General features: G+C 41.0%; 9 protein-coding genes and 1 long non-coding RNA gene across 13 annotated transcripts in view; 5 read left to right on the top strand and 5 right to left on the bottom strand.

Moving 5' to 3' along the window:
* The window catches only part of LOC145457032 (protein phosphatase 1A-like), an 8,370-nt gene extending 7,156 nt beyond the window's left edge, over nt 1-1,214 (bottom strand). The window contains exon 1 of the mRNA XM_080335187.1: nt 299-1,214. Coding sequence (XP_080191313.1) covers nt 299-1,147 — 849 coding nt within the window. The 5' untranslated portion in view covers nt 1,148-1,214. The remainder of the gene's footprint in view (nt 1-298) is intronic.
* Nucleotides 1,215-19,303: 18,089 nt separating this feature from the next.
* Nucleotides 19,304-38,843, top strand: LOC145456672 (C3 and PZP-like alpha-2-macroglobulin domain-containing protein 8). Its single transcript, XM_080334769.1, has 36 exons — nt 19,304-19,543; nt 19,611-19,768; nt 20,210-20,232; nt 20,293-20,455; nt 20,512-20,564; nt 20,705-20,722; nt 20,781-20,835; nt 20,894-21,007; nt 21,088-21,287; nt 22,317-22,568; nt 22,637-22,807; nt 22,876-23,007; nt 24,116-24,302; nt 24,370-24,518; nt 24,682-24,831; nt 24,892-25,169; nt 26,102-26,164; nt 26,230-26,458; nt 26,531-26,690; nt 26,756-26,904; nt 26,968-27,106; nt 27,373-27,575; nt 27,638-27,773; nt 27,837-27,926; nt 29,884-30,060; nt 30,116-30,197; nt 31,356-31,587; nt 32,074-32,329; nt 33,107-33,243; nt 33,325-33,543; nt 33,898-34,024; nt 34,083-34,258; nt 36,079-36,259; nt 36,901-37,149; nt 37,958-38,019; nt 38,366-38,843. Exons 1-36 carry the CDS (start codon nt 19,443-19,445, stop codon nt 38,456-38,458), a joined length of 5,364 nt encoding a protein of 1,787 aa, XP_080190895.1. The 5' UTR covers nt 19,304-19,442; the 3' UTR covers nt 38,459-38,843.
* A 1,717-nt stretch (nt 38,844-40,560) lies between these two features.
* Nucleotides 40,561-46,893, bottom strand: LOC145456671 (uncharacterized). Its single transcript, XM_080334768.1, has 8 exons — nt 46,473-46,893; nt 46,289-46,417; nt 45,524-45,619; nt 45,155-45,217; nt 44,981-45,089; nt 44,480-44,684; nt 44,277-44,415; nt 40,561-42,729 (listed from the first exon to the last, which is right to left on the bottom strand). Exons 1-8 carry the CDS (start codon nt 46,594-46,596, stop codon nt 41,336-41,338), a joined length of 2,259 nt encoding a protein of 752 aa, XP_080190894.1. The 5' UTR covers nt 46,597-46,893; the 3' UTR covers nt 40,561-41,335.
* A 458-nt stretch (nt 46,894-47,351) lies between these two features.
* Nucleotides 47,352-55,501, top strand: LOC145457354 (uncharacterized). Of its 2 annotated transcripts, XM_080335551.1 has the most exons (16): nt 47,355-48,470; nt 48,546-48,615; nt 48,676-48,837; nt 49,635-50,042; nt 50,109-50,193; nt 50,250-50,371; nt 50,942-51,041; nt 51,098-51,191; nt 51,429-51,506; nt 51,878-51,987; nt 52,501-52,642; nt 53,383-53,453; nt 53,514-53,642; nt 53,700-53,849; nt 54,947-55,073; nt 55,145-55,501. In XM_080335551.1, exons 1-16 carry the CDS (start codon nt 48,138-48,140, stop codon nt 55,241-55,243), a joined length of 2,280 nt encoding a protein of 759 aa, XP_080191677.1. In that variant the 5' UTR covers nt 47,355-48,137; the 3' UTR covers nt 55,244-55,501. The 2 variants fall into 2 exon arrangements, with proteins under 2 accessions (XP_080191676.1, XP_080191677.1); XM_080335550.1 differs by having other exon boundaries at nt 47,352-48,470; nt 49,635-50,193.
* A 1,049-nt stretch (nt 55,502-56,550) lies between these two features.
* Nucleotides 56,551-59,245, bottom strand: LOC145457356 (apolipoprotein D-like). Its single transcript, XM_080335552.1, has 5 exons — nt 59,023-59,245; nt 58,826-58,950; nt 57,250-57,341; nt 57,072-57,173; nt 56,551-56,808 (listed from the first exon to the last, which is right to left on the bottom strand). The coding sequence occupies exons 1-5, from the start codon at nt 59,146-59,148 to the stop codon at nt 56,651-56,653; spliced, it is 603 nt and encodes a 200-aa protein (XP_080191678.1). The 5' UTR covers nt 59,149-59,245; the 3' UTR covers nt 56,551-56,650.
* Nucleotides 59,246-66,941: 7,696 nt separating this feature from the next.
* LOC145457189 (uncharacterized) lies at nt 66,942-68,052 on the top strand. Its single transcript, XM_080335366.1, has 4 exons — nt 66,942-67,260; nt 67,326-67,435; nt 67,639-67,837; nt 67,906-68,052. The coding sequence occupies exons 1-4, from the start codon at nt 67,062-67,064 to the stop codon at nt 67,914-67,916; spliced, it is 519 nt and encodes a 172-aa protein (XP_080191492.1). The 5' UTR covers nt 66,942-67,061; the 3' UTR covers nt 67,917-68,052.
* Nucleotides 68,053-78,703: 10,651 nt separating this feature from the next.
* On the top strand, nt 78,704-101,432 carry LOC145457185 (corticotropin-releasing factor receptor 2-like). Of its 2 annotated transcripts, XM_080335359.1 has the most exons (15): nt 79,489-80,013; nt 81,163-82,031; nt 84,389-84,491; nt 84,550-84,601; nt 84,667-84,782; nt 89,912-90,034; nt 90,095-90,177; nt 90,732-90,797; nt 92,369-92,478; nt 93,933-94,059; nt 94,115-94,268; nt 94,327-94,469; nt 95,572-95,817; nt 96,894-97,023; nt 98,506-101,432. In XM_080335359.1, exons 2-15 carry the CDS (start codon nt 82,017-82,019, stop codon nt 98,616-98,618), a joined length of 1,581 nt encoding a protein of 526 aa, XP_080191485.1. In that variant the 5' UTR covers nt 79,489-80,013; nt 81,163-82,016; the 3' UTR covers nt 98,619-101,432. The 2 variants fall into 2 exon arrangements, with proteins under 2 accessions (XP_080191486.1, XP_080191485.1); XM_080335360.1 differs by lacking the exon at nt 95,572-95,817 and having other exon boundaries at nt 78,704-80,013.
* LOC145457184 (epithelial splicing regulatory protein 1-like) lies at nt 100,042-122,471 on the bottom strand. Its single transcript, XM_080335358.1, has 17 exons — nt 121,608-122,471; nt 121,227-121,358; nt 121,022-121,167; nt 120,195-120,310; nt 118,211-118,309; nt 117,991-118,045; nt 117,784-117,891; nt 115,359-115,491; nt 113,837-113,974; nt 113,656-113,772; nt 111,500-111,589; nt 108,663-108,832; nt 107,217-107,325; nt 106,899-107,106; nt 103,963-104,156; nt 102,519-102,740; nt 100,042-100,921 (listed from the first exon to the last, which is right to left on the bottom strand). The coding sequence occupies exons 1-17, from the start codon at nt 121,755-121,757 to the stop codon at nt 100,784-100,786; spliced, it is 2,325 nt and encodes a 774-aa protein (XP_080191484.1). The 5' UTR covers nt 121,758-122,471; the 3' UTR covers nt 100,042-100,783.
* Nucleotides 122,472-122,621: 150 nt separating this feature from the next.
* LOC145457188 (AN1-type zinc finger protein 6-like) lies at nt 122,622-138,086 on the bottom strand. Of its 2 annotated transcripts, XM_080335364.1 has the most exons (7): nt 137,913-138,086; nt 137,697-137,802; nt 128,302-128,454; nt 128,181-128,232; nt 127,006-127,095; nt 124,969-125,195; nt 122,622-124,088 (listed from the first exon to the last, which is right to left on the bottom strand). In XM_080335364.1, the coding sequence occupies exons 2-7, from the start codon at nt 137,761-137,763 to the stop codon at nt 123,940-123,942; spliced, it is 738 nt and encodes a 245-aa protein (XP_080191490.1). In that variant the 5' UTR covers nt 137,764-137,802; nt 137,913-138,086; the 3' UTR covers nt 122,622-123,939. The 2 variants fall into 2 exon arrangements, with proteins under 2 accessions (XP_080191490.1, XP_080191491.1); XM_080335365.1 differs by lacking the exons at nt 137,697-137,802; nt 137,913-138,086 and adding an exon at nt 128,542-128,741.
* LOC145457190 (uncharacterized) lies at nt 128,979-129,388 on the top strand. Its single transcript, XR_013920803.1, has 2 exons — nt 128,979-129,227; nt 129,273-129,388. It is a non-coding gene; the product is annotated as an uncharacterized LOC145457190 (long non-coding RNA).
* Nucleotides 138,087-144,179: the final 6,093 nt, after the last annotated feature.

The raw sequence follows: 144,179 nt of genomic DNA, 5'->3' as shown, positions 1-144,179 counted from the left end.
GACCGCACATACCTTCCACTGTTCAGATTTAAAATCAATGGGTCACTACATACATTAGTCATGAACCTGATATCTGTCCCTGGACGTAATCAGAGCCCTGTCAGCTATGTAATCCAATTAACATTGTCATAGACATCAAAATACATCGATTCGGTAAAGGCCATGATGTGAAGTCTGTAAAATTCACAACAAACCAAATAATGAGCCAATCTCTTGCACCGCAAACACTCGAGTTATAGTATCAGGCAGCACATAGACCACACGGATTCTCATTCAGACCATCATCAACACCACGTACCTTGTTCAGACTGGTGTCCACGACAGAGTTGCAAACCTTAACCAGGTCGTCGTGCAGCTCCATGCGCGATATGATATATTCGGCCAGTTCTTCATTTGTTGATACGTCGAAGATACCGTCGCATGCCAGCACGATAAACTGGTCGTTATTGTCATCCCTTTCCACGACTGTGATCTCGGGGTCGGGGGAGACCAACTGCTCGGTGGGACCTTTACTTTCCACGTTTTTGTATTCGTAATCCCCTAAAGCCCTCGACACAGCCAACGAGCCGTTCACTCTTTGAATCATGACGCTACCGCCGGCATTGAGAATACGTTCCTTTTCTAGAGGATTGCCCGGCTTATGGTCTTCCGTGGAGAAGTGAACATTGGAATCGCGACATAAAAACCCTCTAGAATCGCCGCAATTGACGAAATAATATTTTTTCGGCGATATAAACACGCAGACCGCCGTCGAACCGCTGCGGTCATTGTCGTTCCTAGTGGTCGAGAGTTCACGCATTTTAACGTCTAGATTCAGAAAGCCTTCCCGTATCGCTTCCTTCACGTCTTCGTCGGTCATTTCGTCATACTGTTCCCCGTTATTTACAAAATTCTGAAACTTCTTGTGCGACAGAACATGGTCTAGCAGGTGCTGCGACGAGTACTCCGCAATTTTCGAGCCGGCGTGGCCGTCGAAAACGGCAAAAAACGACCACTGCGGTAGCTGCGGAAGGCCGATCTTGGCAGTGTGGCTGTCTTCCATGTCGACGCGCCATCCCTGCATGGAGCTGGTCGCGTACTTGAATGCCGCGCTGCCGCCCTTCTCATTCTTCTTGTCGGTTTTAGGTTTGTCTAAGAAGGCGCCCATTTAGTTTGACTCATCAGCGAAACACTAGTCAATGTATATCTGTGACACAATAAGGAAATATTGGTAAGGATTGACAAGCACGACAATATCGCTGTAGAAGAGTATGTTGAAATGATATATGATATGCAATGTTCTTTTCAATTCTATATTACCTGCTGATGAGTACCCCTGACAAGTGTCAGCCGAAAATATTCAGGTTCATTTCAACATGAATATATCAATCAATTGTATAGCGAAGTTTTTTACCTCCAAGAAGCTCTTCGAAAATCGCTGTTACGTGTAACACAAGACGATGAATGCTTAATTGGATTCTACAGGGTCTCGCCAAGCCAGATAAACACTGTGAACTGTTTTTACCAGATCTCAATTATATTACAGCTAGGATACTTCACAGGTTGGTGTCAGCTTCAAGATAAATCACAACTCAAATGATCCAGAATTCAAAGTAATACGTATAGTTCATTAATTGCTTTAATGCGACTGAGCAGTAGTACTGAACAAGCTGACGGTTTTGCTGCAGTTCAACACCAAGTTAGCTATACCCTGCAGTATCAAACCATTACTGTGAATTGATGAAAATTATAGATTGTTCAGTCGTTGAGCTATGAACTGAGGCTATCTGTCCAAGCGATTGCGCGCTATACTGCCACAACTGACTTATCAACAATGGTAATCACAAGATTGCCTTGCAGTCAAAGAGGCTATAGGCTATACTGCTATAGTATACTGCTATAACTAAATTGCTGATAAAAACTGACAGCATAGAAGAAGGAGATTATTACTTCGAGCATGCTATTGAGATGCACTCCGCTGGTGACCACCGCAGTGGCACTATTCTTATTTTGCCGTTTTATGGCATCAGATCATGTAAGGTCGTGAAAGGATAGTAATCTATACCGTGGAAAGTAAACCATCAATCATCGGTTAAATGGGATTGAAGCATTTCAACCTAAAATCAATACCGTTAGATTACTCATTGAACACGGCCTTACAGAAATGCATGGAAGCAATTGATTTTCCAATAAAAAATGCATCCATTGTTGTTCTTCCTATCAGCATTGTATATCAGAGCAAAATTTGATGAAATAAATAAACAACAAGTATGTTAATTTTACTTTTAAAATGGGCAATAGCACATTTCATTGCATTAGTTCAGAACAAATTGCAATTGACTGTTCCAATCACAAGTACTTTCCTAGTATCATTGTAAGTAAACTACAAAATCTGTATTGATTAGCCTCGGGTCAAGAGTCAGGATAGAAATTTCTGGAATTTTTATTTATGTCATCCTGTATTAGGTCGTCAATCAAAAATACGTCTTAAAATTCAGAGGTTCAAATGGGAAAAAGGAAGATTTCATAAGGTCGGATAAGTTTGATGCTCATAAACATTAGAACTTGAATACTCCTATTAACAAAAATATGCTGATTCCTGTCCCCTACCTAGCAGGTCCATTAATTCGTCTAAACTTGAAACATAGTCAATGTTATGTTATCATAATCGACTTCGGATCGCATTTGTCATTATACCATCGCAATGTTTAGTCCTTGCGTAGTATTGTAATTCATGCACTATGACAAGAGTCCTCAACAAATACAATACTAATCACGTCTGCTGCTGTTAAATTAGACAAAGAGAAAGTTATTTCATAATCTCAACCTGATGGACCATAACAAATCCAACTTTTTGCAAAGCTTCAGAAACTCGATTGTGCGTGCCGTGCGGCTTTTGCAATTGTCACTCTACATCAGGACCAGCAAGTACCATGGGTTAGGTCTTTTCTTGAATGGATCAAATTCGTGCCAAGATTTAGGGCACCCTCCATGGCAGTAATTCGTGCTGCACCAGGTATTGTAAGCTAACAACTCTAGTTCAGCCTCAAATGAGTCGAGAACTATGTATTTTGCGGATATATCCTGGAGCTTCATAGTACGGAACGCTCAAGGCACAATCACGACGAAAATGATGCCTAATGCAGGCAGATATGCCAATACAGGTCAAGGTATGTCAAGGTCAGGCCAAGGTATGGGATGTATTCAATTTGTTAATGTTGATAACTACCTTGATTTTTACAGGAGATATTTCTTTATTCTATTCGACCTGACAATTGATCTCTGCTGAGATACAGTTCCCGACACTGTCAACTGTGACGAAATAAATAGGCCTACACCCCGGAAAAGATGTTGTCACGAGGGTTGTGGGTTGTTCTCTCTTCCTGCAGCCAAATATGCTCGAGTTGTGAGTGAGAGAGAGATTCCTTTCTCCGTCAACTGGGATAAACAGAATGGCGTACGCAAAAAAGACTGTTAATGTTACTTGTGATTTGGCAACAGCACAAGGTTAACACAACCAATAGATTGGCAGTTTATGTGAAAGACTAGTGATGATTTATAGTGCAATCTCAAATACGAATCATTCCAGGGTCAACAAACTTTTAAAAAAATGTTTCTCGGTCTCCCATTTATTCATTTTTCAGTGTTCCACAGGTCGAATTTTCAAAATAACAGACAAATTATATTTTCCAAGTCATCCAGTTGGGCAGCTCAAACTTACAGCAGTATACCAGTTCAGTCAGAGCCATCAGAGGTAGCATAGCTTTTGAGTAGAAAATCAAAAAATAATGATAATAACCCTTCCCACAACAATGGTTCTAGCAGGGACATATATCCCTGGGTTTTATTAACAAATTTGTCCTTTCAAAATATAGGGCCCAATATACAATCAACTATATAGCATCGCAACTCGAGCCAATGCACAGCTTTCTTCACGCAACTCAAGGAATATTTCACACAAGTTAGCAAAGATCACAGCAGCAGAAACACTCATGCAAATGATAAATGAAGGACAGAAATTTGGCCGTAAATTCAGGCTATGGTGTGACGAACATCTTGAAACGATTCAAAAATCATCACTGTTGTCCAGTTCAAATTCAAACTGAACTCCACACCTGGCTGTGTCAATCTCACTCGTCGTAACTATATCAATACATATCCAAGCCTTGCCTGTTTAAATTATACTATGGCCCCAAGATTCATAAATTTGAACATGTACTCAGCTTCTGCACTCCTAAAAACAAATCAAGGTTCAGCACAACAACTTTGCAAACCATTCATTCGGACAACAGAACGGGACAACCAAGAGCTGACATGACATTGTTACGAATACCACAATTTTAATGTGCCCACAATGGTAGTTTAATACATTGGAACGTTATGATCATCCATGTATTGATATTTTACGGGCAAGACGGAAGAAAATCATAACCGAAACTACCAGCGTGACCGATACCGCGAAAGAGCGTACCAGTTCGCAACGTAAATCGCCATTACGATTCTAATATAGCGTCATCATGTGGTCATTTTAAAAGCATTACATCATTGTGTTTACTAGCCTTACTACCCGCCGTACCCGGTTAGTCAACGGGATAGAAACCCGAATTTTAGTGATGCCATGCGTGGGATTCTGATTCGGAAGACACAAATTGTTGATTCGGATTGATAAAGTCTCTACGGCGCTACGTGGGGCCCCATGTTCAGAGTCGACTCAGTTTTGCTACCGAAGTCCGGTTTATCCATTTTCCTTATTTTCCTGCGGTTCAAAACAGTGATGAGCATCGGACGGATTCGGATATGATTCAGACCGGATTTCGCACAATTTTGAGACAGTCGAATCGGATTCGGATTCTATTGCAGATTTTTTTTCGGATATTTTCGGATAGTTGTAACTTTGCTTCTGATATTTTTGGATACTTTTGATCGGACGTGACGTTTCATCTCAAGTCAAAAGAAAAAATCGTCTGCTAGACCAGTGGTTCTCAACCGCCGGTCCGCGGACCGGTGCCGGTCCGCGACGACATTCCTGCCGGTCCGCCAGGCATATTACAATTTTATACCTTAATTTCAAGAAGCAATGTTGAAGGCGACAAGTACAGAACAGATACGAGCTGACTCATCGTTAAGGAGCTCAGTTTCCGCGATCATTTGTTTTCGATTCATTCATTTGGAGCACCCCAAACCGCTCAACTGGAATGGGGGCGCGCTTGAAAAGGGCCCACAATTATTTTGCAGATGAACATCAATCATAGCCTTTTTTTTATTTTATTTTTTTTAAACATTTTTCAATTTCTTTGCGCTATTTAGTGTCACTGAATGTCTTGCTTATTAGGTGGGCGAGAAACTTCTCCAGTCGGCGGGCCGGATGTAGAAAACTTAAGTACTTGGCGGGCCGGATAGTTGAATCGATACATTATTCGCCCATTTATCCACATATACAAGGAATAAATCTCATTCAATGAATGTATTGTTACGACAACAATGTCATTTCAAAGCTATTTCTCGCCGATAATGATGAAGACAATGTGGATTTGAGAACATCATTGTCATACAGGCGCCGCCATGTCTGCTTTTCACCGATCAATCAAAACATGGTGCTATCCTTAATTAAGACTTCAAGGCGTTCGATAAGCTAGGTACCCCAAATTTACCAAGATATCAATTCATTAGTGTTGAGTACATCGTAAATGCCGATAATGCAAGTCTTCTCGCTTCTACGAACTTACGCGTAAGCTCCACTCTCGCACGCATTCTCGGTAATGGTTTTCTCGATATTGGTATTGAACCCCCGCGGCCCTAGTCTGCCGAGATTCCCCACCACTTGCTTACTACGTCAAATTTTAGTGACTGTACGTTATTATTTGCATGTGTGTGCAGCGTGCGAGAGTGGAGCTTACGCGTATGTTAGTAGAAGCGAGAACACTTGCATTATCGGCATTTACGGTTTTATACCAGTACCGAGAAAACTATTGCCGAGAATGGACATTACCGAGAGCGGCCAATGTCAAGAATCCAACTTACTGAGAAGGCGTTGTCGAGAAATTAATATCTGAGAATCGACACCGAATGTGGCAAAGCCGTCATGTACATGCACACGACATGTATATATGCATAACATGCCTGCATTGCATACATTGCATTCTCGGTGGTGTCCATTCTCCGTAATGGCTTTCTCGGTAATGGTTTTCTCGGTATTGACCGGCTACCGGCCGGCGGGCCACATTATCAACTAAGACGGGAAACTGTCCGCGAGCCGGATCCGGCCCGCGGGCCGTATGTTGCCCGCCCCTGATTTATAGAAATAGGCATTTCGGCGTCGGCCATTACCACGCCACGACGTACCAACACATAATAAAGTTTAGGCTGACATGGGACTCCGAAAGATGTGCCAAAAATTCGGCATCGTAAAATCCGATTAAGTCATGAATGATCGAATATTTTCGCTATTGGCGCGATTAAGTTACATAAAGTCTCTGCTTACACCTAGCAGAATGAAAGTGCTCACAAGTGCAGGTAAAAACATCCACCCAAATGTAGGGTCTGGGGGCGAAGCCTCCGGAAGTTTGGCTTGTCGCCCACTGGATTCCAAGACCAAAGTTTTTGGGGGTGGGCTGACGTAGTGCTTTTTCGGCCCGGATTTGCGCATCACCGGTATAGCTGCTGTAAGATGCTTTCTTGCGGCACACATTGTCTTCGTAGTTGCCAGAGTAGCCTGCGTCTGGTGGCAGTGGGCAATGAGCAAGGTAGCACGACGATGTGGCTGTAACGCTTCTTCTCTCGATATTGTCAAAGAGAAGAATATTATTCGAGTTGGCGTGATCGGTTCCAGTGGTTCCCAACGTGGGCGATTTTGAGAAACAAGGGGGAGAAAATACCAAAGGGGGGCAGAAATGTTAGAACGTACAGTGAGATATATTTCATTAAAGCGGACAAAATATGCACGTAAACAGGACTTATTCTGCAAATGACGCGAAAAAAAGCTCAACTCAACGGAACGTAGACGAGAAGCTACTCGGAAAAATGACCTTTTGTGTAAGTCAGTTTCCATCAGTGATCAGAGCTAGGTGAATAAAGGTGAATAAATTTCCTAATTATTTGCCCTTTTTTTTGGATCCGTAAATTTGGGGGGCGAAAATTAGTGTCGAACTTGATAAGAGGGCGATGAGTCGAAAAAGGTTGGGCACCACTAAGTTAAACACACGGCCTTCGGCGCGAAAGACTGTTGACGACTCTCGGCGGTATCACGTTTATTTCGACAAGGCAATTTTACCACGACTTAGCATACTTACTACCATAAAATCACATGGATGCCGTCAGGAAGATAATTAATTACGATCAAATCCCTCTAAATGTCACTCTCTGCACCATATAACTGCAAACAGCGGTTGCACAATTAACATTTTGACTTCATTTCAATTTTTAACGTTCACCGGTCCGCCAAACATTTTTCGAAATTTTACCGGTCCGCGAGGTGAAAAAGGTTGAGAACCACTGTGCTAGACAACCAAAACGGACAGGTTACCTCTTGTGATAAGACTGGTAGCACTAAACTTGGTCTGTCAAAGGCCCAAGCAAATGTAAATCAGCCAACTCTAGGCGTAGCGTTTGTAAATGCTACGCCCTAAATGTATCTTTGCTCAACTGCATGTACACTTTGGATTCTCCGGAAAAGTTATTGTAGTCGGATTTTCCGGATTCTGGACGAGATTTTTCGGATTCGCAAGGATATTTGGATGAGATTGTTCGGATTTGGACGGATAGCTCCTCAGAGAATCGAGCTGTCGGATGGATTCGGATACTCAGAAATCAATATCTGCTCATCACTACAAACAGAGGTGGTCAAAGTAGTCAAGAAAGCTACTCAAGTAGAAGTAGAAGTAGCGACGAAAAAATCTACTCAAGTACAAGTAGAAGTACTTCTTTCATGAGCAACCTAAAACTACTTGAAGTAGAAGTAGAATTGACTGACTTTAAAAGTACTCAAGTAAGTAAGTAGTTGTGAAAACGATCCTGATTGGATGGAATATAAAAAGGTACAAATTGAGCTATGGGATAAGTGACGAGCTTGATTCATATTGATGCATACCAGCAGGTATCCAATTTTCGATAGCATAAGCATTCGTCCACATCATGGAATGAAAATGATAGTATTGATAAGGAAATGCGATACTAATCCTCTGTTTTCTCGAACAACACGTTTTGGAAAATGGCATGATATGGTGCCATCCCCCATATTATAAGGCCCGTAGTTTAGTCGAAGAGCAATACAGAGAAGTTGTATAGGATACGGTGTAAACACTTTGCGCGATTAGTAAACGTTAATAAAAAATATGGTTGCCCGTAAAAATGCCATATTGTGTAGCTTTATTTACAGAAATTAAAGGCATTACTGCACTTGCTTTTATACTTCAACATGTATGTTATTCGGACGAAAGAACTGATTTTAATTATAACTCAAAGTATATGATACTGGGAATTGAAAGTGAAATATAAATACTACTTCTAAATGCAGAATATGTATTTCATGTTTTTAGTCCAGAAAGTTTCAAAGGTTGTATGCTAAAACAGCTATAAAACTAAAAAAAGTCAAAGTCCACTCTTCCAGATTAGGACACGCCATGGACATATATGCTAGATTACGATATGACAGAAAATGCTAGATTGCGAAACATCAGTTTCAAACGTTATGATGAGCCATATATACTGTGATGAATTATTTCATATGGGGGAAGGGCGACAATGTGGTGTGAACGCAACCACGCCAACCCTCCACCTAAATTATATTCACCGATACTTTCGCGAAATCATACTGGTCACTCCGTATCCACTGCGCGCGAAGCGCGACGAAAATTCTGTGCTTTACTAAACTTTTATGAAAATTAAATGTTAATGCTCCGTGAAAACAGCTCCGAAATTCCTCAGGCTATCTTCCTGATTGGAAGATTGAACTACTTCTACTTGACAAACTGAAAATAGCGAAAAGTAAGTAAGTAGATCACAAAATATTAAGAAGTAGAAGTAGAAGTAGCGAAAATCAGATCTACTTGAGTAAGTACCAGAAGTAGGGGAAAACTACTTGAGTACTTCGAAAAAGTAGAAGTACTTCGTTACTGACCACCTCTGACTACAAATAGGTGAAATCTTTAGTACTTTTCAAAATAAAAGGTGTAAAAGTAACTATATACAGGCCCAGGCTTGTCTGAAAAGCGTCCACGTGGACGGGGGCTGGAGTACTCCAAAAGTATAAGTATTTCATTACTGATCATTGTGAACAGTGAAAACCTCTACATCGCCTATAAATCATTTCAGCAATTACGAACCGCCATTGTTATATGCTGATCAATATATTATATAAAACAAGCTTATAGAAATCAAACTGCGATGTGAAGCTTTCAGCCTACGAATTCAGATTGGTTCGTAACTCGGGTAAGTTCATCATCGGTATTATTATTAATATTATGTTGATCATTTCAATATACTACAAAAGTTTCAATACAGTGAAAAGGATTAAGTAATCGAAACACTCTGGTGAATTACATAGGCCACTTGTACCCTTGACAGTTGACATACAAAGTTACAAACATAGTAACAAATACAAGAATGAGTACCAGTTTACACTAAATGAGAAATAGCCTACACAATTATCAAAAAATGGACAAGTGATGAATATTCACTATGGCAGAGGCGAAGTCGGTGTGGTAAAACCGATTCGGTAAGCTCAATATGTCCGCTGGTATTTGACCACCACAAATTTTTATGTATTTGGACTTGAAAGGCGGTCATACTCGAGGACGGTCTTATCCAGGGTAATATGGTACCACACGTCACCCCCCCCCTAGTTTAAATGATTTGATTTGCTTTGCTGTCATCGTCGGTCGTCGCCTATTTTTGGTTAATTTCAACGACCAGTACGCACGTGACAACATTACATTGTAGAAACTAAATTCAATCATCACAACTCATTTAAACCGTAGCTAGGTATAGGCTATATAATGTTTGAGGCCATTATAGCCTTATGTATAGCAGTATACATAAGTAGCCTATAAGAACGTTGTGATTGGGTAGGGTTACTATATTTTAGATGGGAAAGGAGGACACTTCGACCAAATTAAAAAGTTGGTAGACGGAAATTGAAAACAGCTGATTTTGTGATATTTACTATTTACCCTGTGATTGGTACATGGCGCATTACCTTACGCATTGAAACTCAGCCCAGTATTGTCAAGCTAGCGGAAAAGATGTAGCAGCAAGTTTATCATTTATGCTGACATATTACACAATCTGTGAACAGGTTTATTTTCTTCGGATTTTGGTCTCACATATATGATCCATTTAATAAAAAAGTTGGCCATCGCTGTCACATAGTCTCTGGGCAAGGCCGAGGAGTAATGAGTAGAAGTTGGAAGCTCAAACAAAGTGGCAGATTTGAACTTTCAATTTGTATTTAAAATAGGCCAGGGCACGAGTCTGAGTAGCAGTTTCCATGCTGCATGACCAAACGGTCGCATAATGGAGAGAAAAATTGCCGCATGATGTCGCACATAAGCCATTAAAATATACGATTGCCAACTCAGGTCCGAGGACCCGTGGAATTGGTACGGTAAAATTTACAGTATTTCGTACCACAAAACTTGTTCGAATCCTGCTAATAAGGTATTATAATATATCGTGTCGCCAGTGGCGGCTCGTCCTATAGGGAAACTGGGGCATTGCCCCACCTAAAATTCTGTTCAATAACAGTTCTTTACCAATTATAGACGAACAGCAATCTATATATACCGAAATCACAGAAAAAATCGTATTCTTCTTGTCCTTTCGCTTGTAAATGCCCAATGGCATTGCCCATATATAGCGAAGTCTCTGCGAAAATCGAATTCTCTTCTGTGTTTTCGCTTTGCGAATGCCTAGCCAGGGCATGCCCCGGTAGCGCTCATAACTAGGGCTGGGCACAATGATTCGAGTACTCGAATCTGAATCGAGTATTAATTTTAATGATTCGAGTCGAGTAGTAAAAGGCGATTTTTTCGAGTACTGAAATTATACGCTCCTCGTCACTGAAAGTTAATTTATCAAGGAGAATTATCGTTACGATACTCATTTTCACTGTTGAAGCCTTGAAACCTTGATTGGCCGTATCGTAGCATACGAAACATATAGTACAAAGCTACGAACGTTACTGGAAACAGCACATTTCTGAAGTCATGGTCATCTCACAACATTGTCACCAAGTGCAATGAAATCGGTATGGTCGAAAAAATACCAAAGTATATTTAATGTGATCGATAACAGTCATTATATTCTTTGTGGTGGCATAAACGGTACATATTTGAACTTTGACATATTACATTCAGTTATGACGTCATACTGAGTGATACTCGATTACTCGACTCGACTCGAAGCATATTACGTGATTCAGAATCGAATCACTCAGATACTCGATTTTGCCCAGCCCTACTCATAACAAGCTTTCACTGTCTATTCTCTTAAAGCCGCGCACAATAAAGAAACAGTGATTTACTCTCTCCTATTCATAAAATTACCGAGCAACCGGGGCAACATAGCCTGGTCGCCCTTAAGGTGTGATGTAACAATCGTATCTATATCTGAACTCGGTTACCGTCATATGCGTTTGGTCGACCTTTGCTGGTATAGGTCGATTTTGATGGTGTTTCACACCATGATAATTCTTGAAACTTGGTTTGTCATGTCGTGATGGTGGTATTTAACACTGTCCCAAGTTTCAGGGTTTCTACTTAAAGTTTAGGGTAGTAATTCCGTTTCCGAAGTTGAGTGTGTGCTGATCCGTCATGTATCGCAAACAGATTTTACTCAAAAGCCGGTATTGGTATCCATTGATTTTGACGATGTTCCATACCGAGATCGGTCATGACATTTGGTACGGTAAGTCTTAATGTTAGTATCGAACGCTGTACCAAGTTTTAAGTTTGTCACTGAACTGTGTTAGTGGTAATTTCGTTTCCTAAGTCGAGTGAGAGCTGACTCGTCATTTATCGCAAATATATTTTACGCAAAGCCGGTATTGGTCTCCACTGATTTTAACGATGCTCCTTACCTAGATCCGTCATGAGCTTTTGCATGGTATGTCTTGATTTTAGTATCGAACGCTGTGCCAAGTCTCAAGGTTGGCACTCAATGATTAGGGCAGCAATTTCGTTATCAAGGTCGAGTATGGTAGAGATGTGCGCTGATCTGACACTTAGCCTACCTAACGCATTGCGGATTTCACGCAAAAGCCGGTGTATCTGTGTTAACGCTAACTGTGTTCCATACTGAGATAGGTGATGAGATGATGATATCATGAAACAGTTTACTAACATCCTCGGTTTGCATTCAAATATTTACTTTTATTTTATATTGTCCAATGTCAATTTCACCGTGAAATTGTGGCCTTCAGACCATTTGCTTACAATTACAACCCCTGTCAAGCGCGATAGCTGTTTCGTTTTCGATGGCGGCTAACAGCTGATCGCTTGATCAGCCTATTCCTCAGTAAATTTTACGCAAAATTCGGAGTTGGTCTGTTCGTATTAATTTTGACAGTGAACCATACCGAAAACGGTCATGAGGCTACTTCTCGGTGATTTCATGTAACAGTGTACCAAGTTTTCGACTTTCATCCACGTATTTATTCGGTAATATATTTTCCAAAGGCGATTTTGCAGCAGACATATAGACACTAGACCAGTGGTTCTTGACCTTTTTGTCTTTGCGGACCCCTTTTCGACCGTCACGGACCCCGCGGACCCCCTCAAGTTTCCGTTATATATTAGCTCAATTATCGTGCAACCGTCAACTGTCTTATCCAAATATTAATTGCAGGATAGTGATAAACAGCCACAAAATGACTTTTCTTGAAAATTTCAGTGCACTAAATGTAGAAATTAGGTAGACTTTTATTTCGAAGGTAATTTTCCATCTGTATTTATTGTCTTGAAAATCCGCGTTTTCGATTTGATATGAAAGAGTGCCGAAAATCCATTTCCACAAAGATATATTGGTGGCGAATGTAATATTAACGCGCAACGCTTTCGACGACAGCCTTTGGTGTGAATTTTTTATGAACATATCACGTCCAGCGTAGTCATTTTTAATGTATCATCTCATATTGAAGCTGATTAGTGGTTATATCAAAGAAGAAAATGGATTTCGTGGCGAGGTTTCAATTCCTTCATTGGGACAGATTAGGACAAAATTAAGGAATTTCTGTTTAAAACGACTGTTTACTACTTTGCTGAGACTGTCTACACCATATTCAAAATGTTTTGCAAGAATTTCGAAGTCACCCTGTTTGATTTTGCTATCTCCAACATTTCATTTTTCTACAAACCCCAACAAAACAACTCTAAACAGCAATATGTTTGCACCAGCAGGCTATTGGGAATTTGACAATTATAATAGGTTTGCACAGTCGGATATTTCATCTCAGACGACCATTTGAATGATTTGAGTTCTAAAGTTTTAGCAATTACGAAGCGAAACTGTCTCATGCTTTTCCTAATTAAAAAATAAATAAGAATTAGGTTGTCATTCATTTTACAAATTTAGAGGCTTCGCGGACCCCCTGAAAATGCTTCACGGACCCCCAGGGGTCCACGGACCCCCGGTTGAGAATCACTGCACTAGACCGTAAGCCGTATGTGTCGTGTGACAGTCTCCAGCCTCAAGGCCAAAATCTCCTATACTGTACCGGGACCGAATTTCCGAGGCTGCTATCCGTAGTTTTTCAGAATTATGTTTTGGACTCAATATGACATGTCCAATCTATGAGATAACAATTGCGTATGTGTCCGAACTCGTTGACCTTTCCAGTTAGGCTTACGCAATCTCTCGAGTTATAGTCATTTCCATTTCTGCAGATAATTAGTCAGGTACAGTGCGAACATGAACCGTGTCGAATCTTTGTTCCGTACGCCGTTTACGCAGTTAACACACTTCAAGTCACAGCTCACCGGCAGACCTCTCGCGGCACATACGTTAAAATCACTGTTGTCGAGAAGTTCGTGTTACCGTAGTCCGTACCACCAAGTTACTTGTTTACGTTGGAAAACGCCATTGTGACGTCATCTTGATAAAAAGTCGTTTGCAGCCCTTGCCCCACCACCCGATATTGTCACGAGCCGCCACTGCGTGTCGCATTGGTAAAAAAAATTATCGTACAGTAATTTCGTACCATTCTCGTACCTCGTAATGCTTGCATGGGTTAACCTAGACAAGCAGTTGTCACAGTGTGACAACAGGGCGGCGAAACATTTAGAAGAAATATTCGCGTTTCCCCATTGTGTCAAACGGACGTCTTTCGTTACACAGCGTCGTGTAGGCTGAATGCATGGCCGTAACAAGCGCACCTGAAAGTTCCAATTAGGCTCGAAGGGGGCTCGAAGGCAAATTTACTTATCTTGAAATTTCAGGCGATTTAGTGTCACTATTTTTTGTTGCTTTTAGTACCCCTCCCGAAAAAAATATAAATGAGATAGTTGTAATGCTTTAGTGTAGTGGTGTGCAGCCCGTGAGACCTAATCCGGATCGCTCATATCAGAAGACTAAAAAAGGTCAACAACACTCATGTGGCTCGCGCAATGATTTGGATACTCGCATGTGACTCTAGGGTCAAAAGGTTGGCCACCCCTGTAATAGAGTATTTTAGGTTAGATTCCTCCAATTTCACAATTTGTCTTCGCGTGTTACTGTATCAGCAATTTCGTTTTTTGTATAAGTCTACGACGCCTTCAGAAAATAATTTCAGAAATTCAGAAAATTCAGAAAATAAACGTTCTGTTGCATGACAAAACGGCAGGAAGGAAACAAAAGAACATCGAAAAAAACTGATTCTCTCGATGTTGTTTTGTTTCCTGTTTTCCTTTGTCCATTTTATTTAATTGAAAAGAGTCAATTGAGATGCTCTGGTACGCTACTCGAGCAACACCTTGTATAACAAAACGACGTGTTTCCATATTTTGGGGTACGTCAAATGATATGAGTATTCATCATTGCTAATTTGTAATTACTACTATTCCATCTGCGTAATAGTCGTCGGGGATATATAGATAGAAAACACAATACTGCTACAAGAAAAGTGGTGTTGGAATTACTCCTGTGCGGTGATGATATAGGCTAAGTAACAGAGGTGGTCAGTAACAAGTACTTCTACTTTTTCGAAGTACTCAAGTAGTTTTCATTTACCTTTGGTACTTACTCAAGTAGATCTGATTTTCGCTACTTCTACTTCGTAATATTTTGTGATCTACTTACTTACTTCTCGCTATTTTCAGTTTGTCAAGTAGAAGTAGTTCAATCCTCCAATCAGGAAGATAGCCTGAGGAATTTCGGGGCTGTTTTCACGGAGTATCAACATTTAATTTTCATAATAGTTGAGCAAAGTCCAGAATTTTCGTCGCGTTTCGCGCGCAGTGGATCCGAAGTAGAATTTCACGATAGTATCGGTGAATAAAATTTAGGTAGCGGGGGTTGGCGTGGTTCCGTTCACACCACATTGTCGCTCTTCGTCCATATGAAATAGTTCATCACAATATATATGACTCATCATAACGTTTGAAACTGATGTTTCGCAATCTAACATTTACTTATCATGTCATAATCTGGCATGTCCATGGCGTGTCCTAATCTGGAAAAGTGGACTCTGACTTTTTTTAGTTTTAAAGCTGTTTTAGCATACCACTTTTGAAACTTTCTGGAGTAAAGACATGTTCCGCTTTTAGAAGTAGTATTTATATTTCGCTTTCAATTCCCAGTATCATATAGTTTGAGTTCTAATTAATATCAGTTCTTTTGTCTGGATAACACACATGTTGAAGTAATGCCTTTAATTCCCGGAAATAAAGATACACAATATGGCATTGTTACGATCCACCATATTTTTTATTAACGTTTACTAATCGCGCAAAGTGTTTACACCGTATCTTATACAACTTCTCCGTATTCCTCTCCGACTAAACTACGGGTCTTATAACACGGGAAGGGCGCCATACCAAGATATTTTCTAAAGCGTGCTGTTCGAGAAAACAGAGGATTAGTATCGCATTTCCATACCAATACTATCATTCATCCCATGATGCGGACGAATGCTTATGCTGTCAAAAATTGGATACCTCCTGGTATGCATCAATATGAATGAAGCTCGGCACCTTTCGCATAGCTCAATTTGCACCTTTTGACAATCCCGGTGAACGAATTACGATCGTTTTCTCGACTACTTACTTACTTGAGTAGATTTAAAGTCAGTAAATTCTACTTCTACTTGAAGTAGTTTTAGGTTGCTTATGGAAGAAGTACTTCTACTCGTACTTCAGTAGATTTTTTCGTCACTACTTCTACTTCTACTTGAGTAGCTTTCTTGACTACTTTGACCACCTCTCTTGGTTACCATATTTTAAGATTCAAAAAAGAGAACACTTTTCAAAAATTCTGAAAGCTCCACTGATAAGAAAAGTGGTGATTTTGAAAACTTTTCTACCGATAGTACTGTGTTGTCTAAAGAAAAAGGTCATCACTTCGGCTCGACTCCCGAATTACCTGCTGTGTTGACACAATCCAGTTTGTAACGGGCTGCAGTTATCAAGGTAATATAGACAGGGTGAAAATTTGGTAATCGGAGCGAGCTTTTTACAGTACCTTTGACGCCACGGATCCATAGTTACAAAGTGAACGTCGGCGTCGAAAATTTATAACGGGGGGTCGCCCCACAGGCTACGTCTCTCTTTGTGTTAATGACTTGTTGTCTGCACGTGATCTCCTTCCGCTGCTGAGACTATGGACTTCCCTGACCTTTACTCTGCTTAGTTCTCAGCAGGTATACATCGGGATATTGTTGTGGATTGTGGTAGGCTTATCGCTTTCAGCCTATTATATTCTATAGACACTACTTTTCATTTTACAAATCTATGGGTACTATTGTTATGGATGACTATAGGCCTACATACATTTAATTTATGCATGCGTACTGCGCTGTTGCGCGCATAGGGAATTATCGCGTCACTAGTCACTACTTTTTAGAAAAGTTATTTTCAAACTTCGTCTGGGCCTATCGTAGGCCCGGTTCCAGGCATTTTTGTTTCAATTGATCATAATATAATTTACAGGTATCATTAGTGACATCGAATAGTAATATAAATATATTTTATAATTTGACTGGCAAATTATATTGTCGCAAATAGAAAATATAATATTGAATATAAGCCTACATAGGAAAATACTTTACGATATTCGAAGATGTACTTCGTAGATGTATAGGCTACGGGTATCCTCTCAACCTAAAAGGAAAATACCTAACCATACCTAGCAGGCTGTCAGTCGATGCATTCGTGACAAATATCGTAACTATCACCAACAGATTCTACTGAGCTGTCGACAGGAAATCTAACTTCAAAAACAACTGATTTGCCCAGTTTACATTCTCATTGTCTCGATCAATATACGATTACTTATTGATTGCGACCATTGACATACTGTAGCTTTGTGCTTGGTGAGAAATAGATAATATACTGCGTTGTTATGACAGTGAGCTGGCGCAGTTGGTTACTCCAGTGCCAAGGCCACGAGAGTTTGTGGTTCAAGTCCCTGCCCTAACTCGCTTTCAACGTTGGAAGTTAGCAAACGACGCATGTAACGGAAACACCAAAACAGAAGTAGACTGCAATCACGAAGAAAATCAGTTGCGCTGTTATGTCGGGCGTTGACATATAACATTTGGGGTTAAAAAATTGAGAATAATGCAAAACAAAAACATCATATTGTTAATTTATTCGCTAACAGCTCTTCGACTGACTCTCAACAGTAGCGAGCCCTGTTCCTGACGTTTGCTACTGATGAGAGTCAGTGGAAAAGCTTTTAGCGAATAAATTAACAATATGAGGTAGGCTGATTGTTTTCCGTTATTCTGATATATAACAATAAATCAATGTGGATGTGATGCACGGTGTGGATTCGATATCTTCCTATCTGTTAACCCTTTTTCACCATTTTGTCTTGGCGTATTTGTCCGTTTTGGGTCTTGAGTAAAGACGGGCATAATGATTCGACAATACTCGAGTATATACGGGTTAAGCTATAAACGAAAATTATAGTTTCGATAGGATATGCTACTCTAGCAGCCTTGAAAAGCTGATTGGTCGTATCATGCATTGCAAAGCTACAAATTATCTTTGCTGTGTACAGCAAGCATTGTATTCTTTCAGATGGCAAAAAGGTACATATTTGAACTATCTTTATCTTTCTCACTGTTATGACGTCATACGGCCTCATACTCGATTCAGAATCGAATTCAGGTACACGATTTTGTTCATCCTTAGTCTTGAGCGAAAAAATAATCGTCGCCGATTGTATCGTCAACATGTCAAAATTGTGATCAGAATTTCAGGATCAAAGATATTGTTATCATATAATTATTATTTTTATTGTAGATTTGCTTCCCTTCCAATACCCTGGCTTTATCTCATGTAACAGATCATTAGAAAAGTTCAGGGGTTGGACATTGGTATTTATAATTACTGATTAACATATTGTATTTAAAAACAAATGCATATCACTGTTTTACTTTCATTTTTGAAAGAACATTGAATGTTTTTAACATAACAAATAAAAATATCATGTCTTTATATGCAAATAGTGGCAACGCTTCATATCGTATAAAAATTTATCATTAAGTAGCGCGGTTAGGTCACGATGGTATGATAGTGAAATATAACGAGTATAGCCCAAGGCACGAAGAACTAGATCGATGCGTCACTTATATCAGTAAAGACAAATGCTCCTGTATAGCATTGATAATATAAACATATATGTAACATCATACCTATCGAAGAAGTAACAACTTATTGTGGAAATCCGTGAGATATACTGACGTTACTGGCCCTTTGCATTCAGAACGTGACGCGCCGCTCTCTTATAGCCCGTTACTTCATATCTGAAAATAGTGCTCCATAGGGTTCATCGATTGAGTTACTACATTTTCCTAAATGAGCGAACATACATGCGATTAGGACGACGAAAAAGAACCGCTTCGCCTCGTTTATCGCAAAGGCAGAAAACGGCGAGTGGCTCTCGAAAGTTGAGATGTTGTAACGTGCAGGTATATAAGTTCGAGATAGCTTGAATGTAACCTCAAAGTCTTGACGTTTGCGTAAGAAAGGATCGTACGTAAATCTAAAGCGAATGAGGTTTCATACATCAACCCGTGAACGATCGTAGGTTTTCGTATTATCTATCAAGTATGTGGAAAGACGTGGATTACTATTCCAGTGATTCATATGATTTGAGACTATGAGATTACTTGAATTTAAGCAGATTGCTAACATTTCAACAGATCATAAGCAAAATAATTTTCTTTCTTGAAACCTCGCTGCAAAATACCTGTGTGTGCGAGATTTGACGCGGTTTTGATACTGGAGTAGTTGAAATACCTGCACTCGCGCTGAGTAATCAGCGTCATGAAGGCAGTGTCAAAGATTGGAACTTTCGGCGAAAGCGTATTTGCACTTCTAGCCGTGATATTCCCAACAGTATTTTGTACAGGAACATACGGGAACTCGTGAGTAACGCACTGGAATTGTTGTTTTACGGGAGAAATCGTCGGGATGAATCAGTATATCTTACAGGGGATATCTTATATTAGCACCCGCAATATTCCGTTCTGGCGTGGATCAATCTATAACTGTGCGGATATTTGATGAGAACGATCCAGTATCGGTAGAAGCCGCACTCGTAAACTACCCAGAAGACACAGTTATCACGAGTCAAACATCGACTGTGCAAGGTGAGTCTGTGCTTCGGTCATTTTTGCTGGCGATTTAGTCTCTGATAAACACCTAGCTGGGCAGACAGACTTCTGTAGCAGGCGACGAATTGATAGAATCATTTTGTTACATCAGAATCACCGATCTCAATAGGAAACGAGATATCATATATCATAGCAATCCACTGTTTGATGGATCGAGGTAAAATCATCATATTAATTTCCAGCAGACTTGTGGTGTTCAATACTCGATTTTCCAATCATCCATGACGTCAGCGTATCAAAGCAGTCAAGATCAAATATCGATAAGGCTTTACAAGTAGTTGAATTGTGGTTCGAGTGGGGCAATTTCCGGGATTAACTGATTCTTCGAATCTAATTTAGCACATATTTGGGAACTGTGACGTTTCAAGGTCACATAAACTAGAGGGGTCATGCACTAAAATATATTTTGTTTTACAGGCAGTGGAAAAATTACGTTAGAGGTAACTGAAGTATGATTATACGTATTGACGAGTGAAACTCACACTGTGCTTCCACAACAGGTGCCCGGCAACGTAGAAGGAAAAGCAGTACTTCGCGTATGCGGGAATTGTCATCAGCACACTGGTTTCCAATTTCAAAATTGGACCATAGTCACAATACGAGCAAAAGGAGCATCAGCATTTATTCATACTGACAAACCCATATACAAACCACTTCAAAAAGGTAATATTGGCCACTTACTTCCAAGCACACTAACAAATTATACGGTCTTCCCGCAGTTCGCATCAACGTATTTACTGTCGACAGAGACCTTCGACCCGTGACCAATAATGTAAGTACATTGACAGTTCGACATTATATATTTCTAATCTCACGCAAGCAATTTTTGATGATATCCCGCCATCAATATCAATATTTAGCTGTGAAACATTAACCAAACTATGATTTAACGGGAGTTCTTCTTATTTTTAGGTGACAGTCTACGTAAAGGTAAGATAACAGGTATACTCACTGCTTCTACCTGCAGCCTAATCATTCGTTTTGCCAGGCACCTAATGATGTGAAAATTATGGAATGGAGAAACATTGTTCCCACATGTGGAGGTACGATCGCCTTTCGGTCGCGGTAAAACACCCTTTTGTTGATATTTTACTGTTCTAGGAACGATGGAGCTATCTTTCCCTTTGTCGGACCAACCTCCGGAGGGAAAATGGAAGGTTTTTGCTGAGTTGCAGGGAACAACATATAACACCACTTTCGAAGTTGCTAGATACGGTAAGAGCAAACATACCGTAAATCCGCGACCTGTCATTCTATAGTCATTCCAGAGGTAAACATGTTCTATTGCGTCACAGTTCTACCAAAGTTTGACGTCACGATCATACCGCCGCCTACGTTCCGAGATTGGGAAACTTGCGAGATGGTGACGGTTGTGGCGAAGTATCCGTACGGGAAGCCCGTCAAAGGAAAATTAGTCGTTAACATCACGGTGCGCGGAGAGGGATACTTTGCCGGGCAATTCGACCGAAGCCAACCCAAAACATGGCATATGGACGTACGTCGTACTCGTTAGTAGGGCTGGGCTCAATGATTCGAGTACTGGAATTAATTGTAAATATTCGAATAGAGCAGTGAGAGACAAGTTCTTCGAGTACTGAATTTTTACGTCCCTTTCCACCATAAGAGTCATAATATTTTCTGGAATTATAATTTCGATGCTCTTACCCAGCATGGAAGCCTTAAAACTTTAATTGCTCGTATCTAGGATTGCATTTATAACAAACGTTGTTTCAAAACATATTTTAAAAAGCGTTTTAAACAAATGCCTCTTTGAAAGAACAACTGTTTTTTTCAAACGTTGACTTATGCCATAATTGTGTAAATACTTTCGAAATACATGCAGTATGGGCCTACGGTTGATTACCACCCGTTATAGTCGACGTATACGTTTTTAAGTGGCTGGAACCCTCGAAATCGTCGTTGGTTCGACAGTTAGAGTACGTAAATATAGATATAATTGGTACAGAATTGATAATGATGACCGCCGACCGTGAAACTCCTGCATAACGATGTAGTCCAGGTTAAAGACATTTTTGGTCTGTGTATGACAGTGGTCGGAAGCCCTTTTCGTCGAAGGGGCCATATTTACCTTATATTTCCAATTGCGAATTTCATTCCACTGTGACGTCACAATTAAAGATTTGTGACGTAATGGTTAGAAAAAATGAAAAACACGTTTTAAATATGTTTGTTTTAAACGCAGCCCTAGTCGTATCACAGCAGCATCCAAAACATGTAATACGAAACTACACGCTTTACCGGAGATGACATTTTTGTGTAGCCTTGATCAACCCTTGGCACAAAGTCTGATGCAGTAGGCATGGTCGAGAAATATCAAATTAAATATCAAATGTGGAGTCGACCTGACATCATTTTCATTGTTGTCGCATAAAAGCTTTCCATATCATCCATACTCTTTGGACGTAATAATTAGTGATACTAGATTGGGAATGGGGTACTCGATATTGTCCAGCTCTACTCGTTACCCAGTTTTAGTGTTGATGTTGACGGTGCGGTGATTTAGTTCAACGGAGAGGCGAAATTCTGTGTCCGCCTTGAGGAGGTCGTGTTCGAATCAGCCAACGGGGGCAATGCGATGAGCCTGCGCAACTACGTCGAAGCTAGTTTGGTCATTTCGGCGACTGTCATCAGTTCGGACGGCTCTAAATTCTCAGCGTACGACGACACCGCGATTGTATCCAGAAATTACGTCGATTTCGAATTCGCGCCTTCGACGCGGAAATATTTCAAACAGGGAATTCCATTCCAGGGAGAGGTGAGATAATCCGTAGTAAATATACTTGCTCGTCGATCAAAATAAACATTTGCGTTGTCTATTGACAGCTGTTCGTCACATACATGAACGGAACACCGGCAGACAATGTCATGATTGAACTCAGCGCCGAAATCGGACCGCGCAACTTCGCGATACAAAATCTCGTATCTGCCTCGGGTGGTGTGATAGCCTTCAGTATACCGCCGATTTGGGAGCGTATTGACGCGATTTGGCTGGAGGTATGGAGCAGCTGGGAACTTCGTTAGTGTGATTTGTTGTGATCGACCCTAACGCCGTTTTCGTTCAGGCGCGTGTGGCCGCTATCGGCGGAGCGCCCACCCCGAGAATGCAGTATTTATCAAAATACTTGGGTCTTAGAAGTTGGTATTCGCCGAGCGAGTGCTTTTTGTCGGTGGAAAAACCAAACGAAAAATTGACGGTGAGAATTCTTTGTATCGTACCACACTTATATTGATTGCTGATATCGGCGCAAACGCACTTTTCGGTTGAGCACTGAATTTATAAATACAAATGATAATATGCACTAATCCTGCGGAAATCACAAGACTTTTTAGATTGATCAAAATGAATATTATGGGATAACCCGATATTCGATTATATTATCTTGTCGTGGAATCTTAGGAATATTATAATATTTCTGGTACATATTACTGAAAAACTCACCCTTTGCGACACATTACACTGTTTATATTCTAGTCTGGATCAAAGGTTAGACCGTTACGTTATCGTTATCACACTCGTTAACTGTATCATATCGAAATCAGATAACGGTAACATCTAACAATTTGCCGGGAATCTCGCGATATTTATCCATTTTCCTGGAAATAATAGTTTGTCGAAAATTTTCGCTGAGGGGCTTCCGATCCGTTTTCATTTATACGTCGATTGATAAATTTGTTGAAAATATTTTGACAGTCTTACCGCGTGGTTTTATAATTTGTCGGTGTTTCTTGATATTCGTAGGATTTCACACGATTCGTCATACTATCGTCAAATGCCACGACAGTTTGCTATGGCTAGCTCGATCTACCCGACAACATATTGACAACAGTTTATTATATCATCTGGATGTGCGAATGAATTACCCAGAAGTCATTATCGTATTACAATATTTGTCAAACCAGTGCCTGCCTTATCGGAGAGGTACATTGAGGAATAGCGATGATCCGTGGATTAATTACAGTGTCCATAGCTATTCGCAGTCTCTCCGTTGACTCGCTCGGATAAATGAAGTCAGGTTCGCTAATCGTGATGAATTGGATCGGTTCCGTCCGAAAATTAGTTGACCCAAGATGATGTAGCCTATTCGTTAAAATCCGAGCAAACTAACGCGCAATTGAGAGCATGCATCACGCGGTCATTGTATGTACGTCACTACTCACAATGGCGTCGCGACAGTGGTGATCTTAGACAAAATCTCGCAGGTATACCGGATGACAACAAGCAAGATAATAATCTGCCAATCCAACATATATGGACTCCATCTCCGTGTCGGTTAAGGCGCTTGACAGCTTACTAATTTCCAGGTGGATCAACGAGTGGATATAACCGTCAAGTCAACATGTCCCTGTGATTTTACGCTGTTCTACGATTTGCTCTCTCGCGGCAATATCGTACTGTCAAAATCGCAAGCCGTCAATTCATCAAACAGCGTTTTCGAACGCCGGCGACGCTCTCCAAGGCCGGTTAATTTGCTGAGCCGAGAGCAGCGAGGTAACGCCTGTTTAATTCACATCCTAGCGTTATCGGGCCTCATTAATTTATATCCTTTTAACTTCAGGCAACGACGTTTGTCAAACTTCAATCTCTTTTGAGCTTTCTTCGGCCATGGCTCCGCTTGCCAAGTTACTTGTGTATTACATCAGACCCAACGGAGAAGGAGTCGCGGATAGCATTCATTTAACGATGGCGCCGGAATTAGAAAATAAGGTGGGATGATTATTCGAGATGAAGAATCTTAATTGAACTAAATATTTTAATAAGCACTATAGGACCAGCCTGGTGACATCTGAGTCTTAATTTGAGTGCGAATTGTAAAGATACCGATAAATTGCAATCCTAAATAGGTTTTGAGTTTGTTACCCTCTTCCAGGTTGCAATTGATGTGAAGAAAAGAATCATATCGCCAGGAGACGACGTGCCGGTGACTGTACGTACGGAACCAGATTCGTGCGTTTGTATGGGCGCCACCGACATAAGCTTGCATTACCTATCGCGGAATTACCTGTTAACCCAACAAAAGGTATCCCTCGTGGACAAGCGCTGTAGACTGAGTTACTGACGGTTAAACTTACCGGTACAGATCTTCGACGAATTGCACAGCTACGACATGAACAATCTGCCGTTTGTAGAAGAGCGATTGCCCCATTTCCGATTGCAACGCAAAAAACGATTGGGGTCGAGGCATTTACGCTCAGCCCGCGACTTCCGAGCGAAGTCCAGGGACTCCTATCACGCTTTCCTAGAAACTGGGCTGGTGGTCATGACTGATATCGTAGCACTGGAGCATAGTGACAGCACGGAAGTGTTCACCCATGATCAATTGCAACAGTTCAACAAGGCACCGCCTAAGGTCCAGCGGTAAGTACTAATTTCTAACGCTCTTTCGGCGAAGTTAATGCTTATAGTATAGAACTCTTGTCGTTTTTCCGAATCGTAGCTTCGTTGCGCGGTGATTGTGATTGACATGATTTGCTATGGTATTAGACGTGTCGACTAGACTTTCACCTAATTAATTATATAGTACAGTAGTGGTTTAACGTTTTATCTAAAATTAGACGGCAACCGAGGTCATAGGTTTCCAGGAAGTAAGCTGGACTCGAGATTTTTCCAAGCTTCTAAGCCTGGATTTGGTATAACCGATTGCTGCATAAATACTCGTGCGATAAGTGAAATAGCTGGATGCAATTATATTATTTCAACATGGTTCACGACGTCGAAGTTTGTGTTCGTGCATCAGGTAGACATGGGCAATGCTCCTCTCTAGCCGCAGGACAGTTTTGAATAGTGAATGTTATAATTTCAATTTACAAACCCAGTACAAAATTCTCCAGTTTTTTTTTCATCAAACTTATAAGTGAAGGATTTTTGAATGAAACGAATGTATGTTATCCACGAGATTTGTCGAATTGTAAATCTAGGAATATTTGATAAATCGGAGGTATACTTGTCATTATTCATCAACCTATTATGAGAAACGAACGTTCTCATTGTAACAATGACATCATACTACTCTGTTCAAGTATCATGTTCGTGTTTCATGTTCAATAACCACTTCCGGTTTTACAACCTGCAATATCGTGTTGGTACAAGTTCAATGCAAACTACACGCGTCCACGTAATTATATAGCACTTAATGGAACAATACGTGTATCAAGTGCTGCGTTTTTGCTTTTTGGGTTGAAAGGACTAAAATGCAGTGTATAATAACAACTGCCAAATGCACGATATGAGAATAATCACCACCACAGCTTCACAGCAATTTGAGATATATATTACATTCAATATAACAGGAAATCAAGACAGCTGAGAGCGTTTTTCCCGGAAACGTGGTTTTGGAAATGTTTTCATGTCGAGTAAGTTATATCAGAAACAACGACATTTTAAGCGTATAGGGAAATAGGCTGACTTTGCTTCACAGTAATTCGGGCGAGAAGACAGTAAATCTGCATGCTCCTCATTCGATAACCTCGTGGGTGGTCAATGCAGTAGGCACCAATGAAAAAACTGGAATAGGCGTAGCCGAAAACGTGGAAATTAACACTCGCAAACCATTCTTCATCGACTTCACCATGCCTTATTCGGCAATACGCGGCGAGGAGCTGGACCTACCGGTCACTATACACAACTATTTGGACGCATGTACCCTGGTTGGTATCTATTTTGCTTGGGCATGATGATACCTCACGGTACTATCTGAACATTTACCGCCACAATTCCAGACTCGCTTGGTCGTAAGATCTCGTAAAGGCGTGTCTTTTCCGAAATCCCGATCTGCAAACGCGAACGGGATCGTGAAGTATCTGTGTATTGGCGCCGACGACACGATCACAACGAAAGTAAAAATGGTTTTTAGCGAGCTCGGTAACGCTAGCGTGCTGGGTAAGGTTTCCAAATAGAGAGGATAGAAAATAACGCATTATAAAACGCATTTTATTGTATTCCAGCTGTGGCTGACGGAGTAGGCGGGCCTAACTTATGCTGTAACGCCAAAGGAAAGATCGCAACACGACTCAAAGAAGTGAACTCCTCTTACGACATCTTAACAGGCAATGTTATTGGAACTGATGCGCTTTTAAGAAATTTCACAGTCGAGGTATAGACACGCGCGTGCAATTGTTGTTCACTCAACGAATCTGAAGAGTGATCTACTATTTAGCCCGAAGGTGACCGCAAGGAATATGTGCACAGCGTCTTTTTCTGTCCAAACGAGAAGATGAACATCACAACCACACCTTCGAAGCTGCATTTCATAACTTTCGACGATAAGTCGAACAGTTTCAGTTTTCTCGCAAAAGGTGAGATCTTACGACTGATTTGACACAACGAAAAATCGATTTCCGAGTCGCCGGATACGGTTACTTCGAAGCCACCCGGGTATCATATCGCATGGCATTCGTCATCACTTGAAGAGTCACGGTTGTCCCCGTGATCAAAGCGAGTTATCCGCTCGATGCAACCCGAGTAGAATCGGATTTGACGACGACCACCCGAATCCATGGATCGCTTGACATTTTAGTCAAGTCACGATCGCACACTTTACAAATTACTTTGATGGTAACAGCGGTTGGCAGCGTACATATTGTTCTTGCCAACCAACGCGAGAAGACTGCATCATCGTACGAGATTATTCTGGGCGGGAGAGACAACACGCAGTCTTGGATTCAAGTCAACGACCGCGTCTTGGTCACCTCCACCACCAGAACTATACTCTCTGACTACGAGGCGAGATCGTTCTGGATACAGTGGGACGAACGACATTTGAAGGCAAGAGTTATTAAGTCCGACTTATTATTTTTCAAACTATTTACGCTGTTGTTTTCACGAAGGTCGGGTACGGTACGGAGGAATCAGTCGCTGCGATGTTCTTAACTTTAAATCTCGACTCCCCCCTTCAAGTAAAATCCATTGGCTTAGGCACCAGCGCCCAATCCCCGGCCGAATTCCGGCTTTGGTCAACGGAAGGTAACTTGGATTGTAGAGTGTTGATGTTATTGGTGATATATTCACATAACCTATCTACTACAGGATTCAGCACAGGATTTCACGAGATTTTCCAACTTGATGTGCCGAACTACGCGATACCCGACTCAGTCAGTGGACGTGCCTCAATTATCGGTACGCATAAACAACTATACAGCATACATTGTTTCGTAGAGATACCGATTGCAAGGATACTATTTCCCAGATTTTTAGTCGCTCGTCTCTAACGCCATAAATACATTTTGGCGCATATTGGAAATGCCGACAGCTGGTCCTTATGGTAGTAACTCCTAATTACATCATTGGCTTTGATACCAGGAAGGGATAAATGTAAGAAAGTGAAAATGCATTTTATATGGGGAGATTACAACACATATAAAGAGAGTAATCACACTTTATATGTTCTGTTATTTGTGTCGTATTGGCGCAATCCAGTATGATTCGAAGTTTGATAAACCCAATTGGCTCCACATTAGGAGCCGGCGATCTCAATCGAAAAGTGGTTGATTTGACCGATAGTTTTATCCGAAACGGTGACTTTCGTCGGAATACGAATTACGTTCGCCGTATCTGAATTCGATATTAATGTAACGCTAGGAATTTCCAGATATTTCTGTGCGTCTTTCAGCTTCCGTCACACCGGTATTAGTGATGAACAGGCCTGTTTATTTTTGGATATTGGGTTTTATTTTTGGAGATTCTCCAAAAATAAGATTTGAAAACATCCAAAAATAAGATTTTTTTGGATGAAGTTTTTCGGTGAAATAAACAAGTCAGAGCGATGTAAACGACCAGAAAACTCATAAAAACACACAAAACAGCATCTATGTGAGGGAAGGGGTCACCGAAACGCTAAAACTACTTCCATTCAATCCAATTCACGTTTCTGCTGACATTGCCTGCCTGCCTGCCCGCCCCTCCGCCTTTGTACTCCTATAAGTTTCACAGTGCGACACGTAGAGAAGACGGGAATGCAGCTTGAGTGAGGCAAAGGGAACGGCGAAATCATATACAGCCACCTCTGTCACAATCACTTCGTCCACACGATGACGGGACTCATCTGCTGATGCTTCAGACGACAACACAACTTGATCCAGAGTAGATGGAAAGCGTGCGCCCCAAGTTTGTTGACGCTCGTTTATTGTCAATGAAGAGGGTGGCCTCTTGGTTGACTGGAAACCGTACCAAACTCCTTGATGTTATGGACGAAAACAGTACGGCGTGTGCAACTTCGCTGCTGTGGTGGATCCATCTGATCGTTCTCGATCGCATGGTCACGCTCGCACATAGCTGAGCACCACCGTCACGAAGCTTCATGGTCTTGACGTTCTGATCATGGAGCAGCAGGAGCTTATGCACCTGGTCGAACGCCTATGTCCAGGTGAGGACTGGGACGAGGACCGCCACAAGGAAGGTTTTCTGGTCAGATGGTGTTGGGCTGTCAAGTTCAATGAGGCACGCAACTTCGCGGAGTATCAGAGGTTTCAAGCTCATTACTGACGAGCGCTTTTCAGGAGCAAAGGAATATTGGAAAGTTTGAAGAGTTAGACATTCCTCCATTTTTGGACCCCTAACCTCGATGTTTCCCACAATTGCGATGTTCGAGACCGATATCTCGAAAATCAAGGGGGGGGGGGCGTCTCGCAGTGATTAATATTCTTTAGATGGCATCCTCCAGGCCAAAGACTAAATTTGTGAAAAATGTATTGGAAAGTTAGATCAAGATCACTGATGATATCTATGTGTTGCAGGACTTGAATACATGATAATAACATACTTTTGGTGGATTTTTTCAGTAGTAATGGGGCTCAAAACACCTTCAATTCTTATTCTTGGAGATCCTCCAAAAATAAAATTTGAAAACATCCAAAAATAAGCTATTTTTGTTATTTTTGGAGAAATCCAAAAATAAACAGGCCTGGTGATGAATGATAGTAATTCATAATAGCTAGAAAACGCAAATACAAATGAGTTACAGTAATACAGCCGGATTACCTTCATTAGGCAAAAACAGCTAGATCTAGGCATAGACTGAAAGGTAGGCATACGTCTCAATAGGCAGCTGTAGTATTAATTTGATCCCACTTTATAGGTGATGTGATGGGACCCACCCTCAAAAACCTAAATAACCTTCTGACATTACCGCATGGTTGCGGCGAGCAGAACATGATCAATTTCGCTCCAAACATTCACATATTGAAGTACCTGAAAACAACACACCAGCTGACAAGCGACATCATGACAACAGCTCGAGACTACTTGGTGCAAGGTAATCGAACTATTGATGCGATTCGTGTGTAGATTTATCAATCTCATTACCAAAGGGTATCAAAGACAACTGACATATCGGAGACTAAATGGATCTTACAGCGCTTTCGGAAATAACGACGAATACGGAAGTATGTGGTAAGTATTAAATTCTTGTTACCATTTGTCAACCCTCAGCTCATACTATATCGCAAGTAAACCAAATTTGGTGATTACGTTTGCCAGTGATTATGCAAAGCACCCAGTGGCATGACGATGCGTAACTCATGGATGTAATGTTGTTCAATGAATGGTGGATTTGTTCGCATGTTACGCTATATAGAGTTGTAATTACTGGAAATGAATATGCCACTATGTGGAATGGGGCTACACTATGTTCGGATCCATTTTCGAATTACCCATAGCAAATATTGCGATAGTATTGTGTTTACTAACTTGATGTTTTTTCCTCATTTTATATCAAATTCCATCAAATGAAAACACCACACGATTGCGATATAATGAAGATGGGAGGATCCCAAAATAGATTGGAGTAGCATTTTAATCATACACCCACCCTGGCCAAAGGAAGCGACGAAAATTAATGCGGCATGTGTCGGCAGACGAGGTCGATATCTCATATTGTGGTTCGGCAATCTTGAAGGATAACGGCAACAGAAAGTGCTTGTATTTCGACTTAATATTAACAATAAATGAAAACGTTCGCCACAAGAAGTTTTTCCGTGCGTCCCAAACTATGCTACAGGGTCTCAAACTTCGTTCACCACCTTCTTGTTGTTATTATTATTACTATTAATATTATTAATATTATACTGACGAATGGCATTTATAGTGGCGATTTTCACTTGATAGCGGTATTGTGCACCATGACATTGATACCGATAATGTTCAGGTCGTATTTTTCGCCTTTCGACTTATTAACACTGAAAATTCCAGATTTTTTGTAGGTTTAATGCCGGCACCGATGAATACGAAATTTCGATTGGTTCGAATTCCCGTGTATATTGGGTGCGTGTCTGACCAAACGACCGCGCATCACATATTTAACTCTTGTTATGAGTGGGCCCGGAATCCCCGGAATTGTGACGTGAATTTCGAACCTATATGGGTGGTAAAATGAGTCAATGAATACGGTTGTAATTTCCGCCACATGATGCCATCAATACCCCCTATTTTAAGAACGCCAATCTTTTAAGCTTTAATGCCAGCCCTCAGCAATCGACTGTCCCCAATTGCGGCGCTGGTGTCAGTTCAGTTCACAGCAGTAACAGCCTGGCCACAAAACTTTGTTCCCAGGCTCACCGCGTTCGTTTTGAAGTCGTACGCGCAGGCGCAGGAATTCATTTACGTCGATCAACGCGAGATTGATCGACCTTTATCGTGGATCATCGATCACCAATCGGAAGATGGATCGTTCCCAGCTCATGGGAGAATCATGAATAAGAACGCGCAAGCGGGGATCAACAAGCAAATTGCTCTTACCGCCTACGTTGTCATAGCGATTTTGGAAACAAAATCTACTCGGCAGGTTCGTATTCAACTATTCATCGCTCATCGCTTTCATTCAATGTGCCTTGCCGGCTTTGATTAGCATCGCAGTTACTGTTCTATAAATACTGCCGGTTATCCCTGCGAGAAGCATACATCATACTTAATATATCAACTGAGTCAATGTGGCAATTGCTCGTCCGCCCTATCGACCGTAAAAATCGATTTTACACTATATAATTTGACCTATGCATTTAGGCGTTTTGGGTGCCAACTATCTTTGAAAATATTCCTGTATAAACATTGAATCATCAGTTAAAAATACATCACTAGATGTACCTGTGTAATTATAATAATATAATAATAATACTATCTAAATATATGGATATCGCTGTGGATTGCCATGCGTATTTATAAATAGATTGATTGATTTTGATGTATTGCTCTCGATAATGCCCATGTTGTCTATCAAGTTGCGTACTTAGCTTGGCACAAACGGGACGCCATTAACTCCCCTCGATCATAGGATGCAGCATATGCAGTGGAGAGAGGAGTGGAGTATCTTCAAGAAGTCTCGATGATTGAGAACGATCCCTATACGGCCGCCTTGTTGGCTTACGCTTTAACTCTGGCCGGGAACGGATTAGCCGAGGAAGCGCGAAGAATCCTAGAGGAGAAATCGATCGTGATAGACAGCGGCAGTTACCGTTACTGGTCTTTGAGAGACATTTACGGAGAAGGCTCGGATAACTTCATCTACTCCCCGTCATCGCAGCAAACGGGTAAGTCTGCACGCAGAGTTTGTCACGCCCTCGCACTATGGAATGTAGAGGTAGTAGATAGTAGAAAGATAGTAGTAGTATCTATAATCGCACACTCTAGTAGCCTATATTATGACGTCATCGTGATTACAAAAACGCGTTGGTGTGCACGGTGTGTTGCGTTTGATGAAGCTGAGCTGAGATGTATCTATTACATATCCTGTCCGAGTGTTCCATGGTTCGCCGAAGGTTGTAAAGCATCTTGCGTCCGTTCGCAAGCTAATTGTTTAATGAACGTTGTCAAATTTGGTTTAATTCGTTCGAAGTTCTGGGTGTTTTTGGGAGTAAATTTGAGACTCCAGCTGGAGTACACCGAAACCACGATCGCTGATTCTTTTGTCCGTGCTTCCAATTTCTGCATGACTAACGAGAATACGAACCTCTCTTCGCCAACAGCTAATTGGTGCCGTTAAAGACTCAAAGGTTTCGAAGTTTAGCTACATTCCAGGCATTTCCTGAACATTTAAATATTTCAAATTTTGTGTAGTAACGCTCATGATTATCAGTTATCCGATAGAGATGGTGCACTAGATGTCCAATTCGGAAACAGTCTGGGTTAGTTGTAGCGACAGTGATGCGAGCATTTAACAGTTTGCACGATATGCTACATCGATGTGCTGCTATCAATACTCGCATAATACTGTATTCAAAAATATTAGCTCGTCATACCTAAACATGAACAATTTACAAATTTCAGATTAGTGTGTTCCTGAAATTATACTCTTTATCTCGCCACAGTTGTTTCGGCCGAAATAGAGCTTGCCTCCTATGCATTACTGGCGTACACCATATCTGGGGATGTCTCATTTTCACTACCAATCGTTCGTTGGATCTCGAAGAAACGCAATCCGCAAGGTGGTTTCGCTTCAACTCAGGTAAAGATATTGTAGCTGCGTAGTGCGTACACATATGTAGATATAGATCAAATAAAGTAAAATAAATGTTATTAAAAACAGGACACGTGTGTAGCCCTGCAGGCCTTGTCGTCATACGCTGCGTTCGCCTACATGGGAGGCGTTAACCTGAATATTACATTTGGTGGGGACTACGAATGGAATATACACCTAAACGATAGAAACAGCGAGGTATTACAACGTGGAGATATTCCATCAATCACCTCAAATGGAACCTCAGTATTCGTGGCGGCAGTTGGAGACGGCTGCGCGCTACTTCAGGTGAGAAACGTGCTGCTGTGGTCAACCAATGATTATTTGTTTCAAGTTTGAACGCAAAATACCATATGACCTGCGCTAGGAATAAACGTTGGTTGAGGTGGTCGAATTGTTATGTTTTGAACTGAGTCACTTCAGCTATTCAGCGTGTAAAAGTACGCGAGATAACAAAATTCTTGCAGCCAAGCGGAAGTTAACACTATTGGGATTGAGGACTTTAATCGCGGGATTAGATTTGTATCAAAAACAACCCCTATCATGCTTCATCGATTTCACAGTGCCGCGGAATAGTACTTATTAGTATTCAATCCAAGTTGTAAATGGACCAATTTCGCAGACAATCTTATGTCTCTTCAGATCAATGTACAGTACAACATCCCAGAATCCACTAACGGAGACAACTTCGCACTAGAAATGCAATTTAATGAGGTCAATCAAGAACCGCAAGTCAATACAGAAGTGGAAACTGGTATTGTCGCTCCCGGTAATATCACATCACACCCCATTCAAGATCTATCAATTCAAGTTCTGTTTTTAACCAGCTCTCGTAGACCCAACTGCCGCAGCAACAGAGACTTCGCCGCTGCCCACCGAAAAGAAGGGAACCTTCGATGTGAAAATTTGCGGCCGATGGCTCAGACACGGGTCAACAAATATGGCCGTTTTGGAGTTCCCACTTCTGACAGGCTACTCTGTGGTGCCCGAATCTTTGCCCAAGGTGAGCGATAAAATTCCATGATTACATTTACCACGTGAACTTTCATTGTCTCGCGAACAAAGAGGACTGTGAGGCAGGATTTGTGGGACGTCGTAGCATGTTAGTAATCATCTGATTGATGCAGTCGACTTTTACAAGTGCGAATTGCATATCCGGAAATCCAGGCTGGTCAAAGTATAGTCAGCATTGCTACTCAACTAGAAGTAAAAGTAAAGTTTTAAATTTCTACTCAATTACAATTATCGTAATACAGGGGCTATTTCAAGCGGTTCTAATGACGACTTCTTTCATAAAAGCGACGCAAGCTTATCCAGAAACTACTTTCCACCTTTCAAAATGCAAATTATAAAGAATAAGTAGTTTCGCCTAAAGTTGTTCATGTAGTATACAAGCATAACCACCACTTCGTTACTAGCCACGTCTGGCGTAAATACTGCAACAACAAAAGTGCGAATAGGTGTGGGCAAGTGTCGCTTAATTGTACTGTCGAAATCTTAACGAAGTTTGTTTAAAATTCTTCCTAGCTTTCCTTTCACATGTAATAGGGATGGTGTGAACCTCTGAAAGGTTCAGGTTCGTGTGAACGCGAACCTTTTTGAAAGGTTCTGTGTGAACGCGAACGTGAACCTCGTGACGTCACGTGACGTCATATTGCTAATTCCAACCCTATCTTTCAATGAAGTGATAGCCTATATTAATGTACATTGTACAGTACACGATACCTAGAGACGACTCGGGCCACATAATGCCATAATGCTGAAGTACATTTTGGCGATTTAAACGTCGTCTCGCTAAATGTGTCAACTGCGGCAATCATATGATATAATACTCCCATAAAATCAATATCATCCGTCGATTTGCCAATCATTTCGAAGAGGTGTTGCCAGCTTACGCCTTAACGGCCTGGACCAGACCGGGCAATGTATTCGGTGTATGAGTATTGCTACATTGGTATTGGGCAGAGTGGAGGCTATTATACTTGCTACCGATATTAGGCTACCCCAGAAGTTATAGAGCTGTAGCCAACACCCCAATCGCACGGATTTGGTTTTAATCATACAGTAAACATATGAAGTGAAGATAGACCCCGTCCGCTAGCTAGATTTGTTACATCAAAAAACTATATCAATCTCATTGATTGGTTGAATTGCTCTTTACATGTTTTGTATGTCGCTCGTGATGTTATGTGATTGCGGGGTCAGCTCACAGCAGAGAGTCACTATATATTCACAAACGGAAAGTTGGATATTTAGAGCAAAATTTTTGTAACAAAGCAAGTAAAATCTTTGAGATTGTCAAAGTGCATGCTCGTTTTGAGTTTTTTTTATGCTGCCGGCGTCATTCATAGAATTGGCTGCAGTTGAAATGCAATAAATTCGAACCAAAGATGTCATTATGAAGTGAAAATTGTAATACATGAAAAAGGTTCACAGTGCAGAACCTACCAAGGTTCTGTTGTGAACGCGAACCTCCAAATTCCCGAGGTTCACACACAGAACGCGAACGTGAACCTCGCGTTCACACCATCCCTAACATGTAACTCGCCCGAAAAGAGTTCTAAGCTGTAATTTTAAACAGTTTCGTACGACACCGGCACCATCGTGACGTTCGGTACGACAGAACTCTGTATTACGACACGATGTAGAAAACACGTTCCAAATAACTACATCAATTTAAAATTTGATATGTTACTTCTCTAATAATGGAGAAGCGTCGAAGTTCTTGCATATTGGAAGTGAGATAGAAAATTGGCGGATCGACAGGAAACTTGCCACGGACCGGCGGTTGAGAACCACTGATCTATTTAATTCTCCGTTCAGGACGCCACCGATAAATCGAAGAGCCTGAAGAAGATAGAAGCGGAAGATTCGACAGTGTATTTCTACTTCGACGAGATCTCCAGCAACTGCAAAACGTGCGTGACATTTCAAGTCTGGAAGCATCACGAAGTTAACATGCCTTCTCCGCGATACGTGAAGTTATACGACTATTACGAACCAGGTATGTATAACTGTATACACTTGCACAGGGCACACGCAGAGGTGGTCAGTAACGAATTACTTCTACCTTTTCAGATTACTCAAGTAGGTTTTGTCAACTTATATTACCTACTAAAGTTGTTATTTTTAGACCACTTCCATATTTGAATAGTTTTTTACGTAAAGCTACTTACATTTTACAATTTCGATTTTGAAAAATGGGATAGTTTTGCGATGAGTTTGTGTCGTTTTTATGAGAAAAATGCCATAAGTACCGCGTGTAATATCCCCTGCATGATGGTAACGGAAGGTATTTTCTAGGATTGCACCCTTCTTTGGTGTCAACAGTCCCTTTGTGTCAGTCGCGATGAAGCATATTTGCATTTCAAGAGTAGCCATCACCGATTAACCGCTAAAACTATGCGTCCACTCTAGGCCAATCCTACTTTATGAATCGATATATTTCAGTATTTTTCAGACTTCCATTATTCTACTTCCACTTTTTGGGGTTTTGACTTGACTCATAAGTCACTACTCTTTTACATGCAATTGAGTGGAACTTTACGGCGTTACCTCTATAACATAGCACTGGTGACTATTATGACCACTTCTCGGCACACCCTGGCTATGTTTTCCCGACTTAATCCGTTTTCCATTCCGCAGGATATGAGTCTTCGATATCCTATGATACGGAAGGCACCCGATGCAGTCAGGAAGGGGGATGTCAGGTGGTGGATGATTTCCCAGAATGCAGCTGCTACCGCGAGTGCGGCTTTGATGGCAAGAGGATATGTGGTGATGATGGAAACTTTTACGAAAACCAGTGCAGGCTGTCGATGAGGTCGTGCGAAGTTGGGAGGGAGATTGAGGCAAGAGACGAGGGAGAGTGTTATTCGTATCCAGAGCCGACGGGTAAGAAACAAATATTTGTCGTTCCTATCATGATTGAAATGTGTAATTGCTACCTGCATACGCTCTAAAAGAAAACCTGCATGCACCTCTGATTTACATCTCAATGTAGGGTACAAATGCGGCAAAGGGCACTTTCGGATACAAAATTCAGGCTTCATAATAATCTTAGTTGGCGGAAATGAGCCAAACACACCATATCATGGATATATCCCAGTGGCTGAGTATAGGCTTAGGTACCGTTTACCTGCTGTACTACCTTTTATGGGTTCTATACTATTACCGAGAAAACCATTACAGAGAATGGACATTACCGAGAATGCCATTACCGAGAATGGACATTACCGAGAATGGTCATTACCGAGAATGGACACCACCGAGAATGGATATTACCGAGAATGGCCAATGTCAAGAATATAGCTCACTGGGACTGACATTGTCGAGAAATTTAAACCTGAGCATCGATGCCGAATGTGGCAACGCCGTGGTGCACACACACGACCTGTTCATACGCATAACGTGCCTGCATTGCATATATTGCATTCTCGGTAATGTCCATTCTCGGTGGTGTCCATTCTCGGTAATGGCATTCTCGGTAATGGCATTCTCGGTAATGGTTTTCTCGGTATTGACCGGACACCCCATTTATGAGGGTAATACACATTTCCTTCGTTAACTGTACTGTCTCTTGTCTTTAATTTTCAAAGCATATGCTATATCTAACTTGTACCGGTTGAAGCGTATACGAATATATGTTATCCGATTTCATGCATATATGATACCACCTTTATCATGATGCCTTATGTTGCAGATCCCGCGGACTTGCCACCGTATGATCCAGATATTCCCGAAGGGGGAGATGATCCAACAGAGGTAGGTAACGCATTTTATCGGTATCGCGAGGACTACCAGTCTGGGTTGGGACGTATTTTATTTTATCATAAATAAAAGCGTCGGGTCTATTACCGCCAACTTTGGCTTTTTGTAAACTTTGACTATCACTGCATTGTTGCACACTACGCGGGACTTTCTATTTGTACTGATTCAGAACATTCAAAATAATCCCCGCGTAGATTTTAAGAACTAATCCCCATGTCGCGGGCTCTCGGCGAAACGTATTTGCGTAAGCCTATTGAACCGCTAAAGTTACTGTGATGTGTGTTTTCGAGTATGTACTTGTGGTTGCTTGTTAAATGGATTCGCTGATCTATCTTTACAGTATGAAGAATCGTACGAAAATTATATTATTCCCGACGAAATGGCAGTCGGAGGACAAGACTACGGACTACAAGACTACTTTTCGAACGCGTAAATGCATTCTACCAAGCAGCCATGTATTTATGAGCGACCGCGACCGGAAAAGGCTGGCATTGCCAAAATATGTAAATCCATACGAGTAACATCAAAATGCGAGTACATTCCAGTATCGCACCCGGCAGGCAAAACGGTCGAATTGAAGATATCTCGCGGTTTGCGGCCTTTCGTCACTCATTAGAACTCTAGAACCAACCTCTCTTCGGCTTGTTTCCTTACTGTTTATTTGTTGTTACTTTACGTGTCGTGACTTTTTGCTACAAATCTGTTTATATTCTTTTATTTAATCAAGTTGAATATTATGACAAAAGGTAATTTCGTCCGTTGTCATTGTTTCTCATTTCAAAAGTTCGACAAACAAACTATTTTCCGATCAGTAAAAATATGAGTGATCCGTCCGTGCGCGACAAAGTGAAGGCCTACCACAATACGCAAGCAACAAGCGCTTATGTTGGCATGAGAGAAGCTAGATTTCGTGTACCACGAGTTATGATGTAACGCATATGAGGATATAGGTATTCTATTCACTTCGCACGAATCCATTATCTAGCTCAGTCAAACATGTCTTAAAACCAAATGTGCAGTCTCCTCTTTTAGCGATGATAATTAGTGCGATTTTGTGACATGTCAAAAAAGTCAAAATTTTATTATTATTATCATTATCTGCTCATTGTGAATCATAGACGGCCAAATGAAACAAATAGGTTGACATGGTGTTATGCTGAACGTACCGCAATATCCTAACTGAGTCGAAATTGCGTGGGCATTGTTTCTTATACCAAGAAGCTCATGATGAAAAATTGTGTTGTATAGACCACATTGTCAGAATGAAGCAACACGGTGTGTCACTAGCAGTGTACGGTTGTATGCACAGTGCACACTTCATTGTTACCAGCCAACAACTGCTGCTGTTGGACGTTCTTTCTCCATTCTTGGCAAGTTACATTGTCTACCCGAGAATGTAGGAAAGTGTCTGTCGCTGTACTGCAACCAGAGGTGGTCAAAGTAGTCCCGTCGCTACTCAAGTAGAAGTAGAAGTAACGCCGGAAATTCTACTCAAGTAGAAGTAGAAGTGGCGGTTCACAAGTAAGTACGTAAGTAGGTATTTCATGCCTATTTTTGCCTGAGAAACTGAAAACTGTCAAGTAGAAGTAGAAGTAGTCTGAAATCATAACTACTTAATAAGAAGTGTGAGTAGGAAAAATCTACTTCAAGTACTTCAAAAACTAGAAGCACTTTATTATTGATCACCTCTGACTGCAACAAATTTTAATTATCTCCATCATAATACGTGATGTAACTACCGGAAATCTTCATAGGTTCAGATTTCGTTCAAATAAAGTTTTTTCATGTGAAAATTTGTCAACTTTTAAGTCAAATAAGTTTTTCAGGCCAAACTACTTCATAAGACAGACCGTTCTCACCAGAAATGAAGATAAGTAGTACAATTCTAACATTATGTGGGAAAACAGCTAATTTACATACATGAGGTCAAAATTTAGTCAAAATCAAGTTTTTTAAGGTCAAAATTGTGATTCTTTAGGTCAATATCTTTCCTTTTTAGGTAAAAAAAATCACCGTAGTCACAAATAAATGGAAAATGAACGCGCAAACTGTTTTCAGCGCCCCTGCTCGGAAAATGACCTTATTTTTAGTCAATTCACCAGCGATCAGAGTTAGATGAATAAATTCCCCGTATATTTGTCCTCATTTTGGATCCGTAAATATTGAGGGGGGGGGGCGAAAATTTGTGTCGAGCTTGATAAGGGGGCGATTATTCGAAAAAGGTTGGGAACCAGTGGCTAACATGTAATAAAACCCCCCATGTAGCCTCCTCTTTCAGGGAAGTGATCCCGATCAACCCATTGCCTCTCAGGGCTGGAGAGACCCCATTGCATTACCTACATTACACGTATACATCACAGTATATTTACGGTACGCCAACGTAACGTGTGTGGCGTATGCGCCTACCAGTTCACGCTCCGATGGCAAATTCGGCGCTGACATTTCTAAGTATTTTGATTGATCGCTATTGGCGATCACCCTATGCTGCCTGTAAACTCTCAGCTACCTGCAATTACTTCAAAGCACAACTAAACGTTGTCTTTCAAAGTACAACTGTTATTGGAACGAAAGCACAGTACTGTCGTGGCACCGAAGACCACTTGTGGTTATAAAGTCGAATAAACAAAACATATCGCTCACTTGCAAAGTAACCGTTATCTAATTGCATGTATAGCCGACGTTACACAGCAATACAACAACGTGCTACCACTTCACTCACTATAATGCTCATGCCCACGTAACTGAAGGACTATGAACTGATTGTCCTATCATAGTAGCCATAATCACATTCCGCTTGCCCACTGTGAGAACTAGGTAGGAAGGGTGATCCATTGGCGAATTACATGTAAGATGAAATGTATCGAATGACACTCGTCGCCTGTCTTGGACATATAGTGTGTCAGTATACGCTATCTAACATGCCAAAAATGCACAATAATAAATACGGGGTACTATAAGTTTGAAACATAAGCTTGACACATTCACAACCATGGCAATGATCCTAATCAGCATAAAGCAGTTTCGTCGCGAGATGATGGCAGCATATTGTCCAGATAGCGAATAAAAATGAGGTTTTGGGAGGAAAGTTGCGATATTCGATATCGCGAACAGAGGGGGCGATTGCAACATCATCTGTATCACCATTCCCCTTTCTCATAATAACAAGTGCCCTAACTCCACAACTCTTATACAATAGCGAGGGCATACCATATGCTGAGTATCGGCCCGGGTGCTTCGCGATGAGGTAACGGAAACACGGTAATCAACCTTAGAAGTATAACATTTCGATCAATAAATTACAGCTACTCATTTATCCTTGAAATGGGGCGCCGCTGAATAGCCTCCGTTGTGCATGAGCTTGATTTATCACAGGTTGAGAATGAATAGCCGCCTGTCGTTGACACTTGGCAGGATATTTCTTACAATAACAAGTGTGTTGCACACACTCCGTTGTCATCGGAGAAGGAACAGTCTCTTTACAAAATCCCGGGGTGTTGCGATACACACAAGAGGCTTTTCGACTCATTTTGCAAGTCTGTTCCTCGCAAGCTGACCACGGTCCCCACACAATCTCCCCGCAGTGCACTACACACTTCTGATTATCGAAAGCTTTGAAGTTTTTTGGGCAGTCCTTCAGGCATCTTCGCGAGCGCGTCTGATATCCAGTCCCGCACGAGACCGAGCACGCGGACCAAACGCTCCACACTGTAGCGGACTCACACTTTTGCTCGCCACAAGGGTGAGTCTGCATGGCGGGTCCAGAGCATTTGGTTTCCTTGCTACACAACCTCCTCCTAGCCCTTAAGCCTCCGCCGCAAGTAACGGAACAAGCTCCATATCCACCCCAGGATCCCCAGTGCGGACAGGCGAAGGTATTACAAGGTTTAAGTTCTTCCTGACCTGGACAACCAGTCTTATCTGTCACTTGGTTGTGAGATACGCAAGTCCTGACTCGGCGGTAGTGTCCCCCGCCGCATGATTTAGAGCATTTACTCCAGGCACTCCACGCGGAATAGTAATAAGTCAATTCGGAGTATAGTTGCTCCCTGCGGATGAGCTGAGAGGAGAAGTAGCAGAGTGGCTTGTCACAACAGCCTTCAAAACTTCCCCGAAGTACTGGGAAATTCGGTACTTCGGGTTTTTGGAATGCGCATCTACCCTGCTGGACGTGAGATGGGTATAGCGTTCTTTGATACTGAACCGGTTGAGGAAAAAACGAAAAACTGTGCGCCGGCATTTGATTCGATTGTATGTTCAAAGGAACGATGGGGGTTTCGTAGTCCGGCTCGTTGTAAAATTCCTGGTATTTCTCCAGCTCCTCCAGAAAGTTGTCGGCCCTGATTTCAAACGCCATAACGCCCTTCCAATACTGTTCGCTCCCTCTGGGCCCCAGTGCTCTGCTAACGTTCCAAAGGTGCCGCAAGTATAAGTTCTGAATGCTTTTGTCCACCGAGCAGCCTGACGACAAGCATTGATGGTAAGTCGTCAAGAACGCGTAAGGGTCGTTCAAATTCGTGAATTCCTGGCAAGGATACTTGCTGTGCAAGTCATTACCCGCCGTATTGGTGTCGTCGTGAGCTGACTCGGTTGAGTGGTGGTCGTTTGCAGTTAACCGTACTCCTTTGCTAGCGTCGAAGGGATATACGCACCCTCGCGTGGGGCGGAAGCAGCCGTCGATCAAGTAACATTCGAGAGGTCCAATTCCTGCCATATAACATTGAATACTATAGATTACATATACTAGAAATATCCATGACGGATGCGAGACAACACTATCATACGAGTAACAGGTGTTACACAATTTTCAAATATAGTATATTGAAGGTAGGCCTATAATGTCTTATCTTACCAATCACCATTTTAAGACTCAGCGTTCCCCTCTACATGCTTTTCACTAAACCAATTGTCGACAGTCAACCAACATATCAGATCTATTTTGCCTACTTCATTTTGAACGCCTGTATTTTCTATGTTAACTTCTGTTACCTTTTATTCAAGGTGCATGCCTCTTATCAGGCCTACATGTTTTCGAGCAAGGTGGGTGTTGATTGAAATACTACCCCATAGGCGCCGAGTTACGGGGTGGCGGCCACCCCATACAAAATGCTTAAACGCCAGCCGTCAGCGCTGTCAATTAGAGAGTCCGTGATATCGCGTAAATGACAAATATACTCGCACTAATAAAAGTTGAATACGCAGCTTCGTGGCGACGACGAACTAGTATTGAAAACGTCCAAATAAATTGTATGTAATACGTGATTATTAATCATACAATCGAAGCGATCTCGTTTATGACGTCGACTTCGACCACGCGCGCGCTGAGAAACACCACCTCCTCTCTCGACCAGACGAGCGAATTCACGTTCTACTTCTCTCAAATAAAATGTATTTCCGCGCATATTCGTTTACAAAATAATTCTTCAGTTAGTTTCGTGATAGTCTATTTAATTGGAGCGCGAAATAGGACAGTGTGTTTGTGTATACCTGCGAATTGAAAGTCATTCCTGCGCAGAGTGTGCATATTCATTACTCTAACAAGGCTTTGCTAAGTTTTATCGGAAAATGCAGCAATGTAGGCCTAGCTCAAACGTTGTTATTATTATGAGCAAACAATTGTCGCAACGTCAGACTCATAACCCCATTGTGCTGTTCGCAAGTTGAGGAATTACTGATTAGATGCGCGCTTTCTCGTTTGCTCTCATCTGTAGGCTACTAATTCCTGTCTGCTTTATACAGTACACTCGTATTCCCTTGATGTCACTTGTCAGTGTTTGATTTGTTATTAATACTGCGTGTAAATTCGTCAACACGATGAAACTTGTCCTATCCATGTATTATCAGCATTCACACACGTACTTAGCCGTAATAAATTGATGTTAACTTGGTAAATTTGAAACAATTTCAAACCCCTCCCTTTTTCATCCGGCCACCCCATGTAAAATAAAAGTCGGCGCCTATGTACTACCCAAGTCGTTTTGACGCCTTCCTGTGTTTTCATTTTATCGCAATATTGTAGTGCTTTGGATTTATGCAATTTTTAATTAACTTGAATGCATTGATGAATCAGACGACTTCCAGGGGTTACGCATTTCCTGATTATATAAAGTTATGACTAACGATTTTACGGGACAGCATTCTCGTTTACGTGCTCTTCACTAAACCAAGTGCCAACAGCTGGTGTGATTCCATTTGGATTGGCGAGCAAATATAGGGAAGGGAAGATTATATAGACTTCATCAAAATTTAGATACCTTTCCATCCAGCTTGTTTTGCCTTTAAACCAAAGAACTCTACAGCGGTTGCCATGTAACACCCCGCGGTGTCGCCAAAGATCTTCTCTTTCAAGGCTTCAATCAGACACATCGTCAGCATCGGGTTCCATCCGCCGAACTGGGAAAATTAAACACGTTTCTATAACACCCAATGAATTTCAAAATCCATGTATTGCTGTTACCGTTTCCGAATACTGCTGTGCGTGCTTCTGGAAGATATGATTCCGGACGGCGTAGTGACAAACCGGAACTCCGGGTAAGATTCTATCGCCGAAATGACGACGGTAAACGCTCAGTTCCTCATCGTAGCAGCAGCCCGGGTACGAGCCGCAAGATATTGCATTTTTATCTACTTCTCGCTGGGAATGAGCTGAGAGACATGGTACTCTGTGTGTGAGATGAATGAAAATTAGGAATATACCATGACTCTGTACGCCGTATAGCAAATCCCGCACACACATATTCAAAAAATCACATTAGAGCAAAGCGGTATTAACTGAGTGTTCGATTTCAGAAACGGTGAAGGCATACAGGGACTTCTAGAAGTTCTACAAATCCCTAGGTAACGTTAGCATTATGTCCGTTATACATTTTATATTATTTGTTCCATACGGTACGGCCTGTAGAGAATATATACTTCGGCACAAAATACGACTTCACATCGCATTTCGGTGATTACGCACCTAAGGCAATATGGTACATTGACGACACATTCAAGGTTATTCGATGAATATGATTCCTGTCGACAGTTATACGGAAACCGGTCAGTATTGCATGTAATCGGACTGGAATCTGAACGGAAATAGTTACAGATCAGCTGTAGGACCACAACCTAAAAATATAAATATATGTATTACCTCCGAATTGATTAACATACAATCTATCGAAAGCATCCCGCGGCGGACCGAACTGTCTCTTGTCTGCGAGATGTAAAAAGACATTCGAATAATGGGTATCATAGAATTGATGAGCTTAATATGAGGGTACATAAAGAAAATGCTATGTCACTGAAATTCCCCGGAATTATTGACAGCTGATAACGTTACTAATTATATGTTGGCCTTTCTTCATACTCAAGGAAACATTACCATGATATGGCTGTAACAACACCAGTTAAATCTTGATCATTATACAGGCGTATGGACTGGATTTATGGTTTATTGTACAATGTATAATCAACAGGACCTAATCGATATTTTGATATTAGTATGCTAATTTCCCATTACCAGAGACTGGATCTTCCATGTCGTCGGGAAGAAGATCGTCGAATTCGTCTGTGTTATCTATATCGTCCGGGATGATTTCCCGCGTAACTGGGGTCGCTGAAATGGTACAGTGAATTGTTTCATCATATTTTCAAAACTAATTTAAAAGCGTTGCAGACGCGAGCTTGAACTGTATGGTGTGATTTCGAAACTAACAAGATGTTTTTTGTTCGGAGTAAATGTCAGAACGCAGTACTGCAAGCATTCTAGCGGTTACACGTCGTGTATGCTATGCGACACCCCGGCGACAACAATTGCAGGATACCGCTGTAATATCTTCAAAATATAGCTAGTAATAAAACGCCGATATCACTGTTCGCCGAGAATTTAATCTTGTAAGCGTTGTAAGTTTCAAAATTATACATGTACCATAACACAGAACTCTTTGAGTAATCAAGTACTGAATTATCCGTGAAATACAATCCGCTCCTTTGTTCCTTTTATGTATGTCTCGACTTTACACTCACGCTTGACATTTGGTGGTTGAAGCGGTTACGGTGCTGCACCAATAATTGCGAGTGCGACCGATGTAGGCTTATACTGGTTGCTAAATTGTCTCCATTTGTAACGCTTATCTTTTCTTAAGTGCGTCTCGACACTGTAAGCGCAGATTGAGTATAGACTCTACTACAAGGAGCACTGTTCCCCAATGCAGATAATTTTCCTAGATCACGTAAATATGACCTAACAACAATGCACCATTATGCTATATCAAATATTACTTACTTGAATCTGATAATCGGATGCATTGTCCGTCTCTAAAACAACAGTCTGAGAATGCGTCACATTCAAGTTTGGTGGTGGCGTTTACTGGACTTCCATCACCGCAAGTATCTATGCATTCCGGACCGCTATCTGCCAAAAAGTACATCATTCGCGTGTGTCTGATTGTATCTCATGATGGATATACCTAGGCATTTCCCCAGGAACGAAAGCAAAGATTTCTGCACACACGATTCGACATTGCACGACGCCTCTTTGGCAATAAGTAGAATCAAAACACAAAAACATCTTCCAGTGATGGAGGCTCTCATCTTACTTAGTTCACCAGTAGTTTATTATCAACCTAATGCTGTCAATAAAATACCATCTTATGAAATCAACTATTTTAGGTAGTGAATTCAACTAGCATACGAATATTCCCTGTAGTCTTTGAAGCATTTTCCGCCATTTCGCACTGAGAAGTCGTAAGCAAAACGATCGAATTGTTATATATACTCCGAAATCCTAACTGAGATTGGGCGTCATTACCATAATTTCGGAGTCAATTAATATCATTGTCGCGTTCGACTTCCTACGTCATTATGTGTCGCTAATTGAATGAAAATTCCGACCAATCAAGTCCATCCGTCAAATAAGCAAATAGTAGGCTTACCATATTTTGGAAATCTAAAAAGAGGACACTTTTTCATAAATTTCCAACTTTCAAAATCGGAGTAGAATTCTCAAAAACCGGTTAATTTTTCCCACTTTGTGACTGGTTAACTAAAAAAAAAAAAAAAAAAAAAAGGTCATCTTTTCGCTCAGAGCTAAAATCACCGTTTTTCACACGTCTGTGCTAATATATATGTGGCATATCACTCGCAATTTGCTCTAAATCTACTCTAAATCCTAAAAAAGAGGACAAAATCTCAAAAAAGAGGACAAAAGGGCGTCCTCCGAGGACACTTTCAAAAAAGTCAAAAAAGAGGACAAATCCTCTTAAAAGAGGACGTATGGTAAGCCTAGCATATAGTGTTTTCTAGCAATTGATAAGTGTGGCGATGACAAATGTGAAAAATCAAAGGAGCGTACTTAAGGGTGTCGACGGACTGTTACGCGACTGCACGTGACCTTTGGAACTCTGCGCGGGTGTGAATTAGTTAGCTGATCTTGATTGCTATTGAAATACAAACTGATATTGCGTGCCTCCGCTGTGCACTGAATCAATTAGGTAACATATCAAATCCCGTTCATTACGATATAGGCACGAGTCGTGCGAAATATTTCTCACTCTATAATTGAGACGGAGCAGGGCGCTGTCCGTTCAGTAATACTGTTACGTCTCAGTTAAGTTATTACTGTAAATAAACTACATACAAATTACCCGGAAAGGAAGCAGATTTTTTGTGCAGACGTTAGAACGTGTAATGGGGTTTGAATATTTGTATTATTTGCCAGGTATTGGTCCGTAGCACTTGAAGACCGTCTTATATTTACGATATAATTTCCTATTGAAAGAAGAGCCGGCAAATGTTATATTTCGTATATTTACGCAGTATTTTATTGATGGTAATTATATCATTTTCGGGGATTGGGAATCCGAAAATGTAGTGTGCGATTGGCTAACCAATTCACGAATTAACAACAATATTATTATGAATCTGTGTTCCATCTGTGTTCCAAATGTACAGCGAGGATCGCGCGAGATAACAAGACCCGGCCGTATTGCACCATCCCTATGAATATTATGGCCTCTGTAGTCAGTAGATGTTACTTCAATTACTGCGTCTACTCGTTTATTTCTAGTGTTACATTTAGCTGCATGCGGACCCTTGAATCGTTCCCGAGGTTGGCCGTCGCAATATAGAAAATCATGATTAACGCACAAGACGCCGTAACTTTATCGGAGATCTCAAACGAGCTGAAACAAATGAAGAACTACATCAGGTCTGTGGAAAGGGATGTGAAGATGCAATCGAACTCTTTAGCAATTATACAACGAATGCTTCAAGATTTCGGTGAAGCTTTGAGTCCGTTGTTGAAATCCAAAGCGAATTCACCCGAAACACACAAACCCGAAAGTGCAGTGAAGTCGCAAAATGACGCAAAGGTGAAAGAGAACCAAAAACAAGAACACGTCCAGGTTAATATTTCATCCGCGAAATCCTTCCACGCCGTTTCCGTACTGCTTCAAGCGGACGATGACGTAAGTCGCCAACCACCTATCTGTGATGCATCGTATTTTGAATGATCAAGTATATTGTAAACTGTATGCATTCAGACGAAAACGGAAAAGAGTGGGCCCACCCTTCCCTCGTCGAAAAGCACTCCAAGTTTTCATAGTCTTACGAGTATACAGCTTTGTTTTACGTCACATGATGTTGTCATTTTGTAACTCACATTTTGTTCAGCCCCGTCGAGTAACGCAAGGCGGCATAGCTTCATAGATGCTCCGGATCGAAGCTCAAAGAGGGATAAGATCCGCGCAAGAAGCAAAAGTACCGTTAGCGAATGGTCTGCAAGCAAACAAGAATGTGGCGGTATCGCATCAGAGAGAGGATCAACTTCGTCAAGTAAAGTAGCGTTTCTCAACCATTTCGGCCTATATTGGCAGCATCTGAAATTAAATACAGTAGTTCGCATCCCCGTGGAACTTCGGGTAACAAGTGTGCAGGACTTGGGAACCTGATGAATAAAAACAACGGTTCGTTACCATGGTTATGAAGTTGAACTTCTGAGATAAGGAATTACGTTAAAGTATAGCATGTTATCAAAAACATCTTGTGAATTGCAACAAACGTATACGTTTATAGGCCGACTGGTTGACAACTTTGGTAATCTTGTACAGACATGGACAGAGCTTCCCAATGCTACTCCTAACGAACCATAATTCTTCACAATTCAATCCTGATTTTTAATTCGGGTATTAACGGGGCCAAAATATAAGATTTATCAACCCCAACCATACATATATGTCCATTACATTGAAACGTACATAATAAACGGATAAATAGAATGAGGGAGTTAATGAGACTCAAGTTTCGTCATCTATAGGTTTTCGATCAAGTTACTGTCACCTCGAATCTCACTGATGTTGCGATTTTAAAAAACCATGTATTTACAGAGAGTTTGGAATTAACAATTTTATGTTACTTGAGGGCATTTAGTTTCGTGTTCACAGAGAACCTTTTACGAAATTTCGCGCTCACGCGAACTAGAACATTTTAAAGGTTCGTACCATTCACGCGTGGAAGTTTCTCAATCTAAATTCTAAACTCACAAAATCACAAGCGGTAGAAAATATCAATGTATCGATTTGGCGGACAAACACTTGATTTTTCCTCGCAAAACGCAGCCAATTTTACCGCAGTGTCACGAAATCTCCAAATTAAGTGCTCATCCGACGCAAGTTCATCGCGAAGTCCCGAAACGGCAATCGCGCGGCATAAACACGACTCCACAAAAGATCGCCTGGGCATCATCACACCGAGCGATAAGGACAATAAAGCCTGTCAAGCCGATTCTGAATCATCAAATTGCAACAAGAATCGCGCCATGTCGAACATCGCCGACAACAGCACCACACGCTCAACACTAATCGACGCAGGCGCCGCTGTCAGTTGCGGCGACATTACAAGCCCGAAAGGGAATGATATAGCTATGAAGAACGTTAATGTAAAAATAATGGCTAAAGCCGGTAGCAGGAGTGAGGTACCGTTCGAAAATCATCCTAATCTACATCGAAACAACTCGACAGAAGCAGGCGACGACGAATCAGGTAATGTAATAAGTGAAATTCCTATAAACTTTGTAACAGTTCGCACGACTTTAATGAAACGCAAAGGTCAACACAAGGGCTTATCCCAAAACAGAGTCTACAGTTGCACAGACATCACTTCCTCATCACACCCAACGGTGTCCGACGAAGAGTAAGTCATATTATTGATGTCGCGACATTGTGTGTGATATCGACTCTAATCGTCAGAGACCATGGAATCAAAAGGCAATTGTCGAATTCAAGCTCCACGAGCGCCGACAGCGCTCCGCCTGGCATTCAAATCAAATTCAGGTCTTCCGAAGAGGAGGAAGATGTAAACGCGGAAATTAGTGAGTCCATGTTATGCCAGCATAAGTATAATTGTATCTATACAAATAATCATAGCAACTATTTTCGAAATGGCCTACCACTATTTTGATTGTTCACCTGTGCTAATCTGTATTGAATTCTGGTAGTTGTGAAAAGAAACATATATTGCTATGTATCAAACAACAAATCATCCGGACCCTGTCAGAACAACTAGCCTAATCTAATATTGGTTATGTTATCTCAGCAAGAGGTAATAGTGTATCACATAGGACACCGAAACGTTCGGTTCATTGATTGAAAAAGTTGGATTTGGATTTGGAATGCGAAGTCAGAGATGTCATATCGACTCTCATCAGGTTAGGAATTAGTGACTCACGACCTCGCGCATTGTACACCGCCCCAAAACGTATCAAATCGTATTTTCCTTCAAGCGAATTTCGAGTAGTATATAACAAGAACTTTTCAGTTGATAAGATAACGTCTCGCTAATATCAAGTATTAATGGTTTATTTAGGCATAATCATATACTATCCAACGTGATACACAAAAAGTAACAGTTCTATTTACCGGTCCGTACACTTTCCATGTAGAAATCGCACCAATGCCTCACCCAGCGTTTACGCATCGCGCCGTGCAAATCAAAACGACCAACTCAAAGTATTTTTATGACTTGAAAGAACACATCGGCGGGTTTGTTGAAATTCGATTATTTTGTGAAACTTTTGAAATCAATCATTGCGTATCAGGGGACGATTCGGGAGAGTCTATCGTTGTGTGGAAAAGAAGACCGGGCTTGTATTAGCGGCCAAGTGTTTCAAATGTAAAAGACCACACGAAACGGTTTGATCATTTGACCGATTTCAGCGTTTCATTTGCAGCTATTCATTATTCGTGAAGATACGCGTTAGATATTATTGATCTTGATCATTAGATTCACTATGTTATAGGTATACGGTTAGCCAGTTACTCATACTCATATATAAATATATATATTTATCTTTTATTCAATAGGATGATAAGATTTCAATCAGGTTCAATATGGTCGTATAACTTTGTTTATGGAGCATGCATTTTCAGAGTGGCTTCCGCGCAAGATCACTAAACCAACCGATATCGGTTTCTGTAAAACGCACGGATCAAGAGCCCGTCGATAAGGTAACGGGTACAGCTGAGTTCGTAGGTAACTGCTCTCAGAGGAAGATAATAATTCGTACAGTACGTACGAGATCAGTCCACTATCTCATGCAAACGAAGTGTCGACAACTGCGGGATGTCGATTGCACAGAAGCATTTGCTCGAGGCGCCATTCGATCTCCATCCACTTCATTGTCGTCACGTTAGCCTTACTTATGCAAAGACACATAAAACTGATATTGATGCGGAAATACTAATTTAAGAGATAAGGCAGCAATTCCGTCAATGATTAGACTAGAAGGCATCGATAAGTCAAGACTTATCGAATAAACGACTGAGATCCGCTTTGTACACAGGTGTCACGAAAACGATATTCCATTGCATTTTCACAGGACGACGTCAGGAATGAGATTGCAATCATGAACAGTATCGACCACGAAAATATCGTAAAGCTATACGACGCGTTTGAACACGATAATGCAATGACGTTGATAATCGAATAGTACGTAATTGATTATCTTCCTACCTGTTTAGATTGTGCTCATTGACAACCGTGAAATTTTTAATGCGCTTCTATTATTTCAAACTGCGCTAAATTTGTACTGTACACTGATATATGCTTGACTTCATGACAGAGACCTATTTCAGCCGAAAATGATTGAATGCATTGTGCGAGTTCATTCTTTCGAGGTGTGACATCTCTAAATGACGGTCCCTTTTTGGGTTGTTGTTGTTGTTTGTTTGTTTGTTTGTTTGCGGTATTCATGGTGTTTGTCAACTACTATGGTCATTTACACTAGACCAATTTTCTGGAGTCGACCTCATTGGTGTTGCAGCTGTGGATTATGCCACCACGCTATCTTGCCACCCCCTCTTTTGGGTTGTGATTATGACATTTTTTACCATCAAATTCCTTTTGAGCCATGTCTGAATATGCTTTCCAAGTAATGATATTGCACGCTGGGTGATGAAGGTATTTAAGATTTTGATGGCTTTTCAATATGTATTTCTGCAGTATGGACGGAGGCGAGATGTTTGAACGTGTTTTAGCCGACCGATCACAACTCACAGAGTGCGATGCCATACTCTACACCAGACAAATATGCAACGCGGTCCAGTATCTTCACAAGAACCTAATACTTCATCTTGATTTGAAGGTAAAGGCTGACATGGTGTGTTAACGTCAGCTTCAGTTCACGAATTGGAATATAGAAATGGCGTATATTGCTGATGCGTCGTGATATCAATGTTACAGTCCTCAAAACGTTGATAAATTACGATAATATTGTATAGATGAATATCTGTATAGTTTCTCGTGCATTACCATTGAACGCCGTATTCAATTGAATAGTCAACGGCCCAGTATTGTCAATCAAATTTCATTGGTAATGCGATACATTGCAACTTTGAATGTCGCCTTGTAATATCGCCTTAAGTTTTTATACTGAACACGTCGAGCTATAACTATTGTATACTTTTGGTCGACCCCGAAGAACTGTACTTCTCGTGTCTAGAGTGATTCGCGTGGTACCTAAGTAATCAGTACTAATACCAATACGAGCAATTACAATTATTTTAAAGAGTCCCATTTATGCGATCACGCCGCATTTCTGAATGTGTAGTTTTGCTAGTCTTTTCGTACCGCACAATCCGTGAAAAATAACAAAACCGCCTATGCTGTGTTGGTATATTATTACAAAATTTAGCGTCATTGGCCTCCACCATTCTTCCTGTAATTAGGTTACCGTGTGTGTTCTTTCAGTTTACCTGACGGCGCGATAATTCGCGCTGATAGCACTATAATTTCGCCTTTCAATCGCAAGATTTAGTGCCCCTGCGTCTGCGATTACCGGATGCCGTCGCTATTGACGTCAAGTAATCAATCTGGTATTTACAGCCTGAGAATATACTTTGCTTGGACAGAAAATCGCATCACCTGAAGATAATCGATTTTGGATTGGCGAGAAAGTACGTCGTATTCGCGAAATCATATTGACATTAATAGTGCTGATTGTAATTATTGTCAAGGCACAACCCTCGACAAAAACTTCTCATTCGTTGGGGTACTCCTGAATTCATGGCGCCTGAGGTACTGAATTACGAGCACGTCAGCATCGCGTCCGACATGTGGAGTATCGGAGTTATAACCCATATACTGTAAGTTCTGTTTCAAGCGTCGTCGTAAACAATAACTTTTGAGGCCCTGCTATCTAGAATGAGCGGCATATCTCCATTTCTGGGCAACGACGACAAAGAGACGATTGAGAACATTGTCGATGGCGAATGGGAATTCGATGAGCATTTCGATCAAGTGTCGGAAGACGCGAAGAATTTTATTTCAAGACTACTTGTAGTCGATAAAAGGTTATGGTTTATGCTTGATAAATCTAAAGTAAAATCTTCGCTCAAGATGTGCAATATTAGGCTGAAATAGGTATAAATTAGTGAATGACAGATGGTCGCTACAGTTCAATCCATGCATTTTCCTGATCCGTGTTATATGCAGTTACTGATGACCAGGGTTGCTATCGACATATAGATGAAAAAATAAGTACAGCCGAGCAAACCCCGAAATTAGTAAACTAAAGGCGAAAATAAGGTCAACAGTCTAGTCTTCTAGTCCTTTTTGGTAATTTGAAGATTAAATAAGCGGTCACCACGGCCTCGTTGGCGAAAATAAGGACGAACCTGACGCAATTAGGTACAAAACAAGGACACAAGTCAAAAATAAGGACAACTAGACGATGTATGGAAAACCTGCTGATAGCAGAGAATAAGCTCTACACAAGGTTGTGGCACATCAAGGCAGTATCATTTGCGAAAGTGACGATAGTTTTCATAAAAAATGCATCACCAATACGAATTTCGGCTGTGGCATTCATTGTGTTTGTCGACTGCTATGGACGGTTATTTACACAACACCAATTTTCTTCCTGTCCATTCCGTAGTACGGCCCACTTCTATGCTTTTATAAGACACCGCTGACATGGACGAGAGAACGTAGAGGATCCTAGATAAACCCCCATCACTTTGGTAGGAATTCTGCAGTCGAACTCTGTCGGACTCGAACCCGCAACCCATTCGTGTTGCAGCTGTGGATTACACCACTACGCTATCTCGCCACCCAACTTCGGCTGTACTGTTCCTTCATTAGAAGATCATCATATAGTCATCTATCCAGTAGTCGGATTCAGCCGGTTCGCATCGGTTCTACAAGAACCGTCTCCCGAAATTTTTTAATATCAGCTAACCGGTTAGCATTTCTGGTTGTTGTCAATCAGAATCTACTGAAAAATTTGACTTTTGTGATAGAACTGGATAAAAATAAAACACAATTTTGAATATCACCAGATTCACCGCTGCCTATAGGTACTGCCTCCGGTATACCATAATTCACAATCGCGTTGAGTGTTGTTGTTTGTTTTCGAATATGACTTCTAACATGGAGCGGCGCCTTTCAGAGGAAGAATGAGCGCATCGCAATGCCTACGTCATGATTGGTTAGCAAAGCCACTGACAACGCAGCGAGCACGATGTCTGGAAAGCAAGAAACAGCTCAAGAAATTCATGGCGAGAACTCATTGGAAGGTATAGCTATAATCCTTTCTCGCGATTTGATTTTACAGTGTGAATATGAACTCATTTGTTTTCTTACGCAGGCTGGCATGGCGGCTGTGGCGGCTGTGAATTGGTTGTTCCGAAAATCATCACCTTACCCTGTTAATACTGCCACGTCCAGCGACGGAACTTCGGTGTAGTTAACAGTAATTTTCTGAAACATTTCCTTCCATGGAGAAGTCGATTTCATCTACTGCACAATTTCTTTCCTTTAGAAAGACATTTTCTAATGATTACTTTTTCTTTACAATATTTTGTCGTTGCTATACTGTGTCAAGGCGTGTATTTCTGGTTCGGTTTGAATCAAGCGCACTGTTTCATTGTTACGTTGCTTTACGTGTATCATATTGCTTTAGGCCTGTGATGTTTAGGACGAAATATAAAACTTTGATAACTGATTCTAACAAATAACTATAGTCAGCCGGATGTGAAGATCATACCGTAAGGCAGTCACGTCATCAAAGATGTCAAAGATTTCGACAGCGGAATTCTTGTGACCCGTTATGGGTTGGAGATCTATTTGAGGATAACGAAACCGGCAACGATTGTGAAAAGGACGCGACTAGGAATAAGAATTTTTCAGAATTCGCAGTTTCAGAAGATTAATCTAAACCTCCAATATACACAACACGAGGTGCAGCGGTAGGCTACCATAAAGGCAGTGAGCGACAACTTGTAAGATTGATTACGCACACAGTGCCAAACCTTGCGGTCGAAAAACTATGAACTCGAAAAGCGTTCACAGTGGATGGATGGACGTCTTAACAAAATAAAGTATTTAACAATAGAATTCCCGCTGCCAGTGAACCACAAAGGCATTTCCTCTGTTTGTTTGTTTGTACGTGGTATTCATGGTGTTTGCCGACTACTATGGCAACTACTATGATAGCACAGAATAGGCTCTACAGAAAGTTGTGGCACGTCAAGTCAATTTTGCATAAAGAATGCATCACTAATACGAATATCGGCTGTTGCTGTTGTTTGTGGTAGGCTATTCATGGTGTTTGTCGACTACTATGGTCATTTGCACCAGGCCAATTTTCTTGATTCTTATTCCGTAGCTGCCGATTTGTAGCACGGCCAGCTTCTAGGCTTTTACAAGACGCAGTTTACACGGATGATATATGGCGAGGAGGAGCCTAGATAAACCTCCAACACTTGGTAGGAATTATGGAGTCGACCTCCGTCGGACTCCAATCTGCAACCCACTGACGCTAACTCGCTACACGCATTTCCTCTGTTCGAGAATGATTACTGATTACACTGATTTGTGATTATGATTACCTACATCAGAAATTATGTCAGACGTAGCTGACTTCGCGCGGCACCCATCCCTAACTGAAACTATTCACAAATCCATGACACCACGCCTGATACCATCTTGTAAGGCATGAAATTTACCTCTTACGTCTCTATCGACCGTCCAGCTACCGTAAAATGAGATGAATTCACAACAAAATGATGGCGTTTTATTGTAAAATAAAGTTTATCAGCACTCACTTCTCTATAGAAACCAACACAACACATATCGAAAAGTACAGTAATCATTACACCATGTCATAGGCAGAGCAATCTGCCTGATTAACTTCCATCAGTCTATCCGTGTCGATTCCGTACACTCTCAGGTACATTCCGAACAGTTTCATTTGCCAAAATGATATGCTTCGTGATCTGGACATGATCCATGCGTATTCTACGGTAGATGCTATAAAAGGATGTTGGGTATATTGATTGACTTTCCATGCGCTGCACGTGATGTATAGGTCTATTCAAGTTTGTCGTCTATGGAGTTGAAACACGGCACAAACAGTAACTTCGATTCATTATATTTGGAAGCAAGTTGTTTCCGACCGATTAATTACCCGTGTTTTATGCAGAAAAGTCGGTCACGAATTCCGTATACTTCAACCAACAAGGACGCTGCACCAATCTACATTCAGTGATATCTTAGGATTACCGAATACTTACTGGGTTGATAGTTTTCATCATACGTCTGAAAGCAGGAATATATCAACGCAAAATTTACGTAATCCGTCCCGAGCACCCAGAACGGCGTTGGCCACTGGATAGCTGTTATCATAGTGAAAGAGCTGTATGTAGATTCGTAGATATCAATGCATATTTTTTATATGCTTCATTTGCATACCTGGCTTTGTGAAGAATAAATTCATTTTCGAAGCGACGTTTTCTTCCGTAGGTACTACGTAGCTCAGAGCAAAATTCACCTCGTTCTTTTCGCTGCAAAATACGAGAGGTTGAATGTTGCAGCATTCGGTTGCACAATTGCACATAAAGGTTATGGGGTATCATCTGGCGTTGCATGATAGTTTAAGTTTACGGGCTCCGTGAGCAGATAATACACAAGAATTCCATAATCACATTAATGAAAATGGGGTGAATTATACAAGGAGATAGTACCGGTAGTGATTGCAGCTGCTTTCATCAACTGTAGGTAGAACTAAAATAGAATGTACTGATGTAATTGAGGGTGGAACTCGGTAAACCACATTACATCTATATAGTTGCACATCAGTATAATGCAACGCAGATAGTCAACAATAAACAACCGCAAACGCGCCGAGCTGTCGACTACTGCCAAAGCTATTGAGTAAATGACTCAAAAGTGATAATTGTCGCGCGGAGCAAAGCCAAATCAAATCAAATAAACCAAGTAGAGGAAGTTAGCCTAGTAAACATCTAGCACAGCTGTAACTGAGATAATTTACAACGTTAGAATAGCGACAAAAGGAACAACGTGGTGACAAAGTAACAACGACGAAGTGACGTAAAAGTAGGGTTGCATTTAAAACTAACAATTTTAAACAAAGGCTTTTAAAAAAACTGTGATTTTTAAGTTGTAAAATGATGCCGCAATTGTGGAAATACTTTCCAAAAACATGTTGCATTAGCCTACGGACAATTACCATCCGATATAGCCGACGTATGTCGATATGGGATGGTTGGAACCCTAAAAATAGTCGGTTCAACAGCTAAAGTACGTAGATATTTCGCCAAAGGAGCTATATTTACCCTATATTTTCAATTGTCAATGTCAATCCACTGCGACGTCACAATTGAATATTCGTGACATCATGACTTTAAAAAAATAAGGTTTTAAACAAGGGCTTTGTTTCAAACATGTTTTTTTAAATTGATTTTTGTTTTAAATGAAACCCTACGTAAAAGGCTTTAGTAAAAACAGAATGTCATAATATCTGGAAACGACGAACTAGAAATCGTCAGCAGTAATTTTAATTTTAGGTGGTGTTTTACAATTATTGTTAATGTGACAAAATTTGACTCACCTTGAAAATGAAAATACCATTATTTTCAATTGATTTTCACAGATCCCTAAAAACTAATCCTCGGATCCCCAAAGGGTCAATTGACCATAGTTTAAGAGCCCTGGTTTAAGCCCTACTGCTACGATATTGAGTACAAAGGGCCTTCTCGACGTAATAGCTTCATGCATGTGTTCAATTCAGTACTTATTAGCATGGGAATGTCAATCTGTTCTCAACCAACTACGTGATGTTCCTGAATGAGTGTGTCGGCCGTGGCCGCTTCCATGCCTATAATCGAAAAAACGGGAATGCTCTCTCAACGACGGACGACTACTGGATGAATTGTTATCATCGGAATATGTGCACTTGCACAGTGTGTACATATCATGCAAACCGATGAAATAGATATTCCGAAGTTCATTTGAGATGTAGACTTACGTTATCTGTTCCCATCGAATAGACGCATTCCCGTGCATATCAGGCTCCGAAAATGTCAATCGAATGCATTTTCCGAATTCCCATTCATTTGGTAAAATGCTTATTTCGTTCCAGACTCCCGCCATCTGAATGCGTAAATAAAATTAGTCAACACTATGGATGTACGGTGTACACTGTACAGTCAAGAATATCCTTACCTTCTCCAACGAGAAGGTTGATTTTACACGAATAGTTGGGCATTCTCTTATAGCCTCCGTCGAAATTATACAATAGTTGAATAGCAGTGCCATTGCATAAATAACTTGTCGCACAACCATCTTCATTTTATACAGATGGTAACCAATCCGAACGCAATATGAGAAGTGCCTGTTAGTAGACCTTCCAATAGGCCTATGCTACATATATAGTGATATTGAAACAAATTGCAAGAATTTATATAAGATGTTGTTCAAATAATGGCAACAATGCTTTTTTCTCCAACCATCAGATAACGATAACGATCTTGCCTTCTTGGTAATTATCTTTGATAGAACTGCATATCACATTTCTCTTGTTATGTCTAAGGACACGGGGTTGCGTTAAAGAGTATCGCTCTTTGAATAGATCAACTTAATTGCAGTATATTTGCTGCATATGCTTATGAAAACAACGTTAAGAAAAATTTATGGTCGGATGAATTGCTTCATCGTATCACCAGCACGGGGAAGGTCATCACTTCGGCTAAACTCCCGATTCACCAGCATTTTTACGATAATATGTGGTTTTGACTGAAAAAAGGTCATCACTTTCACTAGACTCCGGTTCTACTCGATTTTTTACGAAACTCCGACGTTCGCCGCGTCTGGGTGGAGTTTTTGATCTCATTTTTATTATTTTTTCCAGAAAAAGCGGACAAATTCCCAAAAAAAGAGGAAATTTGGGCGTCCTCCGTAGACACTTTCAATTTATAGAAAAAAGATGACAAATTATCTTTATAGAGGACGTCTGGTAACCCTAACCAACAACAATATGTTCAGAGTCGGACACCGCGGTTTGCCTATTTTCTTATACGCAGGCAATGTAAACAATGATAGAAAATCCTCGAAGCGACCAATTTAATTTTATAAAGACGACAGAAAACGCAAAAACTATCTCAAAGGTCACAGGACGGGTATTAGTCGAATGTACAATTGTACATGCCCATTGCCCTTCTAATCTGCGTACCATTCGCAACAACTATATATCGCTGTGATCAAAGTGATGATGGGACATCACTTGGCGTGCACTAACTTATCTTTCGCCAGTCGGCAAGTGGCGCAATTTGTACAGTCAGTGCTTTATGGCTTTGGTGCGTACGTAAATATGACATATAATTGGGTAGGCTATATCATTCAAATGAGCATATAATTTCGACCCTTGATACCCCCATATTGTGCTAATGATCCTAGCTCGTGGCACTTCGATTCGCCGGGGGAGGGGGGGGGGGTACCCAATACTAATTTAAAAGACGCTATAGCCGAAGTTATGACAACATGTAAGACCAAGCACTTGGGTTCTGGCTTGCAATTCCACTGAAAATCAAATTTACCATTACACAAAATTGCGCGATAAAGAAATGAAATATTACGGTTAAGAAGATCGAATTTTAGAAACTGCTTGAAAACTACCGCGCTTTGTGGTAGGCCTTTTCATGGTGTTTGTCGACTACTACGGTCATTTACACCATGCCAATTTTCATAATTTTATATTCCGTTACTGTCGACTAGCACGGCCCACTTTTAGGCTTTTTATAAGACACCGCTTAGCGCATACACGGATGAGATGGCGAGGAGGAACTTATAGATAAACCTCCAACACTTAGGTAGGAATTCTGGAGGCGACGTCGGTCGGACTCGAACCCGCAACCCATTAGTGCTGTAGCCGTGGATCATGCCACTGTACTATCTCTCCACCGGCGGATGAGTGATGAGTTGGGCGATCTTGACCTAAAAACGGAAGATTTCGACCTAAAAAATCAAAATTGTGACATTTTTTACCTTAAAAAACATAATTTTGACAAATTTTTGACCTCACGTATACAAATTAGGTGTTTTCGCACATAATGTTAAAATTGTCCTACTTATCTTCATTTCTGGTTGGAACTGACTGTCCTTACGAAGTAGTTTGGCCTGAAAACATTTTTTTGACTTAAAAACTGACATAATTTTAAAAGAAAAAAAAAATGAATTTTAACGAAATATAGCCCTATGCAGAATTCCAGTATAGTTACATCACGTTATGGTAGAAATAATTAAAATTTGTTGTAGTACAACGAAAGAGACTTTACCAAATTCTCGGGTAGAAACTATCTGTCCTTACTAAGTACCTTGCTGAGAATGGAGAAAGAAGGTTCAACAGCAGGAGATGTTGACTGACAACACTGAAGTTGTGCGTACACTGCTGGCGACACACCGTGTTGCTTCATTCTGACAATGTTGTCTACCTATACAATGCCCAAGCAGTCTTGCTTCAGTTAGAATATTGCGGTACGTTGAGCATAACGCCATGCCAACATATTTGTTTCATTTGACCGTTTGTGATTCACAATGAGCATACAATGGATTGTCTACAACGGTAGGCTTATAAAGTAGGCTACAAACAGCAAAATGTCAAATGATAAGTTCACCGACAGTGCAAAATCTACGATACAAATGAAATGCAGGTTGCAAAAAAATTTGACTTTGTAAATAATTTTGACAATATTTTGACCTAACGCTACAATTTTGACTATTTTGACATGTCAAAAAATTCGCCCCAGTGATGAGTGATTGACATTATTATTTAAACTGTTTTGACCGCATCATTCCCTCAGTCACGGAATAAGTAGGCCTACGTATGATAAAGACATTCGGTTTGAGTAGTAAGTATCGTGTATACATTCACCCAGGAGTTGCCTTCAGATCGGGACATATAAACCAGAAGAATTCTAAAAAAAAATATTTGAAATTTCAAATCATGGGCTTCGAAAAATAGTCAAGACGAGTGGCGTCCGGCTCGCGACTCGCACTCTGCACATCCTGGCATGAATTTGACAATATGAATACATATATAATTTCCTGTGATGTCAAAGATCTGTACCCCTTAGCCTAGATCGAGATCTAGCTAGAACAGTGGTTCTTCACCGGTGAACCATGGAACATTAGGGGATGATTGGAAGTCAAGACAAATACCCAACTCATACATATGATTTGTGATTATGCACCTGTGATTATGCCATCATTGGTTCCAGGTATAGGTAAGATCAGAAGTCGAATTGTGACTGATGTGGCGGTTCGTCCTATGCAGTGTCGTACGTGGGGTAGGCTGTAGTTCGATAACCATGTCCTTCTGAAATGCCAATTCCATCTCCAATACATTATTTATAAGCTCATTTGTAATTGAGCAATTGGTATCACGATGACACTTTCCAAGATAAAGTATTGTATTTCTGAGCTGGTATATGAAAGTGAACGGCAGAAGTCACAACGGTTATTTGCAATAAATATTTATTATATTGTTTTCGTTTTGTGTGAAAAATATAATGTAATGGCTTTGTTCTTTTAACACTCTGTTGATGCATTTTGTGTACCAGTAATCTGTTATAATGTACTAGATCAGAGGTCTCAAACTCAAATGTGCTCGCGGGCCAGTTTTCCCGTTTTGACGACGCCGCGGGCCGCAGCACTTGGGTGGGTATTCTATGTCTTTCCAAGTAGGCCTTATTTGATGGGAATGAATTGTCCTGTTGAAAGTGAGCCGATCCAGCAGACTGACAGTAAACACATATCGTCAAAACGTGATTTACTCTTGTATCAATTTAGGCCTGGCACGAAGAAAATCATCACATTTATAACTATTTGAATAGAATTGTTGTTGTACTTGATATAGTATATATTACCGTAATTATAAGATATAGACACCATATGGGCGGACAAATGTATGATGTCATCATAAAAGCTATCGGGTTATAATTTTGCAGCTACTATGAATATTTTGAATTTAACAGATTGATAATAGAGACTGATCTGATATCAAACATTTTTAGCTTGAGCATTGTAATTCCAATCCAGGATTCGGGTGTACTTCTGATATGTAGGCTATTAATCTCATGGGCAAATATCTTCAAATACAGGAGCAGCAAAAAATACAAATATAATATAAATATATTAATGAATGTGTCTTAGTGATTGAAATGTCGGAACACTGAACGGCCCATTGTTTTTACATCGTCGGAGCGTACCACCATCGGTAATCGGTACCTTGAAGTGGCCTTGATAACTATGGTTTAGCGACCAAAGATGTAACTAACAGATCGCCCATGGTTGCCATAACTACTTGCTTAGTTAGCGATATACCAAGCTGCGACCTTCTGATCTATTAGTATTCCGCTGATACGCGATTAGTTTGTTGCGTCCATGGTTCTATTAAATTCACGGCATTCCGAGTCACTCTGAGTCAACTCAAGTCATTTTCATTTCGCCATCGAGTTAGCCATCGGTACCTTGAAGTGGCCTTGATAACTATGGTTTAGCGACCAAAGATGTAACTAACAGATCGCCCATGGTTGCCATAACTACTTGCTTAGTTAGCGATATACCAAGCTGCGACCTTCTGATCTATTAGTATTCCGCTGATACGCGATTAGTTTGTTGCGTCCATGGTTCTATTAACACTTTAGCTGCCAAGGCCTATTATGGAAATTGCCAGTAAACGCCAGCGAACAATGAATTTTCGACTAGTTGGATATTTGGCTGGAATCGGGCGTGCTGATAAGTGCAAACCTTGCGCAACATCTGAAAAAAAAATTTTTTTTCAACATCAAGGAATTATAAAAATAATTCAATTTTTTTGCTGCTCATTTTATGAAAAGCCACCTAGTGGTCAAACCAAAAAAAGGTTGACCTATTGTATGCAAATGTGATTTAAAAAAAATACTTCCGGCAATGAAAATGGGGGTTTATGACAACAAGCCTATTCAGTAGCCTCGGATACAGCCGTAATCCGGGGATAAAACCAATTCCGGACTTTACTGTACTCATTTCAAAAATATCCTAAATATAGGATCGCTGGCAGTTTATGGGATTGAGTAAAATCCTATATTTAGGATTGTTGGCAGTCAAAGTGTTAAATTCACGGCATTCCGAGTCACTCTGAGTCAACTCAAGTCATTTTCATTTTGCCATCGAGTTAGCCATCGGTACCTTGAAGTGGCCTTGATAACTATGGTTTAGCGACCAAAGATGTAACTAACAGATCGCCCATGGTTGCCATAACTATACTTGCTTAGTTAGCGATATACCAAGCTGCGACCTTCTGATCTATTAGTATTCCGCTGATACGCGATTAGTTTGTTGCGTCCATGGTTCTATTAAATTCACGGCATTCCGAGTCACTCTGAGTCAACTCAAGTCATTTTCATTTTGCCATCGAGTTAGCCCGATTCTCAGTAATTCTTAGTAAGGTCGCGTCCAATTCCAACTCACAAATTTCAGTCACGAATCGTCTAACGGTCAGGTTTTGTCATCATGAATTTGAAATGTGGCGAAATAGTGAATCTTCCCCTGCATGGTAGCGTTTGCAATAGATGTGATAGTGAAGTTTGATGAATAGTTTCAGGCTTTCGGAGCAATTTAAGAGGGAATTTCGACTTTATAACCTGAAAAGATATATGTGACACTTATATATTGTCAAATTATTAAAAATCTAAAATGTCGTCGCGGGCCACACAAAATGCTCTGGCGGGCCGCGTGTTTGAGACCTCTGTACTAGATGTAGAAAGATGTGTATTGAGGTCGATTTTTGTTTTTATGACTCGGCGAATAGTTTGGAATGCGCAAGGGCTTGCAGAATATGCCTGCGTGAGAGTTCCGCAGCTTAGCAAAGGTTAAGAACCACTGAGCAGTGTTGCCAGGTTATTTTACAACAACAAGCAAAAATATCTGAAAAACAAGCCCAAAACAAGCGAATTTTTGGCCGAGACAAGCCCAAAAACAAGCCACAATTTTCATAATGCAAAACATGATAGCTGGCTATTTACAATACAATTAATTCAGATACAGGCCTAACATGTCCATCTGTCCACCTGTCCATCTTCCACAGTGTCCTGATACATGCTTTCATTAAACCGCCCAGCAAGCATTCCGTAGGTTTGAAATCGGTACAGCAAACATTTTGCCGTCTCATGCCATATCGCACATGCAATATTCCAGCAAGTGTTTTGTTGGTCATGCGATTTTGGAGCTTTGATTTGATGATGTTGACTTGGGAGAAAGCTCGCTCAACATCTGCATTGCTCAAAGGCAATGATAAGATTGCCAAAGCAAATAATGACAGCTCTTCAAAAGCACGCTCACCACTTGCATCTTTGTACTGATAAGCTTTTTGCCATAGCTGTTCTGCTGTAGTATGGCCATCAATATTCCACTGTATCAAATTCATCATTCTGTATTGGGTGCGTAGCAGCCCTAGATCACCCTTGTAGAGCTTAACAAGTGCCAAGCTAGAAACGGGTTGCTTTACTTGGGACAACACAGCAAACAGGGCTGAAAGATGACAGTGATCTCCAAAGTCGTATATTTTCAGGCAGCCTGAGAAGTATTTGTTTCGCACCCTCAACCAAAAATCCCAAGCAACGATTTTTTACCTCGTGAATTACTGTGTCATTCAGCATTAAGTCTTGAATAGAGGAGGTGAACAATGCACCAAAATCAACTGCTGCCAATGGTAGGAAAAGTGATGTATCATTTAGATTCAAGGAAACAATGCCCTCTTCAGATGGTGGTATGTTACGAAGGTATCACAAACCTTGACACCAACGAGCGAAAGAATAGTAACAGATCATCCTGTATTTTTAGATGATCTCCAGATTCGGACTGAAAAAGCTTGTTGATTTTGTTGAATTGTTGCAAGATTGGTGTCAAAAACTGCAAATACAACTTGTTAACAGGCCATGGCCATGGCTCAAGGGTAGAGCTGCATGTCACACACACACACTACGACTGGAAAGTGGAAAAACATTTGAAAATATCGTAATAATTTTATTAATTATTTAAAAAAAACAAGCCCAAAACAAGCAAATTAAAAAATCAAACAAGCAACCCGCGACTCTTGAAAATAAAACGCGAATCGCGAAAACGACAAGCCCAAATTCGCGGGAAAACCGCGAGGTTGGCAACTAGGGCTGGGCAAAATCGAGTACCTGAGTGATTCGATTCTGAATCACGTAATATGCTTCGAGTCGAGTCGAGTAATCGAGTATCACTCATTATGACGTCACAAAACATAATGCCTGTTATCCGCCACATTAAGGATACTTTGGTATTTTTCGACCGTACCGAGTTCCTTGCACTTCTTGACAATCTTGTGCGATAATCATGACTTCGGAAATGTGTTTTTCCAGTAACGTTCGTTGCTTTGTAGTTTGTACTATGTCTGGTATGCTGCGACACGGCCAATCAAGGTTTCCAGGCTTTCTCGGTGGAAAATAGTATCAAAGCTATAATTCTCGTTGATAAATTAACTGTCAGTTGCGAGGAGTGTATAATTTCAGTACTCGAAAAAATCGTATTTTACTACTCGACTCGAATCATTAAAATTGATACTCGATTCAGATTCGAGTACTCGAATCATTGTGCCCAGCCCTATTGGCAACACTGCCACTGAGCTAGAAGCTTGTCTTATATCTACATCGTGTTTATGACGTCATAAGTTCTTATTACGTATATGATAATGATCTTTCCAAACGTAACACGGTTCTGGACTTCTGATGATAGGATCTAGGAAGCAGGCGACAGTAGTGCAGTTGAGTTGTGTTATGATTTTTTCTACAATGTTTGTAAGGATTACCTGACTAGCACCTAAGTCTCCGCCCCATCGCGCTACACAGGTAGGTAATGGATCAGTATGCGTACCGGTACCATTTATAGATCCGTTTGGGCTTCTGGGACTAGCTTTCACTCACTGGATTCAGACATTTCGAAATTCTGCTCTGGATTGTGGGACAAATTTTCATAGGTTTGTCAGCTAAATCAATTTTTTCGAGGCGTCTTCGCATATGCTCAAAGTCTGAGTTTTAAGTCGGTTGGTATGCCCATCATATGGAAAAATGTAGAATAATCAATGTTTTAATACTGCCGGAGTGTGTTCTTCGGAAGCTGCCTCTAATGCGCGTTTATAGCGCATGGTGCATTTCGTTATCTAAAATTCCGAGAGCTTTCCTCAGGTTTTATATTACCTAATAATGGCGTTACTATTTCTTGCGAAAACCTGCTTTATCCTGTTCCTCACTAAAGCCGTTTTGTCCACTGATCTACTTTGCTACCAATGTTCTGACCAGCGGAGTGATGCTCTTTGTAATACTGCAAATCCACAAAACTGCTCTAGCTTGTCAAGGAATACGAATGATCAAATGACAAGATGCAGAACTACAACAAAAATCGGTCAGCTCATTTTTTACTGCAGTGTGTAAAGTAAATGTGTCAGGTCATATGATATATCCAAACAGGTAGACTGGTGAGCAAAGGGTGTGCTACAAGCAGTGATTGTGTATCAATGACAGTGCCCGTAGGCGACGTGGGAACCCGCTGTTGTCGTGTTTCCATGTGCAATGAAAATGTAAGTAACCCTTTCAAAAATTTGGAATTTGATAAAACGAATTCAGATTAAGGCTTGATAGTGAACATAGACTGTATTTTTGTATTTTGCACTCTAGGTATAATTGGTGCACTGTGGATTGGGGCAAGGAATGCGTACTGTGCAATAACTCTCGTGGCAGGAAGTATGACTGACTTCGAATGTAAACTTGCTTTGAATTCCAGACGACATGGCCTTCGGATGATAATCTTGTATTGAAGTCACTGGAGGCTTCCATTGGCATGCGGCCCGCTGCGTATATTACGGAAATTGCTATTTATCAAGCGGTGTACACCATATTGTATGCTCTCGCCGTGGGTTACATCTTGAGTTCACTGCGAAGAAATCGCATTTCCTCTCACACTGTAACCAGTAAACCCGAACGTAAGTTCTCATTATTTCATTGCAGAAGGCCTACAGCCCTACACGATTAAGATTGTTTCCTTTTTTAGCGGAAGTATGAAGGAATCGTTATGAGCGGATGCAAATCTAGTGTGACAACTATATGCTCCGCACTTCTGAAAGATGCGGCGGGAAAGTTGATTTGTTAGTACATTTTGTGTTGAAATATACTGAGCTGGTAGGGGATCTATTACAAATGATATGTAGTAGCATGGTAGGACCGCTGGTCGCCGTCAGGCCGTAGCAGTTTTGAGCAAGGTATAATAGCCTGGTCATTGGTCAAGTATGTGGTGCTGGGGGCTACGTATCATAAACGACTACTCTGTGATTGAACGCAACTTAAATGCGATGTATGGAGGTTTGCCTTACACACCAAAGATTAGCGTGAAACGATTTAATGATAGTAAGAGAGAGGGTCAATATTTTTCATCCAACCGACATAAGTGTCAATCAGACTTCATCACTGAATGGTGATACAGCAGTGGCGGCTCGTCCTATAGGGCAACTGGGGCATTGCCCCACCTAAAATTCTGTTCAATCACAATTTAACCATTTATAGACGCACAGCGCTCAATATATATCGAGATCACAGCGAAACCCGCGTTCTTCTTGTGCTTTCGCTTGCAAATGTCCATACATAGCGAAGTCTCCGCGAAAATCGAATTCTCTTCTGTGTTTTCGCTTTGTGAATGCCTAGCCGGGGCTTGCCCCGGTAGCGCTCATAACAAGCTTTCACTATCTATTCTCTCAAAGCTGCGCACAATTAAGAAACGTTGCTTTACTCTCTCCTATTCGTAAAATGGCCGAGCAACCGGGGCAAATATGCTTGCTCGCCCCTAAGGTGTGATGTAACAATCGTATCTATATCTGAACTCGGATACCGTGATATGCGTTGAGTCGACCGTTGCTGGTACAGGTCGATTTTGATGGTGTTTCACACCATGATAATTCTTGAAACTTGGTATGTCATGTCGTGATGGTGGTATTTAACACTGTCCTAAGTTTCAGGGTTTCTACTCAAAGTTTAGGGTAGTAATTCCGTTTCCAAAGTCGAGTGTGTGCTGATCGGTCATGTATCGCAAACATATTTCACGCAAAGCCGGTATTGGTCTCCATTGATTTTAACGATGCTCCTTAGCTAGATCCGTCATGAACATTTACATGGTATGTCTTGATTTTAGTATCGAACGCTGTGCCAAGTCTCAAGGTTGACACTCTATGATTAGGGCAGCAATTTCGTTAAGTTCGAGTATGGTAGAGATGTGCGCTGATCTGACACTTAGCCTACCTAACGCATTGCGGATTTCACGCAAAAGCCGGTGTATCTGTGTTCCATACTGAGATAGGTGATGAGATGATGATATCATGAAACAGTTTACTAACATCCTCGGTTTGCATTCAAATATTTAGTTTTATTTTATATTCTCCAATGTCAATTTCACCGTGGAATGGTGGCCTTCGGGCCATTTGCTCACAATTACAACCCCTGTCAAGCGCGATAGCTGTTTCGTTTTCGATGGCGGCTAACAGCTGATCGCTTGATCAGCCGATTCCTCAGTAAATATTACGCAAAATTCGGCGTTGATCTGTTCGTATTAATTTTGACAGTGTACCATACCGAAAACGGTCATGAGGCTATACTTCTCGATGATTTCATGTAACAGTGTACCAAGTTTTCGGCTTTCATCCACGTATTTATTCGGTAATATATTTTCCGAAGGCGATTTTGCAGCAGACATATAGACACTATAGACCGTAAGCCGTATGTGTCGTGTGACAGTCTCCAGCCTCAAGGCCAGAATCTCCCAAGCCGTACCGGGACCGAATTTCCGAGGCTGCTATCCGTAGTTCTTCAGAATGATGTTTTGGATTCAATATGACATTTCCTTGTTCCATCTATGAGATAACAATTGCGTATGTGTCCGAACTCGTTGACCTTTCCAGTTAGGCATACGCAATCTCTCGATTTATAGTCATTTCCATTTCTGCAGATAAGTAGTCAGGTCAAGTGCGAACATGAATCGTGTTGAATCTTTGCTCCGTACGCCGTTTAGCCAGCTGCCTTTAGAGCAAAAATTAGAGGTAAAGCGACTAGGTCCGTATCAGCCTAGAAATTGCCTATTGATCCAATCGTACGCCGGAGGAAAACGCACTCGTGCCTTAATCTTCCATGGATAACAGCTGGCTTTTTATAATGTTTTACGTTTATGGGTGCCACCGCTTTGATTGCCTATCCCCTGGTCGTAACGCATCAGGATCGTGTACCAAACACTTTCGGACGAGGGCAAATCGATTTGACTCGCTTTCGGGACGAGAATCCATATACAAATCGGGTCGGAGGCGCTGCAGCACTTTACAGAATTGCTGAGCATGGAACGATTAAAACACCACAAGGTGTCATGCGAATGCTCTTTGTAGGTAGTTGGTCTGTGTATTTTTGGTATAGTCTTACTCGGCGCTTGCGTAATCTCTACCACGAAATCATAACGCATGCTACTAAGGATAACCTGATGATTGATTCGTGGCATGGGAACGATTCTTAGTTCGCGTACATTTTGTAAAATAATCATTTGAATAAAAAACAATGAATAAAACATTTGTTACCGCACTTCAAGTCACGCCACCGGCAAACCTCTCGCGGCACCTACGTTAAAAATCATTGTTTACGGGAAATTCATGTGGCCATCATGAACGTTGAAAAACGCTACTGTGACGTCATATTGATAACAAGTCGCTTGCGGCCCTTGCCCCACCACCCGATATTGTCACGAGCCGCCACTGTGATACAGACAAGGAAAAAGGCATAAACAGTATTCAGTATCGGATGGAATGATCGATACGCCCTCTGATGTCAACTAGTCTGATCACACCCGCATCTACGAAGAACATACTGTATATATGGTTCGGATGATATTTAGAACTTAGCAACGTAAACATGTGACGTTATAGGTTCACGCTACAACTACATAACACCCGGGAAAGAGCAAGCATCTGCACTCATGTATGTTTGAGGTCGGATTAGTGGGAAAGGCTTCGAGTAATTTTGCGGGAAATCGCGGAACGGAAGAATAAAATCTACGGAAAGAGTATTTTTCGAATGGCATGTAAGAAAAACGCACGCAGACAGATAAATAATTTATCAAAATGGTGCTTGGGGAAAATAAGGATTCCCAGTTCTCCCTGGCGGCATAGATGTAACATGTAAGCATGCATTTATACTCTCCGACTCCTGAATACAATCTCCAAGTAGTCACGTATAGCAGCATTCAATCGAGCGGTGGTCGCGAATATCATACTTGTGAGGTATGAATTCCATTGGGGCGCAAAGTTTAATTAGAACTTTCGGTGTGAGTTGAAGGTCGGGGTCGCACATACGTCAGTGGCTCATATTGTCTTACGATTCAAATAAACTATCAGGGTTAATGCTTTGATTATCATGAGATCAATATGTGTACGGTCGCCGGATTCGCTGATGCGCGTGCAGTGTAGGGTGGTTTATCGATATTGGAACATCTTGAAGCACGATATTGCAGAGTCAGTTAATATGATTTATTATTCGAAACTGTTCAAGCAATCCTCTAATACTCTGATGTGGTTAAGAGAGAAGTTCTAGTTACTAGGGAATTCGAGACCAGACTTGGACAACTAGAAAATTTTCAGCGTTTCCAAATTAGATTAGAATTAGAGTGCTGGCATTTCGCTCTAATTTAGTGAAATTAGACAACTAGAATTATCTAGTTGTCCAAGTCTGTTCGAGACTGCAAGAACCCAGCTCAGTTACCGCTATTGAAGGTTATATGGGGGAAGGAGAGAGAATGATCTATATTATTCAATGCTTTCAACCTGTGGGATAGTACGCGCTTGAGCAAATGAAAATTGTGCATATTTTTCTACTTTTTCCGACTTAATATGATAATTAGGGCTGGGCACAATGATTCGAGTACTCGAATCTGAATCGAGTATTAATTTTAATGATTCGAGTCGAGTAGTAAAAGAGGATATTTTCGAGTACTGAAATTATACGCTCATCGCAACTGAAAGGTAATTTACTAGCGAGAATTATAGTTCTGGTACTATTTTCCACTGAGGAAGGCTTGAAACCTAGATTGGCCGTGTCGCAGCATACGAGACATAGTACAAAGCTACGAACGTTACTGGAAATAACACATTTTCGAAGTCCTGATCATCCCACAACATTGCCAAGAAGTACAATGACATCGGTATGGTCGAAAAAATACAAAAGTGTCTTTAATGTGACGGATAACAGGCATTATATTGGTTGTAGTGGCATAAAAGGTACATATTTGAACGTTGACACAGTACATTCTGTTGTGACGTCATAATGAGTGATACTCGAATACTCGACTCGACTCGAAGCGTAATACGTGATTCAGAATCGAATCACTCAGGTACTCGATTTTGCCCAGCCCTAATGATAATTAGTGCAGTGGCTCCCTTACTTCGGCGCATTATACGCACTAATATTATTACGTAGTCAAATGACTGGTTCGAAAGCGGGTGTAGAGAGAGAATTATTTTATTCGTCAACCATGAGATAGACTATATAGGCTATGTACACAATCATTCACGTCCATAGTAAATATTTTCATGTTTTCCTAACTAGGCCTATATTTTACACGGTATAGACTGGGAAACCCGATACGACCGAACTCTTCAAGGCCGGAGTCACCCAAGCATATTTGGCAGTATTAATATTGATATGAATCAATTTCTTCTCTCAGTCGAGTAGCACAGCGACGAGTAACGAAATAAACAAAAGACAGCAACACTAGTGAGGGACAGTTTTCTTTGTTGACTGTGTGATCAGAAAATGAAAATTTGACTCATGTACCCAGTGGTAATATTATTGTAGTATATATATATAAATGAAACAAAACAACACTAGTGGCAAACTACATTGAATAAGTCTACGAAACGCGGAAAAATGACGCAAATTAACTTTCCGCGTTATTTTCATCAACAATCATCATAATTCGCCATGGTTTTGAACCCCTTCGGTGAGCAGGGGCCTCCCAGACCTTTGGGTCATCAGAGGTGGTCAGTAACGAAGTACTTCTACTTTTTCGAAGTACTCAAGTAGTTTTACTCTACTTCTGGTACTTACTCAAGTAGATCTGATTTTCTCTACTTCTACTTCTACTTCGTAATATTTTGTGATCTACTTACTTACTTTTCGCTATTTTCAGTTTGTCAAGTAGAAGTAGTTTTATCCTATAAGCAGCAAGATAGCCTGAGGTAGGCCTATTTCGGGGCTGTTTTCACAAAGTACCAACATTTAATATTCATAAAAGTCAAGTAACGTCCAGAAATTTTGTTGCGCTTCGCGCACGGTAGTTATGGAGTGGCAAATATGTTTTCACGAAAGTATATCAGTGAATACAATTTAGGTACCGGATTGCTTGGTTCTGCTCACGCCACATTGTCGCCCATATCAAATATTTCATCACAGTAAATATGGGCACCATAACGTTTGAAACTACCGTTTCGCAATCTAGCAATTACCTATCATATCGTAATCTAGCAGCCCATGACCTGTCCTGCTAATCTGTAAAATCCGGTTTTTTTGATCGGTACGCACCCGTTTTAGCAGATCACATTTGAAGCTGTATGGACAAAAGACATGAAATATATTTTACGCTTTTTAGATGTGGTATTTGTATTTCACTTTCAATTCCGCGTATCATACTTTAAATTCTAATCACTTTCAGCTCTTTTGTCTGCAGAACATAGACATGTTGAAGCATAAAAGCAAGTGTAGTAATGCCTGTATTTTCCAAAAATAAAGCTACACTAAGTATAAATTTTACGATCCCCAATATTTGTGATTATATACTAATCGCGCAAAGTGTTAAAACCGTATCCGATACAACTTCTCCATATTGCTCTTCGCCTAAACTTGGAGCCTTATAATATGGGGTAGGGCGCCGTGCCATTGTATTCTCTAAAACGGGCTCTTCTAGTAAACAAAGCGTTAGTATCGAATTTTCATATCAATACTATAATTTGCATCTCATGATGCGAAAGAATGTCGAAAATTGATACCTCCTGGGATGTATCAATACGGATCAAACTCGTGCACCTTCCGCATATAGTTCTATTTTCAACTTGATAGTCCATGTGAACGAATTAGGACTGTTTTCAAAACTACTTACTTACTTGAGTAGATTTAAAGTCCGTCAATTCTACTTCTACTTCAAGCAGTTTTAGTTGGCTTATGGAAAAAGTACTTCTACTTGTACTTGAGTAGATTTTTTCGTCGCTACTTCTACTTCTACTTGAGTAGCTTTCTTGACTACTTTGACCACCTCTGTGGGTCATACTCGTAAAAATTCAATCGCGGAAAATACGCTTCATTTAGTATTGGGATAGAGGAGTCGGCTAGTTCTTTTACAGACCTTGTTATTTACGCTTCAGAAGTTCCACATTCCCACAACTTATTTATCCGAACACGGTTGTTATTTACTAGTTGACACCAAAAAATGTAAAAATAGCTGCCTTCTTGATAGGACATTTGATGACAGTACTCGTGTCATTGATAAACCGGTAGCCTACTATAGCTGGACATTAGAATAAAGTAGTATTATTATTATATCATTTTCTTATTGTGCAATGAATTTCGGTTAGTGTGTGTCATGAAATTTTTGCTACAAAAAACGTGCGAATGGTTCTCAAAAAGGTTGAAAAGCAGTGAATTCAACATGAACGACCGTTGACGTCGACTATTGTCCCATCACAAGCGCGTTAAACAAGTTCACTATGTCTCTGAAGCGGTTCTAAAATGTTAGTTAAAGAAAGAAATAATAGTATTTCTAGGTAACGGCTGTCACAGTGATTCTCAACCGGGCTTCATACGAACCCCAGGGGTTCGCTGAGCCAGTCTCATGGTTTCGCCGGAGATTAAGACACACACCAAACTTAAACCTATATGATTCGTGATGATAGACATCATTGGCTGCAGCAAGTTATACGCGCCACCTGGAGTCGCATTGTGACTATAGGGCTGGGCAAAATCGAGTACCTGAGTGATGCGATTCTGAATCACGTAAAATGCTTCGAGTCGAGTCGAGTAATCGAGTATCACTCATTATGACGTCATAGCAGAATATTATTTGTCAAAGTTCAAATATGTACCTTTTAACCGACCACAAAGAATATAATACCGGTTATCCGTCATATTAAGGATACTTTGGTATTTTTTTTCGACCATTCCGATTTCATTGCACATGGTGACAATATTGTGGGATGATCATGACTTCGGAAATGTGCTATTTCCAGTAACGTTCATAGCTTTGTACTTCATGTTTCGTATGCTACGATACGGCCAATCAAGGTTTCAAGGCTTCAACAGTGAAATTAGTATGAACTCGTTGATCGTTGATAAACTCCTCGTTGATAAATCAACTTTCAGTGGCGAGGAGCGTATAATTTCAGTACTCGAAAAAATCGTCTTTTACTACTCGACTCGAATCATTAAAATTAATACTCGATTCAGATTCGAGTACTCGAATCATTGTGCCCAGCCCTAATTGTGACTAAGACGGTGGTCGGCCAACGTCGTGTGCTGGGGTACGAAGTCTCAAACCTGTCGTTTGAACTGCGGATTCTATCTAAAAGAAATTTGAACTCATTTGCAATTAAGCGATTGGTTGTTTTGTTTCGGCAAAGCAATACAACGGCACTTTCCATGGTGAAGTCTCTAAAGGGAACAGTAGAAGTCATACTGATTTTTGGAGTAAATTTAAATTGTAATTTTTTAGTATTGCGTCCTTGTTTCACATTTGAATACTAATTATCAAGTGTTTATACACATTACACAATAGTATACTACAATATATCACGGATCATGGGGGCTCTAGTCTCGCTGCACCATAACTTGCAGACAATATAATCGGCAATAATACGCTGACTATATCGGCAATTGAAGACAGTTAAAAACCGCTAAAACAATGGCTGTTCCCTCTGTTTTGATCGTACTGGCGTCGACCCTGCGTATATGCGTTGTGAGGAATATAAAAGATTTGACTGTAAACGCGGATGTTGGAATTTGCATTATTATAGTTTTATATCGAGATTCGGGTTTCTCTCAAGGCCTGGGACCTTTTGAGTTAGAAGTGATACAACAGTGGGACCACAGATGTTTGAATTATATTTTCAATGCAACCTACATATAGCGGTTTTGCATTGGTTTTATCGCTTCTCTGAATTACTAGTTTTGGGTCCATTTTTCCATAAAAATCTGACCTCTGTATTCACATTTTTGCCTTCTCGGAATTGGGTGTCAATGTTCCTTGTTCCCAAGGTAATTAGAGCAAAACCACAACACCGCTGACCGATGGTTTTGATGTGGCCTATGAAATACTCTACATTTGCCATCGTGGAATAACGGGGGTATTTCCCAACATTGATTAAATGTGCTGGGTAATACACGCATTTTTCATCTATTCATAATGGTTCGCGAGCCGTAGGCTATGTTCCACACCCCTGTCGTATAGTAGTGCTGCATATGTGTAATGTCATTATTGTGGTCGATTTTTGTTCTTGTCACTCAGTGAAAATTTGGGTATATCCGACGGCCTGGCGATTAGCGTAAGGGTTCTCTATGTTAGTAAGAGTTGAGAACAACTGCTAGTAGCAAGCATATAAAATTGAAACTCAAACAACTCAAATTAGGGGGCAAGCTCGAATGGAGCCCAATATATAATGATATGGGTGCTTAAGACTAACGTTTTGGGGGTGACAAAGTACTGTTTCGGCCCTGCTTATTAGGTGAGGTTAAAGAGATATTTCCCTTTAACGATGATCTAGTCTTGTTAGTACATCTTCAGAATCTACAAAAAATCATCTAACACATTTAGTCAAGCTCATCTCAAAAATATTTTTGCATAACTTTTGACACTTCGAATCGATAAAGAGTAGAAATTTCCGTGTTTACCGAAGTCAGGTGGTTTATCTGGTACGTTGAGGTAAAGATTAAATTAACCATGTACCACGATGATACAGGGTTCGAATGCTACACAAAATTGTTTGGCAGGCGTTTCCCCAAGTGAGGATGGAACAATGCGAAGTAAATTTTCATATTTGCCATTGACTAATTTGCAAAGAGTGTTCTCTTACAATATACAATGATGATGCTGTAAGGCGCCTCGGAAAATAGATTATAGATATAGAGCATTCATATTATGGCAAGTGTCCTATTTGTTAAGCGAGGGGTCCATATCACTTTCGGAAATGTGCTGGTTTTCTATCATTTCGGTCAGCAGTGATTTCGCAGGCTTCAAATGTCGAGAGTGGCATTGCAATGCTACCGCGATTTGAAGTTGGAACTGAACTACAGACATAATGCACTCTGCGAAAGGTAATGCAATCGATATATCCTTGTCAAGCTTCCGAAGCGATGACTTGGTGGAACAAATTTTATTAGAAGTCCGACCTCGGTTAATTATGCAAATGCGGATAAGATTCCGTATTATTGGGCGATGACAGCTATCGATCGACAGACCACATAAATTACTTTCGCGGAGCAAGTTATTGCATCAGGAGTACCGACTTAGGATATCGAAGTGTGGGCTGCCTCACAAGTGGAATGATTTGAGTGCATAGACCCCAGAAAATCCTTGTCGTAACTTGTCAATATGTAAAATTACTTTATGGCTTTCTGTGTGACCGTACTATATGCCAGTTACCCTTATCATGCGAGATTACATATACAATACCATTTAAACAGCCCCACCGATGTCGCATTTATAGTTGTTACCGATAGCTAGCACCTTCACCCAAAACCCCGATATATTCAGCCGATATTCAAAAGATCATGCTTAAGGCACATTTCCGAATCTTCAGAGCATTTATTTGTACAGCTTACGCAGCAATAGCTATATGCATGGATATGAAATAAACTAAAAAGGTTACATCTGTAATCTATATGAAACATATCAATATTCCCTGACAGCAGTCTCATACTATAGTTTTTTGACTCCCTACTACAGTGCTATATTGTGACGGCACTAAAATTGCCAATATTTTTTACCTCTGATGTCCGATACAGATATTTCTTTCAAAGTATCATATCGACTCGATATTATCGGCGAACCGGCTCTGGTCAGAATGCAACCAGTAAATCGGGCGATGCGGTTTTGTCGATCAGATAAAGTCTTGCAGCTCATTATCTACGTGATATGACTAAGATGTATACTGTATAGACATTTCCGAAAACAGCTTCCCATCAGTATAAGTAGGCCCACTTCCGCTATGCACTTGATTGTGTCGCGGTTAATGCCGTGAAATAATTGGTTGTATTGGTAAGGCAATTAAGCCAGAACAAAAATATTCATTTTTTGTAAATTTTGCGCGGCGTTGGTCGTGGACCAGTAGCGGGAGAAGACTCCACCTCGACGAATTCGAGTTGGAGATTAGGTCTGTATGAAAAAATTATACTCCAGATTCAGCTTATGTACTTACAGGCACATTCGTACCCGCGCATACTTTGCTTGAAATGCGATATGGCATTCATAAAGGTTGGCGTAATTCAGCACGTCGGCCTTTGAAACGAGGTAATCCATTTCGCTAATATTAGTCAGGTAGAATATGCGTTTTTCGAAATATATTGCGAAAATGTCTCATTAAATTTTCATGTAACCAGTCTTCAACACGGTGCGAACGCTAAGCCCGTCCAGCGTGAGATTGACTGCAATTCAGGGTTTTGAATTCCCATTGCAAAAAATCTTGCACTCATCTTAGCAGCGATGACGAGCCTTTAATTATAATTATAGCTCGTCAGTGCAGTGCACCGAATATACGAGTGCGTTGCAGGATATATTAGGTTCCTGAATTTATACGGGTTGTTTGATCAAAATGAAACTAAAATTGCAAAGGATGTCTTTGTAAGGTTAATAGACGGAAATGTTACCGAAGAAGTGGTATTGGCCTAATTGTCGTTGATTTTACGAATTTCCGAGTCGGACCATAAGACAATACGGTACCTTCAGGTTAAGGGAGGCGAAGCGGGGCTGGTTTAGTAATGATGAGTGTCATAGGAGTCTTACCAAACGTAATGGATCCTTCGAAAATAGGCCGCGGAGATATTCTGTTTATGATACTTGACGATTCGCCTAGTGAAACATTTGAGCAGCACCTGGAGAATGTGCACTGTGCAGTATATTCGAAATTACAGTCATTACGGCAGTGTTGCCTGAGAGAAACTCACAATAGAATTTATTCCTAAATCTGTGGTGCCGCAGTCGTATACCACACCGGCTCGATATATCGACGGGATTAGATAGCGTTAATGCAGCGCAGATTCGGATTAACATGCGGGATCCCCGCTGTAATTTATATCACTGAACTTTGCCTGCATCCTCCAGAAAATAAAGTTCACTAATACTTCAGATGGGTCAGGATGTCGTTTGGCATTTGACTAGGTAATTATCCGATCGAGTCAGTCGATCACGGAGAGCGTATTGAGGTGAACGCCAATCCAAACCTGACTCTATCAACCTTCGAGATATAGTCATTATAGTCCGGGCGCCGTTTCATTCAGCCAACAATCGCTGCCCCGGGTGTGATATGCCACTGCAAATGAATAGGTTTAAAATATATGCATTTATCAATTTCGACCATAGCGTTCAGGGACTTTCACACCAGTGCCAGATGGTGTAAATGAGCCAAACGGATCGTTTTATATGGAGATATTACTCATGGGTACATTGGGTGGAGTGGACTGTATTTACGTGTAACACGTTTTCGCATCAGCCAATATAGGTTTTACGTATGCAACTATATTCGACCCGACAAACTAACATTATTATCGATTTACGCGATGAGTTCGTACGGCGGTATAACATCGCGCCGGTATCTGTTCTGACATCTCAATCTGAGCGAGGCGTAATCCCATCGATTGAAAGTTCCATGAATATGTTCCACGAATATGTATTTCAACAGGGATTTAAAATTTTTGCATTGACCAACTGTATATAGGGAGAATAACGTCTAAAATTACAATATTCGATTCATTTGTATGCATATGCACGACATAGAATGCTCGAAAGTTGTAGTATACTTGTGTAATTGAGGAAACGTTTTGACGTGACAGAATCATTTAGAGGGGTCCATGCCCGGTAGACTGAACTGTTAGACCAGTGGTTCTCAACCGGCATTTTCAGGCATTTTAAGGGGGTCCGCGAAGTCTTAAAATAGCTGATAGGCTAATTTGTATTTTTTTTAATTTGGAAAATCACGAGTCAGTTACGCTTCATTACTAGTAATACTCCAAAGCTCACATCAACAGAATGGTTGTCCGAGATGAAATATCCGACCGTGCAGACTCATTTTATTACTGAATTGCCATCAGCCTACGGCCACAACATTTTCCTGGTAGAGATGTTTTGTTGGGGATTGTGGAGAAAAAGTTGAATGAGTAAGGTGTTTAGAAAATGTTTACAAAATCCATTTACCCCTGCGATATATAAAACCATTTTTCCAAAATAACTTCAAAATAAGCTGCTAGATCAGTCGTTCTCAAACTGAAGGGCGCACCCCCATTGGGGGGCGTGAAAGCATCTGAAGGGGGCGCGAAGCTGCGGCCAACTGAAAGCTGTTTCTCGCTCCACGCGATTTACCTCCAATTCATGGTTGTTGCTCTGTGTATAGTCCGAATTTCGTATTTGAGAACTCTCTCATCAACAGTAATAACCTTCCATGCCATCAAACTATCCATTGCGATTGCTAGCACTCTGGTTTCATTTTGTGATATGACGATAAGGGGGTGCAAAATTTTTCACTATCATAAAGGGGGCGTGTCTAAAAAAAAGTTTGAGAACCACTGTGTTAAAAAGAAATGACTATGTTTGACATTATATGTTCATTAAAAAATGTTGTGTCAATGTTGGTGCCATATTTGTTGCGATTATGTGTCGTCGGAAGCGTAACGCGTTATCATTACATTCGCCACCACATTGTGGAAATGGATTTTCGGCACTCGCTAGTATCCTACCGAAGGCGCGGGTTTCCAAGACACGACCACGTATTTCAAGAAATGCAATTGCACAATTCGCTTTGAAATAATAAATGTCAGTTGACACAATCTCTACACGGATAGTATGATCTTATTTGCAATAAAAGTCGTTTTGCTGCTGTTTATCACGGAGCCTACAGTCATGAGGTCAGATGACGATTGCACAATAATTGAGCTAAATCTGAACTAAAACTTTCTGGGGGTCCGCGGGGGTCGTAACGGTCCGAAAGGGGTCCGTAAAGACAAAAAGGTTGGGAACCACTGTGTTAGACTTTAGCCCATTATTTTAAATGTTATGTGATGTCCATACGCAAGACAATCGCGCCACTATACAGGATTTACAAAATCAAGGACGATCTATTTCCACAGTGTGCCATGATGATAACTTTTCTGGGATCGCAGGTGCATCAGAGATGCGCATAGGTTAATTACATGCGCCGATATCGCAAATCGGTGCGTTTCGTTGGTTTGAGTTATACGGTCCAAAAATGATGCATTGAATGCGACTATATAGTCACATCTGATCTGATGACCAATTCGGCGTTTCATGGAAGGTAGATTAATAGATGCCTGCTCCATTGTCATAAATTTGGTCATAAATATCAATATTACCGCTGACAACGTCAGGGCTGGCCAAAATGGCTTACCGTATTACTAGTTCAATTAGACGCCAGCATCATCTTTCAAAACTATATAGGCCTAAAACTCTATATGATATAATGAATAGTGACATGACTTTGCAAGAAAACAGCCAATGTTTATTTCGTGACTTTAGCGTAATGTGTAAATTAATACTCGCTTTATTTTGAATGCAATCGTACCACCCACCTTTGGCGTTTTCGATCATATCTACCTGAATGAACTTATATCGTTTTGTTTTATGAGAAATCATAGGAGTAAGAGTTGCTGATTCTTTCGCGATAGATTACTTACTATTGGTGAATCACGGTATCTATATAATTATCTCCTTCATCTTAATCTCCATCTGGTACTGTAGAATATGTAGCTTATAAGAAGTCGTGCATTCCAGAAATTCATATCGCCTGTAGACAAAATTTTCGAGGAGTGATGCCCTTATCGTGGCATTATTGCGGCCGATTCCGATCACCGCAGCAAAGCAAATAACTCGGCATGAAGAATATAATCGTGAGTATCTAATCTTCCTAATAGATACGCAGAAGGAGCAGAGATAAGGTATCATAATTTGTATGGATTTATTACTAACACTGGGCAACAATTTCGAACAAAAAAATTGTTGATTTAGATTTTGTACTTGCTTTCGGCTAATTTTGGTGTGCTGATTCCAGTAATGCCACTGGTTTTCTTCTATCACGTCAAGTTTTTGCTCTACGACATATGCCCAAAATATGCAAATTTTAACAAATTTAGCCATATTACTTTTCCATACCATATAAAAATCCACACTTTTACCATATAATGACTTATCTAGACAAGGGTTCAATTGAATTATTAAGAATAAAGGTACTGGTATCGATCTAGGCCGACGCTTTCTCCCATTTTTGATTAGAGGAAGCAACCATCCGAGGATATTTCACACACATATTTGATGCAAACTGCAGGATATGGCAAGAAAAATAAACATTACATTTACTATCAGCTATAGGTCCAATGCCCCATTCAGCTTATTCGGTGTAACTTTAAACTGCTATATGCTCGATAATTTGGATCAAGTTGAAGATCTTAGGGATAGCAGGCCTAATGATGTAGATTTTGAAATTGAAGATGATTCAGAATGTAGAGTAGTCCATCAACACAAGTTATTGATCTGGCAGAGGCTTTGGGACTTGGAATAGAAATTTAACATCCCGGAACTTTTAACATCCTTACGAAGTGAGAAAGGATTACTTGGCAAGATAGAGAAGGCATCTCACTTTCGATCAGGAGAATCAGCCTTTTCTTCGTCGGCCTACTTTCGGTAGCTTTTTGTATTGCCTTGATACTGGTATTGGCATGATACTGTCACCATGGATTACTGGTGGAGTTAGGAATCCCCAAATAGAACTCAAGTGAATGACAAATGCCTTTAGGTAGCTCAAAAAGGATCCTAAAGTGTGGCATTCTCTAAAATGGCAACGTCTTAGGTGCAGTAACAATTGAACACTCAGTTAGTCTTCTTGAATAATACAGACAGATTGAGAACAATACAGAAACATAGAATTGTTGCAATATCACGAGCACGATTGGATCATATGTGTCAGCTTTGAAAAATTGTGTTTTCTTTGTTTTTCAGACAATAAGGATGCAGAGCACATGCAACCGTGATACACATGTGCCACTGCCATATGTTTATGTCGGACAGCAGACATTTAAAAAAAACTGAAATATCCTAATAATTTCCCTGAAAACCTTGACATAGTCAGAAATGGCCAAGGAGAAAATGTCCCCCAACATGATGGGGATAAGATACCAAAGTAGATTGGAGCTTATATATGTTAGCTGACTATTGCTCGAGTATCATACTAGACAACCTACAGAATAATGGGTTATTAGCGTAAATTTGGACCCTGAAACTCGCACTTTAGTTGTCCTGTACAAGCAATATCAGTTTAAATCAACCAAATAAAGCAGTGCAAATGTTTATTTGTAGTCTAATGATTTACTTTCGACTGGTTGCAGTTTTTAAAACTTTTTATGCAATAAACACAAAATATTAAAAGTAGTGCTATTATGTGGGTTTTGAGGCAATGTGGGGGGGGGTGCCTAACCCAAAAACTTAACGTGATGGAGAAAAACGGAAGTCATTTTTGAATTCAGCGCCCAAAAGTTAGTCAAACTCAATTGCCTAAGCGAAGTCAACAAAAACTGTGTTGACCAGTGCAATCGATTCATATTCCGTTGAACGAAAGAAGTATATCGTGATCCAGCGCATCTTGCAAAGATGATAGAAAGTAGTTTCCTTTCTGCCGTGTGTTGATGGCGCTCAGACTTCGTATCCATTGAGAACGCCGCGAAAGGGCTAGAGCGGAAATTGTCAACGCTGTCGTCACTCCGCGTAACACGTGACAGTAGACACGTACTACAAACGCTATACACCGATGCAATTAATATCTCGAAAATTCCACAATATAACCATATGTTATCATTATAATTTTATTTTTATATTGATATTATAAGACCAGAGTGAGTAACTAACAAGCCCGTCGTGGCTAAGGATAGCGGATCACGTGACCACAATCATGCCAATCTCTGAAAACGTGGGGTTTCATGATTACACCATTGTTATGTCATAACTACGCGTATAGACAGCAGTCGTTCTATTTATTCTACAGTTCCAACTTTGTTTAAGTTGTGGCGGGTTATGTGAATCCGATGTGCTTCATTGTGATATCTGCAGTGCCCGCGCAGTACCCCACATACTAGAAAAATCGCAAATATTTGAAGTTAGCGGTTCGCGATAATCAGTACGGTCGTGACACACCGAGTAAATTTGCGACCGAAACTCTGACATTACCCACTTAATAATTCCAAATTGTCATTCACAGGCGAAGGTTGCGGCAATTACATGTCTCCTGGGAGTCGAAGTCGTTTGCACGAATGGAGCGGGCGTGACCACGCCGCAAATCGCAGCATCGCAAGAAAGTTCGGGTATAAGCGTCCGTCACTGGAGGAAAAGGTTTTCTCTAATGTATGCGGTATTTTGAAGGGTCAACGACCGTACCACAAGACCCGTTTTCGGAATACTGCAACGAACTGAGGTGAAGTGCGCTATTACGAATCCAAAATCGTTCCTAATCCTATCACTTATTTTCACTTTTGACAGTCGAGCAGTCACGGCCAAAACCAATGACGAAATTTGGGAATATATTGCAACAAGCCTGAACGATTCTGAGCTCACATGTCCCGTCATCGTCACGTGTAAACTACACCGTCAAGAAGGTCGGTATATGTATGATAAGGGAAATGATGTCGGATATAGCAGGTGTCTGATAACACTCGCTTTCACCGTAGACAACAGGCTTAGCTGCGATTTGCGGATCGAGTAACACGCAATTGAAACGAATTCGCCAGATGTTGGCTGAGATCAAACTCCGAGCCTGACTGAGCCCTGACTGAGAGCAAGCGTCGGTTTCCGATGAACTTCCTAGATTATTTTGTGTATTATTAGCCAGCCTACGGATATTAAACTATACGTAGGCCCCTCGAGGGAAGATAGCTATATAATGATACGGGTTCTAAACGTCCTTCTGAGCTGACGGGACATTATGAATGGCGTTCCGGGGTTGTCACAGTATAGTCACTCATGCTGTTGATGCAAGCGTAATTATGTGAATTCCAGATTCATTGAATTAGACGCAAACAGGGGGCAAAAAGCGCTCTTATCCCTTGAAGTTCGCTTTCTTAACATTGTTGTCTCCTACCGGTTTCATTTGTTGTACCTGTGAGATAAGGTACTTCTTACATCTCCGTTCTGGCTACGTCCTCAGATACGGTATTTATAAATGGATAGTGGCTTTAATTATTAAAACAAAAAGGTAAATGGGTATCCAATGTCAATTATTTATTGCTGAACACTAACTAGATAAGCATGCGCTCGTGGACCGCCCGGCGAAATCCAGGCTATGAGGACAAAATAATCGAGAGAACGCAAATTGCTGACTTATACAATGTAATCTGACAACATCGTCGCGGTATTCAAGCTATTCCATATCAAAATCGACTTCGAGTGCGCATTTTTGGATCATAATATGATATCTAATTCTCGCATGTTTAGAATTATCTTTGAGGTACACACTATCAAGCTTTTATATCTAGGGCGATTTTATTGACATGTCAAAAAAAGTCAAAATTAGGTCAAAATTGTAGCGCTAGGTCAAAAAATGTCAAAATTGTTTACAAAGTTAAAAAAATTTTGCAACCTGCATTTCCTTTGTATAGTAGATTTTGCACTGTCGGTGAACTTGTCATTTGTCATTTCACAGCTTGTAGACTACTTTATAGGCCTACTGCTGTACACGGCCCATTGTGAATCATAAACATTGAAATGAAACAAATAGGTTGTCATGGTGTTATAGCATAGTGTCCTATATGGCTGGGTTCGGGAACCTTTTTTGTCCGAAGAGCCATATTGGCCCTATTTTTCCATTTTAACTACCCAAGAGCCATAAATGTCAATCAACTGTTACCTCACAAGCGAAACTTGGTGACTTCACGGTAGCACTAATTTGAACTCACTAAATGGGATTCGTCGTGTGCGCCACATTTTCTCTGTAAAAACTCGTACTAATCATGCTGGTCGCCTTATTTGAGCATGCGAAACTTGAGTTACGAGAACGTATAGGTTAGCCGTGATGCTCCTTATGCGAGAACCCATGATCACATTTGTAGGTGGAGTCAATTCAGCCAAGCATTGTCACTACAGCAGTATATCGGCCTACCCAGTCTAAGCTGTGATATATCAGGGAGTGGGGTCAGGGGAGCCAAGTGAGTCAGTGCCTCACCTGTCGTCAGGATGAGTGAACGAAAATTGTGAAACCTTCCATTACTATTGGTATTTTCTACTAATGTTGGTAAATGACCAGATTTTGAACAATTTTCTCCCAAATTCACAAAATTTGCTTATTCATTGTTCAAAAATAAAGCGGGAAACGAGAGGTAAGACACAGACGGGTCAAGCGTCACAATTGATAACGCAATTCATCGTAAATAGCTTGGAAGTTATTAAAACTGATATTGATCGAATGTAACTGTCGCACTGATTCCGAAAATCTAAATAGTGATCGACTTCACAATTCTCAAAGTATTCGGGGGTAACTATATATCGTTGCGCTACACGTCTGCATTTTATCGCCTGTACTACAGAGCTACTTACCAATCAAGAACGTCGATAGTTAGGGCGTTGTTTGTAATCCGAGTTTGTATGTTTGAATGTCACGTCCACGGCAGTTCATTTCGCGCCGCACATCACGAAGACAACTGCGTTGTCAACTGGGCGTCGCCATGTCTGCTATTCTCTTTGATAAATTTACGTATCGCGCAATCCAAGATTTCGAGTAGAGTACATCTAATTCGCGAGTGATATTGGTCGCCGGCGCGACATTAACTTAAATTTGGGGATTTTGATTAGCGGGTCCGAGCCCCTAAACCTGCAGACGGCATTGTCTTTACCTCTCAAAGGCGTGTTCATACTGCCACGAGAATTCGCAAGAGAAATTGGTCGCCGTCGCGACTGTAACTTAAATTTGAGGATTTTTAAAAGGGGGCACGAGCCCTAACCCGTAATAAGGCATTGTCTTTGCCTCTCAAAGACATATTAATACTGCCAAGAGAATAATTATTCTGGCCGTGAAGAATATTTACTCACAAATCGCAGCAATATTGATCAATTCAATACAAAAATAAATATTTGGGAAAGAGCCATATCGTATACTTAAAAGAGCCATATATGGCTCGCGAGCCATAGGTTCCCGACCACTGCTATATGGTGTGGACACAACGAGAGTGAACGGCTCGGTGCATTTGGGTTACGTCATACTTTCCATTTGACCAAAAGAAACTTTACGGCCATTCTTGACCGGCTTGCCGAGCGCCAAATTCAATAAAACGGGTATCAATGGAAAGGTGCTGCTTTACCGATTACGAAAATATAAATATGATTCGGTTCATTGTCTTGGAACCCCCCGCCCCCCCCCCCCGAAATCAGACTAGAAATTTCCATTGTTATTGAGTTTTGTCCTTGTGACGCAACGGAACTGTCTGCTCTTTCTTCTCAGCTTCACTCTCGTTTTGCCAGACAGAATTTTCGTAATCAGTATAGCAGCAACTGTCCATTGATACCCGTTTTATTCAATTTGGCGCTCGGCCGTAAAGTTGCCTTTGGTAGGGTTACCATATTTTGGAAATCTACAAAGAGGACACTTTTTCAGAATTTTCAGACTTGCAAAACCGGAGAAGAATTCTCAAAAAATGGTAAATTTTCCCACTTTGTGGTCGGTTGACTAAAAAAAAAGGTCAACTTACTCGCTCAGTGCCATTTTTCCTTCACGTTGTCGGGTGGTTGACTAAAAAAAGGTCAACATTCCACTCAGCTCCCGAAATACAAGCTTCGGTGCTAACTGACGGCATACCAGTCGAATTTTGTTATAAATATGACCAAAATTCTCAAAAAAGAGGACAGAATCTCAAAAAAGAGGACAAAAGGGCGTCCTCCGAGGACACTTTCTAAAAATCAAAAAAGAGGACAAATCCTCTTAAAAGAGGACGTATGGTAACCCTACCTTTAGTCTAATGGAAAGTATGATGTAACCCAAATGCAGTGAGCCGTTCAGTCTCGATGCAGGACACTATGGTTATAGGCTACTCAACGTGAACGCACCGCAATATCCCAACTGAAACAACACTGCGTGGGCATTGCGTGGTTCTTATATCAAGAAGCGCATGATGGAAAATTGTGATGTAGATACCATTGCCAGAATGAAGAAACACGGTTCGTCGCAAGCAGTGTACGCACAACTTCAATGCTGCCAGCCATCAACTGCTGCTGTTGAACGTTCTTTCTCCATTCCTGGCAAGATATTTAGTAAGGACAGATACTTTCTACCCGAGAAAGTAGAAAAGTATCTTTCGTTGTACCACAAAAAATTCTAATATTTCTACCATAATGCGTAATGTAACTAATAGAATTCATCAACGGGCCAGATTTCGTTCAAATAAAGTTTTTTTCATGGAAAAATTTGTCAAACTTTGAGGCAAAAAAGTTTTTTTTCAGGCCAAACTACTTCGTAAGGACAGACAGTTCCAACAAGAAATGAAGATGGGTAGAACAATTCTAATATTATGAGGAAAACACCTAATTCGCATACGTTATATCAAATTTAATCAAAATCAGGATTTTTTAGGTAAAAAAATGTCAAAATTTTGATTTTTTTTTAGGTAAAAAAATGTCAAAATTTTGATTTTTTAGGTAAAAATCTTTCGTCTTTAGGTAAAAAAATCGTTCTACTTATAACATTCACGAGCCTTTCCGATCTGATCGTCAAGTGGCTGTTAGAGTCGTCAGCCCCGAAGTCAAACTCGACATCTTTAAGCTAAAGACAATGTCGAACTCATGAACTGCCCCGTTAAGCATTAAGGTACGGTCGCATATATCTACGAGGCCTCACGACGGTGGTTCTCAACCTTTTACACTTCGCGGTACCCTTGGAAAGGTAACAAAAGTTCGCGGCATCCTAGCACTACGAAGGCACCCAAAATTTCGGTCTTGAGTCCAGAGTATGTTCAACACAATTCTGGGGGCGAATCTCAGAGGAGCGCGAAGAATTTTTAAAGTCAATGCACGTTTCGGTCAATAATATTGGGACTTGTATGCATTAATATATATTTTTATCCTCTCTCGTCTCGCGTGACCACTGACCATATTTATCGGTAGAGCTGATGGGTTCGATAAGTTATGGCCGTAAGCCATGTTCAATCCACACGAACAAGACCACACATACGTTGAACTGCCGATGCATTATATTCGCACTCAATACTGAAGCATTTCGTCGATATTAAGCGATTCTAGGAATATATCGTTCTATCACAATTGCGCATGCGCATACAGTTGAACTAATTTCTGTAAATTATGCTTATTTTTGGCAGCGATTGGTATCCATAATAAATTTTTTAAAAAGTAATTCTAAATCGCGCGAAGTTCAAAGAAAATTATAGGTTGAATAATTCTGCCCAAAAATTCAATTTCTTGTCGTTTACGAAATAATTTCCGCCCCTTCCCAACTGCGGCATTCACGGTCCTGGCGCTACGGGTACCTTGCGTGCATGATTTGAGAAGATGATGACTAAAAAGCGTCATTACTTTCGACGAAGGCAATAACGGTTTAAAACATATTGACCTTACATTTACGCGACACCCCTATGTAGAGCAATCGGCACCGCATGCACCGCGGCACACCGGTTGACAACTACTGCTACGTCGTAGATACTCCCATCCGTGAATAGCAAAAAAGGTTGAACAGTTGAACATCCTTACAGCCTATACTTCCAATAGATTCGTTAAAATATTCTTCCAGAAAACGTATGCGCACCGACATTTGAGAAAGCGACAAACAGCTGTTACCCCCAAACGAAAGCCGGTGAGTCAGCTATCGTAAGCTGTCCTGAAGAGTTCTTCGGAGTGAAATATAAAGCCGGCGGTCAGTGGTATTTGATGATTTCTTGATCACTTCATTTGACAGCATGGGCCTATATTGCAGGTAAAATAATTAGACTATGCCAAGTAAACGGAACATGGAAGAAGCATATAGACGCAAGAGGTTGCCAACCTGTGCTAGATTCAGTATGTATTTTGAACTTGAATATGATTCGATGAACATTGCTAATTGACGACTGCATAAATTGTGTGGAGTATAGATTACAGATTACAAAGTTATAGACGGATATATATGTGTTGTGCATTGACTGATTCGAATCCCGACGCCGAGTCGAGCATTAGCGGTCGAGTCGAATTTGCGGGCAGTATACCGTTATAATACTTGGTAAGCAACGTGTAGTCAGATGTTTTACATTCGTACTGTAGGTTATGTAATGTGATAAAGGAGGGTAGTACGATCACACACATATAGTCTATGGCCAACTGATGGATATGATATATCGTCATTTGTAATTCGACGAAAGCCTGTTTACCGGGATCAAAGTTACGCCGAGAGGTCATAAGCCTATATTTTTGCAGCATGTCATAACATTCAATCCCAATTCTCCATACAACATTTCAAATAACCAAGAAAACTCGTATGAATTATAGTTACAAAGTGTTGGTAAGAAAAGTACCTGAACACTTACGCCATATACCTGAAAATTGGTGCTTTTGCTGTTAATCATAATTTGTTTCAGATGCCCTGCACAGGCCTATATCCGATTGATGAGGATGATTTGACACCGCAAACGTTGAGTGATCAGGTATTTTCGATTGAACACATCGTAACACGATGTACTCGCGTTAAAGCATGCTGGCCAGAGTGACCACACCGGTCAAATAATATCTGTTTTTGAGTGGGATGCTTCATTATCAAGTCAAGACTCTACGAATATAGATGTAATATTACGGATCATGTGTATGCAAATACAATGATTGGCCGATTGAATAGTTACAAATCACCAAAACAATGACTCTAGCTCGCTGCGGTTACGATGTTATAAGTCATAGGTCCTATTTTGCGGCCCGCCACCTGATTTGATATTTGGGAAGAACGCTTTGTAAGGCAGCATTTTGAAATGCTAAAATTGAATTCCCAGTATAAAATATTGTTGTCGTTGTTCAGAATAAGCTATTCTCCTGTCTCCAACATTACTATCCCTCACTAACTGATAGTCTGATACGGCTTCGGTGACGATAATAGCAGTCCAAGGAGGAAGTATTAGCCGATATGAATGGGCGTATTTTCTTGACGTGCAGACGCTTATATAAAACGATTTGGAGCTTTCCCATATGATAAAACTTTGCGAGGAGAGAGATTTACTGCAAATACCAGTTAACTCCAATAGCGAGTCTTTCCAGTGGTTATCAAACTGAGGGGCGCGCTCCCTTGGGAGGCGTGAAAGCATCTGAAGAGGGCGCGAAACCACCGCAAGCAACTGAATTTTTATTGCGCTCCGCGCGATTTGCCTCCATCTCATGGTTATTTATCTGTGTATTGTCCGAATTATATATTTCAGAATTCTCTCATAATCAGCCATAACCTTCCATGCCATCAAACTATCCGTTGGGATTGCTAGCATTCTCATTGCTCTCTTTAATATTTTGTGGTATCACGATAAGGGGAGCGCAAAATTGTTCACTGTCATAAAGGGGCGTGACTAAAAAAGTTTGAGAACCACTGCTTTAGTTGCTGAAAAGTGTTGTAATGTGGTTCAATATTAGTAAAACACCATTCGGGTATCCACGGATACGATTTTGAAGCACGACATAAGACAGGTATTGTATACGGTCACACTGAACCAACTCACCACATCAAAAGTGGAATACGTGAAGTATCTTTTTCACTGCACCAACTGACATACTTTGAGAGTGTACAATTTGATGGATAGAATTGAGTCAAGAGACCGGGCCAAATAGCCGGGGGTCAAAAGTAATATATAAGTGCAATTTGCATACAACGGTTTAGTATGCACTGGACGTCAACTCGGAATTACTAACGTTCGGTGCACTTTTTCTGAAAACTCTGAACTGCATGTGTGAAATTTGGTGTCGATGTAACAGACTTGTTTCTATTGGTGACTAGAGTGACTACGCACCTAACTACTGTAGCCTGGACGACTGGTGTAATAATGTTCCTATGTTCTATCCCTGTAGCGAAAACGCAACATGGTGATAAACAAACGTCAATCGTAAACGTGTGCAATGCATACTTAGCAGCAGCGCGATGCAATGTCGGATAGATTTAGGACCGCTATTATCTCCTACTAACTGAATTCCACTTTTCACTACACCTTTTTCATTAGACCTAAATTTCCATACTCACATATTTTAGTGGGACGAGTGCAGTAGACACCTTCGCGTTCTCCATCTGATTAATGACATCGGAAACAGTTTGTCCTTGGCGTCGGCCACAATATCGTTCTTACTCTTTTGGCTGCTCAAGTAAGTCGAAAATATATTTTATCATGTCATCTTCACGCTAAAATATTTCACGCTACGCGTTAACTCTTACTCTGCATTTATATCGCAGCTCCCTAGCGAACGTACGAGATTGGGATCTCCGTTCTATAGTTCGTATTCATATAACGTGAATTGTCTGCACTGTTAAAAATATTCTATATCAAATTACTGGTCTGGTCCTGGCAGCAGTTCTACGGCTCTGAGACCGGTAAATTTGAAAAATAATCCCGTAAATATTATTGACCGTAATCTAATTTTACAAAGACTGACTGTTAAATTTTTCATGAAAAATTCCCGTCACCTGATGCACCAGAAAACGGATGTAATACCAAATTACTGGTCTGGTCCAGTGCAGCAGTTTTACGTTTCTGAGACCAGTAAATTTGAAAAATGTTTTCCCGTATTTGAATTTTAAAAACACCGACCGTAAATAGTTTCACGGGAAATTCCCGTAAATAAAAATAACAGGAAACAGCTGTAATACCAGATTACTGGTCTGGTCCAGTGCAGCAGTTTTACGTTCCTGAGACCAGTAAAATAATTTTACGGAAAATTCCCGTCACCAAAGGTAACAGAAAACAGCTGTAATATCTTCATACTGATGGTCTGGTCTGGTCCAGTGCAGCAGTTTTACAATCCTGAGACCAGTAAATTTGAGAACGCTTTCCCCGTATTCTAGTAAAATTCAGTTTGACCTGCCCGTATACTAATTCAACGGGCATTTACCGTTAATTTAACTGACGGAAGAAATTTACAGGTATAATTAGGGTAAATCTACGAATATTTCTAAGAGTGTGTATTAATAGGCACCTGTTTGCAGATCACTGGAGGAAGACAGTTAGTATAGAGGCCGGTAGTCAATATCATAAGCTACTAGTACTAGGGTTGCATTTAAAAGAAAAATCAATTTAAAACAAACATGCTTCAAACAAGGCCCTTGTTTAAAACATGTTTTTTAGCAATGACGTCACGAATATTTAATTGCGGCGTCACAATGGATAGACATTGACAATTGAAAATGTAAGGTAAATATGGCTCCTTCAACGAAAGGGGCTTCCAATCACTGTCATAAACAGACCAAAATATCTTTAACCAGGACAACATCGCTATGCAGCATTTTACGGTCGGCACTTATTTCATACAAATGATAAAACTGTAGAACCGACGACGATTTCGAGGGTTCCAGCGTATTATACGTCGACTATTTTGGGTGCAAATCGTCGGTAGCCTCATACTACATGTTTTTTCGGACGTATTTACACAATTATGGCAATATTAGACAACGTTTGAAAAAAAAATTCAAAAGGCATTGGTTTAAAACACTGTTGAAAACACCGTTTGTTTTAAATACAACCCTAACTAGTATCATGGCTAAGCCACTACGTCGACTCACTAACAAATTGCATCGACATAACGTATTCAATTTCCACCAAAAGGACCATAAGAGATTGGAGGATAATAATCCATTGGAATCTTGTCGGCTCATACATTTTGCTTATATCTACCAAGTTCCTAGTCGATTCTGTTGAAATCTTAACGCTGGAATGCAGACTGGAGAACTCGGTAAGGCAACGGATTGCTGTCACGGACTTCGGATGTACCTAACCTACTTTTACAGGCGTCGTGTCGGGTCCTGGTAACCTTCTTCCAGTACTTCATGACCTCCACATACTTTTGGATGTTTGTAGAGGGGCTGCACTTGCATTTGCTCGTTGTATCCGTTTATAGAACCGAGAGAGTCAGACCGATAATCTACGTCGCAATAGGATGGGGTCGGTATTTGCAGGTTTGAAGTGTATTTCACTTCGCTGCTAAATATTTGTACGACAGGTATACCGGCGTTTCTGACTGTAGTGTGGGCCATCTGCAAACGTTCTTCAACGGTCGAAAATCAAAACGCTTGGCACCCGAAGGAGGATACCGATAAAGGAATTGATTATATTTTACAAGTGCCGATCATGATCGTCCTTGTCGTAAGTATACAAAATATATGCTCAGAGATTTGGCTTTTTATATGAGCACATTTGATCTCTATTGTCTCTAAAAATGGTAACGGTGGTAAGATATTATTACTCCTTCATCGCGTCGCGCAATCAAGTATGAGAAAGTATCTCGTAAAGATAAGACCACGGCATTACATGGAGGGTTGCATTTAAAACAAAATTCAATTTAAAACAAGCATGTTTTAAACATGGTCCTTGTTTACAACTTGTTTTTACCGTCGATTGCGAGATAAAGTAGTGGTATAATCCACGGCTGCAACACCAATCAATGGGTTGTGGGATCGAGTCCGACCGAGGTCGACTCCAGGATTCATACCTAGGTGTTGGAGGTTTATCTAGGATCCTCCTCGCCGTCTCATTCGTGCAAGCAGTCTCTTATAAAAAGCCTAGAAGTGGGCCGTGCTACAAGTCTGCAGTTACTATATATATGAATGAAGAATATCGGCCTGGTGTAAATGATCAATGACCATAGTAGTCGACAACCACCATGAATACCACAAACAAACAAACCGTCGATTGACATTGACAATTGAAAATATAGGCAGGCTCCCTTGACAAAATAGGCTTCAGACCCTTGTCATAAACGGACCGAACATGTCTTTAGCCAGGACTACATCAGTATGCAGCATTTTTACTATCGGCGGTCTATCATCATCAGAACATCCATTCCGTGCCAATGATCTATGTATAATCTACCTGCTAAAACTGCTGAAGCGACGACGATTCCGAGGGATCTAACTATTTCATATCGTATACGTCGACTGTATCGGATGCAAATCGTCCGCAGGCTCATGCTACATGTTTTTTCGAAAGTATCCATACAATTATGGCATTAAGCATTAAAGCAAATTACATATTCTCAAAACACCGTTAAAAACATGTTTAAACAAAGTGTTTTAAAACACCCTTTGTTTTAAATGCAACCATAATGGCATGAGTAATATCATTTCTCGCCTCCGCAAGAGTATACAAACTAACCCTTCGATACGTTTTAAGTTTGAATAGAACTCCAACGATTTATACCAGTGGACTTCTTTCTCATCGGAAACTTACCGACCTTCATGATTCTCAGCTCAACCTTGGCATACTGTGCAACGTCGTCTACATAATCTTTACGAAAGTGAAACCCGCTCAAAGAGCGCACCATGGAAGAGTACGCGGCGAACCGGCTCAGTACGCCAAAGCACTGAAAGCAGCCTTATTATTATTTCCTCTTCTTGGGGTCACGTATATGATCTACCTTCAATATCCTGTTACTGAGTCGAAGGGGGCCACACTTGCCTTCTGGTACTTCAATGCTGCTGCCCAATCGTTTCAGGTACAGGCATGAGGACTTGTGGTCTAATTAGTAGTTACATTACATGAAATTAGAGATACCACACGCTCACCACCGAAATATCTATCCATCGATGTACAAATTGTACAGAATATGTACACCAGTGGTGTCAAACTCAAGTTGGGTCGCGGGCTGGATTCAAAAGTTTTGATCGATCGCGGGCCGGAATAGTCAAATGATTCCAAAGTTGTTTTACTTCCAATTCCATACCCTTGATTCTCACTGGAATTACATTAATATTACCGCTATACAAAATATAGTATTTTATATTATACCACTCGTCGCGTGGGCTATATTCGAGCAACACAGTTATTCGCAAATAATGGAATTGGAAAAAATTGGACGATTGGCCGATTGAATACAGATATGAACCACCAAAACAGTTGCTCTAACGACGATATAACTTTAAATAGTTCTATACTCCCTCTGTATTAATCATGATGCATCGCAGGCACTATTTATTCGCGGTGAGGAATACTATAGAGGTTGTAGAAGCGGGTGTTAGAAATTTGTTCATTCTTTTTACATCAACTGACCAATTCACCGTTCGTGTTTCACTGGGCCTTTTGGGTTAAGGTAAAGAGACGTATAGGCTACAACCAAATATATTTGAATTTTATTCTTCGTGCAGCTCCATGTATTTTTTAACGGTTTCGCATTGTCATTTCTGCCTCTGCGAATACTATTATTTGGTTTATTTTCCAGAAAACTCAGAATTTAGTTTGCAATTTGTTGCTTTCTCAGAATGTAATGTCAATGTCACCGACTTGTTGGTATAGTTGTTACTTGGGTTAGAACTCAACACTGCTGACATCTAGTTATAATGTGGCCTATGAACATGTTCGACATTACTGTCTTGAGGGATTATTTAATATTTACGTCGAAGAATTTATTACTAATAATCTCAACTACTGTTAGAAATATGCTGGATTACACAATAATTCTTCAATTAGCTCAGAATGGCCTCGCGGGCTGGATGTAATGGTTTGGCGGGCCGAATGTTAGAAATTCCTGATATACACATCACACATATTCTCCTTCTCATGCAATTCTTGTAGGGCTTCACTGTGTCTACAATATACTGCTTCTGTAACAACGAAATCAGGAGAGCTTGGAGTGAGAAACTGCGGCTTTGGAGAACTCAATCAAAATGGTCATGCTACTGGCCGAACGATCGCTATGGACTAGGTGAGTCGACCACCAGCCCACCACCATTCACGTAAGACAAGAGAGAGGTGATTCGTATCAAAATACCGGCCTAAACTTATACCTCAATTCAAGTGTACATATTTATGACTTCCCATTGTAATTTCTCGGCAATGTTGCCTCTGTGATCACTACGAGTGTTATTTTGAAGGCTTATTCTGTGATCTACTGGCAAAAAGTCTCGGACGCACCATCGTCATATTACCTTTCATTTCTACTTGCGTACAATCAGTGCTGCTCCGATATAGGTATAATACTCTGCTCGGAGTCTGGCGTAACAGTTGTGGAGTTCAAACTTGATTAAGAAACCCGCCCCCAATTGACCGATTGGGTTGTGGCCGTTATGCCTCTGCGAGTGAGTCCAGGGAACTCGTACGCCGTTTGTTTTAATTTAGTGATCATTACCAGTACGCCGATATTGCACGCAATGGTGATCGCTTCTACCGAAGCGCTTATAGAAAAGATCATCAGCACAACGTATCTCTGCGGCGCGATTGCACTTCAAAACACAAGCTCATTGCTGCGATCCTGCGACGCAAGCTGAGCACTCTCGCCGCGCAGCCACTCCTTTGCTCTTGAGCTACTCTTTCGTTTCGTCAGACAGGATTGTTGCGTCACAATGTCAATCTCCGCAACAATGACAAATTTGAGGCTGATTGCGGGGGTTCCAGGGCCATAAGCGGAATAAAATTAATATTTTCGTAATCTGTACAGCGTCAGCTTTCGATTAATACCCGTTTTACCAAATTTAATGCTCGGCAAGCCAGTAAAAAAATTACCGTCAAATTGCAATTAGCCAAATAGAAAATGTGACGCAGACCAATTTCACTGAGCCGTGAGATTTGCTTGTGTCCACACCGTATAGGACACTATCCAGAGATGAGCGGATTTGAAATTTCAATGTCCTAATCCAATCCAAATCCGAACCTTCAAATCCAAATCCAAATCCTAATCCATATCTTTTTCATATTCAAGTCCATGTCCAATCCTAATCCGATTCCAACTGGAAATTCAGAAAAAATACTAATTTGTGCAATGGAGGGATTCGAAAATTTTCTTTCACAGCCAACGATTCACTTGATTCAAGATAACTTAGTAATCATAAGCACATTAATAACTGATCTGAATAAAGTTTGTCGCCATTCGCCACACGACATTTCAATCTCCCAGAAAATAGGTAAATCCAATCCAAATCCTAATCCGTTCTGAAAAAAATGTCTAATCCAAATCCAATCCAAATCCGACAAAATTTCACAAATCCTGTTTTTTCAAAACCTAATCCTAATCCATGCTCATCTCTGACACTATCGTCTCGGCGGTGATTACTCAGTAGCGAACTCAAGCGACCACTATTTTAGTAAATATTCTTCGCTGATGCACTTGCTCTTTAGAACATGATTTGGTCAACACAACTCCCACTCAGGTTACTCGCACTAACTGATCAACACACTGTTCGATTAACAGATCAAAGCGTCATCAGCGCAACATTGGAGACTAGGGTCGGCGTAGACACGCAGCCTTCTCAACTTACAATGCTGACGGCGCAAACGGAAACTAAATCTATCCAGAAACTTTAACGCCATGCGAACTGTGCGAATGCGCCACATTCCGGCTCCCGGAAAATTGATGGCGTCACAACAGCTCTACGTCAAAACCCATTGCGTCGCAAGAAATCCCTTTTACTCAGCGAGAGTATATGGTATGTGTGTGTGGCTGCACAGTGCACAGTTCCAGAATTTGGCTAGGAAGCGACGCCTTCAGAGAGCTCAAGATATACCGGTTCTGTGCGCGGAGAGCGACTACGTTATACTGGCGAATTCAACGACATCATGGCCTCTCCGAAAGTTTGGACGCTCCATCTGCAATATTGATGAAGAGAATTACCCGCCAATTCCGTAGCGCGATCCTGGCACTCGTGCATATAGCATTATCCACACATTTTAGCTCACCTTAAAACTTTACCGATTTTCGAGCATGCGTTCACGCCAGGGTGTGAATCAGCCACATGCTGTTGCATATTGGCTACCTCTCCCATATAATGTCGATGTCGACTCCAGAATCCCTTTTCAAGTGCTGAGGTTCATAGACTGGACATTGCCAGCCGATCCGTGTAAGTGGCGCGGTGCAAACTTAAACGTGTGGCGATCTCATGCACCCTTTTCAGTGCGCGGCCACTACAGGCTACAGCGGACGTGAGCTGCTAACTAAAAAGGTTATTGTCACCAGAGGTGCTCAGTAACGAAGTACTTCTACTTTTTGAAGGACTTGAAGTAGATTTTGCCTACTCGCACTACTTTTTAAGTGGTCGTGATTTTAGACTACTTCTACTTTACAGTTTTCAGTTTTGTAGGCAGAAATAAGCGTAGATTACCTATACTTACTTACTTATGAACCACAACTCCTACTTCTACTTGAGTAGAAATTCCGCCGTTACTTCTACTTCTCCTTGAGTAGCGACGGTGACTACTTTGACCATCTCTGATTGTCACCCGCCTCCGCAGAAATTGGACTCGTCATTACTTGATGTTTTTATATCCTCCAAAAATTACAAAGGTCAGTATCCCCGAGCTATAAAAGGTGATGCCTATTTAAAAAATAAAACATTCAACACATTCACATGCGTCACTTATAGCATGATGATTCTCATGCACACGTGTATAGCCTACCCTTCCGTACTGGTACGCCCCATGCACATTGCACAATTTCGAGCACCATAGGGTGCGCCGTAGCCTACATACCGGTTAAAGAGCACTGGTCTAGAACGGTAGTGGGACGTGCTGCAAAGTCGTCAGCTCGGGATCCATAACAATGAATATCGGTGTGGTGCAAAGGACCAATCAGATATGTCGAGAAAAACAAGAGCTGCCATGATTTTTTTGTAAGATATACCGTACCCCGCCACCTCTATAGACATCCTGCCTCGATATCGCGATATTTCGGATGTTCGTTGATTCCGGTGGACGCAGCAGAGCGTCAAGCGAAGACCACATCACACGACCATTGAAATCAGCCACACAGGCTTCGATTATATTACAGTTGAAATAATGCAGACTACACGCAATCAGCGCTTTTGGCTTTCGAGTAAATCACAATAATTTACTTTATCCTTCAAATTCTGAAATAAATTAAACGATATCGAAGCTATATGTACAATATAACTGAGAAATGTCAACAATAAAGAAATATTCAACGCATCTTGAAACGCAGCATGATGAAACACGATGAAACTCGTTTCGCGTGCTGGGAGCACGAAATCGATTGGCAAACCGACGTGTTATATGACATCACTCAAGCGCACCGTCGACTCTGTAACGGTTGTAGGGTATAGATACACTTGTGTGATCCAATCCAGACACAAAAATAAGGAATTACGAGAACGCGGTCGAAAATGATGAGACAGGACGTACCGTGCAGTGAACAACTGAACACAGTGTGGATGTTCACGAAATGTTTTCGTACGTTCATTAACATTGGAAGGACGTTCATCCAACGAAAGTTGAACACTGCTTATGGAGTTAATAATGAACATTGTTCAAGGATAAATTATGTATTATGACGTTGAAATGTTTGGAAATATTTCAACTCCAAGCCGACCGCGCGCCCGACCGATTTCATCAGAATTATTACACAAACTCCCGATCGGGCAAATCTTCAAACAGTGCGAACCAAAGTATTCCATTATCGAGCAGTGATATTGTATACGATTTCCGATCAGGCGTCCGCTACAAGCCAGACTCCCCCATCATGCGATGCAAGTCCAGTCCGCGTTTTGACCCGTGCCGCCGTTACCGCCCATGCCGGGGTTGGATTTCTCTTCCGACATCGGGGACTGACAGCCGGACGCGGCTAACGGGGGCAGGCCGATGCTAGGCTGCTGGGCCTGAAATGGAATGAGGAATCCTGTTATCTTCCCGTATAAGCACTTGACGGTAAATCCGTACCGAGACAGGAGTGAACCAATCCTATTAATCCTCACTTGGTGACAATGTTGCGGGACGATCATGACTTCGGAAATATGTACCAACATTTATTAAAATAAAGGCAATTAAAGCCCAGAACTTTTGTTGCGCTTCGGGCACAGTAGTTAAGGAGTGACAAATATGTTTTCACGAAAGTATCAGTGAATATAATTTAGGTTCTGGATTGCGTGTTGCGCTCACACCGCATTGTCGCCCATATCAAAGTTTCATCACAGTAAAAATTGGCCCACCATAACGTTTGAAACTACCGTTTCGCAATCTAGCAATTACCTATCATTTCGTAATCTAGCAGCCCATGACGTGGCCTGCTAATCTGGAAAATCCGACTTTTTGAACGTTACACCTGTTTTAGCGAGTCACCTTTGAAGCTTTATCGACAAGAGACATGAAATATATTTTCAGTTTTTGGAAGTGGTATTTGTATTTCACTTTCAATTCCGAGTATCATACTTTGAGTTCAAATTATTTGCAGTTCTTTTGTCTGCAGAACATACATGTTGAAGTATAAAAACAAGCATAGTAATGCCTCTATTTTCCGAGAATAAAGCTACACTAAATATAACTTTTACGATCCACAATGTTTATTATTAACGTATACTAATCGCGCAAGGTGTTGAAACCGTATCAGATACAATTTCTCCGTATTGCTCTTCGCCTAAACTTGGGGCCTTATAATATGGAGTATGGCGCCATGCCATGATATTCTCTAAAACGGAGTCTTAGTAGACAAATGGTTAGTATCGCATTTTCATATCAATACCATAATTTGCATCCCATGATGCGAAAGAATGCTTATTTTGTCGAAAATTGATACATCCTGGGATGCATCAATACGAATCAAGCTCTCTGCACCTCCCGCTTATAGCTCAATTTGCAGCTTTTGACACTCCATGCGAACGAATTAAGACGGTTTTCAAAACTACTTACTTACTTCTACTTGAGTAGCTTTCTTGACTACTTTGACCACCTCTGTCTTTTACTACTCGACTCGAATTATCACAATTAATACCCGATTCAGATTCCAGTACTCGAATCATTCATCGTGCCCAGCCCTAGTCGCGACCACACGCGAGCTGCAATCAACCCTGATATCCACTGCTACAGAGGCATTGGACAACTACATGATTTTATTCGTCTAATTAAGCTTCATCAGAGTGAAATACCGGTAATGTAATACTCAGCTAATTTTTGAAATGTCCCCATGTTTGAATTTTAATTATAATATAATTTCTGGTTTTCCTGAAAATGCTACATCAGAACCGACTATAGTGCGAAACGAGTCAATCTTGGTGTACAAACATTTTACATTGTCATGACCATGACTATTAACTCTGATTTTACAGGAACTGAACTTTATTTCCGTTTTATTTATTTCTAATACCGAACCGAATTCCATTTCCAAGTATTTTCGAATTTAGCAACTCTGATTTTAATTGGGAAAAGCTGAAATATTTCTAATTATCAAACTCTGCTACGAGGCCTTTCGCTCGCACTTACTTTCAGTAACGTGAGTATGTCCGTAACCCCGCCTCCGGCCGCGTTGTAAGGCACGCCCTGCATCCGCAGTTGAATGCCGTAGGGGTGCGCCGCTTGGGGCGCCAACGCGAGATGGTGTGCTAACGCCGGAGACGCGGCCAGACCCGGCACAGTGTTCGCGGACACCGAAACCGACGGGGAGACGGGCGGCGTCGGCAGATACGCGTACGGCATCAGGGTAGGCTGAAATATAGATGATCGCGGAGTGATTAAATCCATTTCCGCGGGCGGTTTAGGCCCGATCAAATTAAGGCGAGCGCCAAATCCGGTAATTTCCTCGCAAATCAACGACGCGCAATATATTAAATCCGGTGCGCAGACATGTATTTACACGGAAAAACACAGGTTGCTAAAGTGCCGTATTCCATATAATCGTTCGCTAATTGACATAGCGAGACGATATACCGACACAGCAGATATGATCGATAGGTACGGATTGGGACCAGGATATGTTATTTCAAATACATTTCAATGTACATGCCGGAATTGAGAAAAAAATCAGTTACTGTTGAACTGTGATAGATACGAGATAAATTATAGATTGAAATAGTCGAACGTATTAAGTCCATATGTAATCAGTCACGATAACGAAGTACCCTACTTTTTCGAAGTGCTCAAGCATAGGTTGCTTGCGCTTACCTATACTCAAGTGATTATGATTTCAGACTAATTAAAGAAATTGTAAGTATCCACAGCCATTACTTCCACAGCTACAACCATCAGAGATAGACCGATTGCTACGTTACTGCCTAAGTACGTTTTTCCTACTCGCAGCACTTAATCAGTGTTTGCGATTTTAGAGTATACTTCTACTTGACAGTTTTCAGGCAAACTTTTTACTTTTGCCTTTACTTACTGGAAAGTCCTACTTCTAGTTGTACTTGAGTACTGACGACCATTGATTATAACCGCCGATCCCCACGGCACAGTAGCCTATATACCAGAGATGAGCATGGTTTAGGATTAGGTTCTGAAAAAACAGGATTTGTGAAATTTTGTCGGATTTGGATTGGATTTGGATTAGACATTTTTTTCAGAACGGATTAGGATTTGGATTGGATTTATCTATTTTCTGGGAGATTGAAATGTCGCGTGGCGAATGGCGACAAACTTTATTCAGATAAGTTATTAATGTACTTATGGTTACTAGATTATCTTGAATTAAGTGAATAGTTGGTTGTGAAAGAAAATTTTCGAATCCCTCCATTGCATAAATTTTTTTTTTCTGAATTTCCAGTTGGAATCGGATTAGGATTGGACATGGACTTGAATATGAAAAAGTTATGGATTAGGATTAGGATTTGGATTTGAAGATTCGGATTTGGATTGGATTCGGACATAGAAATTTCAAATCCGCTCATCTCTGCTATATACACTGTGATAGGAATCAAAACTCAAATCATACCTGTGCTATTAAATGTCGACCGCCGAGCGGCGCCAGCAGCTGATGCTGCGAGGACATAATTTCCAACGGAAGTTGAGACGGGTGGATCATCAGCGCGGTCTGCGCGCCGGAAGGAAAGGTATACGCGGCCGCGGGTATCGGCGATGCCGCCGGCGGCCTCTGCTGTACGGTCGCCTGTTCCGGCACCACGATACCTGAAAGTATAAAAGTTTTCAACAACGGTGCTGCAATCTGAAGTCGTCAGTAATGAGGTGCATCTACTTTTTGGTAGGATACTCAGGGATGTTTCGCTTATACTTGCACTGCTTGCTTTCTTTTTTTTATATTCATATTCTTTCGACTACATTGGTCATTTTACACTGCGCCAATTTCGTTCTCAGTTTCGCTCTAGGCTTTTACAAGACACCACTTATGCGGATCAGATGGTGAGGAGGAGTCTGCTTATTCAAGCGGTTATGTTTCCAGACACTTCTGCTCCTACCTGACACATTTTTATAACACTAACTACTTTATTGGGTTTTGTAAAATAGTTGGTGGCGTTTGGATAAGTTTTTATCAGGTTTATGAGTGAAATTGTAATAGCAACGACGGCGTAATGACTCGTACCGCGGTAAATGACTGAAATTTCGGAAATTGCAACAACTGCTATCACTAGGGTTCCATTCAAAACAAACGGCGTTATAAAACACTTTGCTTGAAACACATTTTAAACGGTTTTTTAAACAAATGACTTCTAAAAAATAAACGTATAAATTGTGCCCTAATTGTGTAAATACTTTCGAAAAACATGTAGGCTTGTATGAGCCTACGGATGATTTGCACCCAATATAGTCGGCGTATACGATATGAAGTGGCTGGAAACCTCGAAATCGTCGTCGGTTCAAGCAAGTAGATATAGATCATTGGTACGGAATGGGTGTTCTAGTGATAATGACCACTGACCGTAAAATTCTGCATAACGATGTAGTCCTTGTTGAGATATTTTTGGTCTGTTTATGACAGCGCTCGGAAGCCCTTCTCGTCAAAGGAGCCATATTTATCCTATATTTTCAATTGTCAATGCCAACCCTCTGTGACGTTACAAGTAAAGATTCGTGACGTTATGGCTAAAAAAACACTAAAACATGTTTTAAACATTTGTTTTAAACGCAACCCTAGTTATCAGTCATTTTGCGGTAGTCGCGAAGATGCATTGCGATGATTGCTTTGGCCATCTACGATCGCAATCTACACTTACGGTCCGTTCCGTAACTATATTTCACGCGTCGTGGTAACCGGTGACGTCGCGGCGAACGGCGTCAATCAACGACGCGCAGACGCGTTACCCGCGGGGCGAATGACTAGTTGAAAGGCAGCTCGGTTATTATCGCGAATTATCTCGTATTATGCCGATTTTAAAGGTTGCGGTATCGAGTCCGAACGTGATCGATTACAGAATCCCATCCAAAATATTGTTTCTACATATGGTCAGTAACGAAGTACCGTAACGAAGTACTTTTTGGAGTATTCCAAGTAGGTTTTGGCTACTTCCATTACTTACTCAAGTGGTTATGATTTTAGACTGCTTCCAAAACTAGCCCTAGAATGCTTACTCTTTTACTGACTTCGAAATCGCTACTTCTACAAGCAACCGAGAAGAAATTTAAGACGTTATATTTACTGCCACTCGAATATACCAGGGAACAACTCCGGTTGTTCTCAACTAGTTTGGGTGTCTCAGAAAAATCCTAGAGAGCGAAAGTTGGTTTTGTTTTGGGGTATTCGTGGTGTTTGTCGACTACTATGGTCATTTACACCCGGCCGATATTCTTCTTATCATCCACAACTGCCGACTTATAGCACGGCCCACCTCTAGGCTTTTTGTAAGACACCGCTGACGCGGATGAGGTGGCGAGGAGGAGAGCAAAAGTGGGGAATGCTAGAAGTCAGCAGCTCAGGAGCCATATGAAGAATACCGGCCTGGTGTGAAAAAAATTTAGAATTTTTATCACTTGAGTGACGTTATACATTCCAATATAACTGCTAGCAAAAATCCGACGAATGACCCGATTCTTCATTGTTTGTCCACATCTGAAACCGGTCGGTACAATCGGTTTTACAGAGGTCGGTACGACGGACTGCTGCATCATCGCAATTAATGTCACGGTAAATTAAAGCGACAAATCGCAATCCTATTATCGCGACGTATGACGGGATAATGCAAATTGGTCACGGGCGTAAATCGACTTGAGTAACATGAACCGGCACATGCAATAACAACACTCATGATTTGGCCACAAAGAAAATTGAGGATCAAGATATCCCGGCAATCATGACGCTGCGGATCCATTGTGACGTAAAACTGCCTTTCGCCCCGCCGGGCTTCGATACTGTTTCGATTATATGGTGGTAACATTTTCCAAGCCCAGAGCACTGTTAGCCAGGTGTTGAAAACAGAGCGCGAATATCCCACTAAACATCCACAGCCACTACATACGTGATCAGGAACGAAGTGTACTGGTACTTTTTCACAATATACAAGTCGGCTTTGCTTACCCGCACTACTTGAGCAAGCGGTTGTGATATTAGGCTACTTCTACTAACTATAGTTTTCTAGACAAAACTAGGCCTAGAATATCCACATTTAAACTTACTTTACTGCTAAATACTTATAATTTTTCTAAATACCGACGTGGATTTTGACTACTCGCACTATTTACTCAACTGAACAGTTTCTAGGCAAAACCAGTCCCAGAACATTTTTTACTTCCTTGGAAATGGCGACGATACTTCGACTTGATTTCGGAAGTAGGAGTTTACGGCGTTATCTCTGCTTCCGCTACTCAATAATCGATTAATTTATATTTTTGGACTATCAAGTAACTCTTACAATTTTTTAATTACTGTGACCACCTCAGCATGGTTAAAACGAATCTCTATCTCGCCGCAAAACTCACCCATCCCCGGAGGCGGCTGCACCCCGTTCCGGTTCAAGCTCCCTCCCATCAGCACCACGTTCATCTCGTCGCCGGAACACTGAAAAACCTCCACGTACCGCTCTCGCATATGCTTCTTATGACAGCCGCCTTTGCTAACGTCCAGCGCGGCCAGCGCCGCGCTCTCCACGCTAGTCATCTGAATAAACGCGTCTCCAGACGGCCGGCCCTGAAATCGCAGGGAAGTCCGGCATTACCAAGCGCGCACGCGTTCGGAAAGTCGAGACGAATTCAAACTACGATACCGGGCCACCTCTCACCCGTCACACCGCGTTATACCTGCTGGTTGAGCACCATGTGGATGCCGTTGGCGAGTATTCCGAAGCTGAGGTCGCCGAGAAACTGCGCGATATCTTCCACGGTCGCCGAGTACGGCATGCCGCGCAATCTGTATAGCAGAACGCAAACCCTCACCGAGTTAGCAGAGAGCGTGCAACACAAACCGCCCGCAAGACAGGTCTATACGCTGATACGGCGCGCGGATGTCCTACAGCGATGGCGGCAACGAGAGTATGAGATAAATCCAGAAGTATGCAAAGCAGTCACCGTTGCTACTCAAGTACAAATAACGCCGTAAAGTTCTACTCGGAATTAGACTACAAGTAGCAGTAGGAACTATTTAAAGTTATAGTTCGACAGTTATATACCGGTGTTACCGTGATACAGGGGCTATTTCATGAGGTTCTTACTACGACAATTTAAGTCACAATGGTGATGCAAACTCATCGCAAAGCTGCTTTCTCCTTTTCCAAATCCAAAGTGAAAAGTAAGTAGTTTTGTTCAAGTAGAAGTGGAAGTGCTTGAGTACTCCGAAAAATAAGAAATGTTTCGTTACTGACAACTCCCGGTTAAATGAATGGCAGAATTTATCAAAGCGACGTGACATAGAATATACCATATACTACTATAATGGCGTAGTCAAAACAGAACGAAAACCTGCTCAACGGTGATGTGACATTTGTAGATACACAACATTATGTTAGACAAGAGTGTCTTGCGCCACACTCTGGCTACGCTACTGCATATCACATATGACAGGTGTGTAAGGGTATCTAATACGCCGCATATCGTTCGGCATAACATGACTTAGAATTCTTGATATTTGTGAGGTTATATGTAGAATGAATCAGATAACGCTACTCGTCGAAACTGCAGTTTTAATAACCAGAGCTATCACTGTAAATGTGGTGGACTAGTGTTTAATATGCTGGTTCATATATTTCACGGTCAACGCTACTACATCACATATTTAATCCAGACGAGACGCCTGCTCTTTCACCCAGCCGTTACAATCTTCATATAGGAACTGCCTATATGTGAACAGGCTGTATTCACGAATACTCCAGTCAGTCAATAAATGCCATACCACACATTGAAAGCACAACCCGATGATTTACCACATCATATATAATACCGACGCGTACCGCGTAAGACCCGGAAAACTAAGTGATTCACCCGATAAAATCACCGATAAACCGGTAACGGCAACACACCACAGCGATGGTAACGGAATTCCCGATACAACCAACAAATCAGTCCGCACAAGAGACCGATATCTCATCGCCTCAACACCCCATCGAGCAAATTCACGTAAGTGCCAACCAACACGTTAATAACACCGTACAGACAACACACCGCAAAATACACCAAAACAATTTTCGACGCACCCTGTATCGCCAATACCAAGTTTTGCGAAGCGCCACAGTAAACCGCATAGAATCGTACCTTATACAATTCCGTATCGATCCGGGCGGCGTAAGAACTTGCGTCTGTCCCTGCAGCTGGGCCTGGTGAATCTGCGCCAACTGTGTCTGCTGCGGGTGTCCGGCGAACGGCAGATGCATGGACGCCATTGTGTGCGGTAACATCGGTGTTGACATGTGCTGACTCAAAACCTGAATGCAGTCCGATTTCAACTACGCGCGCCTACAATTATAACAAAGCCACGTAGATGATTTCCTAAACAAATCCACGAAGCTCGAAACGTTTTTCGGTGGCGAAAGCGACTTTTCTAACGCGAATTGGCCTGGAGGCGCACATAAAACGGTATACTGGCAGCGTCTCCTACACGAGAAAGATACTATCATCGATTCAAAATACCGATTCGTCGCCCGGGGGTAGACGCTTCATGCCCTGAGCAGTAATTGCTATGATCGCGATTCGGCGGCTATAGAATATAAGCGATTATATGTTTGAGGTTTAAAAAATCGGTTCCATCCCATGCGATTAAGGCGTGAGCAAGGGAATGTAAGCGGCTCGCGATGAGCCACGCGATACACGATACCCGCGGGCGAATCTTGGAGACGAACAGGGGTGTCCCAACGCCAACAGGTTTACTGGCATACTGCAGTAATAACATGGATTGAAGCTGAATTATTGAAGTATGCTTCGATTCATTTAGCGTTTCATCAATATGTATATGTTAAGCGCTTTATCAATATATCGGGCAGAATTTCCAGATAACCTCAAACGAAACGAATTATCGCTCGAACGAGGCCCCGATTTATTTCAAGTCGCTTCGCCGTACGGAAATTAATAACAACCCCGCCGCGTTCCGCCACTCTACATGAAGAGACGGTATAGTTGAGAACAGAGGTGGTCGGTCAGTAACGAAGTACTTCTCCTTTTTCGAAGTACTCAAGTAGTTTTCCTCTACTTCTGGTACTTACTCAAGTAGATATTTTTGTCTCTACTTCTACTTCGTAATATTTGGTGAACTACTTACTTATTTTTCGCTATTTTCAGTTTGTCGAGTAGAAGTAGTATAATCTCCAATAAGAAAGATAGCCCGAGGAATTTCGGGGCTGTTTTCACGGAGTACCAACATTTAATTTTTATAAAAGTCATGTATTACCCAGAATTTTCGTTGCGCTATGGTTTAATAAATATGTTGTAACGAAAGTATCGCTGAATGTAATTTAGATACCGGGTTGCGTAGTTGCGTTCACACCGCATTGTCGCCTACACCAAAGTATTTCATCACAGTATATATGGCCCCCCATAACGATGGAAACTATCGTTTCGAAATCTAGCAATAACCTATTATACCTAGCAGCCCGTGACGTGTCCTAATCTGGAAAAGTGGACTAGACTTTTTTTAACATTAGACCTGTTTTAGCAGACCACCGTTAAAACTTTCTGGACAAAAGACATTAAATATATTTTCCGCTTTTTAGAAGTAGGATTTGTATTTTTGCTTCAATTACAAGTATTATACGTTGATTTCTAATCATAGTTTCAGTTCTTTTGTCTGGAAAACATACATGTTAAAGTGTAAAAGCAAGTGTAGTAATACCTTGTATTTTCCAAAAATGAAGCTATACACTATATGACATCTTTACGATCTGCCATATTTTTAATTAAAGTATACTAATCGCGCAAAGTATTAAAGCCGTATCCGACACAACTTCTCCGTATTGCTCTTCGACTGAACTAGGGGCCTTATAATATGGAAGAGGGTGCCATGCCATGGGTGTTCGAGTAAACAAAGAATTAGTATCGCATTCCATATCAATAACATCATTTACATCCCATGATATGGACGACTACTTCTTTCAAAAATTGACACCTCCGGGGATGCATCACTATAAATCAAGCTCTCTACACCTTCTGCATAGCTCCATTTGCAGCTTTTGACAGTCCATGCGAACGAATTACGATCGTTTTCAAAACTACTTACTTACTTGAGTAGATTTAAATTCAGTTAATTCTACTTCTACTTCAAGTAGTTTTAGGGTGCTCAGGATAGAAATACTTCTACTCGTACTTGAGTAGATTTTTTCATCGCTACTTCTACTTCTACTTGAGTAGCTTTCTTGACTAATTTGACCACCTCTTGTTGAGAATGAATATACATTAAATCTACTTGTGCAGCCCTACATGCATGTTGCTTGGGCGACATGGTTTGCATTGAGACTGCTCCAGTGTCTATTTAACTTCAGGCAAGACCAGAGCTGGTCACTAACGAAGTACTTTTTCTTTTTCCGAGAACTCAAGTAGTTTTGCATATACTTGCAGTATTTACCAAGAGTGATGATATTTTCGAATCAGCTCCACTTTTACATTAAACTACTTACATTTCCACCCTTTCGATTTCACAAAATAGAAAGTACTTTTGAGACATGCTGACTGGCTGATATGTGTGGTTACAATGATAGACTATATACTTCTACTTCTACTCCAGTTTGTTAAGCAAATCTGCTGGTTTTACACTACCTCCACTGCTACTTGTGAAGACGAAATTCCCTTTTAAAGTATGAAGCGGAATTTGGATAAGTTTGCATCACTTTTACGTCAGAAAAGATATGAATATAACGTTAAGCAACGATTGGAGTTCAAACCATTAGACGGAACCGCGGTTGCACTTCTGCCAAAGCGCTACGCGAATGTATATCGAGACGATACCAGCCAGGTAATTGGCGAGAACAGAGCAGAGCTCGGAAGTTTTTCCGTGGTGACCTGAGTCGGATACCGATTCATCAAATCCAGCACCGGGGATTGTTCGCGCTCTCGGTTAAGGGGTCATTTAAACGTAAACACGCCGCCATACGAATCGCACCAACCTGCTGCACTTCCGCCGCGGTGCTCTTGAAAATCTCGATGTACCTTTTGCCGAGAGTTTGTTTGTGCTTCCCCAAGGCAACGTGCGCCATCTGCGCGAGTAAAAAGGAATTATTACCGGCATGTTATCGAAGGCGGCACGAGTGGTTTGTACATTCGGCGTAGTGCGTGTCATTTTTCACGGACTCAAGTACGTTTTGCCTGCTTGCACTACCTACTCAATTGGTTATGGTTTTAGAATACTTAAAATTACCTTTTATGGGTGAAATTTTCATGGCAATTATACGAACTATAGCCCCGGTGTCAACGAACCTGAATACACGTACGAAAGCTGCAGCTATAAGTTAGTCGTGAATATGCATCCTAAATACAGTGACCTCCGACGAATTGCACGAATTCTGCGATCCGTCGATCAAATATCAATAAGACATTTTGTCCTTCTTATTTTCGCGGCTTATAAACCGAATCATGATATACACACGTTCTATTCATATTGCATATGCATACCATGAGTGCATGGTGTGCATATGTCGTTGGACAAGGATGGTGCAGATATAGCCTCGTACGGCTTTCTAAGTCTTGCACCATCCCTCCATGTTATCCCGGTAATGCTGAGCGAATAGCGGGTAAGTTATGGATACGAGTGTTACTAATCAGATCTTTGGTCTCACCCGGCCGGGATCGAACCCACGGACAACCGATCAAGAGGCCGGACGCTCCACCATTACACTACCCTGTCAAATCTTGTTTTTGCTACTACTAGACTACTTTTTCGATCTTCAGATTTTACTTCTACTTGAAGTACTATTAAGAAGTTTTAATTGAGTAGAATTATATGGAGTTACTTCTACTTCTACTTCTACTTCTACTTTAGTAGCAACGCTGACTATAACTCTGGCCGCCTCTCGGTACATTTGCCATAGAGACAAGACAAAAATAAGCTAGTATTCGCCACGATCCAATTTGGGAAGTCCCAGCTCTGGGGTTGGGCGCAATGATTAGATGACTCGATTCTAAATCGAGAATTAATTCTAATGACTCGAATCGAGGAGTGAGAGACAATGCTCTCGAGTACTGAAATTATACGCTCCTAACCGCTAGAGTTTATTCCTCGACGAGAATTATAGTTGCGATTGCGATACTGTTCTCCACCGCGGGGGTATCGAATGTTAGCATGGAATGGCAACGACTGATTTTGCAGCTTCGTTCCGTTTCGCTGAGGCTGTAATCAGAATTGTTTCGCGGCAGGGACTGCAGGATTTTTGGCAATGCAAACAGAAGTTACCTTCCGGAGCGCAGAATTTACTGAATCTGGTCTTGATCGAAAGATACTGTCGCATCGATTCCGAAAATACAAATTAAAATATGATCAGGCACTAAACCAACCGGAATTCACCCTCCAAAATATCGGCATTGTCAGAACAATCGACGAGCCGCAACGGGTCATTGTTACGGTCATTGTTTTGTGGTCATCCGATTGTTCTGAACAATCCAGATTTTAGATGTTGACGGTGACTTTTAGTCATTTATATTTTAGGAATCAATGCGACAGTAGCTTTCGATCAAGATCAGATTCAGTAAATTCTGCCCTCCGGAAGATAGCTTTTGGACTGCCAGAAATCCTACAGTCGCTGCCGCAAAAGAATTCTGATAAAAGCCTCAGCGAAGCGGAACGAAGTTGCTAAATCAGTCGTTGCCATTCCATGTCTACATTCTATAGTGGAAACATAGTGTGTAGTGTAGTGTCCTATATGGTGTGGACACAAGCAAATCTCACGGTTCAGTGCGATTGGTCTACGTCACACTTTCCACTTGGCCAAAGGCAATTTTACGGTAATTTTTGACCGACTTGCCGAGCGCGAAACTTGATAAAATTAGTATCAATCAAAAGCTACCACGGTACTGGTTGCGAAAATATAAATTTTACTGGAAATAACATATCTGCGAAGTCGTGATCGAACCCCAGGATTGTCGCAAAGTGCAATTAAACAGGTATATGGTCGAAAAAATACCAAATTATATTTAATGTGATGAAGAACCTGTATTATATAATTTGTGGTCGCATGAAAGGTACATATCAATCAGGTACTCTCGATATTGCGCAGTCCTACACGGCATATGAAAGGAAAATCAGCGTATAACAATAAAGAAGGCATACCTCTTCACAGTCGAACAGTACGAAAGCGTCACCACTAGATTTCCCGTCCGGGAAGCGCACGATGAGCACCCCGCGTTCGCCGTTCGCGACGGGTATGTCCGGCCCGAAGAAATCAATCTGCAACGCAAGGTATACCGAGTTCGGCGTTTCGAATGCAACAGATATATCGTAGAATACGTACAATGTCATTTTCGCCGGCGCTAAAGGGAAGTCCGCGCATGCGCACGATGGCGTCGCTCCCGTTGGATAAAAACTGCACTGCCTCGCTCGAGTTGCAAGTCGCTACTTTAAAAAATTCCTCCTCCTTGGCTCTGTACACCTGTGTTGGGTGTTGGTAAGTTCGAAACAGTGCGGGTAAGTGCCGGGGATCTAGCCGCTGAAGAGACGTGTCTCTCGGCGGCAGCGGTTTGCTACTTCGGGGACGTTTACCTTCCTTTGGGAGGTTGCGGAGGTGTTGACCTTTCACGAATAGACCGTGAGCAGGTCTGGGCGAAGGTTAATTCAAATCCAGATTTTGGGCGTACTTAAATGATAAATCAAGCAAAAATACTCTTGAGCTTAGGGCTGAGCGGATCGACAAATTCTCTGGTCCTACTCCGATCCTGTTTTATAAAGCTCTTGTCCGACTCCGGTCCGACTCCTGTTGGCCGGATTCTAGAAATGACCCTGATCCGGTCCGAAAAACTCCGATAATAATTATCTACTCACACGATGGTACTGAATATTGATTGAAACAATGCAAACATCAAATTTAAAACTCAAAGATCAAGACCAACCCTTATCGGAAGTAATTATGCCAACTTGGACTTAGCATGTGGCTTATCGCCATGGACGTTTCACTTTAACTATTGATTCGAGGGTGAAAGAGGGAAAGGCTGCCCCATTCTTAGTAAAAAGTGCTGATCGGCTCCGATCCGACTCCGGCCGAGTCAGAAACTGTACTGATCCGGCTCCGGCCAAAAATTAGGAAATCCGGCCGGATATCCAATCCGGCTCCGGTCCATGCATCGCACTATGAGGCATACGAAGTTTGTTACCGTAGCAATGGCGAGGGATTCCCAAAGAATAACCAGAGGTGGTCAAAGTGGTCAGCGTTGCTGCTCAAGTAGAAGTAATAATGACGCAAATTTATACTCAGCAGCAGCCATTTCCTAGGCATATCAAAACTACATCGAGCGGAAGTAGAAAATACAAAGAGAGAAAAGAACCGAGTGAATAATTTCAAAAAATTGATATGGTCAAGTGGACGCGCGCTGTTCGCAGTTCGTCGGTGGCGGCTACGCTCGGAATTGTAAGATGCGAGTCCGCGACGGCGACGTGTCCTCGATCGAAGATACAACAAATAATTTCAATCTTTGATAATATATTCAGATATCGTGGCACATCTCGCACACGCGACAGTTTCCATCACAACTGTAATACACTACCTCTACTTTTCAAAATCTAGAGTGTAAAAAGTCAATAGCATTAGAGAAACATGACTTGAGTTAGTACTTAAGTATGGCGCAAGGAAAAGTCTGCTTGAGTACTTTAAAAATGTAGCAGTACTTCGTTGATGACCCCCTCTTACAATAGCCTAAATCTGGCGAGTTCCCGTTTCGTATACGCACACGCGATAGACAAAGACGATGAGAATATTTAAACATGGGTAACGCGACCGAAATTTCCATCATACCCGTTAAATAAACACCACTTAAGTTCACCTCTATATAGCGATTCGCCATGTGATGCTTATGTCGAAGCAGTGCTAAATTCCTATGTTCGGGACTGCAAAACTGTACCAGGGCCTCGCCGTTGCGGCGACCTTGCGGGTTGAGAACTAGCGCCACTCCGCCTCTGTTTTACGGTAACATTTCGCCGGGACCATAAAATCCACATAAAAACGAAGATAATAACAAAAGCAATACCACCGAAACCATATGACACCAGTGTAATGAAGATTTGTATTGTGTCGGCAGACCACCACACCGAAACCAGAAGCACATAGCAGTAGACGCATGCACCATGACCACCATCGATGTCCCATCACAACGTTTTCATTCAGGATATACACCATCCAACAAGTCCGCGAGTGTAGGTAGTAGCGAAAATAGAAAAAAGGAAGAAGCAAGTTAGAAAAAACGAACAGGTAAAGATATCCCTGTAGTTTATGGATAACGCGAACTTTTCTACACGCAAGTCGAGCGAACGAACTACATAAATACAGCTGGTATAATGCATGTTAATAGAGCGATATCGCATCGCATCTATGGCTTCCAAGTGGGAAGATAATCTAAACGCGTGTTGAAGAGGTTGTACAATGTATATGGAGCTGCGCCGTGCGCCTTCCTTACTCTTCGAATGTGTTTTGATGTAGTCATTGTAGTGGGATACTTTTAGATTTTATCCTAAATGCTCTGGGAATTTCTTAGCAAATATGACATCAGTGATAAACGAAAGGTGGATTTGTGCACACACAATTGTGCAAGTATGACGAGAGAGATCGGTCAAAAGTAACAGTCATCATTGCACAATGTACCAAGTTTGTCATCCCGATTTACACCAACAAATTACACCAACGGATGACAAAATTACGTGATATGTATATCGTAAAGTGTTCACGTTAAACGCAGACTTGAATGGTTTTTCATCTGAACCAAGCACCCAGAAATTTAAACCACGTCGGTAACTATAGCATCATATCTTGTTCTAACATTTTAAACATACATCCAGACCAGTTACATGCGGATCGACAACATCATGCAACTCTGCTGCCGAGATATCGACATTCCTAGAAGTACGGTTTCTTAAAACCTTGCATAAAAACGGAGAGACAGACACACGCGGGCAGAATCAGCAAATAAACAATAACATCACAAACATATTTGATGCCTGGTTCTAATGTGCCATAATGAGCACTGAGCAGACACGCATCCCCAAGGTCCGTATCACAGCATTGGTGGCGACCGTCGGTTACACTGACAATCTTCATGCGGCGAGCTAAATGCATTTACGGATTTTTGATTCCCTACAGTGTTAGCGTGACCTCGATGCTAAAAACTTCCTCAACCACTAATTATCCTGACCAGACATTCGATCACAATCCAACAGTTGGATTTGCTGTTACAGAATTCAAGGGTTTTACGACTCTCATGTTAATTTTACATTTGAAAGCATAGCAACTTTACCACTGTATCGTAAAAGTGTGTAAGAGAGTAGCAACAGCAAAACTATACAAATGATCTTAGATGTAGTCGACAAATGCTAAACTATCAAGTAGCCTACAATCCGATCGTTAAACCATTCTCATCTACCGGTCATATCAAAGTATATATATCCTAGCATTCTTTTGGGGGATTACATATACGCATTATTGCGCTCCCCATCAGCTATCCGTATTGAATTGACTACGCGAGAAAAAACGAAACGATTACTACTGTGATCGCGTATGCGCGGACCGACAAAAATTCATCTTCTGCTAACAATACAAAATCGGTATTTCCGATTATTGCAACAAGCACAAAAATTCGTAAACTGACACCAATATTTTATAAGAGCTGGTTGACAAAGTGATCGCGACATACAATTACGAAAATAAGGATAAGGCAAGGAAGCTGCTCTTCCCAGTTTGAATAATCGTCGACACAATGAGATCATCAACAGACTGCGCGCGCAATCGGTATACATACGAAAACAATGATACGGAGCGAGCTACTTGGAACCGTTTCCGCTAGGTCTTAATAACAGGTCGATTAATAGTTTGTAGATTAAGCATGATCATGTAAAATGACGCTTGAATCCGCATAAGAATACGTTGAGAATGATATATTTTATCGGTAACCGTAATTTGTTATGAATACTCCATATATTCATCTCCCGGGCATGTCTATTGCATGATGCGGTCGGTAATCTAATCTATATTGCACAACAATGCACGGGGAACATGCACCATTTTTATTCATACTATAACCGTGAGCTCATTGAGTACGGCATAGTTCATAAAATCCATGTTATATAGAATACCTGTAACATGCAGATTGTAGATGTAGGTCTACTAAAATGATACAGTGAGATCATCCTAATGAGTGATGAAATTTTTCAACAAACTCCCTGATGACTTTAACTCAGTAGTAATGATGAAATGCGTACCTCCGGATGTTGAGTCCTCTAAAAAATTTCGCGATGTCGTGGTCAGATGCCTGCCAAGGTAGTCCACGTGCTCTCACAACGCAGTCCTCGTCATACTGGGCGTGCTCGCTGTAATGAGAGTGAATCATCAAGAAAACAAACAGGAAGAGACGCTATCTTGTTCATTTTCCAAATCAATTCGGACTTGGCAGTCATACTTCAACTCACCATGGCCCGGTATCCAGTCGTGATGAAATCGTCTCTGGGTACAGAAACCTGTGACCTGTAAACAAAGTATCAGCTGTGTCGGAAACGAGCGATGCGTGACATAGCAAATGTATTTTTCCTACCCAAGAATTTAGACTGAGATTATCGAATTAGATATCGTATTATATAATATCAATAAAAAATTAAAATTCCATAGCAAGATAAAGGCTTGTTTACATACCGTGTTTTTCAGTTAAGAGGACTTGTACTACCGTGCTCATTCTCATCACGTGGTCGACTCCGAGAGTGTCATAGGTGCTGCGAACAGTCACATTCAGATCTTGACGTGGTGTAATTAAGGAAATAGGTGTATTACAAATCTGCACATCTCCACCACTGGGAGAAGCGTCGAGAATTACTGAAGATATCGGAGACCCCAAACCATGTTGCCTGCATCCACTGCGCTCGCCCCGCCGTTGGTTTGTTCATTTCCCATCCTATATGCTATCATGGCAGAAAGGTAAGAAGGTAGGGAAGGATAGAAACAACTTCAACAGCGATTAAAGACCTAATCAACGCATTTCTTGCAGTATCTAATGTGATCACTAACTTTGAATTCCTCCCTGGAGTAGCCATAGCGGTCACACATAGGCTATACGTCGTACACTCGGTGTAATTGTACTGTAGTTAGTCCGCGATAGGAGTGAAAGGAAAGTGAAATGCAAAGCATAAGTGTCTTGTGGCACGTTACACACTCCGATATGCTATATTTGGTATAGTTTGAGACTGACGGACTATCAATGCCAGCCGTGAGGCCTCGAGCGCGATACTGCAGTTCGATCATTTTAGTAAGTTCGAAGTTTTTCCGTGTCCACTGTCCAGAGTTCAAGTCCAGTGTTCGTTTTTGGAATTGGTACTGGACTTTGGGATTTCATGCAATAGCAGGATACATATACGAGACGAATGCACAATTGCACAATGCACGTGCAGTCGTGCACATATGTGGACGTGTAAAATATGCGAATATCTCCTAGAAGATCAGGGCCGTTCGGGCACGGATTTTGGGGGTCACTTTGCACGTGCGACGAGCTGAAGATCGGATGAACACCTTGGTGGGTCGTTGTCGGGTTTCGTCTATGGAGGTGATTTAGGAAATATATGGCCTCTTTATTATTATGGCGTGATACAAATGACAGTGACATGATCCAACTGCTGCTCAAGAGAATGTGTCCTATAAGGTAATTCTAGAGGAAAATTCGTTTGACAGAAATATTACCACTCGCAACATTTGAATGGTGACGTATGTCCACTCCTGGAATCGTTGATTAAATAACCTGGCTAACACGCGAGCTCCAGATAAACGCTCCATGCAATTTATATAAATAAGGCTTATGCATACACGAGATAATCGTTATTCTGATCGCCGTTATCGACTGGTGGCACTGTTGTTTGTTTAGAGCGTAATTACAGCACCCTTATGATCCGGGTGCTGTTTTCATGTGGGAATGTTATATTCGTTACATAAAAGCTCTCAACGAGGACTGTGCAAACATAGTGCCGTGTATGCTGTCAGTGCCCGCACTCTAGGACGACGAGATAACCCTCGTGGGAGCTTCGACACCTGTACAGAAGTGTGGTGCAGTAACATATTGACCGAATTGCATACGTAACCACGCGTTTTGAACACCGACCTCAACATTTGTTTGTAATCATTGGATAAGTTCCTAATAACCATAGTAGAATAGGCCTATACCATAATATATTGTGGAATAGTACGGAACGACGGCACATACACCGACTCATGTTATACATACACACGATCTGTGCATATGCATACCTGACTACATGACGTGCAATGCACATTGTGCATATATGCCGCTGGACAAAGAAGGTGCAGATATAGCCTTGTATGGCTTTCTAAGTCTTGCACCACCCCTCCATGCTATCCCAGTAATGCATGAGTGCCAAGCGGGGAAGTCTTGGATACCAGTGTTACTAATCAGCTCTCCGGTCTGACCCGGTCGGGGATCGAACCCACGACCTACCGATCCAAGAAGCCGGACGCTTCACCATTACGCTATCTTGATCGGTAAAAGTTTCGGCAGTTCGCCGCTATCGTCTGCATAACATCACAACATAACCGTTATATATTCAATATTCACCACTGAGCTCACAATTCACAATGTGCCCTTGCATACACTTCGTTCATACATATAAAAGGATACATTGAAGCATCTCCTCCACCGGCAACAATGAAGAATCAGGGTTTTCGGGATGGATAGATATATTCCCCTCCACTGAAGCGAGATAATTCCGGAACTCCTTTCTCAAGTCGAAAAAACTTGGGAATATAAAAGGACAGCGTTTCAAGCATATATGATGTACAATATCTATCAATATTTCTGTAAATGTACGACTATATAAACCAACCCCGGGGTGTGACGCGTTAGTCCCCCCCCCCCAAGTCATTAATATTTTGGCACTGACGTGATAAGCAATCAAGCAGTGAAAGGAATCGTCAATTTTCCCTCCTTCTCACGTCGTCACAATTCTCATCAAACCTCCGGCTTTGTAATTCTGGATACTACGGCTACTATGTCGAATGCTGCCTTTAACGGGTCTACAATAGGGTTAACATATTTTGGAAATCTGAAAAGACGACACTTTTTCAGAATTTAAAAACTTGCAAAACCGGAGGAGAATTCTCAAAATATGATAAATTTTCCCCACATTGTGGTCGGTTAAATGAAAAAAATGAGGTCAACTTTTCACTCGGTTCCCGAAATACCCGCCGGAGCGTAACTCCGGTGCTGATTTACGGCATTTGAATTTTGCTATAGATATGGCCAAAATTATTAAAAAAGAGGACAAAAGGGCGTCCTCCGAGGACACTTTCAAAAAAGTAAAAAAAGAGGACCAAACCTCTTTAACAGAGGACGTATGGTAACCCTAGTCTACAACGCCAAACAAATGTCCACTCTCCAATGTGTCCATGTATCTAATCACCCTTATTAGGGCGTATAAGTAGGTTGATATATGTTGTTAAACATACCTGTGAAAAAACTCTGGTAGAATAATATTCAGTCGCATCGCTGTAGGATGCAGAACTTGACGAAGATGACATTGACCGTCGGTACACAGGAAAAACTTGCATGTTCTACCCTTACTGTTCAATTCGTTTCGTAACGTTTGTTCAAACTGTAAAGATTCCACTTTCTCGATCATGAGCCAATAACAAAGTCCAATTTTTATACGACCTGTTGCATGGCCTCTTGGAAATGGATCGCAGTATTCAACTTTTCTGGGAAAATTCCCGTATGAGTTGACCATTCCTCGGGAATATCGCACGGTGACTCAGGACTTACATAAATGTAGTGCACATCGCCGGTCTGAAGGGTGAATATAGGACGCACAACGTAAGATAACAAAATTGATATTACGCCTCATTTATTAGCTCATGGTGGGATTACAGCCTAATCATCAACTTATATAGTGGCATAGAATATTAAACCATGTATTTCAAAGACGATCTCACCTTGTAGCGCCTCATTTATTAGCTCATGGTGGGATTACAGCCTAATCATCAACTTATATAGTGGCATAGAATATTAAACCATGTATTTCAAAGACGATCTCACCTTGTTTTCTACTAAGTCCAGAAGTTGCCAGACTATTATAATGATTTCGCTTTCATCACTTCCGAGATATTCCGGATCGTTGTTTCCTAGAGTTCCGCAGAAAAGTAACACTAAATAATCGCACGAATGCGCTTCTTCCTCCATTCCCATCTTCTCTGTTACTATACGACACTTCCGCGATGGAAACTTACTAACTATATCAGCATGGACACATTGCCCATTGACTGACCTGTAGAGCTGCACATTTATAAATGTAAATCCGTTCCCAACATGTCTATTCTATCTCTAGTACCGAACTCTTCAACGACACTCATCACAACCACTCGAAATATGAATTACCGAACTGATACTCGTTGCATATAGCAACTAAGTAGCGAAAACTTGTCACTACATAGGACCACAACCCAGATCATTTGCGTCCGCCTTGGAGTCGACAGCCGTTGAATGAGTTTTGGTCCTCACCTTCCTACGGAAATAATTATTAGGGGGCTGATTGATTCCCACGCTTTGTTTACGGAGTTTCATATCCCTGAACGAGACAGCTAACCAACTGGCGTTGACGTACGCAATACAGAGTAAATTACCAACCATTGGGTATATTTTCCAGTGAAATTCAAGCACGCAAGCCACACACCGTGAGAGTTTGAATTGGGCGGCAAGGTTGAATTAAAACGCACCCAACACCAGCGCAGCGCGGGGCATTGTGAGGCCGGGTCAAGGGAAAAAGGTTTACTAAGAACCTCGCAGTCCTGAGACCGGCTCGGTGTAGATATATGTTGTTACAAACAGACGGGCCGCCATATGTTAGTAAAATGGTACGCGCTCAGTATCAGAGCTAAATTTTCTCTTCAGCCCAGCGGCATACCGGAAGCGTCACCAAGCGGTAACGAAATGCGCGGATCGCCCGAATGGTAAGCACTAGACCTCGCGGACGATTACCTAACCAACCGATCATCGCTCACTGTTTCTTTACGCACTATTCGTCCCAAGGCTGACAACGCTATCAGGCATCAGTCGTGTCGACAAAACAAAGCGAGTATTATCATTGGAAAATAAATAAATAGCACTGAACACAGAAGATGCATCATGATAAAACAATGTTAAAATTAAATCGGGCGAACGCCATTGGAGCAAAAAGAACGTACATGGCGGCGTGAAGTCGTTACTAGCCAAATTTTCGGTTATATTGAGACCAAATCCATGCGGACCCTTTTCATAAATGCTTGAACGGAAGACTATATTCGTAGGAAACCTTTCAAGTCAACAAATGTCGAGAGGAATGCAGGAACATGCCGAGGTGACTTACGTGAAATTGACTGCATGGTAAATTTCAGGAGACAGACCGAACCAAGTCAGAAAAAAGCATGCGTTACTACCAAGCAATGGTATACGTGAGCATCGCTTGGTTTGATACAATTGATATGCTCCCGCACAGACCGAGCTGCTGCTCGAGCGACACGACACATGTACAATATTTCTTTATGCGACAGGAAGAAACAACAAACCAAAATATCTAATCAGACAAAGAAAAAACGTTACCAGAGCTCCAGCAAATATCAAATCAATAGAAGATTACTATTATCATTCGACTCGTTAACAAAAATTAGCAACGAAAACTCGAAAAAGCAAAACATATTCTGGCCGGCACGGGCGCTGTGCTCGCTGGGAGAGAGTACGCTTCCGAGGTCAAAGCATACGGATGGAGCGCTAGGTCTAATTCACAGAAACAATAAAAAGTGCACTTCGTAAAGCATATAAGCAAAAATTTTGTAACACACAAGCCGAAAAGGGGGGAGGGAGGGTCGCATGAAAATCACAACTACCGAATGCTTCACATCTCCGCCAATGGATGCGAGACAACGACCGGCGCCCCGTATCGCCAAATCAATAACCACCCATGGACAAGCAAATGTATTTCACGCACAGACAAAGAAATAACACTACCGACCTCTACGTCAAAAGCCGGCACGCTTTGACCAAAAAAAATATCTAAATGAACATCCTTTGTCTAATCATACGTAGCAATAACAATAGTAGTGGTAATAATGACAATTACGATAAGAGGAATTTGTGTCGCCATACACCGATTTGCTTTCGATATGAAATATATTACAGGGCGACGGTGCATCGAAAACGGAAGAAGAACAGCGTACAGGACCTACATATACATAACCACGAATTTTGACCGCGACAAAAACGCAAATTTTTGCCGCCACGGGGATTCGAGACGCTAAAAGAAATGCAAATTAGGGTAAGAGAGGATAAAGTGAGATAGTGTTGATATCATTCAGTTAAGTCAAATCGTACGGCCGTGGAGTTTTTTTTGCCGGTCTCATATTTTCTGGACCTTTTCCCCGACGACCACAGGGTTTTCCTTGCGTATTTTCGCCTGGGCGTCGGCCCGGTAGTCGTAATCACAATTATGTTGGTCCGAATAACGGTGGATTCCGCAGAATATCTTGCCGCAGCGGCAGTTGAAACCTGACAAAACGCAAGCCGTGATTATCCGCACAAAACCCAACGCGACCGGAGAATCGTCTGATATCAATACTAAAAGTCATAGCTTTGAGATACGCGAATGCGTGTAGCACAATAACCGCAAAGTCAAAGTGTCTTGCCAAGTCTTCGATCAATCAAGGGACACGGCGCCGAGTTGACAGTGTTTGGCATGTTTAGCCGATGATTAATAGGATATCGGCGCAAGCAAAACACAACATTAAGAATGCCCTAACGAAAATTCTTCCTCATTCCTATCGTACACTGTTCGAACATTGAGTAGCGCTGATCAATACAGGCTAGAGCCAACACAATGACGTTGAAGTCAAATCCGTGCCGATTCGAAATGAAGACATGACAGGACACGGGCTGGGCACAATGATCTTAGTACTCAAATGTGAATCAAAATTACAGTGTCTTTCCTACTGTGGAAGCCTTGACACCATGATTGGTCGTATCACAGCTGCAGCATCCGATAAATGTCGCACAAAGCTAAGCATCATTAGTGGAAATGACACTTCTGCAAAGGCGTGATCACCCACAGCATTGTCACAAAGTACAATGAAATAGGCATGGTCACGAAAAAGTACCGCTAAATTGTGATGCTGAACTGGCATTGTATTCTCTACGGTAGCATAAAAGGTACAAACTTGAATTTCCACATCTTTCATACTGTTATGATCGTGAAATGAGTGATACTCGGCTCAACGCCAGTACGTGATTCAGAATCTAATTGCTCAGGTACTCGACTTTGCCCAGCTCTAGACACAATATGGATTCTACGGTACATAAAAATTTCCAGGAATCTGGTTGAAGCGTGTCAAAACTTCAAGCCGGCGACAAGATCACAAGCGAGCGGCGTTACCTGTTAACCCGACACGTTTCCTACACGTGGCGCACCGGCTTTTCTTCGGCTTGGACGGCGAGTCATCGGAGCCTGGCGTGGCGGGACATGACGAGACCGGCGACGACGGGCCCGACGGGGTGTTATCTTGATGTTCTGACGAGGCGTCGACTTCTGACGACGTAGGCGCATGCGATATGCTCGTCGTAACGGTGGCTGCGGTTGCGTTCGATGTGGTTGCGACATCGCTGGAATATTAAATTCGTATCCTTCAACCGACCGCCATGTAAACGACTAAGGAGTAAACCAAAATGATTTACGGATTCATTCCTTTTTCTATGTAGCATGCGAGTGTGTATGCACTAGGGCTGGGCACAATGGTTCGAGTAATTATCTTAATGATTCGAGTCGAGTAGAAAAAGACGATATTTTCGTGTACTGAAATTATAAGCTCCTCGGTACTGAAAGTTATATTATCAACGAGAATTATGGTTTCGATACTATTTTCCACTGTGGAAGCCATAAAACCTTGATTGGGCATATCGCAGTATACGAAATAAATAGTGCAACGCTACGACAATTACTGGAAAAACATTTTCGAAGTCATGATCCTCTCAAAACATTGTCACAAAGTGCAATAAAATCGGTATGGTTGAAAAAAATGCCAAGAGTATCTTTAATGTGATGGATAACACTTTGTGGCGACACAAAAGGTACATATTTGAACTTTGACACATTCTATTTTGTTGTGACGTCATATTGAGTGATACTCGACTCGACTCGAAGCATAATACGTGATTCAGAATCGAGTCACTCAGGTACTCGATTTTGCCCAGCCCTAGAATGCACCCTGATATTTAGATTTTCTAAATTAGATTCGGAATTAGAATTATAGTTATGCTATACGGTTGCTTTTTTTCAGATTAGACTAGAATTAGAACTATAGCTACACATTTTTTCAAAATTAGACCACATTCGAATTATAGCTACACAGGTTTTCCAAATTAAATTAGAATTACTATAATCACGGAAACTCGGAGATTGAATTAAGTTCAGTTCATATCAAATCAGAGTTCATCCTCGTTTGAAGTAGGATCAAAGGGAGGACAAAATCCCGCTTTACATCTTGTACCAGAATAGAATGATTCGCGACTGTGTCACATTAGAATAATGAACCTGAATTTTCTGAATCCCACTGAAAACATGAAATACAAATGAATAGGCCTATACTTCAGAGCCACCATTCAGTTATAACTAAATTATTATTTATAGTTGATTACTTCACTGTCAAAACAGACACAACCACCTATAACATGTAGACTCCTTCAAATTTACGTAATAGGATTTGTTATCTTCGAAAACCGATCTTAAATGTTTTTCTCACCGTTACCATGAAAAATCATATTTAACATTGTTCAAGAATGTTTATAAGCGGTTGGTGTGCCCAAATTGGTTGACAATACAACACGCTATAAGCCACCGCTCCCACTTACATTTGGGAGTTTTCGAACAGCACAACAGCTGCGCTATGTTTACTCGTTGTGATTCAGTTACGGATTGACCCGTTCCGAATCAGCAGTTGGTGCCTAAAACAACACTGAATATTTCATGCAAAATTCGGAAGCATTTTGGGAGCAGGTTTCTAGTTGAATCAATTTCCGGAATAAACATTCTTCACAACAATTTTGAGGGAGAATGCATAAGACATGATGGAAGTGTCTAGCTCTAGGATATCATTATACAGCCAATAACAGTATGTCAAGGTTGGAACAACATGCCAGTAATACAAAGAAGAGTTGATATCTCTATTACAACTCCACCCCAGACTGACGATATGCATCATCACGTCGGCTTAGCGAAAATATGTGAAAACATGTTATCATTGGAAGTATCTCCTCGGCCATCACCACGAGCACGGAAGATAACAATAATAAAACAATCGTTTGGGAAGGCTCATAAAAACACCCTAGGGTTGCCTGGAGCTAACGACAATTCGCAATCTCTACAAATACAATTTCCATCATTTCAATGTTAGCCTACAAAAATTGACCAACTCACCTGCAGCTGTTTGATAAAGAGTCACTAGTAGCTAGGGAAGCCATGGAACTGGACACTGCGGCGTCTGAGTGCCTTTCCTTATTTGAAAAACTGAAACAAGAAGATTGGAAAACATTATTATAACAAACATGTGCTAAACAGTAGGGCTAGATCTCACAAGTAGACTCAAAGCACCTACAAAGTAGTAAGTCATTGCCATGATATCGAAACGTGGGATCGTTTCAATTTCAACTGCATTAATCACAATCTGTTAGGACTTGAATGATATAAAGAAAATTGGGACACCGCAAATCGAACCATTAAACCTTGTTAAATTGAATTTATCATGTGACGAATAGGAATGGAACTACTTATTGATCATAACTACTGAGTTGTTGTTTTTAGTCATTTTATAACTGTTTACCGTACGCTGTCATGTCAGCTGACGTGTTGGGCTTTGTGTTTACTTGGAAAGAATTTTGTTGATATGTCATTACAACCTTAGAATTTGATTTCTCGAGATTATCGATTCCTGTGATGACCTAATGACAGTCAGCAGAAAGCTTGATGCGAATAATATTTGCCAATATGAACGAGGAACGTATTGTATTCTGCCATATAACCTACAGCTACAAAAGTTTACTTGAAATACCTTGTAATTTGTAAATTAAAAAAATAGATTTTTGTAATTTGCGATAAATGAGACCAGCAATTAGTTGTAGGTTAAAATTTTCATCCACCACCATGTCAGATCAGAGATAACAGGGAAAAAACTTGGAAATTGGTACCATAATTATAAGAACAATCAGCATTCAGAACGAAAACTGGTTCTCATAAAATTAGTCAGTGATTTCTGATTTTCATGATACACACTCGATACTTGACCAGTCTCTGTTAACGATCTATTCTAGACTATGGAGACTGGAAGTCTTCCCTGTCAGTAGATCAAGTACTAAATCGCAACAAGACAATAATCATCAGCCCATCGAATCGAATTAGTCTGATATTACAAGCTATCACTCTATCAAGTCTTTGCTGTTTTGAGACCAGCACATTGAATAAATGGTACAAAAACACACTTGCATATGATAAAATAAAGGCCATAAGACTGCACCGAGGCTTCAATATACCAAATCAATAAACACACTGTTGAACAAGACAGCAAAATACAACAAAACTGATGGAAGAAGGCTCACTTATTTGGTGCAGATTGAATTTCCGTCTTTACAGGTGATACAATAGGATGTGCTGAGAAACGAAGCAAGAGTGTCACTTTCTGCACGTTCAATCGCTGTGCTGTCTTCCAATTCAAATTACCTGATGGCGACTTGCGTCCGGAATTGCTATTCTTTTGCACATTCTCTTTATAACATTTTGAACACATGCCTTCATTTTGAGACGTGCCGTAGAAACCACACCCGTTGCGACACAGTTGCGATGAAGTCGACTGACTTGGTTCTTCCATCGTCACTATAGAGTAGAATACGAATGTTAGCAGGCGGAAGGAACGTCCAACGTTTTGATTGTCCAAAAATCGAAACTTCCACAAACTATTACCTGATAAAAAGGGCGGATACTGATGAAAACGGATGGCAAAATGATAATGTAGCGAGTATCCAATCCACGGCCTTATCGACCAGTTGCTTTATGGGTTACTCGAAAGTGTGTCCGTTCAGAGTAAAATCCAAATATATTGCTCTCAGTAATGGATCAAGTCCACAAGTTTGAATAATAACCTAATGACGACACCAAAATCTAAACAACACAATACAAAAGCTGATGAGTCACCCAAGTTACTATGTCAACATCAGCATGAACTGAAGTCGTGGCCACATGAACAGCTGAGGTTGAAAGTGTCATCGGCAGGAAAATGATAACCACACAATTCCTAGCGAAAGCTCGCTGTAACATTAGAAACAGGTAGGAATTCACCTCAATGCAGTTAGGCACAGGGACAAAGCAGTTAAAAGGATAATTCTAGTCGCCGTAATCAATTTCATTGAAATAACAAAGGTGAATAGTGCTGATATGCGCGTTGCTTGAGGCGATACATGCCTTCTCAAATTACCAAGCTGTGAAGAAAATATCACCACAAAAACAGGATGGCAGAGAAATAAAGGTTGACCCCATAGCTGGATAGACCACTAAATTACAAGCAAGAGGAAGGTGTTTTTGATTTTGCAGAAATAATAATAATAGATTCGTAAGCAACAGATTATCACTAATATGACTGAAACCAGACTGTTGAAAGGATTACACGATTCTTTCGAGTCCACACGTCACTTTAGTTCCCACGTCATTTTGTTATAGAGAAATTCTCTCAAGCATGTAGTTTCACTTGTCATGAACATATAGAAAATTAAAACAGTACCAGTTATATAAAGCAATACTAGGATAAAAGAAAGATGGTTCCTGCGCTCTGGAACTTGTAAGCATATCAACAAGACACTTGATGCTGTGGTAAAAATATATATGCAGTAGGCAATCAATCAAGGTGAACAAAGAACACCAACGATTTCACTACACCTCCAATACTGTAAACAGAGAGCACAGTCAAAACAGTCATGATAAAGGTTCCAGAACAATAACCAAGAGAGCATGACATAACTCCACTATTTGAAATAGGTCAGACTCCATTTCTGTCGCACAAAAGCCTAAATAACCGATACTACCTTTAATATGTTAGATCACAAGCAATGACAGGAAGCTGGCTATTCCTCCATCATTGATATCATTCAGTAAGAGCGACCTTGAGAACAACTTCATAAACACGAAAGTGTGAAAATAAATTAACCTTCAGCTGATGGTAAGGAATTTATTGCAGGCATCTTATAATCGGTACGACTAGCTCAGCCGGATAAACCTTCTAGGAAGTAGAACCCTATATTGAATAAACAACAGTATAAACTGTTCTCCGTACTGTGACAGCATGTGACGAAACCACACAGGTTATGACCGATTATTAGCAATCGTGTCAACTAGAACATCACAAGCTCTTCCCCCCTGAAACATACCACGAGGGCAAAGCTTCAAATTATTTTCGCCATGCTCTCTAATCAAGTCATTGAAGATATGTGGGAGAAAGAAAAATATTTATAGTTTTCACAGTAGGAAAACAAGTGAATTTGAGAGCTTTTCATGGATCTATAACCTCGACAAGAAGGACAAAGCAACATCAATAGGCGCTATTAGATAAAACTTTTCGTACTACCGCTGTTGGGTCTCATATCTCATGCTCCACTATATCCTAAATAAAATTTCTCCTGCTAGACCAGGGGTTCTCAAAGGGTGGGCCATGGCCCACTGGTGGGCCACAGAGCATTTTGAGGTGGGCCACAGAGCCATTTGGAAAATTTTAGAATTAATGTAAGTTTAGTTATATTTCTTATGTTATTCGCTTATATTCGTATTATCTAATTATACGTAGGCTACATAAAGCTTTTCATCCGACTCCGATTAGACGTAGTGGCACGCATGAAGTCAGCATGTACAAATCGAAAACGTTAGGGAGAAACGGTGGCTTTTTCTACCGGCTATGACAACCTACGGCTAACAGCAACTAAAATAATTTCAAGCCTATAATAACTGGAAGATAATGCTGAAGTAACCGAGTATTCTGGCAGGGTCATATGTCGTATCCCGTTGAAAGGGGTATGCAATGAACTCGCAATGAAGTGCAATTGATGTATAGATTTACTGTACTTCGGCAGGCCGTATTATTGCAAGCTAAACATAACGATAATTGCAAATTATTAGCAACTTCTGGCGAAGGTATACTGCACCATACCGCAACAACGAATCTTAATGGATTGAGGATTTATCGGAGCGCATTAATATTTGAAGTCGGTTTAAATGTCCTGCCTGGAAATCATTGTACATACTGAAAGAGTCACGGGAACTGATTGCATCATTGGATTGAATATTCTGACATCGCAACGTCAGTTGTTTTGCTACAAGACATGCAAAGTACATCATGCATATTGAAAAATCTTTCTCCACTTCTCTGTAGTACCCCATTCACCAATGACTTGTTCGATGCTGGCCCAGAATGAATATAATATTCCCCACAATAGTATCACTAAAGTCACAATCACATAGTGCGGGGATCTGATCATTGTGTTTCGCGACGCGAATGGAGCAGCGGACGAAATTAATCTACTTAGGAGTTTTAGCTTATGATCTACCAGGGCCGTAACTGCGGCACCCACATCCCCAATTGGGGGAGCTCGAAGGGGCCCAAGATTATTTCGTTGATCGTTTGTTGAACGATATTTATTCATCTTGATTTTTTTTTCGCGCTTCGCGCGATTTCATATCCCGAGAGATCGAGATTTAAATATCATCAGTTAGAGCAAAATGCGCATATATTAGAAAAATAGGCATATCGGCGCTGTCCGTAACGACGAATTAAACAGGATTATGACTCCAAGATATCAGGTGGGCCACAGCACATTTTTAAATCGGAAAATGGGCCATGGCCAAGAAAGGGCTGAGAACCCCTGTGCTAGACAGTCAGCACAATGGATTAGGGAAAGTGACTACACACAATATGCCAAGCATGAATGTATGATCTGAGGAATCCACTGCAGAACATTTCCTGCGACACCACCATTTTCTGAATTGTGCCAAAACACAGGAAGCATTCAAGGAACAGATGGCTTGAGTAATACCACACACACCATGTGCAGTTGTGCAACTTTTCAACAATCATTTCTGACTTACAACTCATCTGTTCATTGAAAAACACTACGTACTGTACAACCTACTTACTAGGAGACCGAGCATAACAAATCTAAACGATGACTCATTAATAAACACCAGGAACGATAGATAAACGCAAGCATGTGATGTCCATAACACATTAGAACAAATTTATAACTAGACTAGACAGTAGCTACAAAAATTACATAACCACGATACAAAATATTGGAACACGACCATAGGATCAAAATGTAGAGCATTCTGAGCAAGTTGATAGGTAAGTCAAGTGATCAGATCAAAGAACTTTTGGCAATTTATTCAGCAAGCTATTTTTATTTATAATGTCATAAGAAAACCAATCCAATGGGAATGAATGTGAAATTACTATTACCCTTGATATCACACAATTGGAAACTTGCAGTAGTGTTGAACATGATCAAGAATCAGTGATACTGCCATAATGATGCATGTTCTAAACCTGCTACAGATGAACTGGCAATAATCTTGGCACAGAAACTGAATAAATGACATCATGCTACAGGAATGGAGGCCTGTTAGGAGATTACACCAGCCCAGACAAGCAAGGTCAGGTTGTATGTCATTTAAACACACTTTCCTATCACCGTTAGCTGTCACAGATTAAAAAATCACTTGCAAACAGCTTCAAGAACAAAGGGAGTGAAGGCATAAAATGTCAATAAAATTACAGAAATCTGTGGGCATGCATAGTACAAGCACAGGCTTTGTGAAAAAACTATCAGCTGAAAGCTACACAGGAACAGCAGACAATAGATCTGAGTCATTTAGAAAGTAGGAAAACTAACTAGTGACTAATATAACGCAGTAGTCATGACAGAATGGCACAAGAATACTACATCTCAGCTGCAATTCAGGATTATAATTATCTTTACAACCAACACCCGCCACTCAGAACATTAACACAGCGTCCCGAATGGACCTATTATAAGATATCTACAATCTGCCCATTAGAAGGCAATAAATTTCAATAGCTCATAAATATACTTGATGAAATATTTGAATTCGTCTTCAAATCTACACATACACAGCAACCTTATTTTTGTTAAATTGATCTATTCCTACTACTGTATCCAGGGTTCACGAATTTATTATAATTCTACATCTGGCCACAGCCCAGGAATTGAGTTTCGTGTTGAGCAATCAATCATTGCACTCTTTTGATCAATACGGTTTAGTAACGAACAGCTGTTGATGTTGGTTGGGTGGTACAGGGCTGGTCGTCGGTAATACCAGTAATACATCTCAGACAACTAGGCATAGGTGCTCTCAAGAATATATAAAAATATACTGTCACAAAAGTGTATCTGGCTTTATCAAGTTGTTAGTCCTATTTGTACCATCATATACAACACATCGTTGAAAAAATATTCAGGAAAAAACATCAATTCACAATTCCTTGTGGTTACTGTCTATGAGGCCTGTAAGGTAAATAAGACCAAGCATAAATACAAGCACGTCAATTCCACACATACCAGAACTCACGGAGCATCTCGCATGACATTAAATCAAATTAAGAATGTTGAGAGTCAGACTGGGCTGTTCATGATACAACATAAGTGATAATCTCAAATATGATAAATTGATGATACATTAGTTTCAGAAACTCCCATCAGATAAGTCAGAGCCAATTTCAATTGAATCGAAATTTTTTAACAAATTTAATAGAAATTCACGGGAGTCTATATATATACAAAGCGGTACGAGACAAACAAAACTAAAGGTTAAAAGAATTACAGCGAGGAACTGGGTGTGCCGAGACCTAGAGAATTTGCGAACAAAACTGCGATATACTAAGAGCATCATATACAAAGTACTAAGTGCATATGCAATACATTGTGATTACATATTTGACTCAATTAGATATGTAAAATCACTAAAACACCTTGATTAATGCATGTTGATTCATTGACTATGTTACATAATCATTACCTAGCAAGAATACATCATTTCACAAACTAATCCATAGCTCATGGAATATGTCCTAGCACTAATTATAAACCAGTCACTTGTATACAATTTAACACAATCAAACAAATGCAAAAGAGAACTTAGATATTTCATTCCAATATGTGAATAGAGTAACTGGGATTGGATTACGGTCGACGAAACAAATTGAACCATATAATTGACCAAGAAAGCGATGACAGAACTTTCTTTTAGTAGAAATGTGAATCATGTCTTCAAATGTTTTGAAAATGTAAACAGTGACAGCAAATGATCACACATGACTCAAGCTTGAACTATCAAACAAATAGAACAAATAGAAAGTCACTGTTATAGAAAATACCCATTGGAAAAAAGGAACATACAGTATAGTGAACAAAAGTGCCTTAAACTTACCGTAGTATTGAAGTATAGGATAGCGTGACAGATACAACCTCTATGCGCTGTTGATAGCCACGCATTAGTGTGTCAGACCTGATCAGACCGAGTTAATGAGCAGAAGCATGCATCTATACATGCATTTCAATCATCTGAATCCAATTTCATACATCTTCGTCATCGGTAAATTCTCTACTGGGTTCATTTTAGGACAACAGAGCTGACATTCCCACAAATATACGGTCGCGAAAGTGAGATTTGTGTCAGAGTCCTTTTTAATAAAATAGGACCGATATCGGACAGCCGTGTAATTTGGTACTAAACCGAATCGAAATATTGCAAGCGACATGCAAATCCATTTATTTGTTAAAAAATGAGGAATCTATTTGTATTATACACAATATCCTTTCTTTTCATGTAAAAGCGAGCACAATTAAAAATCAAGAGCCGAGCACCAGCAAGATGTCTTTCATAGTATTCATACCATACCATATCTGCCGTAACATGTACAAAAGACTAAATAGCCTATAATGCTAAAGTTATAACGTTGGTGAAAGCCACAAATTCATGTTGACCTATATTACACATTATTGCCTACGCTACGGACATTGTTTAGTACAGCGTATCATCAACATTTTCACACAACACCTCCCTGGCCCGGCTGGGGAATCTACAAGGTGCGAAACAGCACAGTATAGCCCACCATCCGGACAATACCGTAAGTTTTTGTTTTTTACACACTCAAACTACATTGGCACATGCACATCAAGCACTTCATCGTACAGCAGTTTGGGAACTGCTCTCAATAGACCTCGCTGGATGATATTTCTGTTCTTCGATTGATCAATCAATCAATCATTGGTTTATTAGCAATTTTATCAGTTCAATACACCACAAAAATGCGATACAATGAAAAGACAGGAAGATGTCGAAGCGACAAGGAGTAGTCTATGGAATCTGACACCCACCTTGGCCTAGGCCAGGGGTTCTCAAAGGGTGGGCCATGGCCCACTAGTGGGCCACAGGAGTAATTTGGGTGGGCCACAGAGTTATTTGGAAAATTGTACAATTCGTGAAAGTTTAGTTTTTCTTTTGTTCATATATTTAAAAAAATATATCGAATTATCGAATTTATCGAATTTTACGTATGCTATACATAAAGCTTTTCATTCGACTCTGATGAGACTTAGTGGTACGTATGGAGTCGCGAATGTACAAGTCGAAATGGGTGGGGATACGGCGGCTTTTATACCCCAAGTTATCACAACCTCTGGCCTACAGCAACGGAAACAATTTCGATTATATAATAACTGAAAGTTAATGCTGGGATAAATATCCAAGTATTCCGACTGGGTCATAATGGATTGAGGAGTTGGCACAGCACATTAATCTTCGGAGTCGGTCTAAAATTGTCCGGCCTTGAAATCGTTGTACACAATTTAAGAGTCACATGCATTGGTGGTATCATTGGATTTAATGTTATTACATCGTGACTTCAAAAGGTACAAGACATATGTTAGTTAGGACTACATTGTATTACTAGCATATTTAAAAAAATTCACTTCTCTTTAGTATCCCATTCATCAAAGAATTGTTTGAAGCGGGCCCAGAATGGGTATAGTATTCCCCACCAGAGTGGAATTAAACCCCCAATCACACAGTGAATGCGGGGAACGGATCATTGGGTTTCGCGACTTGAGTGGAACAGAGGATGTATGCAAGAGTTATACGATATTGCATCGCCGTAACTTTCGCATCCTTAACCCACAATTGGGAGAGCTCTAAGTTGCTAATAATTGGTTGTCTGTTGGAGATTTATTTACCTTGAAATTTTTCGTCGCGCTTCGCGCGATTTCAGGCCCCCTCAGATCGATAATTAAATATGAACACTAGTAATAAAAAAAACATCCGTATATTATAAAGAAATAGTCATATCGGCGGCGATAAGCCTACCACACATTGAAATGCACCATGACTTGAAAAGAGGTGGGCCACAGAACAATTTCAAACCGGAAAATGGGCCACAGCCAAGAAATGGCTGAGAACCCCTGGCCTAGGCGATGTAAAGAGGAGGCATGCATGATTGGCTGACTTATTTAACTAAAATCAATGAAAAAGAGCTTTGGTAACAAAACAATAATAGGATCAACCATATATTCATATATCTGTTCTTATGGCAATAATATCGATATACGGATTTTACAAACAGATTTCTATGGCATAACACTCAGATCCTTATTATTATCAGCACCCATTTTTGTTTAATATTATAGCGCCAATGGATTAATACTGCATACACAGCATAACTTAGGATATGGCTTTGGCACATTTTTTTTGCCAAGTTTCCTTAAAATATGAAATACAGTATGCATCGAATACCACCTTGTGACATCATGTTCAGCAGATCTGTTATAATTCACGGTTCACGCCTAGTCATGTTACAGGCTTACAGCTATTAGTAGGCTACAGTTGAGTTAGCACTCATATACCAGAAGTCACATAAATTACATGCAGGCTAACCGAAAACTAAATCGATTCACGACAACATAGAATTATATATTAGCGATTAATTACATTTCAATTTCATATACCGGTAAGGTATAAGATACGGGACCGTACACAAAGAGATCGTTTCAAGTATAGCTGCAGCCAGCCAGCCCAGCGTTCGACAAACGAGCTGTTTGGACAGCCTCCCTTTAGATCGGCGACGAACCCCACACACAGGAAGTTTCCCGAACCGAATCATGTAAGTATGAGTCATTCTAAGAAACAAAGACGAAACACCCAGTGGCGTATAACGTAATATCAATTATCCGAATCCCGAGTCCTTTTGACGTAGTACTCATGACACTTCATGCCCACCAGGCGTAATATACCGATAAACAATACCGGGCGGATATCGATATCGACTGACCAACCGTTGCTGAGGCGTTGAGCCATATAAAATTCAATACAAAGAACAAAATAATAACCACAGCATATGAAAAGGTTACGCTCGGGAATGCTAAAATCCCATTATATTTCCCCCCATGACATAGATATGTGGCAGTCGCTACTCAAACGACAGGTAGCGTAAATACTTCATAAGCTGAATGGGCAGTTTGACTGCACCATGACAACAGCATCTGCCATATACGAGTGAAGTGTTTCGCAATGATACTAATGATATATATGGATATCTACAAAACTGGGCTCATTTCTGCCTAGTCCACCCACTGTGGTCAATTGTACATCTCTTGGGACATGCTTAGGCGAAATTATTCGCGTTACAATGTTCGGAATATTTGTCACATCTTGACATTTCGAATTTTTGAATTCGGCCTCCTCAGGCATAAGATGAAAGTTTGGAAGGTTTGCAGGTTTGGAAGGTTCACAGAACTCCAGGAAAATGGCACTTTTCATCTCAGGGGAGAAATGAACGTTTTCTTACTGAAGCATTGGGCTTGCGTCGAGTTGAAGTATAGATAACTAAGGTAAACCGGTTTTCCTTAGTTATCAATAGTTGAAGGTTTTCAAGCGTTTGAGGAAATATGCTGTGGTCTGATGACCCCATTTCAATTTTAGTGATAAGTAAATCTGTAACATGTTGTTGAACATCCGGTTTCTAGAATAGCGCACCGATCCTATGAAAATTCTTTTGCGGACCTTACCGTTTTCTCGCGACCTTTTTTGCGGTGTCTCCCTGTTACCGTTAGACGGCGGGCCTTTGCGCTTCATACTGATGGTGCGAATCCACAGAGAGTAGATTTATGATCCCTGAAATTTAAAACCGGATTGTAGTATACCAAATATAGCCTTGCGGCAAAGACGGTGATATCAATTAGAATCGGATCACCACAAAAATTGTAGTAATATTCGTTACTTACTTGGCTACACAGCGCTTATGTTGCCGCTTGGTTGGATATGGCCTGCATATGCAGAATAGAGAGATCTGACGTAAACTTTGAAACCTCACTTAATTTACCCCCTAACCCTTCCCACTATCCTTCCTAATTAGAGAAGGCTTCAAACCATTTATACAGAAAGAAAATGATACGTAATGCACAATTATAGGCACAGGAAACATTCTTGATTCTTCAATACATTTACCTCCGAATTTGATTATTGCGTAATAAGCGTAAAAAGTTGATAACCCACAAACAAACCTTTTGACCCTACCTATGGTTTCATCACGCGGTTGACAGCGGAGTATAGGTCATGTTGAGTTCGAGTCTCGCCGAGGTCAACTTCGCCTTCGTCTTGCAGGGTTATTTATGCTCCCGCACCGCCATTCGATTCGCTTAAGCGGTGTCTTAACAAAAGCCTAGAGCAGTGCTTCTTAACATTTATAGCGTCCGTACCCCCTGAGATTTCAATAAAATTTATCGTACCAGCTGTCGTCCATTTTCAACACAACGTTGGATTGTACCTATATTAAAATCAAAAAGGCCATTGACATGAAATCATTAGTAAAACGAAGAAAAATTTTGAGTTTAATAAATCTTCCCAGAAAATATTCCACTATTTGCTGGTTTACAAAATATTTCTGTCTCTCGATAGCGTATTAGGCTACTTCCACAAAGCATCTCGTAGGGGAGACCGGGGACAAATGTAACTAGGGGCAAATGTAACAATCGACCTCACCGCTAGTAGGATGGAGAAATCAGCTTGATATTTTAAGTGCGCATGCAGTAGTTATCTATCCTATTATACCTGGAGTTACGTTGAGCTACGATGCGAAACCCCGGAATAATTCGCAAAAAACGAAATTTTTGACCCTTGAGTAAAGTTTTTCTGGTCTGGAATAATTTGTCTAGACGAATAGTACCTCAAGTAGTTACAACGTAATATGTGTAGCTGAAACAATGTTACTATAGTCTACCGTGGTGATGGAAAGAATAGGACTTGCATCGCCGGAAGGTACCATACTGAGACACTAATCATGGTCGAGCGTGTCAGGGGCAATCGTAACACTCTGTTACTTTTGCCCCGTTACAATATGTTATCAATTCTGAATGTCTTTTTTCATATGTTGGTATTACCATTCATCTATTGCAGAATAATCTTGCAACAGCCAGAAGTTCACCAGAACAGATACTGCCTTGCGATACCAATTCTAACGTGATCATTTGTGATCATCCGTGATGTGAATCTGACGGTTCGGTTATTTTCGTGATTCAACCACCCTTTCTCATGTTGATCGACTTTTGGTGTGTTGAACTTCAATAGTCATGGCTAAATTCTCGTCCTCTGACTTTGATCATGGCCCACTTACATTTTGATATTTGATGCGAACAATTTATGTTAATTTTCTACAGCACAGATAAATGTCATTATAGCTATGACGCCACACAATGTTGCGTCCTCGTTTTACTATACTATCATCGGCCCATTCAACCAAGATATGTTAGCCAGGTCGGTTTCGCACCTTCGCAGGTGACCGAATGACCAACCCATTATGCCCGCTGAACAACAGAACCTTGGTAGAAGAGGCCGAATATGTTTAGGGAGGGTGTCCGGACAATACCGAGAAAACCATTACCGAGAATGCCATTACCGAGAATGGACACCAACGAGAATGGACATTACCGAGAATGGACACCACAGAGAATGGACATTACCGAGAATGGACACCACCGAGAATGGACTTTACCGAGAATGCAATATATGCAATGCAGGCATGTTATGCATATGCACAGGTCGTGGGAGTGCATCACGGCGTTGCCACATTGGGTATCGATGCTCGGGTATACATTTCTCGGCAACGTCAGTCCCAGTAAGCTATATTCTTGACATTGGCCATTCTCGGTAATGTCCATTCTCGGTGGTGTCCATTCTCGGTAATGTCCGTTCTCGGTAATGCCCGTTCTAGGTAATGTCCATTCTCGGTAATGGCATTCTCAGTAACGTCCATTCTCGGTAATGGTTTTCTCGGTATTGGTATAGAACCGTGTAGGGAGATGATGGAATGAATGTGTCTCTTGTACACTTTAAGCTTGAACAAGACACGAAGGGTGATATTGCATTCAGATGCCATAAATGCGATGGGGCGTAGCCTGGAAGCGTTCAAACGTCTCATCCTTTAGTTTCATGCAATATTACAATTTGTGCTTCCGTTTTCGTTGTTCATTTAGTTTGTGTTTAGTTATAAATAACACTGTTACAATTGCCCCGCAAGGGTGGTACAATTGCCCCTGGGTACGGGGCGATTGTAACATTTGAGCAGCGATTTTTGCGACCCAAAATTTCCATGATTGATTGTTGATTGTGTTCCAATTTGTTTTCATATCAACTATCGAGTTGCTGGCTTCTTTATATAAAACTTTGGAAGTGAAATTTACACGAGAAAAACACGTAATGTTGGAAAATACGAAAAGTGTTACAATTGTCCCCGGTCTCCCTACCCCTGCTTCGGAACCATACAGGGTCCATACCCCAGGCTAAGAACAGACGTGGTTAAAGTAGTAAAGAAAGCTACTCTAGTCCAGTAGGCTACTAGAATTAGTGTTTTTAAAAGCACCCAAAGAACGTCAAGTGGGAGCAGCATCGGGAGGCTTAAATTCTACTCAAGTAAGTAAATACGATCTTGTGCACTGTCAAAAACAGCATTGAAACTGAAAGATGCAGCGAGTTAGATTTGCCCCGCTACATCCCGGGAGGAATTAATTTTCCACGACATAAGAATTCGACCGCATTATCTAACGCAAATAATAATTTTCTTTTGAAACAGCGGTTCTTAACATTTGTCATCCCCCAATACATTACATTACACTTATTTTAGTATAAGTACTGCAAGTAGAACAAAACTATTTGAAAACTTCAAAAAAGTAGAAGTGCTTCCTTACTGACCACCTTTGGTTAAGAACCCACGGCCTGGAGCAGGGGCCCGCGATCTGATTGGAGATTTCGGAAAAACGCTTAGTAGAGCATTTTGACATGATGAAATTGATTTCAGTTTAAAAATATTGTTGCTAGTGTTCAAAATAAGCTATTCTTATGTGTCCAACATCACAATTCCTAACAAGATCATACCACTTCGCCGATGGTAATAGCATTTCATGGAGAGAGGGGCAATTGGCATATTGTCTGGACGTGCAATGGCCCAGACGCTCATAGAAAACGACCTGGTGCTTCCCTATACGATCTCACTTTACAAGGAGATAACTTTCCAGCAAGTGCTGTGTTTAGACTGTTTAGTTAACCCCAAAATCATAATTCTTTAGTCGCTGAAAAGTGTTGCCGTGAGGTAATGCATCGTGAGCAGCAGCTCACAGTGCAAAATACAATGAATGAGGTGATCATGATATTTTGTTGCATTTATTTAATAAAATATTATTCCTTTTTGTGGTAATTAGCCCGTCTCCCATGTTACAGGGCACAGCGTTGTAATGCCGTAAAGTTTTAAAAACATGCTTGTTAAACTGTGGCTTATTTTATCTCGATATTGCGGCCTCTACAAAATTTGAAAAGTGGCCCTAGAGCAAAGGTGGGAAAATTTTTCAATTCGCAGGCCGCATTCGACATCTGAATTCATTCGCGGGCCGCACTATGTTAAATTGGGATTATTAGCCAAACTGCAATGTTTTTATTCAATTATATAGGGACTATATAAGATGCTTCAGTTTCATATTTCAAACATCAAACAGCAAGATTTAAATCCGATTTGAAAACGATGTTGTGGACAAAATTTCTCCTATAAAAAGACGAGTGCGTTTGCAATATCTATTCTCAATAGTCGATTCACCATTCGTGCAAAATTACCGGCATTCACACAGGTCACATTACTTATGACAACAATTCGAAAGGGATTCTAACACGTTTGGATCGCAGCCTTCACTACCCAACCAATGGTTAGAAATCATGAGTGACTTTAATAATGAATATTATATGAAAAATTATTATCCACCCGGCAATGAAAAGCGAGGAAAGGACTGAATGTATAGTATGCTGGTACGTATAGATCTGGGGGCCTTGTTAGGACCCTCTATTACAGACTCCGAAATATGCTGATTTTGATTACTACTTTTGCGCGCAGAGATCTTCTACTTTCCAATCGCTTAATATCATATAATTTCTAATCACTGGATATTGTTGTTGTTGTTGTTGTTATTTATATTAAAATAAAAATTTGGCGCTTATCACCGCGGTCAAAAATGGCGTAGAAGAAATGAACATATATAGAAGACATAATATTGAAAATACTGCGGACACTCGAGGGATTAATAGACCCTAGTTTAAGAATTCTGCTTTACACACTGGTTTTGTCGCTTCATACAAACTCCTGTAAATTCTTGTCGACATTTTTATCAAAAACTTTCATAAAAATCTATATTTTCAAAAATACCTATTTTTAGCATTTTCAAAATTTTATTTTTGGCAGTTTTGGCATTTCGATCCGGAGCCTGATTATACTGCCAAGTGTCGCTTAATTGCACAGTCCGAATTTGACGAGGTCTCTGTAGCCTTCACGCAGCTACTTTTAAACAGCCTTTGATGCTTTATTTCTCTCATTAATAGACAGGCGTCCAACTTCCTGCAATTTGAAATTGTGATATAAAATTATATAAATATATATTCGGGGGACCGGCTGCAGGAAACATGTCACTGGTCTGAAACACCAACAGCTGACAGTATTTCCAGAGGACGTAGTTTATTTTACGGTATGTATTACCAGTTGTACGCACAAGTTCATAAGTGAATCGTAACAGGATTTATCGATCAGTTAGTCTGATCCTAGTCGTGTAATTGAAGACATCAATCAATCCATCGACAGATTATATTTTCATATGCCCAAGTACAATGGGATATACAAGTCACACAATGCGATGTAATGAGCACTTGAGCAGATAAGGGGATGCCGAACGACCCAACCAGTTGGGGTCTCTTGAACTGGCATCCACCTCGACCTAGTGCCCGACGTCACAGTCACAGTTACTCTTTCTTCGTCAGTCCTTTTTAGAAGCTATTTCTTGCTCTTTTTCTTTCGTTATCGGGTCTTTGTGCTGTTTTTGTCGCCGTAGGAACAACGACATCGGGGCGAGGAGCCCAGAATAACCTCCGACGACTCCCGGAATCGAACTTGTGCCGCCTGCTTGGATGGCGCTGACGCTCACCGCCATACGCTATCTCCCCTGTAATGCTACGCACCGAGATCACAGAAATATTTTACCTCCATTTCCTCGAATTCGATGTCCTAATGTCACCAACCCAGATTTAACTGTGGCGTTCCACATGAGAAACATAAAGATTGAACACAAAGATATGTTGACCAGCCCGCGTTACTCTGTTTCTAAGGAGAAATGAGAGCAAGAATCTTATTATTTGTGAACCGTGCAAGTCAATATAACATACATTACAAAATGCAATTGAGTGAAACCGATGTACAGATGAGCACGTCATAGACGGGAGACTCGATTTAACAGTCATCAAAGCCGAGTCACCTGATTGATCGTAGCACTGTAGCTTTGACCTTTGACTCCAATAGAGTCTTTATTTTCATCCAACCAAAATACCTAAAAAAAAAACAGACGGCAATGATGATGGTACAGAAAATATGCATGCACAGTATTCGCTATTCGGTATCAGATATGAATGATCGATACGACCGTGAAGGTCAACTAGTCTGATCACACCAATAAGTCGTTCCCACTCATTCTTATCTTTTCATTTTATTGAAATGTCTGCGCTTGCGAATCGTATGTATAAAAGGCAGTGATTATGGTTATGCCTACCATATGTCTTCCTTTTTCAGGAAATCGGAAATGTCCTCCGAGTACGCCTAAACGTCTTCTGTTATATTGAAAATCGTCCTCCTTTACAGCTTTGACAGCTGGTCTTATGGACAGGCTGAACTAAAAAACGCCATAAATGACGCGAAATATGTAATGCGGACGTTTCAAGCGGATCATTCGGGAGTAGGACTGAAATATGACCTTTTTTTTAGTCACAGCCCTATATTTAACCAAAATTCTCAAAAAGAGGACAAAATCTCAATAAAGAGGACATTTGGGCGTCCTCCGAGGACACTTTCAAAAAAGAGGACAAGTCCTCATAAAAGAGGACGTATGGTAACCCTATACCAGTGGTCGGGAACCTTTGGCTCGCGAGAAATATATGCGGGGTTGCCATCGACATGGACCCAAAAATAAGGACAG

This window comes from Botryllus schlosseri, chromosome 15, assembly GCF_051294905.1.
Source record: "Botryllus schlosseri isolate E-star chromosome 15, Bs_hap1, whole genome shotgun sequence".
Lineage (NCBI taxonomy): Eukaryota > Metazoa > Chordata > Ascidiacea > Stolidobranchia > Styelidae > Botryllus > Botryllus schlosseri.
Note: the sequence above shows the minus strand (reverse complement) of the source record. Positions and strands in the feature narration are given on the sequence as shown.

Bases quoted from the DNA above. Each gene is read 5' to 3' on its own strand.
- LOC145457184 (XM_080335358.1), bottom strand. From the start codon at position 121,757: ATGGGAATGGAGGAAGAAGCGCATTCGTGCGATTATTTAGTGTTACTT. The intron at 120,311-121,021 runs GTATGTTTAACA...TATATTCCCAAG, and splicing joins CTACCAGAGTTTTTTCACAG to TTTTTTCGACTTGAGAAAGG. The intron at 107,107-107,216 runs GTATAACGCGGT...CTGCGATTTCAG, and splicing joins ACATGGTGCTCAACCAGCAG to GGCCGGCCGTCTGGAGACGC.
- LOC145457189 (XM_080335366.1), top strand. From the start codon at position 67,062: ATGGCGTTACTATTTCTTGCGAAAACCTGCTTTATCCTGTTCCTCACT. The intron at 67,261-67,325 runs GTCAGCTCATTT...ATATCCAAACAG, and splicing joins CAGAACTACAACAAAAATCG to GTAGACTGGTGAGCAAAGGG. The intron at 67,436-67,638 runs GTAAGTAACCCT...TTTGAATTCCAG, and splicing joins TTTCCATGTGCAATGAAAAT to ACGACATGGCCTTCGGATGA.
- LOC145456672 (XM_080334769.1), top strand. From the start codon at position 19,443: ATGAAGGCAGTGTCAAAGATTGGAACTTTCGGCGAAAGCGTATTTGCA. The intron at 26,691-26,755 runs GTAAGGTTTCCA...ATTGTATTCCAG, and splicing joins CGGTAACGCTAGCGTGCTGG to CTGTGGCTGACGGAGTAGGC. The intron at 30,198-31,355 runs GTAAGTATTAAA...CTTTGTTCCCAG, and splicing joins GACGAATACGGAAGTATGTG to GCTCACCGCGTTCGTTTTGA.
- LOC145457354 (XM_080335550.1), top strand. From the start codon at position 48,138: ATGATTAACGCACAAGACGCCGTAACTTTATCGGAGATCTCAAACGAG. The intron at 48,838-49,634 runs GTAAAGTAGCGT...ATTTTACCGCAG, and splicing joins GAGAGGATCAACTTCGTCAA to TGTCACGAAATCTCCAAATT. The intron at 51,192-51,428 runs GTTTGATCATTT...ATGCATTTTCAG, and splicing joins GTAAAAGACCACACGAAACG to AGTGGCTTCCGCGCAAGATC.
- LOC145457356 (XM_080335552.1), bottom strand. From the start codon at position 59,148: ATGAAGATGGTTGTGCGACAAGTTATTTATGCAATGGCACTGCTATTC. The intron at 57,342-58,825 runs GTAAGTCTACAT...CGTATTTTGCAG, and splicing joins ATTCGATGGGAACAGATAAC to CGAAAAGAACGAGGTGAATT. The intron at 56,809-57,071 runs GTAAGTATTCGG...ATCCTTTTATAG, and splicing joins TGATGAAAACTATCAACCCA to CATCTACCGTAGAATACGCA.
- LOC145457185 (XM_080335359.1), top strand. The intron at 94,470-95,571 runs GTAAGTATACAA...CATGATTCTCAG, and splicing joins CGATCATGATCGTCCTTGTC to CTCAACCTTGGCATACTGTG. The intron at 97,024-98,505 runs GTGAGTCGACCA...TTCGATTAACAG, and splicing joins GAACGATCGCTATGGACTAG to ATCAAAGCGTCATCAGCGCA.
- LOC145457188 (XM_080335364.1), bottom strand. From the start codon at position 137,763: ATGAAGCGCAAAGGCCCGCCGTCTAACGGTAACAGGGAGACACCGCAA. The intron at 128,455-137,696 runs GTAAGGTCCGCA...TCTACTCTATAG, and splicing joins AAAAAGGTCGCGAGAAAACG to TGACGATGGAAGAACCAAGT. The intron at 128,233-128,301 runs GTAATTTGAATT...TTCGTTTCTCAG, and splicing joins CGGACGCAAGTCGCCATCAG to CACATCCTATTGTATCACCT.
- LOC145456671 (XM_080334768.1), bottom strand. From the start codon at position 46,596: ATGAGAGCCTCCATCACTGGAAGATGTTTTTGTGTTTTGATTCTACTT. The intron at 46,418-46,472 runs GTATATCCATCA...ACTTTTTGGCAG, and splicing joins GTTCCTGGGGAAATGCCTAG to ATAGCGGTCCGGAATGCATA. The intron at 42,730-44,276 runs GTATCTAAATTT...GTTATATGGCAG, and splicing joins AAAACAAGCTGGATGGAAAG to GAATTGGACCTCTCGAATGT.